The sequence below is a fragment of the Necator americanus genome, chromosome IV (assembly GCF_031761385.1).
Source record: "Necator americanus strain Aroian chromosome IV, whole genome shotgun sequence".
In the NCBI taxonomy this organism is placed as follows: domain Eukaryota; kingdom Metazoa; phylum Nematoda; class Chromadorea; order Rhabditida; family Ancylostomatidae; genus Necator; species Necator americanus.
Genome location: NC_087374.1, coordinates 4,903,701 through 5,017,929, shown reverse-complemented (window position 1 = coordinate 5,017,929; position 114,229 = coordinate 4,903,701). Strand labels below are relative to the sequence as shown.

The following is a 114,229-nucleotide window of genomic DNA, read 5'->3' as shown; positions in this document are numbered from 1 at the left end:
TATTTTGAGGTTTTGAACTTGAATTGATTGAACAAGAGCGAAACTGGGGCCGAGATCGAAAGCGGAAAGCGCATCAGCTGAGGTCACAGAAACACGAGATGAACTTTGTACATTTTTCCATGTACGACTTTCGATAAACCTCGGCATGTTGATGTTTCAATAATCGATTTCTTCAAATGAGTCGGACACGAGGTTGTTACAATCCTTTATTCCTGGCTAACGTTTCGGCAATATCGCCTTCTTCAGAGTCTGAAAGGGTGACGTGATAAATCCGATCAAACGCCAAACAAAGAAAGTCCTACGTTTACTGTTGGGCCTCATAGCTACCAGTAGAAGAGAACATCGTACCTTAGGATCAGCTGACTGCTAGATACCTGTTGTGAGGTGAGTAGCGCAATCAAATATTAGCCTTAAATAGGGCACGAGTTCCCGCGTAATGCAGAGGCATTCCTCCTTGCGATTCATCTTTGGACTCTTGGAGTGGATCTAAGAAGCCTCCAGAGCCTTGCGCGTCGCAATACTAGGTTCGTGCGCCAAAATCGTGATCTTAACTTCAAAATCTTCTCTGTTATGACGCCGCACCCTATGACCACCTAATGCAGTGGAGTCACATGATTTCCTTTAGCTGTCCAAGTGTTCGCTGATTCGAATACATGGTGGTCTAGCTGTTTCTCCTATGTATTCGTCACCACACTGCACACAGGAAATCATATAAACAACATGAACTAATGCAATCACCCTCGTTGTTATTCGGACATATTTTGCACTCCGGTGTAGTGTAAATACGATCATGTTAGCGATTGGGAATGAGCATTTGCCTAAGGCTTCTAGGGAGGGAGCTCCATGGCAACAATTTTTGTACCTTGTTGTTACTAGAGTTAGAATTTCCTAACTGCTTAACATAGTCCCGAATTGGCTTCCTCAGATATTTCCCTCCCCACCTCAGTTGTTTTAACAGCTTCCTCAAACAACTTCGCAGCACGACGTTCTAACGCGAATGTGACATAGAGTCCTTCGTCGTTACTTCGCTCTATCCGAACGTTTCAAACGATGTCGCGCCGCACGCACCAGGTTTCATTGAACTTGTACGGACTGAGCATTAAGCAGATCATGATGCTGATAAACGAGAGCCTGACTTGTACTATTTTTCGATAGTCGGGACAATACTACCAACAACTTAGAGGCTTGGCTGTGAGACAATGGCTGATACCCATTCTCGCCATTGCTTTCAAGTTTCAAAATCGAAAAGGCCACACTGGACAGCAAATCGCTGCTGTATTCTCGTTACCTTAAATTGCAGACATTTGTCGGGACCGATGTGCCGAATACGATCTTTCTATATGCAAACACATTAACATATGCGTGCATGATAAAGAAATGTTTTCAAAGAAAATGAAATGTAAGATGTAATGTTTGTAAGTACAAGACGAACTTTATTGAGCAGAAGCAGGAACTACTACTGAATCTGTCTACTTCATGAGGAGGACATAAGATGGCTTTCGGTTCATGTCTTAACCAACATTTAGTCTGCCATTTCGGAACGGCACATTTAGCCTACCTTGTAAGTCTTAGGAATCAGCTTCAAAGGCTAGACACAAATCCTAACTGCTGTTGGTCGCCATAGCAAACGTCTGTTTGGGACGTTGTTCAAATCTAAAAGCATCAACCCCACGAATCTGAGGGGTACGGACTTCAAGTGGAGTATTCCGTCCAGTTATTGCTAATTGGCGTAAAAAACGGCCCGGAAGATGCCGCGTGAGCACACAGCTGGCGCGCTCCAATCGAACCCGTTCTGGAAAATAGGGGGCCGGAACGCTCGAAGCCGTATCTTCCGGTGTGTTTTTTACGGCAATTAGGAAGAAATGGACGGAATCACCCTCCTCTCCATAATCTACTATCTCGTATAAGAATACTCCATCTGAAATCGGTACCACCTCAGATTCGTAGGGTGATGCCTTTAAGTAGTTTGAGTAGCTGTGAAGATTGTCTTTAGTAATTGAAAAAAGGAAAAAGTAAGATAAAAACACTTTCTAAGAAGTGACGCCGAGAAACAAAGGACGTTCCTAGAAGCATTTGCATCAAGCAAAAAAGGAAAAAGAAGAAGAACCAATACGGGAAGATCTCTTCGAGTGCAGCATCGTTTCCTGACTTGCAGCTGTTACTGAATTGTCCCATTTCAGGGTCGATGCAATAGTACAAAAAATGAAAGAATGGACGAATTTTCCCAAGAGGAACAGCTTCTCTATGAGATTTATTACATGTTGACTGGAAATGTGCGAAAAAATTGGTGGAAGATGTAAGAAATTACCCAGTTATGGTCCATTCACCGTCTCTTCGGAAGAAAAAAAAATTAAAATCGAAGATCAGCTGTTCTAAATGCATATGAACTTTGTTATTACTTACAAACATCAGGATAAAATAGTAAGTGATGACAAAAGAGAAGCAGCTGATTGATTTGATTCTTTGAAAAAAAAAATAAAACACAAAAAGTTTGGGTTAGATCATGTTATGAAAAAAATAGAAAAAAATAGAAAAAAATAAGGAATTGGAAATGAAAATTTAATTCAGAATTGAGTTCAATTTTAAATTTGTTCCAACTTCAGCAGCACAGACTGCAAAGTTCCGTGTCACATATCTTCCAAACTTTATTACATATTGAATCATGGATTCCAGGATTCTTGAATCATGAATTTGAATATGGTGAGGAAGGAATAAGAAGTTAAACGAATTTTTACTTTGCTCCAGTCCAATCAATAGCCACACACACATCACAGAATCCGGAACGTCTCGTTGTAAAGTCAACACAGTAGCTTTGTGTTGTAGCAAGAAAGTAATCGTGCACGTAGCCCGAATATTTGATGTTATTCGCTGAAATTTCTCTTCCCAAGATTTTTCGTCGTTTTTTGCTCACGAATTCTGTCTAAGATATTTACATGTCATCTTTTTCTTATACAGTGCGAGAAAAAGAAAGTCAAAATGATGAAGAAATTCGGCAAGGTTTGCTTGAATGCTGAGTTTTGTGGACAAATTCCGTCAAGTTTTGATCGATTATCTGTTGACTCAGTTTGTTTATAAAAGGATCAAGGGCACTGACAAAGACTTCGTGGAACTGAGACATGTTTACCAAAAAAAGTAGAGTAAAAGTAAATAAATTCAATATCGAACTTTGCGATAAAAAATAGCAAAAGCTGAGGAACCTAAGGATGAGAAGTAATTGAGTTTTGCAGTCGATAGAAAACAATAAATCATTTATAAAATGATTGGTTTGTCGATGTATAAAGCTCCAATGCGCTAGTGGATGAATGTATACATAGGGGTCTTTTTTACCTCCTTCTTCGCTACAGGACCTAATTAAAGTTAGTTGCAAATAACTGTAGCTAAGGAGTAGTGTATTGGAGATTTATACATCGACCAACCAATCATTTTATAAACGATTTATTCGGTAGAATCCAGCAGTTGGCGTGGCTCATCTCTAACGGTTGCATTTCTTATAGAAGTTGTGCCAGATTAGCTCAACCTGGCTCAGAGGTCGTATACGGAGTCGAGAATAGATACGGAGTCAAAAATAGGCCAGGCATGCACAGGATTACTAGGTTTGAACACATAGTCGGGTCAAAACGACATGAAGCTCGGTGCCGTTACGTAAGCGGCTGCGCTTGAAGCGGCGCGGAGGAGCGTAGCGCTTGGGATCGATTGGGGACCCTCGCTAGCATCATTCATCACTGCAATCCGAGTGAAGTTAGTGATGATCCTACCTCGATCCTAACCGCTAGATCCATTGCGCCGCTTACGCAACTGCACTGAGATTCAGGTCGTTTTGAATCTACTATACTATAATCATAGTATAGTAGGTAGCTACCAAACGGTACGGCTACGACAAAACCGTCAATAAGAGAAATGATAGAGGCTAAAATCGAAGGGATGGATCGTTTCGCCTCATCTTAATCCTGCCCAACCATACGAAGAAAGAGGAAGATTAAACAAGAACAATAAAAATAAACAGGAGAAAAGTTTGGAGGTTTGATTATCAAGGCGTGCGACTGACGCGAGTGTAGTGTCCTCTCTTCACTTAGGACTTAACGACTTAAGCTGACATAATACGTTCTGTGGCGTGTTTATGCGTTTGTGTTACGTTTGTGTCCCCTCTCAGTCGTCTCTGAAATGTTGTATTCTAGATTTTTCCCTCCAGAGGTCCACTATCTGTTGGAAAAAAAAGCCGAGCAAGACGAGGTAGACAACGGAAGTATTGCCCATGTTCTACTGTCTTTGAATCTCGACATGGAACTTTCCAGGCTCTGGCGAAGGCGATAACGCCGAAACGTTAGCCGTTGTTTAATAAAGGCGATCAATACCAATCTTGGCTACAGCTCAAGGAAATCAATTAAAGACAACGGAAGTTTTATGAGCGCATTCCCAAGTTTTGGCTTTTTTTAGCATATTCAGTTCTTCAATTTCTAATTACTTGATGATAAATCCATGTTGGAAAGCAGACAAAAATTTTGTCGTATCAACTCTTTTAGCTGCTCCACAATCGGCTGATAAGACTTCTTTTAGGACCTCAAATATTACATGGAAAATGACTGGTGTGAAGACGATCAATTACAATGGAATCTTAAATAAAGGTATTCGAGATATACGAAGTTAAAAAAGAAGAGTCTTTCAAACAAGCAATTCTATCATCAGATACGAAGCGCTGGAAAGCGCTGCCCAACCGCCTAGTATTTGAGCTTTCGTGAAGTGCTCGGATTCGCGATCACGGTTCAGCAAATAAATATTGTTGCTGTAGATCGTACACTGAAAAATTTGCGTTAGGAGTGAAGACAAATAGCATGTATGATGTTGCATGTTGTCCACTTCAAGGGCCCTAAATTACATTTGTTTTTTTTTTTGCGATTGAACCTGCAATAAAAAAAAAACAGATCTTGCAAAACCGTGGATGCCGTGGACACTATTTAGGAGTGATTAGACGTGTAGACATGGACGTGCTGACGTACATTCGTAATGTTCCTATAGATTTCACTTCCAGATGTTCCATTAAAATGTTCTACTATTTTCTTTGCTGGGGAGAATCCAGGAAGCAGCACGTCCATAGAGTGAACTCACGTATCAAACTTATGGTAGCACAAGGGCTCAGAAGGGGGCTTCAGTGCCGAATACTTGACTTGAGTTTCGATGGGTTTCAGCAGCGAGGTGGTCAGATTTGAACTCGTAAAGGAGTACGTGTCGAGTATGGGTGGAATGTTCGGCCATTATAGGATAGAACTTCCAGAACATCTCAAAAAATCTGCGCTACTGCAAAATTTTCGGCAGATATTATACTTTCCAAACACCCTAATACATAAAATAAATGTTTTCATCTTTGTCTTATCTGCTTTATCTGGAATATTTACTATCACAGTCCAACAATGAACAAACGGTGAGTTGAGGCGACCAATTTCATTGCGAACGAACGATCTTTGTACAAACAAACAAACAAACAATTCATAATAATCATATAAAAAACGATTTAAAAAATTCATTATGAAAAACTGAAGCAGAGGTGATAGAATCAACAAAATCTTGGCCTACCAACAACTATAAGCCGATCGGCTGCGCTGCACTTTTTGGAAAGAGTTCAAAAATATTGTTGTGCATTAATCATACGAAATAAAAAAAAAAATTACAGTAGGCAGACGGTGGGTGACGGTCCTTTCTAATGAACAGCCGCCAAAATGAAGCGCATAAAAGATCTACGCACCCCGTCATTTATTTAATGATTTCAGCTGAAGTCACAGAATTACGGCAGAAAATTCTAGAAGCAAAGAGTACACTTCGAGATAATAACTGAAATTTTCTTGACTAATCGGGAATCACAATTGTAATCCCTATACCACGCATTTTTTTCCAAGAAAAAAAAATCGAGAACATACAAAAAAACACTACGAGCCAGGAACAACGTTTTAAACGCACAGATGAAAATCCGAATTTGAAGCAAGTGATAATCAGTTATTAAGGAGAAATACTCAAAATAGAAATATTTCTTATTTTACATTAAATGCATGTAACGTCAAGGGTCCCGTTGCTTTCAAGGAATTCCTTCCAATTCACGGCCAAGTTGTCCACTTTGACAAGCGATAACAGGATGAAACATTCTCCGCTGGCCGGTTCCAGTACCTTAATATGGAGGGATAATAATAATTTGAAGGATGTTAAAGTTTTGGCAAAGCAATACAACCTTAAAGATTCCTACTCTTGTGATGTTTACAGTTTCCTAACTGGTGTTTTTAGTGTACAACATGGCGACAGAAATCTCCAAGAAAACAACACTAATCTCAGGAAGTGCTACAGACATTCCAAGAAACAACCTTAACTAGGGCAAAATGTAGTGGAGGAGGCACTCAGCACCGTTCTAATTGAAAGGCATCACTCCACGAATCTGAGGTGGTACGGATTTCAGGTGGAGCATTCTTAAAAGGGATAGTAGATTATGGAGAGGAGGGTGATTCCGTCCATTGCTTCCTAATTGCCGTAAGAAAAGGGCCAGGAGATACGGCTTCAGACGTTCTGACGCACTATTTTCTACAGGGAGTTCGACTGGAGCGCGCCAGCCTTGTGCGGCGCCGCATCTTCCGGGCCGTTTTTTACGGCAATTAGGAAGAAATGGACGGAATCGCCCTCCTCTCCATAATCTACTATCCCTTATAAGAATATCCCACCTGAAATCTGCACCACCTCAGATTCGTGAGGTGATGCCTTGAACTACACTCGAACTGTACTTTTTTGGCGTGCAAGAAATTGTTTCTGGAGCGGAAAAGTCTTTCTTAACTGTCAAACGTGGATTGCACAGTAGCTATCTCTCAGGCCATTTTCGGTTTCGTTAAAAGTGTTACATGATATGACTTACATGTTAACTCCCAGTAAGGCTGTGAACTCTGCGGGCAGCCAAAGCCTGTTTAGAAAGTTTGGAGAAGTTAAACAATTAGTGATTCTAGCTCTATTAATCTTCTTTCGCTTAGTAGTTCTAGCCTTAATATCGTAGACCCTTTATGACTAATGCTTAGGTCTTAGGGCCCCGACTGACTCAACTATTCTTTTCCGGCGATGATCTGTCGACTGATGAACTATCTCTTCTTAAATGTTTCTCTAATGGGAAAGTCATTTGTCACTTAAAAACGATTTCGTCCTGCATGAACGTTTTTGCGCTCAAAAGTGCAGTGCAATTAGAGCAGTGTTATGTGTCCCCTTCCCTCCCTTCAACAACAGTTCACTTCTTTAGAAAGACTGCAAAAACTCGGTGGAACCAGAACGACCGAAACATGTGTATAGTCAAAATGACATGAAGCTCGGTGCAGTTGCGTACGAAGGGGAGCGGTGGAGCCAGCGGTTGTGATCCGGGTGGGACCACCGTGAACTGCAGCGATGAGTGGTGCTAGCAAGGGTCCCCTCTCGATCCCAACCGCTACACTCTACCGCCCCGCTTTGAGCGCAGCCGTCTAGCTGCACCGAGCTTCAAGTCGTTTAGACTCAACTACAACTGAGTTTAGTCAAACGTTGCGCAAACAGAAGGACAACAAAATGGAAAAGGGCGGTAAAATTTATGTAAGAGAACTTCCCCTAAAACAAATAAAAAATAAACTAGCGATCGTTGTAAATTTTTGAATGTGCGGCGCATACAAGCTCCAAACTATACGACAAACATGAAGCTCCTATAGTTGTAATAAAATTCTCCTATAATTGAAACGAAAACTAAAAATGTCAAGATATCGGTGATAAAACCCATGTCCACTTCCTCGCATTAACAACAGTGCAGAAGTAGTGCAAATGAACTCCTACCTCAAATTCAGCGCTGTCCGGATTCACTCCCGTTGGAAATTGTTTGATTTCACAAACAAATGTGTCGACACGGTTGCTGTTGCCCTGAAGCATTGAACATAAAGACAACAAAAGAAGGATAACCTACGTCCAATCAATATCTTAATGAAAGCTTTTTTTCCACCCAACAAGAGCTTAGCAGAGGAAAACAATTTATTTTATTTTCCGAAAAATCGTGCCCCATTTCCAGAATCTCACTGCTGTATGTTCCGATTACATGTGAGAGACACAGTTGCTATCGTCTACTTTATTCAGACCACGAACCGTGCTTTTCCATGCATTCGGCAAATTTGGTCTGGCACTCTTCCTCCAGAGGTAATCCAAGGCAACTATTTACGAACCACGCTAAACACTGTAACCGTTGAAGGTACCGAAGCATCCCAAATAAATATCTCAGTAATTATATGAGCTTTTGAAGGCTTTTTGAACTTCCTCCTGCACGCTTCTCGAAGCAAATCTTCTAGATCTGCGGGCGTCTCGAAAAAAAAGAGGAAATGCTGCGGTGAAATAAGTACCTACAAAAAAGTGGCAACTTTTGTTGTCTGTCTTCATAGGTGGAGGAGAACAAATAAACGCATTCAAAACAGGGACGAATGTCGCATAGAGGCTACTCAGATTGTTCTCACTGAGTTCTTCCCCATGACGATAACAAAAATGTGAGCCAGGATACCTGTAGTGGTTTGCTACCTGCCTTAGCTTCTTCAGAAAAACTTTGCGCGCAGGAACTCGTTCTTTCTGTCTCATGACAAAGATAAAAAACAAGATCGTGGCCCATAATTTCCTTCAGGGGAGCTTTTGAAGGCTTTTTTTGTAAGATATAGCTTAAAATATTTGATTGTAATTGGTCTTGGTATATTAAATATAAATAAAAAATAAATAAATAATAAGACGAATAATATAAATAAAATTTAAATGTAAATATTGACATTTGATTGATAGATTTTCAAAAGTTTTCTACAGAACAGATCTTATTTTCCTATGATTTGCTTGAGCTGTAGCCAAGATTGGCATTGATATTTGTTAACAGCAAGCGTTTCGTCGTTTTCGCCTTCTTATCCCGTTGGGGCACGTTTTAGTGTAAAATCCCGACAATTTTAACAAAAAATTCAGTACAAACCTTTTTTCGTTTTTTATCCGTTTGCACTTCCAGAATGAAGGAGATTGAGTGTGCTTTAAGGTCAAATTTAGTGAATTTTCCATTCGATAGAAGGCGAGAAGGAGAGTGAGGCTGAAATTAAAAAAAAAAATCGTAGCAGCATATTCAACACTTCTCTTCGTTTCTCCTTGTGACTTTAAATATTTCGTGAGATCATTGCTATTCCCCTACCTCTAAGTCATACTCGAAATCCTACTGGAAACTTCAGAGCTTTGAAAATAAATGTAATAATAAAGCTCCGATGTTGAAATAATATTACAAGCTAAGGAAGGAAATATTGGTAGAACGAAACTGGAGAAAATATTCTCTCAGATTTTTCCAGTTTCATATCTTTACGGGAAAATGTTAACTTCCGCAAAATGATCAATGTACTCATCTATTGGATAAAGATATATTGAAGAGTAGCGGCACCGTAGGGTTAAAACGACATGAAGCTCGGTACAGTTACGTAAACGGCTGCGCTCGAACCGGCGCAATGGGACCAGGTGGGACCCTCTTGAACTGTAGCAATTAGTTATGTTAACCAAAGGTTCCCGTTTGCTCGCTTCCATGTAATATTTATCGTCCTTGAGGAAGCAGTACCGCTACCCTCCACCGCAGCACTATGAACGCAGCCTTTTACGTAACTTCACCGAGCTACAGGTTTCGGGTTTTAGCTTCAGGTACAGGTACTGCCTTGAGCTCACAAGAGTGTTCAAATCCAGATAGAAATTTACAATTAGATAGAAACTAGATAGAAATAAAAATTTACAAATTAGATAGAAATAAAAATTTACAAATTAGATAGAAATAAAAATCTACAAATTCAGTAAGATTGTCATGCAGTGTTCAGATGTCCAGAGCTTAAGTACTATGATTGTGTCCTTACAGTGTAAGGACACATATAGCTCTCCTATATTTTCAAAAGAAATCGAGGTGTTTAGGCATGAGAAGTAGCCAGGAGTTCACGGATTTTTTTTTCTGAACTGTATACTGAGCGTCGAAGCTAGCTAGAAATTCCACAAAATTGCTATAAGACAAATTTGGCATTCAATTCCTTTACAATCTGTTTGCGATCGTCTATAATCGACGATGAAGTCATGCGGCGAACCTATCTGCCGGCTATTCAAGCCATTGTGATGTACAAGACAATGACGGGGGCAGCAACGTTTACGATGATGATGATACGATGATGACCGCTTAAAAGGTTGCTTGGCTTCTTTTTTTCTACGGTATGTCATAAACAAAGAATGCTACGCATATGCGAATGGAATATGTCGCCGAATGATGCTCAAGGATATTTTCGGATCTAAACTGGAGAAAACCACTTGGTCGAAATCAGAAGTTCCGGGTGGAGATGGTGGAAGAAGACTTTAAAGCATTTTGAATCCTAGATATCACGCTATCTAGAATAAGGAATAGCGACGGAAGATCGAACAGAATGGGTTCAGTTATGTTAAAGGATGACACTTTTCTGGGAAGTCAGCTACGAATGTGGACTTAATTCGAGTCAGTCACACCGACGTCTGTGTGGAACATCGGCGAATTACATTTTGAAATGAGAATTTTCTGCAATTGTATTCATGTGTCTCCAATTTTTTTTAAAAATAAATCCTTTGGAACAAGCCAACATGTTTACCATATATAGAAAGCCTAAAAATTTCTGGCATATCAATCCGCCTGGGATGCGCCGGAACGTTTGACTGCAAATAGGAATCGTTGAGGTTTATGAACGCATGTCTAGGATATGCAATGTCTTGCGGAGGTCAACCGATGTATGAAGTCAGTGCTTTTATTCCCAGACATGCCTGGGAACACTTCTATCGACCACGGTAAGATGAAAGGCTTGGTTGACTCGACGGCGGTTTCGAATCGTCGATCAATCGTGCTGTGACGGCGGAACCTCTTACCGACTGCGCCACACCCGCCACACACACATCCATGCGGTGCCGTTTTTCATTATTTGTGATCGGGTGTTGGTCCTGCAAGGCCCGAACGCTACGCAGTATTGTCAAAGTGTAAAATCCGCAAAGCCCGTGTAATTGTAATTGTAGTGCTACTTACGCTGTTAACCGCTTGCGTTTGATCGCAGCGTACAGAGTGCGCAAAAATTCGAAACTAGGGGGATGGGTTATGGGACCGTTAGAAATACAACGGTAATTGAGATTTTTTCAGCAAATGCTAACAATTTCCAATTAAAAACAAACAGGATCATGTCCTCTGAGGTGCAGATGAAACGCATATTTTCCTGAAGTTTCTTCAGGCGCCTTTCTTGGTCTCTTAAACAATGAATGTTTCAGGCATTACTACGGTAAAGAACGGTACCACGTTATGAAACAATATATAGTTGGGTTAAAACGACGGGAAGCACGGTGCGGTTACGGAAGAAGGGGCTACACTCGAAGCGGTGGGATAGAACTTTGAGGTTAGGATCGTGATGGGACCCCTCCTAGCACCACCCATCGCTGCATTTTGGTCCCACCTCGATTCCAATCGTTGTCCCAACGTGCTGCTTCCGTAACTGCACTGTAACTTCCTTTCGTTCTGACATCTACAAGTGTACTGGAAATCCCTCAGTTCACACAACGAGTCAATCAATAGTGACTAATGCGTGCGCAAAGACTACGCTGACTACGATATGAACTTTACAAAAGATGGAAATACAGTACTTTTGGTGCCTTCATTCCAGGGTTAGACATACTATGTACGGAATTAGATTCTTTGGGTCCCATCTAACTCTTAGTTTCGTGAGGTCACCATGAATTTAACGATAGTTGCGATTGGAAAAAAATCTATGAACGCAGTTTTATTCTCCCCAAGATGACGGTGTGTGTGTGCGAATAATGACTGTGAATAATGAATTTCTAAATAAAAACCGAGGAATGATGGATGAGGCACATATCACCGATGCTATCCATTCCAATTATAGTCGACTAATAAAAGAAACGTCGTTGATGAACAACCCTGTTCAAGCGGAAATCCTTAGTTTCAAAATTGGTGTGAATGTTTGCGGATGGTGCTATGTGTTACTGAAAGAACTTTGACAAACGAAATTCTCTGTCGCTTTCGCTTCGGGCGGGTGGCGCAAACAGCTGAGTCATACATATGTACGTACATACAACCTCGTTGCACTCACTCCCTTCTTAAAGGCAGTGCAGTGTATCACGAAATTGACGTGTTGCGAAAACCCCTTGGAAACCCCCACGGTTGCGCGTTCTAACGTACCTCGTAGGAAAACTAAACCGGTTCCTACGCCATTTTTTTTAGGACGACTAGGGGGAATTGGCCAGGGTCACGTTCGTTTCCATAATTTGCAACCCGAACTCTACGTTTTCTTTAGGTTTTCCGTTTCCGTTTCCGTTACCACGTCAATTTCATTATACGCTGTCTTTAAAGTTAGTGACGGAATGCAATTAGTGTACCGATGCTTTCCAAAAACCTTTCATTTCCATCGCTGACAGAAAGCACTGGTAAAAAACTGTCAATGTAGCCGTTGAAATGGCGACTGAAGCGTATAAAACGCGGATTTCTCAAGGATTTTTTTCGGAAGAATGCTAAACGACTATTCTAGTTTAAATCACATCGAAAATATGGATATTTCTTGTCCATTCAATTCCTGTCTCCTTTGGCTCACATACTATTGTTCGTAAATATATACTGTGGATATATAAAAGAGTAAAAAAAACAGCAGTTTGCCTTCTGAGGCGAATCTCAGCTTGGTAGGAGTTAGCAGAATTTAGTGAATAAGAATAATTACCAAAAAAATTGACGGGAATCAATTGCAACTGGATTTAAGTGAAAATACAGAAGAACGACAATTTATTCTTATATACAACGCCCGTAACTGCTGCGCTCCTTCTCAGCAAACCGTGAGCTCCACAATTCCGCTTCCGAGAAAGCATTACCGACGTTTCCCTCAAAATTAACAAAAAAAGGTTGAAAGCCTAGTAATCCCAAATTTCTCAGTCAAAATCTAAATATCACAATCTTTTTTCCAGAAACTTTCGTTGAGAATAAGAAGAGATTCGTTACAGTAACCACGTAACATTACAACCCTCCGAAACCACTCGCACCTTCGTTACTCAGATTTAGGGGGAAGATATGATGAGATCTCGACCATGACATTGATATGGATAGAAAGATAAAATAGAAATTTTCGCAGATTTTTTTCCCTCCGAATAAATAATAATTTTATTTTATTGAAAGCGAGATGTTCCTATCATATAATCAAAACGACGTGCACGTAAAACTATGCTACTTACCTTTTTAAAAACAGTCACGATTGAGTTCAGCAGGCTTTTTCGTTTTTTGAGACCATGCGCTTTGAACATAAGTTGTACCTGAACTAAGTTGAAATTCTTCAAGCGCAAAACTTCTTGAAATTGAGCAAAATCGATGGCAAGTGACCACGTGCCAAAGTTTTCTCTCTTTCCTTTGTTTTGAGAATTTACGCTTTAAAGGCAACATACCACGAATCTGAGGTGGTGCGGATATCAGGTGGAGTATCCGTGTACGGGGTCGTAGATTATGGAGACGGGGATGGTTCCGCTCATCTCTCCCTGAATCATTGCAAACAGCCGCCTCCAGAATGCTGTTTTGTACAACGCCATCTATTGCAACGCTCCACCCCTTGCGCCGCCTCCGCCCTGCGATTCGTCGAAAATCAATTCGAACTGCTCCGATAGGCAGTAAGGGACGCTATGCGTGCAAAGGTGGCGCGCTGCAAAAGAAAGCTTCGCACAAAACAGCGTTCAAGGGCAGGCTGCTTGCAGTGATTCAGGGAGAGATGAGCGGAACCACCCCGGTCTCCATAATCCGATACGATCCTGCATACGGATACCCTACCTGAAATCCGTACCACCTCAGATTCGTGGTATGCTGCCTTTAATTTATGCTTTGAAAATTGGTATCGAACGGCGACAAACCTTCGTCCCTGTGTCCCTTATCACAGATGTCGCGACACTACGTTGACCAAGCGACTCCTCGGAGGTAGACGACTCAGATTTTTGAGACATGTTCGTTGTGTTCGTTCGTCAACACAGAACACTTTGAGGCCGCAATCAGATGCGCCAAGAACGGTGTTGTGCACAGTACACGCTGGTTGGTTAAGTAGACGTAACAAAAGAGTCAGGACCCGTCTGATGGAAACTGTCCTTTAGCTCTTTTTCTGCCTGAAAATAAGTAGTAGTGTTCGGAAAGCTTCAAATAAAGATGAAACAGTAGAAGGATAGGATTGACTCAAAAATAATTCAGAAATGAGGGATAAAAATGAGGGAAAAAAACTTGGATTTCTAGCATGATGAAAAAAGAGCAAGACGTTAATAAGAATATTAAAATGGGACAATCATAGGTGTCTTAAAACGTTTATAAACAAATCTTAAGTGATTTTTACGGACTACATCCCAAGGATTAAGAAGATTAAGAATTAGAACTATAATCTCCTAAGCACACTAATTCAATTTGTATCAAAGATTTTGAGAGATGAATAATCTATGAAAGCAAGATTTAGTTTTGGAAAATTTTTACCAGTCACTTTTCCGTGCATTTTTACAATTGGATTGTAGCTCTCCTGTTCCGAATAAAGTATGTATAATAGATCAATCGCAAAGAAATCGATGAATGAGAACGATACAAAAAGATCAATAAATGAGAACGATCAACGTCTAACGTGAACAAGAGCTGTTGAATAATTCCATACATTCCCGTGAAAAAAAAACGTAACGTGAAGAACTTCGAGTGGATTATTTAGCTGATTTCGGAAGTTTTTGTGGGAAAATAAAGTGCGGTGGAAGGGAAAATGTAATGGTAGGGAACGGTAAGGTAGAAGGAGAGATTAATTTACGTCAGAGAACATAATTGTTACCGTAATCCACACACACACACACACACACACACACAGACATCACAAGCACTTTTAACGTAATCCGCACACCATCCACGACTGAACGCAGCGCGCCGCTCGAAATCGTTTATGCATGATGGACGGAATTAGCGCCTATGACAAATCGATAATTCCTCACATATATGATGAGTTCACATTCCTCATTACTCCAAAATTTCAACGAAAAACAAGTTAAATGAAATCATATGAGTGATAAGAAAGAGGAGAGGGAAAGAGGAAGTACATCCTCATATAGGGTCGACGGGACATTCACCCCACAGACCTCCTTTTATCGAATGAGCTACGATGACGACATATGAGTCATCTCTGACGCACGTAGTTTAATAACATCAGCAAGAGGAGGAGGAGGAGGAGGTGAAAGTAAGTCAACGCAAAATTTTTCCCGAATGGAATTCCTGAAAAATTCCTCTTAAAAAATTTTTAAGACCTATGTAAATGATTTTGAACAACATCTCACGGAAAATGTAGTTGAGGGAGGCACTCAACCACGCTTCTACTTTTTTTTCTTCCTTTTTTTCTATTTTTTTCTTTTTGTTATAATCATTTTCTTTTTTTTCTCTTAGTAACTTTAACTTACATGTCATAGATCCTCTAAGACTAATGCTTAGGTCTTAGAGCCCCCGACTAAGTCAGTTATTTACTTCCAGAAAAAATAAGGCCGCGGTAGAGTGCCTCCTCCCGTAACCATATTTTCTCCCAAAATCTCTTTGTACCATTTCTTTTTTTAAAATATGATATCAATCGGAAAATTCGCTACAAGTATCCTTAACGGTAGAGAAAATTACTCGATTGAATACTAGGACAAGAAACAAAAGAGATGGATTTGCAAGATTTTGTTCTGTTCAAAAATTGTTACAAGTATTCATACTATGAGAAAACGTCCTGGTTGAGACAATATACTAAATTTTTAGGAAGGAATTTTTAAAGGAAACAATCCCAGAAAATATCTACACTCCATCATTTTTGCCTATGAACACATAAAATAAAAGAGATCATTGCAGAAACTAGTCCTTTCTGACCTTGAAAAAACTGAGGAATTACTGTAAAAACAGATCACAGATTATAATAAAAACAAATAGAAAAATAAATATAAAATATAAATAATAAATAGAAACTGTGCCCCTGCAAAGACGGAAATTATAAAAAAAAAACTACTTGTTAACTGAGCATATATGTTATGTATGTAAATGACTAACAGCAGTCAAGCGGGCGATACTGGTAATGCTTCAACCTTTTGTAAACAACGTGAGTGGGCGGCCAAATGCGTTCGACATACTTCTACGTAGGTTTCGTTGCGAAATAGCCAAACATTTGACTGACTCCTCGGGAACTGACAATTCTAACTTCATAGGTTTTCTAAAACCTCATCGATAGCACTAACCTACCCTACCCTATAAAAGTAAAGTTCAAATGAAATATTTTTGTTTTCTGTCATTGTACCTACGAGGTTTCTAGAATACTACGCTTTTGAAGACCGTGAAAAATCCGAAAAGTCAGGCTAATAAAGGTTCCGTTCCATTTAAAACCTCGTAGCCACACCAATAGAAAACATAAACATCCTGAGGATCCAAGACACAAGAACGCTTAAATTTCAAATGAAATAAATATGCAATCAATTAATAATATGAGCGAATAAATGAATAATTGGAAAACAATCTCGCTTTTTTTTTGAGGACTACATCTTTGATATGATGAAATAGTCGCAAAAACCCATGTATCCGAGATTTACGGTAGAAAATTCTGGAGGAGAAGTGATCTTTAGAAGTGAGTTAGAAAAAAAAGAGAGAGAAGGTGGGTCGGAACGTAGATCAAACATCAACCTCATATTAGATATATCAATCATTGTTGGAACATTGCCTGAACTCCAGAATACAAAGAAAAGCAAGAAAGCAAGAAAGGAGCTTGGGAATCGAGAAAATCCAAAGGGGAAAATGTTGGTGGAGGAGGACTCAGTCGCGCTCTTATTTCTGGAGGCTCAATCTTACTTTTTTCTCTTAGTAACTTTAGGTTACATGTAAATGGTACTCTAAGACTAATGCTTAGGTCTTTTTGGTTCCGACTGATTTAGTTATTTACTTCCAGAAATAAGGGCACCACTGAGTGCCCCCACCAACATTTTACCTCATCCAAGTTGTTTGATGTGTGGATCTCTCCTCAAATAATTCGTAACACATTGTGAAGACAAAAAAAAAATCCATTTTAGGATCAATCCACTTGTGCCGAAAATTAGTGCCAGTTGAGAAGAACACGAGATAAAAGAGGAGGAAAAAAGAGAAAAAAGGGAAGAAAAAGAGGAGAATAGAAGAAAAAGGAAAGAAAACGTATGTTGAACAAGAAATACAGAATATAGTGCAGAGAAAAGGGCCACAACGCTGTCATCTTTCGATGGAAATTCATTTATTGCGCAGCGGCAAGGCGATCGATGAAGTGTGAGAAGAAAATGAATGAGAGTAGGGTGGTTGAGAGGGCAACGGTCGATACTTAGCCAACAACTATCCACGTTCTCGGAGCAACCACATAGTCCAGAGTATTATGTCCAACTTAAGAGCATTAGGCCTCCAGTCCTAATCACTTCCGCGCTGATAACGGGGGAGGCATTTTTGCTACCGCAAAAAAAATTGCTGAGCTTAGCTGACTGCACGAGTTGACCTAGTTTCCATTTTAAATAGTGGAAAACTCGAGAAAACACTAAACGTTGTGAGGAAAATGAAATCCACTATCCTGTTCAACACGAGACAACACTCACATGAGTATCGATTCGGTTTGAGGAGATTCGGTGGATAGGAAGGAAGGAAGGACACACGACTATAAGTGGGTGCACGCCTCATTCATTCACATTCGCGCTGTAAAATGTGACAGCGCATGGGGGGAAGAATTCTTGAAAATACAATAGGACACTGTATAATTGCTCAAGAGACGCTATACCACGTTATTCATCCGAACGTAACGCAAGGATCTCTTCTGTGACTACTTTCATAATAGATTTTATTATTTTCTACTTTTTTTTTACTACCTTACTACTTTGAGATGGTCAATTCGATTCCTGAGATTCTACGACTAGCAATGTATTTGTTTATTTATTTGACTATTTACCCTATTTAAATCACTACTTTATATTTATATGTGTATATATTTATTTGTAAATTATTGCCAACCATTCACATTTAATAAGTCTTCTGATAGTAGGCCGTTCAGCTAATTTTTACTAAAAACAGATAGAAAAAGCCGAAATAAAAAGACGTCCTCCCCAAGTTTGGATGCGTTGTTAACTCACAAGTCTTGGAACACTTGGATACTTAATCTACAGCAAAAAGGACTGATTACAGCTGAATTACGGACAGAGGAGCTACTAGCAGTTCAATATATGTACATAGAAAAGGTGCTTGAGTTAATAGAGTGAGTTTTCAGGAAAAATAAGGTCAAATTTTTGACGATGAACTCGAAGTACAAGATAATTTTGATACAAGATAACATCGTTTTTTTTTTCTTGTTTAGTTTTATTTACGTTCTATTTCGTTCAGTTATTCAGTGACGTTATTGTATTTTTCTACATAGTTTAAAAATACACGGAATACGTAGGCACTAGTTAACATAAGCTCGAAATACATGAGATCATGAAAGAGTGGAACTGGAAATGGCACAGGGTGAAGGGATTCCTCAATAAAGCAAGGATGTGAGGAACAATGAAGAAACATTCAAAAATCGATCAGATTTATATCAGAAACGATGTAACAGGAAGAAGATGCTTTGAACTCTATAAATTATGATGGAATGTTCGTTATGATGAATTGTTTTTGGTTTGCATTATGTTTTTGATTCAAAAGCTAAATGAAATGAGTATGTAAGTTAAGGTCTGGACAAAACTGGGCACTTTCTAGTGCCCAGTTTTGTCCTTTCTTCTGCTCTCACCTAATTTGAACCTATTTATTTTAGGTTAGGCGGATTTCAGTCTATTGGCACTTTACATGCAAAGTCCTAAAAACTTTGAGTACAAGAATTCAGGTGAACAAATAAAGCCAGAGTGGGTAAGCTCAAGGTTTCTGAACTTCATTCCTCGCATAAAAAAGAAGAAAAACAAAAGAATATCCTCGAAATCGTATCTGGCAACAACGAAAGGACTTTAGAGTTGGTCCATCAAGAAATTTCAAACAGAGGAGGAAAAAAAGAACATATCAATACCAAATATGACTTTTAAATCGAAAAAGGCATCACATATGTACACGGATATTCTTCCCAGCATACAAACGGATTTCTTTATAGGGATGTTGAACTGTTTGAATGCTGCCCTAGATATGTGTACTCACATCATAGTATTATATTTCCAAAATAATAATTATTATTGACTTTCCTGGATATTTTTCAATATTAGAATTCCAAAATGATCGAAATGACTTGTGGGAATCAAGAAACCACGTTGAATGAATCAAATTAATTTATTCAGTTACTTAGATTCATTCAATCTTGCCTTCACTTTGCTGGCAGTAAGGCGCCACGGGGGCACCGGTGTGGGTAGACGCCTTGTGGGTTATAAAATAAGGTGATTTCACTACATCAATTTAGATCAAGCCTCCAGATTTCGCAAAAATATGATGAAGCTTTCAACAGAATATAGTATAACCAAAAAAAGATAGATATGATACTATTACTCTGTTTCTACTGAGGTAAAATCCCATCGAATAGAATCACAACGCCGTAAAATAGAATAAATAAAAAATAAAATAGGGAAATATCAGTAATAGAACCAATGACATATGGAAAAAGAGTTGTTTGTGGACCATAACTCTTAAAGTAGAATATTTTAAACTTGAAAACCCCTAGTTGGAGAGCGAATGACTTTTCATCTCCTCAAAATGAAGGGATCGAGAGCACATCAGTGATAAAAAGCCGATTAATCGCTAGCAAAAATTAAAAAGACAAATAGAGCAACAAAACTACAATAGGAATAAAGTGTGAGTATCTGGACAAAGTAAAGGAGAAGCCTTTGCCTACAATTCTGTACTAATTTCCTTTCAAACTACAAATTTCACTGAAATTTCGATCATTCAAAGTGAAAATGTGTATTCGTAAAAAAAAAAACCTCCGTCTGCTACAACATTACAGCTTCGCTGAGCTTTTTTTTTCCAGAATTTGAAAGGAGAGACATAAGTACATGTGGTGCAGCGAACGCAGAAATGTCCACAATGACACTTCGAGTCGGACAAACAATCGATTTAGTTATCCGACAGTTCAACAGAGCCGCAGTTTCTTCAGCAGTTTGATGGGATTTTGACTTCTTCTAAAGAATACCCATGTCCGTCAGATCTCAGGATCTTTCTCAGAAAGCTCAGAGCTAAGAAATAAAAAAAAATTGTTCATAGCTCACGCAAATACGCGATAAAAAGGAACTTAATTGAACGCATTCAAAACTTGTGGTGCTAATCGTGGTGCTAATTGAATTGACGGCTGTTTATAGGGCTACGTAAATGATTGTACAGGTGAACAAACGTAGAAACAACCCCTACGCACTTAGGAATCGCAAACGCTAGCGCTAAAACTGGATGCTTTTTAGCAACGTTATAGCCATGCCAAGAGAGTACCTAACCTCGATATAGAGAGGAAACGAGACAGATTCGGATAGGTACGCACCACAGCGGTCAAACCAATCACTTAACTGCGCGGCCACAATAAACGAGTGACAATCGCCAAGGTCAATGCCATCACTGAGTTAACTGATTACGATCAAAATCGCATCCATTCTAAATCGGCGATTAGGTTAGCGACATTTGATGGCCAAAAACGGTGTGAATCAGAACGTAACCTCATCATCAACGAGTTGCAGCAGTTTGCGGGGAGAAATAAAAGTGGTGAAAAGAAAAGAAAAAAATCCCTCTCCTTCCAAGTTCAAGTAAATAAGGTGCATCCACAAACAACTCACTAGTTTTTAAAATGATTTCCTTGATCTGTAGCCAAGATTGGTATTGATTGTCTTTATTAAAAAACGGCTAACATTTCGGCGTTATCGCCTTCGTCAGAGAAAATTCAAAGTCATTAGTGATTTATCCTCTCAAGCGCCTCATCACCCTACAGAAAGCATCCAAACGGTAGGCAAACTCAAACTTGGCTACAGCTCAATGAAATCATTTTAAAAACTACGTTTCAACATGCCGAGATTCAAAGACAGTCGAACATGGGCAATTACTCACTAGTTCCTCTACGCGGTGAATAAAAGTGCATAACAACTTCTACTCAAAGAAAGATTGAGTTCAACATAAGTCTGTGACGCACCGTCCGTTCCAGTATTGACTTTAGAATGAGAGTGCATGCACCGCGCAAGCAAAGAGTGAAACATGATACAAGAGCGGCGTGACTGCGGTGCAGTTGAATCACGATGCCCTCCGAAATACCTTCATTTCCTAATACCAATAGGTTCCCACCTAGATCAGTACTAGTGAATAATGTCATATTCAACACCTAATCAACTAAATATTCAATATGAACGAAGAATAAAAAGATTACTCTGCCTTACTAAACAGTACGTGTAGTACGGGCCAAAACGACATGAAGCACGTACGCAATTGCGTACGCGACTTCTCTCGAGGGCTTCGGTGGAGCGTAGCGGCTAGGAGCGTGGCGAAACCCTTTCTGGCACCACCCATCGCTGCAATTTGCGACGGTTCCACCTCGGGTCCAACTGATCCCTCCACCGCGCCGTTTCAAGCACGTACGCAAATGCACCGCAACCACACTCGTGACTCGTGTCATTTTGACCCAACTATAGTTACGGTCCATTTGCGTACGCGCTAGAAACGGCGCTGTGGAGGCAGGAGTTGGAACCGAGATGAGACCATCGCAAACTGCAGCGATGGGTGGTGTCAACAAGGATCCCAGTGCGGTCCTAGCCGCTACGCTCCACCGAAGCGCATCGAGAGAAGCCCCGTACGCAATTGCACCATGCTTCATGTCGTTTTGACCCTACTATAGTTGGGTCAAAACGACATGAAGCACGGACCGCTACGTAAGTGACCGCGCTCGGAAGCGGTGCGGTCGAGACAGCGGTTGGAATCGAGGTGGGACCATGGTAAACTGTAGAGGTGAGTGGCGGCAGTGAGGGTCCTCACGCGATCCCAACCGCTACGCTCCACCGCTCCGTTTCGAGCGCAGCCGCTTGCGCAAATGTCCGTGCTTCATGTCGTATTGACCCGACTATATACATGTACAGTCGACGCAATATCCATAATTTACAAAAGCATTCTGTAAATGAACGAACACATAGGTGAACATGAATAAATTTCGCTGCTGCATGTTCCCTCGGGAAAAAGTGCAATCCAGTTTTTGGCAATAAGAAAACTTCCAGATTTCAAACAGTTCTTTTCAATTGTTTTCTCGTCGATTTCCTTCACATAGCAGTCCACAGTACCCTTTCAAAAATAAGTACATCATATGTTTTTTTTTAAGAAAGCCTTTCGGGTGCAGCCACATAGTTCTTCTAGAGTTCCGACATTCATGTGACGCTGATCCGAATTCCTCGAAGCTTTGATTATACTCGTAATGATGTTTAGAGCAGCTAATGGTCGTTTAGGCTCAATGGTTGCTTTTTTTAAATGAAAGAGGGAGATTCCTCAGCAAGAATATGATCAGCAAGTCACCTAAATTTATTAATTTGAACATTTGATTTCCACTTATCATTGTGACTTTTCATATAGAAAATTAATTGATTGGGTTATTGGGGGAGTTGTTGGGAAAGACTCCGTGTTCTCGTTCTACGAGGGTATGGGCTTTGGCAGTATCCTGGCATCTTTATGGAATGTTTGAGAAATTCGCGCCCTACCACGCCGTCAGTTACATGCCTCACGCGCTCCCAAAGCGTATATTCAGATTTCTGATTGCGTCGTGTGAAAGTCAGAGCTACCATGTGCAGGCAACAATCAGATTTGTACACGCGGTCCCGTACATATATGAATATATCAGTATAAATGAGGTTCCAAAAAGATGTAAGACGCGAGTTCCATGGCATCAAATCTGTGCACATGCACTAGAAACGACGAAATTGGATGGGACCTATCCCACCACGAAATGGTCGCCAGCGTCAGAAAGCATTGAGGGGGAATTCCATTTCCAACCACAACATCCTGCTGGAGAGGCCAACTATAATCTGTCATGATCGATACCGATACTTGGATCACCGTCGGATCTTGTTCTGATACTGGATGTACTGAATCCTGACGAATATATTGGGTATGTGTAGTAGAGTCAAAACGACGTGAAGCACGGTGCAGTTGCGTAAGCGGTTGCATTCAAAGCAGTGCAGTGGAGTGTAGCGGTTAGGATCGAGTGAGGATCTCTGCTGCCACCGTGTTCGCGAACTGCAGCAATGTACGGTGACAGCAGAGGTCTTCTCTCGATCCTAACCGCTACGCTCCACTGCACCGAGTGCTTTATGTCGTTTTAACCTGACTATATTTGGTGCGATGGTGCAGGAAATTGGAGTGTTATTGGTGCACCAGCACCGCGCATTAAAGGCATCACCCCACGAATTTGAGGTGGCACGGATTTCAGGTGGACTATCCGTATACGGGATCGTAGATTATGGGGAGGAGGGTGATTCCGTTCATTTCTTCCTAATTTCCGTAGAAAACTGCCCGGAAGATACGGTTCCGAGCGTTCCAGCGCACTGTTTTCCACAAGGAGTTCGATTGGAGCACGCCAGCCCTGTGCGACGCCACATCTTCCTGGCTGTTTTTTTACGGCAATTAGGAAGAAATAGACGGAATCACACCCCTCTCCATATTCTACTATGCCGTATACGAATACTCCACCTGAAATCCGTACCACCACAGATTCGTGGTATGCTGCCTTTAAGGAATTGGTGGTGCAGTAGGTTCAAAACGATGTGATGTCTGGTGCGTTCGAGTAAGCGGAACACTCGAAGTGACAGGGTTGATACCCAGGTACCACACAGTATTGCTGCTGTCCGATTATACAGGAGAGTAAGGGTTTGTTCTTGATTGCAACCGAGAGCAGTCGCTTACGCAACCGAACCACTCTCCATGTTGTTTTGGCCCAACTCTATGCATTTTAGTTCCAAATTTGAAAATCCACGTGGAAATAAGGAAGTATTTGCAAAATCTTTTATGCTACTTGATGGGGCATTTTTGGCTCCGAGAGGCTCTTTCTGGTTCTCTTCTCCTTTTTTTCAATCCTCTCAATACTTTAAGTTCTTTAAAATTCCTCTGGTATTTTAATTTAATATTAAGTTCTAATACCAATACAACCAAAACCGGAAACATTTACCGAAAACATGCTAGAGAATACTTATTGGGAGGTAGGCAGCATGTTTGTGCGATGCAGATTGTGGATTAGCATTCAGGCTATTGCACCGTTTACTTCCTCCGCCTCTCCATACACATCGAGGAAATATCTCTTGGTGACTTTGTATTGTTTTGCCGTGCGAGAGCACAGATCATTCATAATTTCGCACCCAGTCCTTTGACCAGACAAAATATAAGGCTGACAAATAAGTCGTGGGCGGTAAGTGAGAAAAAAAATGTACATGGAAATAAATGGCGTTTCCACAATGTTATATCTCATTCGAAAGAGAATTATGCACTCTATGAGACAATCCTATCATGACTTCCAATTTTATTTGCTCCTGTTGTTCTTTCAGAACATCAAAATCAAGAGTCAAATTGACGAAACGGGGCATTTTCGATGACTTATCTTTTTTTTATCTAATCAAGATGATAAGATGCGATAGTGTAGGAGCCTTGCAATAGGATAAATCTTCATTTTTTACACCTGTGCTAAAAATTTTGACTTATATATTTTGTTAATGTAAGAGAATGTAATAGAATATATGTATACGCATGAGGTTAGAATTATTTAAATGTGGGAAGTAATACTATAGTTTTTTTTTCTGGAATGACCATCGGAGTGGCTGAAAAAAAGAAGTAGCGACACAAGGAAACGTTGCAGGCGCGCTTGATGAACGAATAGTTAAGGATAGTGAATCTATCTATAAGAATGAAAGAAGAATTAAATGAACTATTATCTAATATTCTGAAAAATTCAAAATGACTTCTCGAAGACAGTTGGATTGAAGAAATTTTGAACATCTACAATTATATGCGACAAAAAGAGTTAACTGCCAATTAATGGTCGCCGTTGCCAGTCATTCCCCCTAGGGATAAGTTGTCGCGGGAGCTGTGGATACCTAACGATACGCAGCCAGAAAAAGACCTTTACCCATTGACTTGGCCCCGTACAGCTGGAATAGGTCATGCTACTTTTGCAGCAGTAGTAAGTGCTAATAGAATAGTAAAATAGTAAAATAACAGTCATAATCTAAAAATATCTAGTGAAAGATGCCGGACCTATTTCGGGGACGCATCTTTCGTAGCGGCAAAGACTTCAAATTTTTGGATTTGGACTCATACATTCATTAATTAGTTTTGTTTTCATATTTTGTTTGTTTTACATTGTTTTAATTGTTTGGTTTTTGTTTAAATTCTGTTTTGTTAGGATTGGCCTTCCTCCTCTACTGAGGAGCCTCAAGGAAAGCTAATCCAAAAATGGATCGTCTACGTAGACGTGAAACGATCCATATTTCAATCTCATCCTCTGTCTTATTTATTTTGACTTTTTTGAGATTTCGGAGAGCTATAGCAATCCGCGAGGAACTAAAATACAATACCGCTACTAACTTGTGTCCCAAAATCCGTCGCCGACGGATTAATCCGTCGCAAACCGTCGGAATTCTTGGAAGTGGTCAAAATTAAATTTTGAAAGTACCATTCGAAAGTAAATGAGCTGCTGATTTCAAATATACTTCGAGAATTTACTTTTGACAAATGTGTGGCCTGAAAACGGGCAAACTTTCCTCAAGCCCCGTTAATTACTTTCACACCTCCGCAATCCTTCCATTGGCATATCCCGCGGATACATCTCCATGGAAGAAGGGGGTGTTCATAGGATTTCCGCCTATTTCTCGAAATTGGACAAAATGTTCATTACATCCGTAATCAGGAGGTTATTTAGAGCATTTTGGTACCCCACATCATATGTTGGTCCGAAATTTCCATTCTCTTCAGAAATTCACGAAAGTGCTCCATCGAAGATTAATAAAACGTCACACTTTCAAAGCTGTAAAAAATCTTCTCGGAAATTTTTCAGTAAACAACTTGTACTTGACAATAGTTCATATTGTAAGCTTCTAGCTTTGAAAATGTCTAGTTTTTCCAGTGTCAAACTTACAACATTACTCTATTTCGTTATTTGGTCCAATTTTTGAACAGCTGTCAACAGCTTAGAATGAACGCTTAAGTCTCGCGATTCGGTGCTTGCCTAGAACTTTCCTTCCTTTACGAGAATTGAATTAGGCACTAACATTGGATGAGAGCTAGACATGGTTTTCGAGTGACCAAATTGAGGAAATTTTCGTCTGTTTTCACAAAACAGAAATTTTTGCAGCCTCTATGAATTTTTTCAGTACCTCAAATAGCCAGTTCTTCTCACAAAAAGACGCTCTTTCGAATGATGTTAAATTCACTTTTATTTACAAACTTCAAAATTTCAACACTGACTCCGCCCTCTTATAGGGCAGGCGATATTCTATAGCTGGAATGGTTATCGCGGCCCAGGCACGGTCTGCCAGGCATCTCACACCTTCGATAGGTGACTCCTCTGGCGATTCGGCGTCACAGAGAGACAATAATGTTTGAACATAAATGAACGGTGACGAGAATTCTACACAGTTTTTAGTCATCGGAACCATACAGCTACTTCAATTTCACAAGCTTTCAGAAAGAAATAGAAACAAACGAAACAAACCTCCTGAAAAAGACAGACATGTAACAAATTAACACGTATTAAGGAAGAAAAAATCGAAATTTTTTAAATTTTTGAATTTTTCGTGTATTGCAGTTCAATTCGAATAATATTCACTTCTTCCTTTTCTTCCCTCTCCTTTTCTTTTTGTTTCTTGGTTTAGTTTCATCAGTCATTTTCCTTCCTAGCCGTTTCAAATTATCACTGCTGTTTTTACAAATAAGAACTCTTTAGAATTCTCGTCACCGTTCATTTATGCTCAAACATTATTGTCTCTCTGTGACGCCGAATCGCCAGAGGAGTCACCTATCGAAGGTGTGAGATGCCTGGCAGACCGTGCCTGGGCCGCGATAACCATTCCAGCTATAGAATATCGCCTGCTCTATAAGAGGGCGGAGTCAGTGTTGAAATTTTGAAGCTTGTAAATAAAAGTGAATTGAACATCATTCGAAAGAGCGTCTCTTTGTGAAAACAGACGAAATTTTCTCCAATTTGGTCACTCGAAAGCCATGACCAACTGTCATCCAATGTTAGCGCCTAATTAACTTCTCGTAAAGGAAGGAGGGTTCTAGGCAAGTACCGAATCGCGAGACTTAAGCGTTCATTCTAAGCTGTTGACAGCTGTTCAAAAATTGGACCAAACAACGAAATAGAGTAATGTTGTAAGTTTGACACTGGAAAAACTAGACATTTTCAAAGCTAGAAGCTTACAATATGAACTATTGTCAAGTACAAGTTGTTTACTGAAAAATTTCCGAGAAGATTTTTTACAGCTTTGAAAGTGTGACGTTTTATTAATCTTCGATGGAGCACTTTCGTGAATTTCTGAAGAGAATGGAAATTTCGGACCAACATATGATGTGGGGTACCAAAATGCTCTAAATAACCTCCTGATTACGGATGTAATGAACATTTTGTCCAATTTCGAGAAATAGGCGGAAATCCTATGAACACCCCCTTCTTCCATGGAGATGTATCCGCGGGATATGCCAATGGAAGGATTGCGGAGGTGTGAAAGTAATTAACGGGGCTTGAGGAAAGTTTGCCCGTTTTCAGGCCACACATTTGTCAAAAGTAAATTCTCGAAGTATATTTGAAATCAGCAGCTCATTTACTTTCGAATGGTACTTTCAAAATTTAATTTTGACCACTTCCAAGAATTCCGACGGTTTGCGACGGATTAATCCGTCGGCGACGGATTTTGGGACACAAGTTAGTAGCGGTATTGTAGTGTTTATACAGGAACAAACTCAGAAAGTAACGGTTGACCAGATTACGATAACATTAACAGACAGTGAATAAAGATTCAGTAGCAAAACGGACGTATTTTAAGCATGTATATGAGGGAAAAAAAATAAAATCTCATGTGCGGAGAGAAGGAAAAGGCCGGTAAGGATGTGCGCATGAAAAACATGAATGGAAGGAAAGAGACTGGGGACGGTAACAAATTGAATATATGGAGAAAAGAGATTAGTAAATGAGTACATATGAATTTAATTTGATCCTTTGATTCTGGCAATTCGTTTAAGGTTGAACTACACGCCCTAGAACGAGCGACATTTGACTGGAACCGTAGAATTAATTACTGCGAAGCGAATAAACGTAAATGCTAATTGAAAGGTTTTTTATAGTGTTTGGTGAAAACGGATGTAAAATTTTCAGGAAAAAGAATTCTCGAGAAAAAAAATGGCTTCTACCGGGCTCCTTCTGCGAGTATGATAGTGGTAAATAAAATGAAGTGGATAAAGTGCCAGCAGATACATATTCTGATGCGATATTGAGTGGATTTGACATAAGAATACGTTGTCTAGTGCTAACTTATAATTTTCTAGAAGAAAGATGAAATGCGAAAGGCAAACGATGATACTAATATGCCAGAGAGGAAAAGTGAACGCCAGTAAGGACGAATATGAATTGTATTATAATTTGTAATTGTAAGATTTTCCCAATAAAATTAGAAATAAAGTTTTACTGTTGAAATAGGCAAACCCAGGAAGTATAAACAATGAGAAGCCACTTGCCCCAAGGATTTCGACCGGTTTCTCCAAGGTTTGCGCCAATACCCTTGTGCAAAAAAGAAGAATACCAGGGAAGAGAACACTTGTTTTCTGAACTACACGATATCTGAATGTTGAGCTTCTCTCAAGTTTCAGATATTTCCAGTTTGTTGTAATAAAAGTTTTGTATAAAGCAGAAATTTATAAGAGTACCAATCCGAACGTTCGGGTAACGCCGGAGATCACAATTCTTATGGTGCTCGCTTCGCCCGCCTCCACTGGCCACTTGAAATTAAAAGAAGTGTCACTTTCTGGAAAATAAAATCTGTAAAAGTCGACCGAAAATAACTTTAGTTCATAACCTTCATGTATAGCCAATGCCATATATACACACATCCACTTCCATACACATGCACACACACTTTTCTTTGCAGAAGGCCTGAACACGGCGAATTCGGCGTCGATCATTTACATGATGTACGCTATGCTGGGTTTTCAGAAGTCTATGTGTCGATTGTTGGTCGATGTTGATGTTGATCCCTTCGTTATTGTTTGCTAGGCATAGTCACATCCCAAGCGATCGTTAGCACACTTACGTTACATACCAAGGACGCTTTTTCAACTCCATGCATTGGTTCGCTGTGGCGCTGGTTTTTTTTTTGTCGTAAACTCAAAAGAAAGAAACAACTGTCTGAATGGAATGACCATAACTGTACATACATTCTCTTTATAGCTTACTACACTGCAAGTACTCAATAGTTCAATGAGCTTCATTTCAAAAAGAACCAGTATTATTGACCACGAAGTAACAATGCTAACAAAGCGGAAACCACACGGACATTGACCGAATTACCAAGACATTGGTACATTTGCTTATCAGATATATTTGGAGGAACTACAAAGTCTTTTGGAAAACACATCAAATTTGCCACTTCTCTTGGAGATAGCCGTCGCACTGCACCAATTAAGCTGTCAGGATCATTCATTGCAGCATCGGAGAGGCGATTTTCTTTCACCAAATCAGGCCTAAAGGAAAATTCGCCCACGTATCAATTAAAAAAACTCCTAAAGGAGTAACTATACCTGAGGCAAAAATACGACCCACATCCAGAAATATAGCTTCCATATGATTTTGTGAAGCAAGCTGATCTCGAAGAGTGCGGTAGAATAATGTCAAGCGCACGGCCATACCGTTGAAGAACACCTATATCTAGGAAAAGGGAAATAGTCCGTAGCGATTCGTCTACAAAATTGCTCATTTCTTCTAGCTCCTCTGAATCTCTTCGTTCCAAATGAGTGGAAATTTCCTCAGTACAGCCGGTGGATGGAAAGAGTGTGGATGCGAGGAGATAGTACCGAGGACGCGAATTAGGTACACCAAACTGAAGTGGTGAAAGGATGTACTCCTGAAGAGATCAACTTCAAAAGGAGCGAAACAATATAAAATACGATGGAAAGTACCCCTCCTACCTTGGTTCCGTAGCGTAGCTCGTGTAGCGTAGTGATAACTGCATCATGTACGGAAGTGGTTTCAAACCCAACAACATTTTCCAGGAAAATATAAGACGGTGGTTTTTTCATCTGTTTGAGTTTTTCCAGAAGTATCACTAGCGAGTCACAGCGATGGTCGCTTATACCTTTTTGGAGTCCCTTCCTACAAAAAAAGAATCAAATACTATGTAATTAACAGTCTTATTAATCGCATCTAAGAAAGTTGATGGTCAATTTCTACCAACTTGTAATTAAAAGCGGTAAGCCTGAAGCCCGTTGCTTAGAAGTGACGCGCTCGTAGAGGGGCTACACTAGAGCAAGAGTAGACGAAGGCCGCTGACTCTTATTTTTTCACCGACGAGAACAAACGGGCCAGACGGGTTGTCGGAAGAGCCGAAAAAATAACAATATTTTTTTAAACAGATTTAAGAGATTACAGAAGAGTGGTCAGAGTTGCCACATGGTTATTTCGAGATGGGTTCTGTTGCTAGCGGTGTTTTTAAGACAAATTTTTGACTCCTTTAAACCTATGCAGAAAATTTTAAGTGTTCATGAATTCGGCAGCGACTTCGACTGTACTCCACCTCTAGTAACTCCCTTCACTGTTACAGAAATGTACTATATTCACAAATACCATTTTAAATAATCCTCCTCTGAAAGTCTGATCATGGAGGAATTTGAAAAGCCGGAGGCTTCCCTGAACTTCGCTTCTTGACAGACAACAAAGCAAGATTTTGGAAGAAATTGCGGATAAACCTTCATTTTTTGCTGCTCATCCTCTCGTCCCTGAAGGACGTACCTTGCAGAAGTAACGGGCGTTTATCACTTCAAGGAATCGTCATAAACAGGATGGAGCCAACTCAGTACAGAGCTGTCGCCCAATGCTACTGTAATTACTCACTCTCAGAGTTCTCCCGTCCACGTTGTGCCTTATAGCTATTTTTTGTCCGGGTTTACAAATGATTATGTAGTAGTTCGAATGTTCTCTTGTCTTGAAACCTCGGCATATTCTGTCTGTGTTTTATGATAGTGTGCCTGCGAGGTTTTTAGATGGAACCTTTATTTGCATGACGTTTCGGCTATTAGGTTTCACGCTTTCGCAAATAAAGGTTCCATCTAAAAACCTCGCAGGCACATTATCACAAAGCACAGACTGATTATGTGGTATTCAATGTTAACCATCTACAGTTATCACTTTTCTGTTTCTTGTCAGACCCAAGCGCAACAATGAACGTTGAAATCAGAAGCTCATTTACTTTCGAATGGTATTTTCAAAATTTAATTTTGCCCACTTCCAAGAATTCCGACGGTTTAGGTTTTGGTTTTGGGACACAAGTTAGCAGCGGTGTTGTAGAGAATGGTCACAACGACTTGAAGCTTGGTTGCGATCGAAGTGGGTCCATTTCTAACTCCACTCCAACTGCACAGCAGAGAGCTCTATCTCAGTCGCAACTGCTTCCACAGTCGCAATTCGTGCACGAATACGTGGGGAACTGGCCAGACTTCAGGATGTTTCAATCAGACTAAGTGTAATATAATAGAACTATTGATAAATACGGGTAATGCAAGAGAAATGTATGACTACCTAGTGAATGGTTGGCAAGGTGGACTCATCATCCATAGATCAGCGTGCAGCTTATCTAATTTTTCCACTGTTAGCGCCTGAAAAGTTGTCTTATGAGAAAAGGTGATAATCATCCTGTGACTCAAATAAATGAGTTTCCAACTCTTTTAGAAGTCCACCTGTATGTTATTCTGAAGTAACGACGTTTTCGGGAAGTTGTAGGCGTAGATGCTGTTAGCAGTCGTATTAATATCACACGCAGCAAGTACGCATGACTTAGGAGATGCATCTAAAAAATAAAGATTGAAGTACTTGGTCAAATTATAAAAGGATGAAGAATAAAGTGACTAGCGTATCAATCCACTTGGGATACGCCAACGCGTTTTACTGGAATTCGTAACCGTTGAGGTTTTGGAACGCGAGTTAGCGTACACAATGACTTGCGGGACCAGCCAATCATCAAGTCAGTGTTTTTATCCTCCCAGACAAGCCTGGGTACCAATTTATCAACCTTGGAGGGACGAAAAGCTTGGGTTGCACTAGTGCGGTTTCTAACCATCGACCGTCTGGCTACAACGCACCTCTAACCGACTGCACCACACACTCCCTTGGTCAAATTATGAAGAACATAAAACTCACTTGTTGTTCTTGTTAGACTTCAGTCTTTTTATTCGAGTCATAGCGCATGATAAAGATTTTATCTTATCAAAGCCCTTTTCCATTAGTTTTGTAGTTTTTTTTTGCTCCTCAGTGGCCTCTACGGTTTTGGTTTGCAGTGGTAAGTACCGTTTCTTCGTGTAACTGTGCACGATCAACACTGGGGAGAAAGCGAGTTGGGTGGACATCCAAAAATTGGTAGTTATGGTTATCGAATCAGATTTCCTGGGGTACTAAGCCACAAAGCAGAGCTGGTAATTACGTTAATTAGCATGATTATTTCAATTACCCTTGATCATTTTCAATTAAAAAATTTGGGGGCGTGCTCATCATAAGGAAACCCCCCCCCCCCCCCCAAACCCAAACCCCCCCCTCTTGCTTCTCCCACGGATTCCCCCACCACGTCAGATTCGTGGTATGCTGCCTTCAAGTAGCGGTTATATCCCCATTTTTGTGTCTCACCTCATTTCCCTTTCTTCGACTAACAGAAAATGAAAGTAAGAGCGAGCTGCTAAGTAACGCGACGCAACTATTGATGCTACTAAATGTTAGATTACTCGTAACATCGCGTGCACACTACACACAAAAACCCCAGTGAACGGTCCGAACAGAAATCGCAGATCAAAACGAAACTTATTTTCATAGCAGTCAAACAATTTTTCGCCTACATTCAGATAACAGCTGATGTTACTAGCTGAATACTTATAAAAAGTAACGAAACGAAAATAAAATAGGTATTGCTTACCTCTGAGTGCATAATGCATCCCTCCAATACCAGAATAAAACTCAATCGAGTTGACAGTCATGACTATTCTGAAATTGACACTTAGACGTTTAGTCGTGCAACTCTACCTAATAGGCCAAGGCTTTAAAAAGCTTCTGACGAGAAGCATGCACAATGAATTATTGAGGAATTTAGCCATAAATACGACGAGCGATTTGAATTTGTTCGACTGCTGGATTAAGATTATCCACACTGGCAGCGAAGAACAAGGCGGTCAAAACGACTTCATTTATGGTGCGATAATCAATGTACAACAGGGTCAAAAGGAATTGACCTGAGGTGCAGTTGCGTAAGCGGTACGAATCCGAAGCGGCGCGGCTCTCAACCACTCGCAGGTGACTGCTACATTACCACTGCATCGCAGAAGTTTCCGAGCTGCAAACCAAAGGCGGACCTGAGCAAAGAGGTTAACACCACCACTTTAATTTTAGTGCTGTTATCTATCGACTGGATAATAATCTAAAACACTCGCACATTTCCATCATACTCCGTTTATTCAGTTAATTATGTCGGATGCAGCCCCAATAATTTGTGCCGTGGACATATAATCCTATTTCATCAATAGGGTACTCCGAATGTGATGTATTTCCCTCTCCATCTACTCTTGAAACACTTCGTCATCAGATGTTCATAAAATGTCTGTGTATTTGAATTACCACACGAAATTCTGAACTATCCCACGGCTATTCGCTTGCATTCACTAACCAATAAAAATTTGAAGTGGATGCACCTTCTGTAAATTTCCGTTACAAGATTAAAATTGCTTAAATCATTAACAGCACGTTCTCTCTATTGTTTAAGAAAAATATAAGCATTAATGGAATATTTCGCAACCTTCTTGCTGAAAAAAGCCGGACCACACTTAAAGGATATTCAAACTTGATTTTAAATCTATATCCTCTATGCCATTATAATTTGGAAACATTATTCGAACTATTAGAAGGAACTCTTTCCTCTTCTTCTGAGCAATTTACATGGAATGATGTGCTAACATGAAATGACGTGAACTTCATCTTTACATTGAAAGGTAAAGGACTCAAGTCAGATCAGGCAAACTGTTAGCTACTATTTAAAGGCAGCGTACCACGAAACTAACGATGCGGGGGTCTCTTTGGGCGAATATAGAATTCGGGGCATAGGTGACAAGATCAAAAGATCTAGCACTCTCGATCTCATTAAATTATATTACTCCACTTCCAAACTGCTTGATTATAATAAGCGACTGTTAGTGCTACTGACTTCTTCAGAATTAATCGCTATATGGTCCTAATTAGTGTGAGATGCATACAATTTTAATTCGCAACCAGGAAGAAAATGCGATGAGCGTCATTGAACACTCAATCGAAAGAATGATGCTAGGAGTATCGCTCTTCACGTGAGGGACGGGATTCAAAATTCTATTCTACATCAACGATCGAAAATTAAAGCTGCCACGACATTTGTCAAGAAAAGCAAAATAAGGTGGACCGGACATGTGGTGCGCTTCAACGACAATCGTTGGACTAGAGCCGTGAGCGACTGGGTTCCACGCGATATTAAGCGCACTACGGGCAGACCGCCGACCCAATGGTCAGATTTCTTCACAAACTCCTTGAAAGAACAATCCGATGCTCTTCGTGTCCAACAAGAAAAGAGGAACTATTGGGCGACTCTGGCACACGATTGGGACAAATGGAAAAATTACTGGCACAAGCTCAACAAGTTCGAAAAGCTAAAAAAAAAGTTAAGGTGATGTTCCTAATAAATATGGCATTAACTAAAACTCGAATTACAAAAACAGAACTCTTCCAAAAGTCTTCCAACATCGCAGTAAATTTGTTAAGAAGAATTCTAAGCATCTAACTGTTCCAAATAGCACACTATTTACAGACCTATTCTGGTCATCTCCTGAACTCATCTTCTCGCCAAAAACCCGTAAAATTGTTGACTTCTACTCACCAATCTACCAGTGATATCTTGAAACAAAGAATGGTAGAGGGGAACTGCGCAGAAAACATCGTTCAAATCCTGGTCATAGCAAATCGGAATGTGGACTATCCACACGGCGGACAGGAACTCCATATCCATAGCTGTTCCACTTGATCAGACGCGCAATACACACCATCAGTTGGTTTACACACAATGCGCGCGGTTTTTCGCCAATCATTAGGTCCTGAGTTGAAATTTCAGCCGTTGTCTTGATCAATATGCCTTCATAACGAACACTTAGTAGAAATTACATATGTTTCGAAGCATTGTTCTTGTGGTTCTTTCGTCACACTTAATTGCTAATGTTGGTGTTCTTCTTTCTTTACTTAATCGAGTCGTTTAGTTCGATTAACTAAGTTTCGAGTTCATTTTTGTTCTTGCGCTGTAAGATGTGTTCGTAGTGATCACTGGATTTGGATTAGTTCTGAGTTTTGCAGAAATTCTGGTGATTATTCTTTATTCGATGTGGATCTAAACTGTTGGTTTGGATATGACAGCCTCTTCGGACAATGTCAAATTCTTACAACTTCGAAGTGGTGATCGTGTAAATGTAAATTCATTCTGTAACGTCATTCATTCGGATGATTTGAAACTTCCGGTTGACCAGAGATCATCTGCTATATTCGATTCCTATAAGGAGGTAACCTTTTTCTTTTTGATTTGTGAATTGTTTTATGTGTTTTTGAGGTTTTTTTTTGTACGGAAATACATCTTGAGATTTGCTCTATTTCGACGTTGCTCACTTCGGTGTCTACGCTGATACCGTGGGCACGTCCGCGCTGCTAAACCTCTGACACTTCCACAAGTATACCAGACATTTACGATGTTTCTTCTTGTGTACAATACCTTCAAAATCATATCCTTGTATGCTCTTTACAAATGTTGGAACAGAAAAGTTGTTTTCCTAGCTAAAACCTAGCCAAAACATAAGTCTCCGGGATGTATTTTTACGTTTACCACCTGAAATAAGCAGAATTTTGGTCCGCTGGTTGGTTTGGTCGACTGTTGCGAATCCTAAAAGAGAAAGTAAAGTGAAGAGAAGAGAAAATAAGTTTTAGAAAACTGAAAGAGTTTGGATGATTTAGTTGTGTTAAACACTTTCTATGGGCCACACAATTTTTTTTACTGAATGAAACCACATTATTGAAAGGAATTAAGCAAACCATCGTTCTTTTGTAATCAAAATCTGATAGGTTGCTGCGAGGACACTCATGTCTCTATCATGCAACACTTATTTTATGTACCTACACATTAAACTCATTCTTTTGGAAGATTAGATTAGATTCTCTACTTCTCTCTTCTCTTTCATTTTTCCCCTTTATCTTATTTAAGTGGGCGCATATAACTCATTTAATGTTGGAATGCTTCCATAATGTAAATATAACCATGTAACCAAGACTACATGTATTATATGTTCCTTATACCTGGTACGTTGTGTGAATACTGTTCTTACCATGAACTTTAATTCCTTTACCTACTAGTTATCCTAGAAATTTACAGAATTATTTGCTTAGTTTTTATCACTGTGCATACTAATAATCACCATTTAATCAGTAAGTTCCTCTGAGTTGTCAACGAATGTAGGAGGAAGCTAAATATATAAGTAAGTTATTTTTCTAAAGTTGTCTGTCTTCCTAAAATTTTGTCTGAAGGACATCGTTAACATACAACATCGCTTCTGGCCTTGGTTTGTTTATAGAAAAGTACTTTTTTCTTACTTTTGACAGTTGGGACCATTAATTCAATGGTCATTCAGAGATGAAGTTGTTGTTACTTATTGTACTAGTTAAACGTCCTTTTTTTTATTAATAATTCAAAATCGAAATTTCATCACTTGTGATGAGCAATGAGAGAAAGCTCATCTCTTCTTAGCGGATCCCTGAGCAGTATGCTGACCTGCGTAAAAAGCACTTATTTACAATAATAATTGTTGACAGGACAGGTATTCAAACATTTTCTTTTTCTATTCGTGACCAGCGATCACTTATGCTTCCCTATTCATTATTATTTTGCTTCGCTGTCATCATGTTATTTTGAATGTCATTCCAATCATAGTTTACATGTTCATATGTGGGTTTCTGTGAAACAGGGAGATTTTGATTTTTGATTCATAGCTTGTTTTTGTGTAGAAGCGGATCCAAAGTGCAGTTTTGTATGGATACAAATAATAGATAATAATAGGTAAAAATAGAGGTTGCAAAGTCCTTTCTGTTCCTATGGTTTGCAGAAAGCAGGTTTTTTTTTCAAAGCAGGAATCGTCATCGCACAAATAGGATAACCGTGTGTTAGCCACTTAGATTAAGAGTTGCATCCATGAAGTAAATCTCAGGCAACTTAAAGGAATTTATCTGCCAATTATGTTGGTATTATGATTTTCAAGTGACCATCATATCGTCCTTCGTTTTGAACCTCATTCTTCTTCTTAGGATTAAAAAACCATTCCAATCAGTAGCAATATGCGTCGTTCACTGATGTCTCCATGAGGACTGTTTCGGATCAAGGAGACCTTAACTGCTTGATTGAGCTTTAGTTTTTCGGGAAATTCACATGGCTGCCACCCAATCTGTGTGGGGCACATCACTATGATGATGATACTTTTGAAATCAGCATTTTATGAAGTTTTAGATATTCGAATTTCTCATGGACAATAAGTTCGGTGCATTCTTCTTCTGATTGCAAATTGTTCAAGTTTCCGAAGCGTAGGTCAAAGCAGGAAGAACGGGGGTGTTGACTAAGTGAACACAGAGCCGGATGTTCTTGGTCTTCTTCACTACATCCTTCCGATGGGCGTGAATGAAGCATCAGAAAAACCATCCATTCCTTACGAGATGCACACGCGGCGTAATGTCGCCACGATAAAGATAAACTTAATCGAATTTTCACTGAAAACATTATTTGTGCTATCTTCTGACAAAATTATTCTTTATCTCCCGCAAAGCCTCATAGTTGTCCGTATTTTTTTGTGCTATGTGTTTGGTGTGAAATATAAGCTTCTGCTATAACTATGTACTATTTAGCACTTCAAAACCTCCGAAATATGCGTTCCAACCGTTGACTTCAAAGTTGTCGATTCTTTGATCGCTACCACTCAAACTCGGAGTCGTCCAGCAGAATTTGTCAAGTTTGTGGAGAAAACCAAATCAGACTATGATGAGATGGTGGAATACGATTGCGATGAGGAGGTACGCCGCGAATGGTTTTTTTTTCTAATTAAGAAATACTTTAATGTTTTTGCGATACACTTGGACAGGTCTGACGAAGGTACGAGTGAATTTAATGTTGCGAACGTTTGACGTCTTTTGTTTTCTGATGGAACTTATTCACAGCAATTCTTTTCATGCATTTTTTGGCGTTCCTCAATTTTCACTAAGGATAAGTTTTTCGCGCACATCTTCTTGCTGCTAAAAGAATAATCCAATCTTATAAGCTTTGAAATTTTGATGGAATCATAGCGAACAAGCACTGTACCTTCCTTAAGTCGCAAAGATGTTGGAAATCCAAAAAAAAAAAAAAAAACTCAAAAGTCATGAAAATAACAAAGTATGAGTTCCGTATTTAATTTTGTTATAAACTTCCGTTGGGATTTCACGCAAAACCTCTTCACTTCTCTCACTCAAACTTTCAAGAGTTTTTTTTAATGTGTCGAAAGACCAAATTGCTGAATATTTAGCGATCTGGTCCACTTCAAGTGGAGTGAGACCTTTTTCTTTTGCCAGAGTAGGCCTGCCCAATGTCTGTATCCTTTTCTTTGGGGGAAGCAAATCATCGTCTAATAGTTGATAATCAGTTCTCCAATGAGATTTTGTACTTCAAAAGTTTTTTTGTACTAATATTATATCTTCCCTCGTCCTGTGATTGGACAGTACCTGAAGGGATGATCTCCGTACTGGCTATTATCTTGTTTTGTTAAGCTTCGAGTTCATGTTTCGTTCACCACATTTTATTAGAGCAAAACATGCTTGGATTTTAGGATTATCTCTGGATAAAGAGTGTCAACAAAGCTAGGAAGAAAACCAAAGATAAATTGATAACTCCGGAGCTAATGGAAAAAGTGATGGACAAGCTGGAAAAAGAGAGTTGTTTTGAGGTGGTAAGTTCGTTTATATCTTGGACTTGGTCCCTTTTTTCATCCTTATTACGCTGCACAAAATAGAAGCAAATTTGAATTCATTTAACGTTTTCTCTGTCAATTATGAGCTCAGTCTCAAATTTAGAAGCATTTAGCATAGTAGGGTCTGAACGAGTTGAAGTTCAATACAGTTGCGTAAGCAGCTGCGCTCAAAACGGTGCGGTTGAGGTAGCTGTTGTGCTAGGAGCTAGTTGTTGTGATCTGCAGTCAGAGTGTAGTTAGCGAGGGTGTTACCTCGATCGCAACTGCAAGCTTCAGCCAGTTGATCAGTCTTGTACCTGCTGAGGTAGACGGGAAGTTCGGTATATGCATACATATGCTATCCTAATATTATATATATATATATATATATATATATAATGTCAGAGGAAGGCATTGAAGTGAGACGGGGATACGACGACCGTTGAGTATTTCATTACCGTCGCATATTGTGTCCTCTGAGTATGCTTGTCCTCTTCAATTGCATCGTTTCGCGTTTAAGTTGCCAAACGTGAACGTTAAGATGGCCAGAGGGTAGGATTGGGTGAGGTCGGCAGCAACAACGAACAACATCTGAAGGACTGCGCATAACAGCGACTTAATTTCATAAGATTTAGTACAAAGTATAAACGTGATTTTATGTCATCATTTTGAGGTCAAAGGATCGCCTTCTATGATGCCGGGATCCTCTATGGATGGCGATGATGTTTGCTGTGTTTGCGGTGATGGAGATGTTAATAATGTCAATCAGATAATATATTGCGACATGTGTAACATAGCAGTTCACCAAGTGAGTTCTAATTTTGTAATTTTCTGGTGATTTTCCTCATATTGTTTTCTCTGCGTCTTTAGCTCTTGTTTTAGCGAACCTATATTCTATTCTAGAGATGTTTTCAAATGCTATGTTCAGGATTGTTACGGAGTGCCTTACATTCCTGAGGGACAATGGTTGTGCCGTCGTTGTAAGCTTTCACCATCAACGCAAGTTGAGTGTTGCCTGTGCCCGAACACTAGCGGGGCCTTCAAGCAAACGAGCGATGGACGTTGGGCTCATGTGATTTGCGCAATTTGGCTTAACGAGGTTCTTTTATACGTTCATTTTTATTTTCTTTTTAATTGTACTTCTGACAATAATTATGTATACGGTTGAAAGTGAACTGTATTTGTTTTTGAAGAACGAACACCTTCGTTGTCGACTTGTTAGAAGTCGTTTGCAAATATGGTATGGAAGTGTCCAAGCAGGCATTCTAAATATATATATATATAATATTTTAGAAGATGAGGCTAATTTGTATGTGCTGTTTGTGTACCGTAGTATATGGAGGTTGAAATGCACAATTAAATAGCGTTACAACGCACAGCAGTTCACGGTAGCGAGCTGCCAGATCCGTTGCCCTAGCCTCTCCAAAACATTAGCTTCAGCTATATTTTTGATATCCATCACTCCAATTACTCCGTTAAAGATAGTAGCGCTGTATAGCTGCACCTTGGTAGATTACTATTAAATACATCACACAGAATGTATGAAAATACAAGGGAAAAGTAGTGTTGTGAGCAAAAATTGCCTCTGTAGTGCATTACCGTGCGGGTAAACAATATTTGTTTTGTTTTTGAAACATATTCGTGTACAATTGTTCTACCTTTTTCAGGCAATTGATCTAACCAACTTTTCAGGTACACTTTGGAAATACTGTTTTCTTGGAGCCGATAGAAGGTGTTGATGCTTCCTTAGAACGGCGATGCAAATTGAAGTGCTTAGTGTGTAGGTAAGGGAGCTGTAATTTTTAGAACTTAAACGTTTAGCTAATATTACTCAGACTATCACTCTGACAATTCTTACAACGAAAAACACTGTTTTCAGAAAAAAGATGGGTGCCTGCCTTCAGTGCTCAACACGTAGCTGTCTAAAAGCTTTCCATGTTACATGCGCTCAACAATCAGGGATGGCAATGCAGATTCAAACGAACCCTGATCCTGGAAGTTCTGATCTAGTTGACGTGCAGGTTGGTGAATGTTATTATTCTATCAGTAGAAGGCTGCGATGAGAATTCTGAGGACAACACCTGTAGAAATGATATTTTTTGGTTCCACGGTTCCAATCCTAACAAACATAGGGGAGAACGACGGCAGAATTCAAGTCAAAACTTCTGTTACTCAAGTGCTGGGTCTTCAAAAACTTATTCCGTTCTGCCATACACTTGGTATGATGTATGGACAGTCGTACACTAACTGGTTTTCTGCTATCAATCACATTACGATAGTATGATCTAACCATTATATGTATCAGCTGCAAATCTCTCCAAGTTAGTGGCACGGTCAAAACACGCGATGTGAGAATCAAGTTTAACAATCTTGAGTTACGTGCTTATAGCATTAATGGATTGTGTTGATAAGCTCCTAGGGCTCTTACTATTTTTCTTCTTGTTTCTGAGAACCGTTTCTTTTTTGTTTAAATATGCATAATACAGCAAAAGATTGAACCACGGCATGAGCCAAAACCAATTAACAATGACGATTTGTCCTACTTGTCATTGTTAGAGTGGGCAGATCATATGAGAGAAGGAAAGCAGTGACGTGGCCTAAAATTTCTCTCATTCAGTTTCTGTTTAAAGAACTGTGTATGTCGGATTCTGGAACAGCGTGGGAGGGCTCAGTATTTGTGTACAAATCATATGGACTGAATTAACTCCTTAAGTGACGCGCGCTTGCACAAAAAGTGCACTATATGTATACGTCATAAGCGCTAAAGGGGATGTAGAGGACTTTTGGACAAGATATCTATTTTATCCTTTAGTATGATTTCTAAGAACGAAACTATTTTCAATATAACTCAATAAAGTTTTTTGTGCTGGGGTTCCACTTTTACGTGACTAACAACGATGTGATTTGCATCAGTTCTAGCACCTAGCAACGGACTTCTAATCTCCAGTGGATATTTGCTATGCAACTATCATGATGTATACTAACGGGCTCAGTACTAGTGCGCGTGTTGTTGTTGTGTGTGTTGTGCGTGCTTGTTTGTATGACAAAATTCCAAAAAATGAGGGTGACAGTTCCTGCGGCGTCGGATTGGGGCGCCGACACCACAAAGCTATAAATTGGGGTGCAACGGCGTGGAACTGGTTTGCCGCGGTGCAGTAGTATCACTCAAAAAGTTCGTATGAATGTCGCAAAAGGTAAATGAGGCGTTGCAATCGTCTTATATCCATGGAAACTGCGCTGCACCTCTATGACTACTCCTACGCATATCTATTTCCTTGCACTTTTGCCTCAAGTTAATAGCATGCCTTCTTCGAAAAGTGAGAACACCGATCCAAACGGCTGTTGAAATAGTAGCCGACAATTTACATGATCTGAGGTGGAGCGTTATCTTTACCAGTACGATGATGTTGTTCACGTCTTTTTACATTACAACATCATTCTGTGATAACTGTTGGGGAAAATCGAGAGGAAAACCCATACTTCGAGTAATATTTTTAAGTTATTTCTATATTATATTGGTATCGAAGGAGTGTTTGAAACTCACTCGATACCAATATAATGTAGAGGTTTAGAAAGAAAACTCTGGGATCTTTGGCCTTTACTTACAATAAAAGTAAGAAAAAAGCGTTGTTAGAAAAACACAAATTAATTTCACCGAAAATGCCCCTAATATTAATTTTCATTGATCAGCGAATGCGAGCGAAGCGAACGCCAAGGGAAGTCTGAAGACTGATGCCCAGAAGGCAGAAAGATGGAGTGGGATCCATTACATCACATTCTGGCACCGACGCATCTATCTGACGTTGATCCGTCCGAATTCAGTGCTTTCCAGCGTGCGGGCACAAAGTGACGTTGTAGGACTCGTCCTAAAAATTTCTTTCTGCCTTTTTGCGCTGGGGCACCATTTCAACATCATGAAACTTGCTTCCCTACCGTAACCTCACCATTTCGTGGCAAAGAAAATGTTCAGGATCTCACCTTAAACACAACGAAAAAAAATAGAAACGAAAGTTTGTCGTATCTTTAGGCTACGTATTTTTTCTTCACAACAACCTGAAAATTAGAGGAATTGGAACCTTTGTAATTCTTACGAAAAAAAGAACACGAACATGCATGGAACGATGTAGTAAACATAATCCACATACGAAAATAATCACCTACGAAACAAAAGAACACTTTGTGCAAAAAATTGAACACACTTAAAAAGATACAAGGCAAGGATCTAATCTAATGCGAGAGTTAGACGTATAACAAACTTTTCACATACTCACACGGACTAAGCGTTTATTATATAGCGTGATTTTTCAGCGTTTTGTTTACTGCCATCTCCATGCCGATGATGATGACTGTGATCCAGCTACTCGAAAGAAGCGTATGGACGAAGCTATTCGACGCGCTCGTCGAAGCATGGCTGCCAAGACATGCAGGACCCCTACAGTGAAGTACGCATAAACTTAATAGAGCCAGTGAAGCATTGTTTGGATTTTCTTAATAGTGTTGTATTCAGTATGCCAACTTTATCACTGGAAGCGGTCGAGAAAATCAAGAAAGAAATAGGTTTCGCTGTTGATGATATCGTTCAATACTGGTATCTCAAGAGGAAAAGTCGCTGTGGCGTTCCTCTCATAAGGCGGTTGCAGGTGCATTCCACCTCTCTTGCATAAATTCACACATTTAAATGAAGTTCAATGCACAGATGTCTTCCTGTTGATAAAAGACCTATTTCAGCTTAACCAAAAGGTGTCTCGAACTTCAAATTTCGTTGCTTCTGAACTCGCTCAAGAAGATCAGACTGCTTACGAACAATTCGCCTTGAAAAGGATGAGCTTAGAAACTACTAGGTTGTTATGTGAGCAGGTGAAGAAGAGAGAGTTACACAAGAGAAGTCATGTAAGTGCTAATCGTATCACCATTAGACGGCACAAACTGCTTTTTGGCTGTGATTATTTTTCTCTGTTATTATTCTTTTTTCTTTCAGCGAAAAGCCTCTTTCATGCTCATGTCTGCTCTTTTCAAGCCTCCCCCTCAAGTGCTTGAGGATTTAATTGATCGCCTCTTTGAAAAAGATAGAGAAAAGGTGATTTCTCAGCTCTATCACTCTAGCTTCTTCTTATATATTTGCCTTATTTTTCAGGTATTCGCAAGCCCTGTTACCTTAGACGGCTACAAGGATTTTATCAAGCATCCCATGGATCTTTCGACTATGAGGAAAAAGGTGGAGAAGGGAAAATACGGTAAGTTTTGTTGCATTGTAAACTACACATTGTGCTGAACCTCTCGTTTGATTTTCTAATGCAACCAAATAGTAAAATGACAGAGAAATGCGGTATTAGAAACCAGACAGTTGTAGAAATATTTTGTGAAGGAGTGATTTGTTCAGAACATTCAGAACATTTTACTTATATTGGAGTTTTCTAGTAGTTCAGATTCATATTCGTACAGTAGTGGTATCAGAAATATATATCGTTTAGGTGTTACATTAATGCTAGCCCTAGAGACTAGAGATTGCACCCCTCTCACCCACGTCTTTGTCTGTCATCCACATAACCTTTTTTAAATTCAAATTAAATTAATTAACTGAAATTTTTTATGACTGTATTATATATTCATATTCATATTCTATATTCATATATTGGCTGAAATTTACATTCTAGGTCTGATAGTGCTCTGCTTTCAGATTCAATAGCTGCGTTGCGAACCGATGTTCTTCTCATGACGGACAATTGCGAGAAATTCAACGTAGAAAATTCGTACTTCCTGCAGTATGGTCGCAAGTTCCGCAAGATTGCTCTGCAACTTCTAGACAAAGAGGAAGACAGGGAACGTACTCTAGAGAAGGTGAGCAAAAAGGAAAAAGTTTAAAAAAAACCTCTATTCTTTTTCTCTCCGTACTGTGGTTCTTCCATATGAATGCCGGAAGTTTTTTGCATCTACACTGACCCGTTATTATTCACTTAACCTTTCTCTCAGCACAAAACTGACAGTATTGATCGTTGCAAATGCTTTGAAGTGTCCATGAAGTTCTGATATATGGTGCGATGAAGTTGTAAATGACTAATTATACAGGAACCATCGTGCACCTTTCTTACAATTCGAATTTTGTGAAGAAAATTCTTATCGACTCTGCGAAAAGGGGATTTTGCTTAATTTTGCACAATTTTAGCCAGATTTTATTTCAATTTCTAACATTTGATAAGTTTGATGAGGGGTTTTAATTTCTACCAAAGTTTAAGTACATTCACTGTTTTTACAGATGGTGTCCTGTGGTAGAGAAGCAGCTATTTTAAGTGAAGCATCACGTGTTGGGTTGTATGACGTGCTCGAGGTTGAGGCTTCAAAAGATGAAAGCGAACAAGAATCCGATCTGGAGAAAAACCAAAGGTTTATCATAAATCATCTCTTATAGCTGCTAACACTGCATTCTTCTGCGCTGTTGTTCAGAACATCCCGATCTCGCGACATGAGAGAATCTACAACAGGTTCAACGGTGGAATCAAAACATGCAGGAGGTTTGGGGTTGGGTTCATTCCTCGCTCCTAGGACGCTTAGTGGAGGATTATTCTCTATCAGTGGTATGAATTTTTCTTCTATAGGCAGAATCTTACAATTTTCGTATATGACTAATTCTTAGTTTTCATTTCTCGCATTCATTCTTCATTTCTTTCCGAAAATGCTTGTGAAAATGAAAGAGCTTGTGACTGAGCATTTGAAAGGTTTTTATTAAAAAAGGAACTCACCACTGTTTGCTGCCATGTACCGTGCAATATCTATTACAAAAGATTACAGCGTTTATCGACCTAACATGAAATTTACTTTTGTTTAATGTTTAGGCAGTGCTGCAAAGGCAAAACGGAAAACAAGTCCTCCAGACAGAACTCCCGGCCACAAGAGGCGGAAAAAGGAGGCACTTACAAGTGAGTTTTTATGCCATGAGACTCGAGGTTGATCGTCCTCATTTCATTTGGGTTTTCAAAGAAGAAAGTGATGACATAGGCCGCATAAGTGCGCATTGTTGACCATTAATAGTGCTTTAAAATCATGTTGGCGGTAACGCTAACGCTAACGCGGGAAAGTATGATGTGAAGATGATCTGCTTTGGATACCCGTATACGCTTAATATTTAACGCACACCTTATTGCATTTTCCTTTTTTGCCGCCTCTTGAAAACCGTAGCGTTCTGCTTCGTTGCAGATACTACTTTTCGACAGCCATCGATCACTACGTTTCTCACACCATCACCTTTGACTGGGAGGAAGTCGATAACTCGCCAGAATGGAACCGCTCCTCTCATGGATTTCCGAAATAATTCTGTTAAAAGGTTTGTTATGTGAATTTTACTTACCAGGTCGCTCAGAACTTTACTTTCTTTCTATCGAGCCTGTTTTCCCTTGAGATTGCGAGCAAGAGGATTTTATGCTTGAATTTGGGACTTTGAAACCTACGGTGATTTCTTGTACACGATCTTTCGATAACTTTATAAAATTGAAGTCAGTATCACAAGAATCTCCAATATTATACTATCATCTCCAATATTCTTTTTTTTTGTATCGAGTAATGTGTTGTGCGCCCGTACCGTCATAACAGTCATTTTCCGTCTTTCTTTCTTTGTCAGCCTTGATCCTGTAATCCTATCTTTGCTGGCGCTGTGGCAACACGCACTCCTCCGGAGTCAAGAGTTATTACTTCATGTGGAGAGATCAGAGGGAGCTCACGAATGGTTCACCGACTGAACAAGACTGGAAATTTTTTGTTGGAAGCGACTCTAGACTGTTCTTCTTACACGTCCCAATCAGTTGGTTGTGAGCTTTGGTCGGTACACACGTTCAGCATAGTCTCCTTACCCGCATATGTGAACATGCCTGTGCCTTCACGTATATTAGAGGCCAGCTATTCACAGGGCGGAAACGAGGAATCTGTCTTTTGAATGGACTTGTGTCCCGGGGCGAACTTAAGCTCCCTTGTGATTCACAGGTTTGTGGATAGAGTAAAGGTAAAAGGATGGAAATACCGAGAATTTATTGATGTGATGAATTTCGTGTGAACAGTCTCATTATTTATAAAGTTAATATCAAGACATGTATGAGAACATCGTTTATTATAGAGAGTAGTCTCCTTTCCTGAAGGCAGTGTGTTCAGTTGGAATAGGGTAAAGGAAGGATTGAACATTTCGAACGGAGAAAGGGCGCGCTTTACGGTAAGCAGGGTCTCGGACAAGGAAAACCACATCCGAATTAATGTGGTACACTAATTTGGTGGAAATCCAGCTACTTGCGCTCACCCACTTACTTATGATTCTTGTGAGGGTCAGACTTGTATTTTCAGCGCAGAAAATTGAAATAGCTGTGCGCCACGGCGATGAGAAAGATTCTGCGCTGAAGTATCAGCTAACCCAGTGCCTAATTCAACAAATACTAGGAAATTTCTGACCTATTTAATTTATTTGAACAGACGTAAGCTAATGCCGCTTTGTACTTCATATATTTTAGCTTCCTTCGCAAGCAGCATTGTCTCGATATTGTTATCACCATTGACACTTTGATGCGGTCTTTAATATTTGTGTTATATATAAGGCCATCTGTGAGTTGTGTTGTCCACAGTTGCAGTATTTCTGCTTAGGCTCCTTATTCATGTCATGGGTAGTTTTTTTTTCAAGCCTTTTTCAATTAAAAATGCAAAATGAGTAGAATTGCTTTCGCAATTACATACCAAACCGTACGACGACTCGACCGTTGGTCGTATTATTGTCAATGGGCTAAGTAGAAGAGAAGAGAGAAGTTGTGGATAACATTTTTAGCTCTTGCACAATGATGTTGCTTTCTCTTCCTACCTCTGTCTTATGTATATCCGAAAATACTCTTCATGGACTTAGTTCTGTACACGTTTTTCTAGATGGTAGCTTTTCAGTCCACTACCAGCTGATGTAGCATCTTCCGAATCATCGGCTGAGGAAGAAGATGGGAGCACAAATCACCGAAGAATTCGACATGGTGAACATGCGAAAATGGAAATACAGGTATTTCAACTCCTTTAAGGATTTTGCTATCTCTGTTTTCCTAGTGTCTGTGATGGTATTGTTTCGACTAGTAATAAACAGAGGCATGCAGTCAGACAAATACAAAGAAACTTGATTAGATGATAGCTAACGGCGACTTCCTTGAGTTTGCAAACTTATAGATATAATATAATAACTAGTTTGCAAGGGAGTCCTCAGTTCACAAGAAATTTTAGGAGTATTTTTTTTTCAGGATTTGAGCGATTTCGATGGTTACCATCACAATGATTTAGTTGTCGTCGATGGAATTGCTGGACGGTTTGTCTATTCTTCGAATTAAGCATTTTGTGGCTCTGATATCATTTCTTTTAGTGTGATTGATCCTGTGGATGCGCGGGTCGATGGAGGTCTACCAAGTGAGCTTGTTAGTGAGTGTAGAATGTCTGCTCACAGAAGAGAGTCTCAAGTCTGTGTCTACCTCTTTGAGAACGAGAATAAATGGTACGTTTTGTTTTGTTCACATATTTCTTCCACTACTTTTTCTTTCTTTACCATGTTTTTTTTTGCTTCTTTTTTCATTTAACGTTTTTAAGGGGATGGTACCCTCCACGTGATGTACGTTATCTCAATACGAATGGAGATAATATGTCGTCGATATCGTCTTTCAAATTAGCAATGAAGTGGTAATCTTTTGAAAGTGTATTTATGTCATTTTAGCGAACGTAGACTATTGTATGCTTATCATTGAGATGAACAAAAATGTTTTGGGATTATCTTTTTCGTTTTCAATAAATCAACTGGTCTCAACTCACACTTGAACACCCGATTTGATAAGCAGAAAAAGCTTCACAGAGTGACAGAAGGACTGTGTTGACGCTGAAAACGAACTCTTTTTTTTCGTTTATTTTTTCTTTTTGGACGCCACCTATGGGACCGTTTCAACGGAATTTTGTTCGTTCTCCACTATGTAGATGTGGATATTCAGTTTTTTTTTCCTGTCCACTAAATCAACATATAAATCTGATATTTTAGGCAAAAGAAAATGCTGGAAATGTACAGTGGCAAACAGGCGATGTCATCACGATGACCATTGATCTATTTTTTTTTTTTTTTTTGACTGTTCTCGCCAAATCTCAAACCTATCATTCTGATACTGGTTGTATGTTTATTGAGATAGCCAATGCATTTGCATGTATTGCATAAACATCATCATTTTCTTTTTCTTTTCTTTTGACTTACAGTGTCTTATCTTGATGTCCACATAAGCGTTGAGCACCTGACTGTTTTTAATAGTGAGCTAAGGGTTCTGCGTTCAACTTTGAGCATTATTGTGTTAGAGGTTGAATCATGTCCACATACCGTTCTCATGCTGTGACATGGCATTGTCAGCGAAGGTCTCATAATAATCGGATTCACTATTGTTTCGTCCCGATGGTATATTTTTTTTCTGTTCTCTAGCCTGTATAAATGCATGTTTAGTGATGAAATGACTTCGATGCCTGCGGAAATTACTAGATCTGATGTAAAACATTTGCATATCCTTGTTTGTACAGATCAGTTGTTGATTTGCTTCATTCACTAAAATTTTTCTGAATCGATGTTCAGTGTCAACAGTTTTCATGATTTGATACTTTCGGAGGGCTCAATAGCATTGACCGACGTGCAGGCAGCATGCCAGGAATTTGACATGGTGTGGGAATCTGCGGGAAAAGCCTGAAATCTGGTCGTAGACTGGAGGATAGGAAATGGTTCCGCCCATTTTTCACTAATCGTAAGAAAACGGCGTGGGAACCGCTTTAATTCCGATGAAGTACGGCAGAACGCGCCTCTATGTACCCTTTCCAGTCCCCTCAGGAGTCTGTGCACTGGTTTTACTTGAGTGTCCTGGTGAGGAGACCGAGTTCCAGGTCATTTTGACCCGACTATATCACGAGAACAAAGTATCAAGATATCATCGAATAACAAACAAAAATTTAAAGATATGTCATTTAGCCCAAGCTTTAGTCTCTTCCAGTGCACTCCCAGTTGTCCCTGTCCTAGTTCTTTGAATCGTCATCATGTTGGATGACTTTTTAAGATCTGTGTCAACGTCAAAGATAGGTGAGTGACCTTGAAGGTCAGCATTGCTTCAGTTTCCTTCAATGTGATTCTATCTGCTTAGCCACATAGCTTATTTTCACTATTTCCTATGCAGAAAAGTTGATCAGCGTTCGACACGGTGATTTAGTTTGCTGTCAGTTTTTCTTTGTTGTAAATATTTTGCGTGAGACACTTTAAAAACAAGAACTAGAACTATTTCCAACCAAGTTTGCAGAGATTTTCACGCAATGAGTCCTAGAAGAGAAGATGTTCAAGGGATTCGTGGATGGGCCGTGATTCTTGTGGTATTGTTTCAGTTTTATCCTAACTACTTTCCTAATGGATATATCGGAGTGGATATGTAAGTACATGCAATTATGATTTGTAAACATGATGAAAAAATGATAACTTAGCGTATGGCGAGGAAAAAACCCGGTTGGTAATTGTCCTAATTTGTTTGTTTGCTAGTTCAATACTAGCTTTCTTGCGTTTATTTATATCTCCTGTCTGGGCAAAATCCAGAACTACAAAATCAATTTTGCGCAGAGAAAGGATGTGATTAATCATAACCCTCTTTTCTTCTAATAATCATCTTTTTCTTTTTCATTTTCCACGATTTTTTTCTCAGTAATCTCTTTATCTGGCTGATATGATATGATTCTACTTTGATCGTCCCACCCTTCCGCGCCTGACAAAAACAGTGTTACTGTAACAACACACACTGTCAACGTGAAACACTTCTGCAGATGCTCAGAGTAGAGACGGAATAGCGGTGGTTCCGCTCATCTCTCCCCAACCGTCGTAAAAAAAAAAACGGCACGGAAGGCACCGTTTTTTACGACGATTTCAGCTGCAATGTGACACCCTTGTGGATCCGGCGCATCTATATACGAGCGATCGAAGATTAATAAATTCTTCACACCAGCCTATCCGAGTAAAACCAAAGAATAGGAGACTGAGGAGACTTTCCAACATACCTCGTAGGAACTAAGGTGGTTTCGACGTCACCTTCTTTGCGACAATTAAGAAGATAAGAGCGAAACCACCCCGGATCCCGCAGTTTACAACCCAATCTCTAGCTCGTCCCTCGGATTCCCTCACCAAGTCGGACTCATGGTATGCTGCCTTTAAAGACTAACGTTTCAAGGTTATCGCCGGCTTTTTCAGTGTATGGAAAAATCAAAGCCTTCAAAGCCTTGGCTCATCACTCTACAAAAAGATAAATCATTTGCAAACTCAGAGAACAACACAACGACTAGCGCTTACTTCATGTGCTAAGTCTGGTAAAGTGACAAACCACTTTATAGCAGAACCATGAGTTACAAAGGCTGAAAAAGGTTGAAAACAAAGAAACAAATAAAGTAATCTGCAAGAAAAAAACTGTCGAAAATCGAAGAAAAATTGAAGCTGAACACATATCACAAAGAGCGTTTGGACGTCTTCAGAAAATCAATCCTTTAAAAGATGAAATAACTGGTGGAATGAGGTGATGTCTGCTAAGCTTTAAATTTAAACTCTGTGTTCATGCCAATAAGAAAAAGGTGCATGAATATGGATGTATGAATATATGCCATTCTCCAGAGTAGTGCAGCGCAAACAAATCCATCGATTGCCGAAATTTCTCAATGGAGCTGACCAACGCACGGCGAGAACCATAGTTAAGAAGCTATTAGGCTCTGCTACAACTGGGACACCACTAAAATTCATCATATAACTTGTTTAATGGTGCAGAAAACTGGAATATACATATAGTCGGGTCAAAACGACATGAAACACGGACATTTGCGCAAGCGGCTACGCTCAAAGCGGAGCGGTGGAGCGTAGCGGTTGGGATCGTGTAAGGATCCACGCTACCGCCACACACCTCTGCAGTTCACCATGGTCCCACCTCGATTCCAACCGCTGTCTCAACCGCACCGCTTCCGAGCGTGGCCGCTTGCGCAACGGTCCGTGCTTCATGTCGTTTTGACCCAACTATAGGACTTGTGCTGAGCGCAGTAAAAGTAGGTGTAGTAAGAAAAGTGGCTTCTGCTACTGGTTTCGTGCAACCCGCGTGATTTCTGTATGTGTACTGTTGAGTGAGCTTAGAGTCATTACAAACACGTTCTTTTCTCCATTCTTTTTTCTCAATCCTTTTTTTTTTGTTTCCAACATGTTAGAGTATGGCCGTGGCTCCATTCAACGGCGCTTAAATCTCCTGAGAGAAAGCGTGGGAAAAGGCGCTTGTTCTTACGAGATACGTTAAAATGCGTCACTCCACGCACCGCATCCAGCGGTCGGAAGTAAGTGAAGTCTCCTCAGTAGACTATTCAAATGAGTCCAATGAATATTCCGCTGAAGGAACTACAGCGTCCTATCGTACTTCGTAGGAACCAATGTTTTTTCCCCACGCTATTTCACGGGGCGATTAGGGGTAACTGAACGGGGCCACGGTCATATTCGTAATCTGCACTCCAAACTCTATATTTCCCCCTATAAACCCCAGTGTCGCCAGTTTCATGATACGTTAATTCCAAGGGAGAACCTAGAATTCAAGTTGTAGATTACTTAAACAAGCGTGGCCCCGCTTAATCCCCCATAGTTGTCCTGTAAAACGGTGTGGGAACCGCTTTAATCGCTACGAGGTAGGTTAGAACGCGCACCTTTGTGCACATTCGGCTCCCTTCAGCAGGCTTTTCTAGTTCTGGCTTTCTTTGAAAATGCTGGTGAGGAGGCCTTTCGATCGCTCGCTCGTGGATGTGGTGCGTTGCACCTAATTTCGTAGGAAAAAACGATTTCATGATTTTATTTGGTTTTTTTTTTAACGAACATTAATGGAGGATGAGCGGAGTCACGCTCGTTCCCGCAATCTACAACCGGGACTCTGCGTTTTCCCTGGAGCTTCCATACGACGTCGGTTTCGTGATGCTCTGTTTTTAAATGCAAAACACATGCATGATATCTGAGTTAGCAACGCAGAAAGTTTGTGCTTCCTGCCGCGTAACCCAGCCATAATCCACGATCATAAAAAAATCTGAAAGTATCATAGTAGAGAATCAGGACAACGGATATGAAAACAAACTACAGCACCATTAACTGCAATAATTAGTTGTAATCACCGCGCTGCTTGTCGCCCAGACGAAAGTGAATTATTCTAGGTATTTTGTCGTCTCTGGCTTCATAATCGCCTCTTTACTGAAGAAAAATGACGTGACAAAGTTCTGCGATGTCGTGCAATTTTTCAGAGCAAGGTGGGTCCAAAGTAGAATTCATTTGAGCAGACACCATTTAGAGAAGCTCCTTAATTACCTATCATATATCTATTTTATATATGAAGATATATCTATCTCCATAACCTAGAAAGGTGACCAAGTGAGTTGAAAAAGAAAGGAAAAAAGCCCCTCTCTCTCAGAATGCGGCCCAAATGAGTTGAAAAACAACGGAAAGAGGGCGCTCCATCTTAGAATGCTCTGAAAGTTGAGAATCTTGGCATATCAGCTCAAACCTTTCGAGTCATTTTAATCCTCTATTCATTCTGATATCTCTATAGCTATAACGGGTCAAAACGATGGACGGATGGACGGTGCAGCTGCGTAAGCGGCTGCGCTTGAAACGGTGCGGTGGAAATAGCGGTTGGAATCAAGGTGGGACCGTCGCGAACGGCTGCAATGAACGGTGGTTGCAGTGTTCTTCACTCGATCGTAACCGCTACGCTCCACCGCACCGCTTCGAGCGCAACCGCTTACGCAACTGCACCGTGCTTCATGTCTTTTTGACTCTAGGTAACTTCCTTATTAGATTGATCTTATCTTGTTAATCATTAGAATGCTAAAGCGAACCTAGAGATCTGGCCAACAGGATTAAGAGCGGACCTTTAACAACTATGTACCAAATGTATAGACTCAGAGGGGCGACTATTCGTTTCTGGAGCACTAGGACCGTCTCATATGTACTTCCCGCATAAATGTGTGTTTACGGATAAATTTTCTATTCCTGGTGTCGGTCTGATTCATCTCAATTAACACTTTGATGATCAAGCAGATTTCTCACATATCCGCCGTTTGGGACCACGCGCATTTTTTTTTGGGTTATTATTTTTTATTTTTTTTCACCAGTTATCCGACGCATTGTCCAACAACGCCCCGAAAAACAGATTGCAGAGCACATTAAACATTTAATAACTCTTTGTAAACGATTTTTTTTGTGACGCTGCCAGATATCATCGGACATTGTCCCAGGGGAAAAAAACAACGCATGACATATCAGCAGTGAGTTGTTTATATTGTTATTTTGAGGGGGTTTGAATCGCTTGAGGTTTTTGTTTACTGCTAGTGTATGCACGTTGAAAAATGCATACAAATGCAACGATCACGTTTCTTTCAGCACTTATACATGGTACTCAACTATGATTTTTATGCGAGACTACTCTCACTTCTGATTTGGTGCTGTCATTTAATTGCACACTGCACGCAATTTGTTAAAAAAGTGATAATAGTCCTAATAATAGTAATAATGTTCGAAAAAAAGCGATAATAATCCTAATAATAATTCTGGTGATAATAATTACTTTTCAGATTGCACAGGATTTTACCTTTGTACTTTGTGGCCATTATTCTTATATCAATCGCAGTTTCACTCGGATTTCCGGAATCCTACAGAGCGATTAACTATGAAAGTGCACGTAAAGCATACTTTCTAGCTTACAACTTCAATTTTCAAGGAGTTGACAGAGATGAGATAGTAAGCAGTTCATTACACTTCTTTCAAAATCCGTAGAAACTCTTGGATTTCTTTTATTCACCTTTTTAGCAGTAGGAAGCAACAATCGTCTTTATACTGCTATAAGATTCCGATACGGTAACTTTAATTGCTAGAAAAATTACAGTATGCTGAGAGCGGAGCCCGAGTTGTGCATGCGATCATTTATTCCAAATCAGTACTAGTGAATTATTGTGATCCATCAAACAAAGATATATTCTAGCAAGTAGAAGCTTCTCCTGCCTCAGACGTCTTACATACGTTTAGCTTTTCCCTAATACCTTTCCCCTAAATTATAGTAGGGTCGAAACGACATGAAGCACGTACGCAATTGCGTACGCGGCTTCTCCCGAGCCGCTTCGGAGGAGCGTGGTGAAATCCTCCTTGCTGGCACCATCCATCGCTGCAATTTGTGACGGTCCCAGCTCGATCCCAACTGCTGCCTCCATCGCGCCGTTTCGAGCGTGTACGCAAATGCACAGGAACTACACTCGTGATTTATGTCGTTTTGACCCGACTATACACTGAAGCTTATTATTAATCCTAGAAGTAATATAGGTCATTGGGTTAGGTCTTCCTCCAAAATTCACGGGCCAGGAACAGATTTGAAGTAGTAATATAAAGGATATACCGCTAACGTCATTGTTAACATGTACGTTTTGTAGAATCTACTGGGTGAGGATCTTTTTTCTCACACATGGTCTATCTGCGTGGAGGTACAAGTCTATGCTCTGATATCAATTATATTCTTCCTTCAAAGAAAATTATTTGACAACGAAATTTTAACATTTTCATGTAAGTTTTGAGTAAATCCTAGTATTACTGATAACGGTCAAAAAATCAGTGACACACGATCAGATATCAAACAACAGCATCGTGTTGCTGTTGAGGGCAGCGTTCGTGGAGATTTTCCTATGTTGGATTCTCTGCGCTAGCAGGTTTCGGGACATCATTTCCTATGGTCGACGTCGAAATGCTGATGAAAAAAGCGAAGCGTACACTCTCTGCAAGTCCAGAAAACAGAGACCTCAGTTTTTCCGGAGATGCAACTCTATATATCCATAGAAGTGATGAAATAAGAGCGCTGAAGTGAATTAAGTCAAATCCGTTAATGTATACATGTAATCAGAAGCTTTCACATCCGATACAAGTAGACGTGCACTATTGGTCGTAACTAAGTCAAAGTGAGGACAAAACGACTGAAGCTCGGTGCAGTTGCGTCAGCGGCCTCGTTTGCGAGTAATTCATGCACGTGCTTCGCTACGGTGGATGCATGTGGTACGGTGACGAAAATGTGGATAAATGCGATCACCAAGGGTTTGGCGTGAGCGTTCGATTGACCGTTTATTGTATCTTCGGATTAAGTGCTAACTCCACAAATTACAAGCAAAAGTGTATTCGTCTTGCTTGAAAATGCGTGAAAATCGTGCCCTTACCATCGTTGAGTCTGTGATCGCGATGGCCACAGGTGTCTATATCGACCACTCACTCTCCGATGTCATTCCAGAAAAGCGGAACTAGGACCGAACTGGAAGTGATGCTAGGATCAGCAGCCCATCTAGGATTTGGTGTTTGTTGTTTTGGTGCTTGATGATACTATTGGCGGGTGTGGTGGTGGTGCATGTCACGTTAAGCAGCTAACCTTTTTGTCCTATAGAGGTGGACATCAAGTTTTGTTCACAACTAACATAACTGTTCCAGGCGTTCTGTTGTTGTCTCTTGTTTTCCATTTATGTATGTCGGAACCGTTGGCTTCCTTCTCGTCTTTGTCAAGAATGTGGCAGTTTTCATTAGGAATGCTAGTGTTTTTCAAATATTCCAGTGTAAGTTTAAAACTTTACTTCTTCGTTTGCGGATAGAAGTCTTTGACCAATAGATTAACGATTTACTGTTGGCACTGCTTGAAATTGTATTAAGCGGTCGACAGCTCACGAACCGCACATTGTATTCCAGAAGACAGAGAAACCACCTGACACTGCCCTAAAACACGTATTTCCGACGGTTTCCGGAACATCACGTAGGTATTCATAGACAAATCACAGGGAACTACGACTGTAATTGAAAGTTTGTGAGTTTAAAAAGATAAGACGTTTATGGGAAAAATGTATTATCTTTTACCATTTCTTGTACTGCTGCACCAAAGTTCCCTCTAAACTGCAGTTGTTTTGTACAGGGCGCTCCATAATTACATCGAAAAGGAATTCAAATCGCCTAGAGCGGAGACGTAACATTTTGAGAAACTGACGATTTAGCAATATTTATTTGTCTATTGTTTATTGTGAACCAAAAACAGCATTGAATTTTGAAAATACCTTCGTTGGCACCAATACAGGCCTTGGGGCGCTTCGGGAAGGCATCGACTGTGGCACGCAAGTATAGGGCGTCGAGTTCGTCCCATGCCTTCTGGAGGGCTTTTTTCAAAAAATCCACAGAACAGTGAGGTTCCGAGTAGTGAGTGCTTTTGCTTTCAAAACCGACCAGACGCTGCACTCCATCGGATTCAAATCCGAAGAGTTGGCTGGACACTCGTCAAAGCTGATGAATTCGGGAAAGCTGGCTTTGTACCAGTTCTGTACCATTCTTGCCGTGGGAGAGGAGGCTCCGTCCTGCTGGCAGGTCCGGGAGCTTTTTGTACGCCTTCAACCCCAGTTTGCGGAAGATTCTTTTCATCTAAGTCTGCTTGATGCCCTTTTCTCGTGACATCCGGCGGAATGGCCGCACCGAGTCCCTTCGAATTCTTTCGCGTACCTTTCTAAGATGCTCGTAGTGGTCACAGATGCATGTCTTCCTCGTCCACATCGATCATCTTCAGTCCTTAGGTCCTTGTAGCGTCTGCGATCTATAGATAACACTTTGATGTACTCCGAGGTCCTGGTGAATCTCGCGTGCCGAAAACCCTTGGCGATGAAGCTCAATAATTGAGGAGCGGTGGCAGAAGCACGTAACCATGTTGAAAATGACATATTTAAATGCTCGATTGAAATAAGCATGATCAAATTAACACAATGAAAACAAGCAAAGCACGGAAAAAGCAGAGTCTCTGAACAGGAGGTCAAATTGTCCGCGCATATGCGTTCGCTACAATTTTGGCCCACCCCGTAGTTTGAGGCGATGAGTCGATGGCACCTGCATGTAGCTTGAAGATTAACTAGTGAATCTGAAAAGAAACGAAGATTTGAACCGATTTTAGATAGAACTGCGGATACAAGCTGAGAATCGGGATTGCAAAAGAAGCAAAGCTAAAAAATTAACGACATGATCAAAAAATTCGTAAATTAATTCAAAATTTCACACTGAGACCCTTTGACTTCATAATTCTTCATAATTGTTAACATGTATTCATCTTTGCTTTCACAAAATGCTCATGTTCTAAACAGACAACGGATTATTTCAGGAAGCAAAAACGTTTCCGGCGAAAACCTGTTTTTCAGATGGAAGCAGTCTTACGAGTCGAAGCATGAAAGAACAGCCTGGTATCCTTCAAAACGCTTGCGTCTTTTCTCCTGTTCTTGTGGCTTTACTACCGATTCGTTTTGACGTCACGGAAATGCGGTTATGCATCACAGTGACAACAGCTTTAATACTTTATGCTAATTATGAGAGGGTCAGTTTACTCTCACATTTTCGTTCTGTTTCTTCCTTAAAAACATCAACCCACGAATCTGAATCTGAGGTGGTACGGATTTCAGGTGGAGTATTCGTATACGGGATAGTAGATTATGGAGAGGGGGTGATTCCGTCCATTTCTTGTTAATCGACGTACAAAACGTCCCGAAAGATGCGGCGCGCAAAAACCGGCGAAGCGCTCTAGTACGAAATCGTTGTAGGTAAATAGCGCACCCCGGGAATCTGAGGTCGGCCGTATCTTCCGGACCGTTTTTTACGGCAATTAGGAAGATAATGGACGGAATCATTCCTCTCCACAATCTTCTATCCCGTAAATGGCGTAAAAAACTCCCCCGGAAATCGCGTCCACCTCAGATTCGTGATGCCTTCAATTCTTTGCGGGATCCACTTCAACAAGGTGAAACAAAGCATCATCAAATGATTTTAGAAGTGGCAGGTTATTAGAGACCTCGTGACGTCTACAGAATCTGTTCTTTTGTGTAAGTATGAGCGCTGTCCAAAAGCCGGGGAGAAGAGGCTCTAATACGTGTTGTAGGTTAATTTTCAGACATGGAAGAAAGAGGTTAATGCGGAGCGAAGGTGCTACTACTACTTTTTTAGTTCTTGATTGAACTAAAAGACGAATTTCTCCTTGAAGAAAGCTATAACTTTCGGAGAGATTGTACCACATTTCAGGGTCAAAAAATAAGTAGTATAGAAAGCCAACAGAGTCCTGGAAATGTATGTTCCAGAGCGGAAAAATGTTCCAACTATCGATGTGACTAAAGTAACTGCAAAATAATATGAACTGTAGAGGAAAATAAAGGAATGAAACCAAATCATCTCTAGGCAGTCGTAATCACTAATGATATGATACGTCATGTTGGTGATATCTCATACGTACTCTACCTAGCCCATCTTCCACTGCATTCCATCGTTGAATTTTATTCAGAGTATATAAGTTGTCGTAAGTTGGTTTTTTCCCCATTTGAAATCTCCTTGGTACTCGTTTATTCAGTTGTTTCAGCGTTTCCGTTTGGGATTCTGGTTTCTTTTGTGTTAGCTACAATTTCTCAGAGATACGTTGAGAATGTGTATCGATCTCTTCCTCAAAATACTAAATCGCTTCTTTCATTCGTACTTTTTGTCATGGTAGTGGTATGGCATTTTTGAAAATACATGCGTTTATTTCGTAATTATTGTTCCTCCATTAATCATTGAAACCTCCATCTACAATTCATGGGTGTTCTCCATGCTAAATGTAAGTATATAAATAGTTATAGACTAGGGGTTCGCATGTAATGGATTTTTGCTAAAATCTAACAAATATTGCTTGAGAACGAGGCTTTAGTTGTTTTCAACTGTTGTTCTCTCTGTGAAACATTCCAAATAAATGATAAAATTGTGTACAAACATTCGAAATTCGAATTCGAATTTCATTTTGTTCGAACAGAGAAATTGTGTTTCATTTCTTTGAAACACAGAAAATCCTTTATTAGAGGAAATAAAGTTAGATGAAGGTGAAGAAATTAGAAATTGAGAATGTAATCAAAGCTGCGATATTCAATGTTTGTAACAAAAATATGTACTGCAGCAGAAGTTTGTGTGTCCGGTCGTTATGGTGATAGCTGGAGAATTATATGATATAATGCTATATAATAACGGGCTTATTCTGTCACGTGTGTATGTATGTGTTTGTGAAACCAATTTCCAGAATGCAGGAGGTCCCAACGGTGTTAGATGGGTGTGCTGCGTTGCAAAGCGATAAAACGGGTAGCGGAGAGTCCCAGGTGAAATTGTTACGCCGGCGCTGTTATACCGGTAATATGATGTAGAAGGGGTCCAATGGCTTGTAATAGGTGTGTCGCGGTGCGGTATGACCCACACCACCCCGTCACGGGCGGCAGTAACTCCAGTCCGGTGCGTGTAGCCGGGTTCCCTTCGCGTACACAAGCATCGTAATTAGGACTTCGTGAAGAAATCTGACCATCGGGTGGCGGTCTTCTGTATTGCGCTTAATATCGCGGAACCAGTGCTCACGGCTCGGTCAACGGTTGTCGTTAAAGCGCATACGTGTCCGGCCACCTTATTTTATTTCCTTGGCAAACGCGGCGACGTCTGATCTTCGATCGCTGACGTAGAGAGAACTTCGAATCCGTCTCTCACTTGCTTGAACGGATACTCCTAGCATCACTCTCTCAATTGCGCGTTCAATGACGCTCACCGCGTTTTTTCCTGCTTGCGAAGTGCCCAGGTTTTGAGGCATAGGTCAAAGCAGAAGTACGGTGGTTTAAGAGGTGAGCACGGAGCCGGGTGTTCTTGTCTCTTCACTACGTCCTCGATGCTCTTGTACGCTCCCCAGCCGCTCTTCTCCTCCTGCCCAGCTCGGGGCCAGGTCGTTCATCATGTTATTCCGACCCAGATAGACGTAGCTGGTGCATTCGGATATGTTCGTTCCGTTGAGCGTGAATGGGGCATCTTTTATTTTTTTTTTTTTTTTATTTTTTTATATTTTATTTTTTTTTTTTGTTTTTTTTTTTTTTTTTTTTTTTATTTTTTTTTTATTTTTTTTTTATTTTTTTTTTTTTTTTTTTTTTTTTGTTTTTGTTTTTTTTTTTTTTTATTTATGTGCTTTGTTTTTTTTTTTTATATTTTTTTGTTTTTCGGTATTATCCCACCATAACTTCACATGGATTTGGCAAAGAGTGAATGAAACGTTTTCAGAGTTGTGAAATTTGCAAGTGTCGCGCTTCGTCACTTTGTACTCCTCCACGTTTCAATTTCCCTGCACGTTAGTCTCAGGTTGGTAACATCTTTTTTTTTTCATGAAGTGGAAACATGCAAACGGCTCTTTGAATAGTAGCCAACAGTTCGCGTGATCTGACGTAGAACCTTGTCTTTATCAGTACGATGAAGACGTATCATGTTTGCAGATTCTGCGTTAACTGTTGGGGGAACAAGAGAAGAACCCATACCTGGAATAATGTTTTCAAACTGTGACGGTATCAAAGGAATATAGGTGTTTAAAGGCATCAACCCACGAATCTGAAGTACGGATTCCAGGTGGAGTATTCATATACGGGATAGTAGACTATGTAGAGGGGTGATTCCGTCCATTTCTTCCTGATTCCCGTAAGAAACGTCTCGGAAGATACTGCTTCGAGCGTTCCCGCGCGCTACTTTCTACAACGAGTTCGATTGGAGCGCGCTAGCTTTGTGCACGCGCCGCATTTCCAGGCCGGTTTTTTTTACTGCAATTAGAAAAAAATGGACGGAATCACCCCCTCTCCATAATCTACTATCCTGTATACGAATACTCCACCTGAAATCCGTACCACCTCGGGTTCGTGGGGTGATGCCTTTAAAGGATGCGTGACACGAATCTGACGTAGTGTTGTAACCTCGCGGAAGAGTTCGCGGCGTATAATAGATTACGAATAAGAGCGTGGCTTTGCTCAGTTTCCCTAAATCGTTCTAAAAAAGCGGTATGGAGAGCGGAGTTTGTTCCTACGATGTAGGTTGGAACCATCACCTCTCTGTACGCGCCGCATCCACTTGCGATCGCTCGAAAAAAAAGAGATCTCATCTCCTAAGCAGCTTATTCATGTAAAACCAACATGTGGTGCTGAAGGAACCGGAACATGCGCAAGAGTGGCGCGTTCTAGGTTCTAGTTAAACTCATAGAGACAAGTACTGTTCCCACGCCGTTTTTCGCGGCGATTGAAGGAAGCTGAGCGGGGCCGCACTCATGTTCGCATTCTACAACCTAAACCCTCTATTTTCCATGAGCTTTCCACAATACTCACAGCAACACGTTGCTGAATCTTTTTCCCAAACTAATCAGTTTTCTGAACTGGTAAGAAATACGTAGAAGTAAAAGCGGTTTCAACTCTGCATGTTAATGACGAACGAAACTGTGTTATAGTCGGGTCAAAACGACATAAATCACGGTACAGTTGCGTAAGCGCTGCGCTCCAAGCGACGCGGTGGGCGAAATGGTTGGAATTGCGGTGGGACCATTGCGAACTGCAGCGATGGGAGGTGTTAGTATACGTTCTTTCTCGATCCTAACCGCTATACATCATCGCAGCGCTTCGAGCGCAGCCGCCTACATGACTGCACCGTACTTACGCCTACGTGACTGTAGCGTACGTTGACCCTACTATACCCCTGTGTAACAGTAACAACGCGGATACAATCTTGGCTAGCCATTCCCAACGATTTTCGTTGGTAGTAATAAGCTGCTGCTCCACATCATTAGATAGATCTGCGTACCTCGACTAACGATTTCGAAGGAAATTCCCCTGTCAGGGATGCATAACCTCTTCTAGGTTTACGATATTTGTCACTGATAAATAAAAGTGTGACACACTATGGATAATAAATATGTCCTTAACAAGAAAAAAAGGACTGATAATGAACAGCGGATGCGAGCACGTCGCATCACAGCAAACAGATTCGTCCCGGTTATCTGCCGTGTTCTCGCCTCTTCTTTTGATTCGCACTCTCCATCACACGAAGTGTAGAACTTTCTGGATTTTGGAATACTCGCCTCGAATAACGTGATCTAAGCCCAGCCGCACGTTTCTTTTCTGTTTAACACATATTTTCTCTTCCTTTTGCAAAGTTCTCCAGTTGAGCGCGCATTGGGGTCATCTGGTTGAACGTATTCGGCCCTGACCACACGTTTGTTGTTCTATAGCACCAGAATACTCAAAAAGTGGCTATCTTTTAATTTTGAACGAATTTTAGCGCTAAACTCAAAAGGTATAGTGGCGTGTGCTCCGTCACTGTGCCTTTCTTCTTAAGGATGAGTAAAGAAGAAGACAGCCAGAATTTATAACAATACTTCTCCCACCGATAGGCTGAAAATGGCGCTCACAGTTTGAAATTAATGGGTTTTTCTGTCTTACTGGTTCCGTAGCAAATTTTATTCTTTTTTGAAACTTTTTTTTTATTTTTAAACAATCGAAATTAAGCCGGAATCCAGAAAAACCCGCTACTACTCTAGCACTTCGTGTCTAAAGGTTTGTTCGTGCTCTCGCCCAATTTGCTCAGTGATGCCTCTTCAGCTGTGATCTACTGCCGTAGGGAGAAGCTGTGTGTGAACTGACGGCGTGGACTAACGTAGGGTTATTGGAAAATAATAAAGTATTCGAGCGAGTAACCACCACTTTCTTATCTTTTACGCGACGAACAGTGATGTTTCTTCAGCGCTTTTTTTCGATTCATTTAACTCCCTGAAATGACATTATCTGCATTTTTGTTTTTAGCTGTTTGCACTAAGACGTTTTATTTACGTGAATGCCTTCGTTTCCAGGTGCTAAATAGATTCTTTTCGTATTTGAAAGAAAGCAGATCTGTTTTCGGAGTTTTAAAAATTAATTGAAAATATTATATTGTGGAAAATAGGCAAAATAGGTGAATACGAAAGTAAAATCAATTATTAGCTGATTGCATTGGTTTGGACTTATCATGAAGTATCCTATTGCGGATCCAACTTTGGTCTTTATTGTTGTACTAACTGAAGTTTGAAACAAATAGAAAAGTTAGTGAGCCTTTGCGCTTGAAGTCCCCCACCCGTTCCCCCGGGGTCCCTGACGGATTCCTTCGTTCGAGGTTAAGTTGATGTAAACGGATTGGATGCGGTCGGTTCCAAACCCTGATATCCGTTTGTCTACATACTGTAGCGTTCTGGGTTTGGGAAAAGGATCTTGCGTGAGGATTTCTCACCTTCTGTAGCAGGAGAATGACCAGCTAAACCAGCACTCCTCATGCTTTGAAGGGCCAGTTTTGTTGTGTAAAATTCAGGCAAAATTCTAGTGAACTCTGTTCCATCTTGTTTTTTTTTGTTTTATGGGACATCTGCAGGTGTTTTCAATAAATAAAATTATTGGTAGTTGCGCATTCAGATGCAATGCAGTGACGTTCATAGCAGTTATAAGTCACACACAGTGGACACAGACAGAAATTTCTTTTTGAAAAATCCATCACTCTTCCTGGGAGTGCTGCCTTTAAAGAATCCGTGACGCGATGATCAATCGAGATTAAAAGTGTATTCAAGGGGAAGGGTATCGGCTGCAGCTATTTCATTTTTCATAATAAGTCTCCAGTCATATTCCTGTTTATGAAAGCAGAGAAGCTGTGTGACAAGCAATTCCTAAAAGCCGTTTTTTTTTTAAATTCTCACTCATTTTCTAATTGAATCTTGTTCTGACTATTGCCTCCAAGATCATTACACATTTTTAGGTATGAGACTAGACCTGGGCTTCTTCGTGGCTGTGTCGTGTGCAATTTCAACGCTCACTTATGCTACTAAAAGAGGTAGTTGATTCCATAATTCCCGCAAATAACTTTAAGATTGCAATAATAATGCAATAGCTGAGGTGTTCAGAATGACCCGTAGTCTTTTATCTGCCCTGGTTCCTCCACGACTCACAACATCGTAAGTACCTCCCATGCTTTGCACATTACTTGCACCTGTCCTAGCCATGTGAAAAAAAAAAGACGGCGTCACGGGTTTCAGATCGAAGGAAACCACCGGCGACTATATATAGGAAATTTGTTTGCGACTATGCACAGAACAAATAATTAACGGCAGACATTTTATCCTTTATCCTTAATGAGGGCTAAACCCGTACTGTTGTTAGATATGTTCCATTGGTAACTAGTGTCAGAAGAGATTATGTCTTTTAGGGATCGTGCTAGCGGAAGAAGCACCAAAGTGTCAAAATGGTGGAGTCGTCAGCTTGATGAACACAACATGTTTTTGTCCACGAGGCTTTATTGGAAACCTTTGCGAGAAGATTGTAAGTACCATTCTTTGCCTTCATTTTAAGGCTGCGTATCACAAAATTGACGTGGTACGGAAACCGCGGGAAATTCGTAAAGCTCATAGGGTTGTAGATCACGCAAGACAAACCGTGACTCCGCTCGATTTCATCTACTCATCGTAGAAAACGGCGTGCGTGAAAAACAGCGAGTTTCCCTACGAAATCGATCGCAACGCGTCACCTCTATGTACGCGCCGTGTTCACGAGCGTGCAGTCGAAGATCAGTGATGTCTTCTCATCAGCGTATTCAAGTTGATTCAATGATTAAGCTGCTGGGAGAATCGCAGCGTGTACATAGATGCGCGTTCTAACGTACTACGTAGGAAATAAAGCGGTTCCCACGCCGTTTTTTAGGGCGACTAGGGAGAATTGAGCGGAGCCACGCTGTTTTTCGTAATCTACAACTCCACCTCTACGGTTTCCTTGGGATTTCCGTACTAGGTCAATTTCGTGATGCGCTGCTTTTACATAAAAATCCTCATATTTCACAGTGAACGATTTCGTCGAATGAACAAATAAACCAAATTATTCGGTCTTGCTTGCGTTTCGGTAGTACACGTACGTGGTGTTTAAAATCCTAGACAAAGAAGCCCTCAACTGGAATCCACGAGAACTTTCATAGATCCTAAAAATATCTCAAGGTAATTCAATTTCAGGTATGCTATAACGGAGGCACTCCAATTGCAAATCAGTGCAAATGTTTATCTGGGTGGACAGGAGATTTTTGCGAGACGCGTACGTTTTTTGAGGCTAGCTGCTTTGAGTCTGATAAGCTTAAATTTGAACGAAGTACACTTCCAGCAAAATGCCAAGGTGGAGGAGGGGTTTCGCCGGAGTTTTTGCTTATCGCAGTCGATATGATATTTGTGGTTGAGACTACATATCAAGCACATACTCAGGTATTTCTAAATAAATGAATAACTAAATATAGTCTAAATATACCAGCAAATCAAGCGTAATTTCCAAGTCAAAAAAATTAAAAATAAATAAAAATAAATAAATAAGTAAATAAATAAAAATTAATAATAAATCTAAAATCAAAAGGAAGTCAGAGAAGACAAAGAAGTAATATTTCCAGCTGTCTTCTCTTAGTATGCAATTCGCGGATACGATTAGAGATATCCAGTCGCAGAATCATTTATGGATCAACAAATTCCACTTGGTTACTTACAACTCTACGGGTATGTTCGTATTCTTGCTGTATCGAGACACGAGATTACTTATTCCCAAAAGGTCACCATGAATATTAAGGATCTGAGATAGTAGCTGTTTCCCCGAGCACCGATCCTCATCGAGTTATCAAAGCGTTACATGAGTTGGCTAGCAAGAACCTAACTGACAGGGGGTGTCGTGTTAAGGTAAGTGAGATAGATAATACATAAAATAAATGAGTACTTCTAGGAAATAATTCAGAAGTTCTATTCATCGTGTTTTCACGTTCTATTGATTTTTTATGAGTTGTATACGGGGTTGGTAATTGATTCTATTGGGTTTCTATTGGGTAACGTTTCGACTAATCGCCTTCTTCAGAGCCTCAGAATAGTGAAGCCGGATAAAGCGTGGTTGGTGGAGGAGAGAAGAGGCACTCAAACGCGTTCTTATTCGTAGAAGCTTTGTCATCCTTTTTTCCATTGGTTTTCCATTGGTTTTAATCTACATGTCTTAGATCCTCTAAGACTAGTGCTTAGATTCTAGGGCGTCGACTTATTCACATCCAGAAATAAGAGTGGGTTGACTGGGCCCCCAACTATACCTAATCGAGAAGCCTAGTAGTGATCGCTGACTGGTCGATCAAGAGAGTGAAATTTTTCGATTTGCCGAAACGTTAACGTCGATAAAATCAATTAACAACCTTTTGTTCAGCTCATGAAAGTCACTACAGTATCCTACTGAGCAGCGGTTCATTGGGTGTCAAAAACTTCAATGTCATTTGTTTTTATATTTTTCACGAAGCGTAGAAAGTAGAATGATTTTGGACGGTGCGCTGCACTACTCCCACTTACATAGTATACATTTTTTCTGCATTATTTTTGAGAAACGAAATTTTTTGAATATTTTGTCAGACTTCTCTCTGTTCGCTACGCTCCCAAAAAAAAAAACTAAACTCAAATATTTGATTCAATAGGTTACGTGCAAACTTATGTATGCAACTTCTATATTACTATTATTATTATTTCTTATTTTTCAGTATTACTCTCTATTGTTATTTGTTCCTTTTTTCTTTCTTTCTCTAAAAAATCTAAATCTAAATCTAAATCAAAGTCAATCTATCTGATACAGTCCAATACTATTAATAATCTAATATCTACACAACAACATAAATGATATATACCTTGTTTCAGCTATGGCAGGCATTAGAATCCGTTATGCAATCGAATATAACAAAGGGTTCGATTATAGAGATCTTCCAAGTAAGTTCATATTTAGAGTTTTGCTCTCTACTATGATGTGTAGTCTTACGGCCTTAATCTCTCTGTTTGGGTCTGTCTTTGGATGTATAGTTGGGTCAAAGGGACACGAAGCACGTACAGTTGCGTAAGCGGCTGCGGTGGAGCGTAGCGGTTGGGACCGTGTAAGGATTCTCGCTACCGCACCGTTGCAGTTCGCCACGGTCCCACCTCGGTTCCAGTCGCTACCTCCACCACACCGCTTCAAGCGCAGCCGCTTGCGCAACTGTCCGTGTTTCATGTCGTTTTGACCCGACTATATGTCCATCTGCCTGCCTGTCTATACCTCTGTCCGTCTGTCTGTCTTTCTCTCCGTCTGTCTGTCTGTCTGTCCGTGTCACGATAACATTAATGTTGTGAAGAGGATTTAATTCTGACTTGAAGTTTTGCCCGGAGACGGGTCCTACGCTCCGTCAGATTAGGACAATGGCGCTTGAAAATAGAAACATGGTGTGAAAAAGGTGTCTAATTGGTGCAATTGCACCAGAAATCTATGGGATGCGCTGGGACGAGTCCCACAACGTCGAATTGGTGCGCGGATGTCAGAAAGCGGTGAGATGCGCGAATAGAAATTGGAAAATAGTTCCAAACGAGTTTCTCAAGAGACGATTGAAACGTTAAGATGTGTTTCATGGCTTTAGCGACTGGATTTGTTGGTTTCACTTTTATATTCGCCTTCTCCCTATGTTTATTCCTCTGTACCGTCATCATCCTTGCCAAAACCTTCTTTGAGAAGTGCAACATACGGAAACAGACTGCTTAATAAGTATAGTAAAGCCAAAACGACATCAAGCAGTATGTAGTTGCGTAAACGGTTGCGTTTGAAGCGGCGCAATGAAGAAAGCGAATGGGACCGAGGTGGGACCACCGCGAATTGAAGCGAAGAATACTGCCTGAGAGGGTCCTTCCTCGGTCCTAACCGCTACTCTCCACCGTCCCATTCCGACGCCAGCCTCTTACGTAACTGCACTGCTTCATGTTGTTTTGAACCTATTATAGCTACCAGTTTGCATGATTTGACCTAGGATCGTTTTCTTCATCTACATAATGATGAGGTTCGTGTCATTTTGAGTTAGCACATCATTTTATGCTAGCTGTTGGAGAAAAGACTAGATGAACTTCGTTTAATACTTCGGTTGTCTTCAAATAATAGCGGTATTGAAGGTGTAAAGAACAATAAAAGAATAACAAGAGGAGGAATAATAAAAAAAAATTGGTAATTTTTCAAAATATTCTCCTAACACTTCCATCGAAAACATTATGAAGTTTTTCAACTGCCCTTTTGTTTAAAAGAAAAGAAAAAAGTGTTACCGTTACTACAAAAAATCTAATTTTTGTAGTGAAAATTCACAGAAAGTGCTTCTATTTCAACATTTTTTTGATCACCACAAGCAAGCAAAGCGAGCACTACAAGAAATCTGAGAGTCCGGGGTTGGACGGACTCATTTATAATGCGAGGATACAGGAAATAGTCAAATAATTTTTGTATTTGTTAAAATGTGCTCATGGAAGGCGGAGACTATAGTACTCCCCGTCGAAATCCGTAAGATACTTTTACTTCTTCATGTGAATTTCCTGAAGCTGGTGCGGGAAAATTTGAAATTCGTCTTTAAGATCGACTTAATAATTATTTCGCTTTAACACAGACATCACCGGAAGAGCAGGCTGATGCGGAGGATGTTAAAAACGTCCGCAACACGTTGAGATCCCTTCGTACCGCGGTGAACGGTTTTCTCTCTTACACTCCAAATTTTCAACCGAATGGATTTGCCTGCAATGCATCTAAGGTACGTATCCTCATACTTTTTTTATCTTTCTTAAAATTGCAGAACGGAATTTAGTTTTAAGCACTGGATTATCTATAATAGAAGTGAAAATCCTCGCCAGTGCTTAATTCTCCAAATCATTCTCAAAGTGCCACATTGAGCGAGTTAACTGTTTTGTGTTCGGCCCAATGTAGATCGCTCCTTCGTTTATATCCTTCTTTTTAAAACCTTTTCGAAAAAAGGAATATTTTTTCGAAAATTGAAGAAAAAAAAGAAAAATGGAGTCAAATGAATTGAATTCAAAGAACTTCATTACAATGAACGGCACATCACATAATTTAGAGCGAAAAAAATTATATTTATAGAAAAAAGGAAAGAAAAAAAGAAATACGACAAGAGAGTCGACGAAATCCGCTAAACGCTTCGGGAGTTTTTCATTTCTCCGAGAAATTTCTGGCAATTTTAGCCCATCAAAAATTGTACAAATGACACATAGTTCTGTCACCGACTACTCGGAAAATTTTGAAATAGATTTTTGACTACATACTAAGACTATTTAACCACACAGAACTAGTACTTCCATGTCGGATTACGGTAGTTAGCCAGTTTCTAGAATGAGATATTCTTTTCCGAGATATTTTCAAAGATGTGGACTGAGTGCCTCGAAGAGCAGAGCAAGAACGTTTTTACCTTTTTCAGGGTGATTACAACGCTATGTTCACATTGAGCGGAAGATCTACAGGGAGGATTTATCAAGTCCAACCGGAAAATACTAAGAATGTAAGCTTTTTCAGATTCCTGCCTAGTAATTCTATTTATTTCTCAATGGAATGTCTCGTACACTATGAAATTAGTCCAGGATTAATAGAAATCCTTTAAGCCTTTGTGCGACTTCTTCGATCCTAGAGATTGTTTCTATTATCTGACTAATTTGTGTGGAAAACTTCAAAAATATTTCTAAAAATGTTGTAAACACACGTTCTATTTTGATTCATCAGAAATAGCATCTGATCCTGAGCGCTAATATGTAACACTGATTAATGAGGATTGCGATTAACTGTAGGAAAAATGTTGTGATCAAAATAGTAGGCTACCATGGCTGAAGAGTTCTGAGAGAGTTTTTCCTCTACTCGTACTTTGATATTGTTTTTCCTGACTTGAATATTTCCTTATTTTCTTACGAGAAAAAATAGTTAAGAGAGACGTATTACAAAACGTCTGCGAAAGGTTTCAGACGATTTTATTTCAGTAGAAAATCATCTGATCAAGATCACTGACATGGATGTTCAGAGAAACAATCCATTTTCAGTCATTTGTAACTTTACCTTACGTATCCGCGTTATAATAGGAAGTGGGGAAAAAATTAATTATTAATTTTACAATTAACCGCACAATTCTTTTTAATTTTGTAGAAAAATGTTACTAATCGCACAGTTTTAAGTTGGTTTTGTCTACATATATGGGTGTAGAAATTTTTATTTATAGTGCTTCTCTTTATTCGAGTAAAGAATCTTTTTGAAGTCATTATAATTAGTCATACGATACCAAGTTTGAAGTGAAGATTTGGAGATTTCAGGAGTTACGATTTAAAATTTGAGGCTAGTGGGGTAGCACACGTGGTATTATTTTATTATTTTTTAGTGTTATTTTGTGGTGTGATAGGTGGTGCTACTTTTTTTAAATTATCAGTTCATACCTCTCCGGGTTCATGACATACGTATGGAGCTGGTCCTTTTTTAACGGGAATCATCCATGGATAATATTTTTTGCGGCAACCAACACCTAGTCCCTAACCGACTTATGTAGACAGAGGAAGGTAAGGAAAATAAATAGTTGGGGTTGTCAAAAATAAATAAAAGGTCCCATCCATTTGGGATGCGTCAACGCGTTTTACGCCTATCCATAGCAGTTGAGGGGTTTTTTTTAGAACGCATGACGGCCTATAGAATGAATTGTGGGAACCACCCGGTGATCAAGCCAGTATTTTTGCCTTCCCAAACAACTCTGCTACCAATTCATCTATTCCGAAGGGATGAATGGTTTGGTTGGCTCTGGGGCGTTCTCGAACCATGAACCTTGTGGCTGCAGCAGACCTCTTACCCATTGCTCCACCTCCACCCGTAAATAAATAAAAAATTAATATGCAAATAAAATAAATGATGGATAGTAAATAATGAAAACTCTAATGTTAGAAATCGTAATTTTACAAATTGTACTAGGAATTATACAGCTTTTTTAGGTGTTGCAAACAATTCCACTGCAGCATTTAAATGCTGACGTACATCAGCGACAAAATTTTCATTGCAAGCAACCAGTGGATGTGAGTTTAACGCTGTTATTGTTCATTTAAGGATTCACTAAATTCCCCATCATGTTTTTTAAAGCAAGTCAATTTTTAAAAATCATTTTTAGGTGTTCTTCCCTGTGGATTCATTCACTCAGTCTATTCAACTGAATATCTGGGGATATCGAAAATCCATAAGCATATATGATCCGAAAGGTGAGATACGGTTGTTTAAACCTTCATATATCAATACTTCATCGTTTCGCTTGAAGAGGTTACCGTAGGTGTTACTGCGTATCGGGACCTCATACCTGTGGTCAAAACGACGCACGGTGCAGTTGCGTAAGCGGCTGCGTTCGAAGCGGCGCGGTGGAGCGAAGCGGTTGGAATCGACGTACGACCGTCGCGAGCTGCAGCGATGAGCGGTACTAGCATAGGTCCACCTTCGATCCTAACCGCTATGGTCCACCGCTCCGCTTCAAGCGCAGCCGCTTACGCAACTGCACCGCGCTTCATGTCGTTTAGATCCTGCTATACTTTGAGGTTTTTTGTTCCAAATGTTTAGAAACCATGTAGGAAATTTTATTTAGTTTTATTTTGAATTATTATTTAGTTATGATTCAATTTATTTTAAATTTTAAATAGAAAACTTATAGGTTTTTTGGAACGAACTCTCCTTTTTCATCTCTTTTTTTTCTGTCTTTTTCATTTCGGTGTAAAATTATGTATTCGTCTTCCGAAATCACAAACCACTTTCTAAAAAAAATTGACATCTTTTAATAACGGCGCACAATCAAATTGAATCTGACTTCGTATCTCAGTTTCAAAAGCTCGTGATTGCGAATCCTGAAATCATTATTTCCGTACACCTACATGAAATTCAGGCAAGCCAGTTGAAGGATTCAACCTTCTAGAAGATTCTTTTTCTGGTTGGGACGTCTTGGAAATTCGTAAAGGTAAGGCATCTTGTATTTCGTCTTTTTTGCGCATGGATTAGACCGAGTAATTTTAATTTATAATTATTTGACAGAATGTGATAAGGGATGGCAGAAAGTTGGCCAGCATTGCCTACAATTTGTTGTTCAACCAAAATTCTTCCATGATGCTGAGGACTACTGCCATGAGGCTGGAGCGAACATTGCCGATGACATGAGTGAAATAAAGCATCAATTTCTGGCAGGTGTGTTCGTTGCGGTTTTTTCGCTTGATTTTATGAGAAAAAAACCTAATAGACTCATTTTTGGGTTTCAATTTCTTCAATTTCTCAGGAAAGCAAAAATTCCAATAATTTCAAATAATATTTGGATTTTGGATATTTATCCGTTCATTCACATATGGTTGTGGTGCACAAAAAAAAGAAAATAAGCACTTTGTCTGAGTCGGAACATTTAAAAAAAATCGGCATCCAGTATATTGTGAACGGTGAACTTGTCGTAGTGTTTTTCACGGCGGATGACACTTCGAATTTTTCCCGAAAAAAAGACTAAAATATGAAGTAGCCTCCATGTTTTGTTTTAAAAATTTATATTATATATATTTAATTTAAAATTATTATTTATATGTATTTTATTTATATATTTAATTTTAAATTTAAATGCACGCATTTTTGAAGACTTTTCGGAATCTAATCGATTCAGATGTTGCTCATGGATTCGATTTTTGGATTGGTTTATACAACAACGGAAGTATGTACATATGGGATCGGATCGAACGTATCTCTCCTCTTCCGGTAATACCAGCATCAATCTTTTTTCAACGAACGAGTAAACATGGTTCAAAATTAAAATCTGCGTATTTAGCTCACCCAATCGCATCAATACTGGGCGAATAGTGGATCTGTACCACCACCGTATAATCCACAACAACCATGTGTATACTGGAATGATTCTGTCCCTGAAGGCACTGAAAATACATGGTAGTACGCCTGATCTGAGGGATGGGAAAATACATGGGAATTTAGTGAACTATTGCCATAAGGCTATTACTTTATCTTATTTATTAGTAATTATTAGTTAGCACACTTTTTTTCAGGACTCTCGGGGACTGCAACGTTCCTCGTACCTTCATCTGTCAGAAATTTCAGTTCGATAACGAAAACCATAATGGTGTCAGCCAGGAAGGTGAATGGGTTCCCACATTTTTTTCCACATATTTCAAATTGTTATTACTGCAGTAATTATTTTATTTACTACTTATTACTTTATCTTATTTATTAGTGATTATTCTATTTGAATTTTTCTTTTGAATTTGAATTTCTATTATTTTATTTACTATTTATAATTTTATTTTGGTGAGAAATTCATTTCCAGCACAACTTTCTCCTGGAAAATGGCGTATTTCTCTTCAAGTAAAACCTGGATCCCCAGAAGAAGGAATGTGCTCTGTTTTTGTACGAGTTCAAAGCGGATTACAGATTATTAGTGGTTTCACCACTGACGTGATCGGAGACGTACCGTCCGTGGATCCAGCTCAAGTCAGCCGTAAGTTCTCTTGTCCTACTTTTGTCATACTATTAAGTTTAGCCATAAATAACTTCCGCCGGGGTACATGGTACCTATTGTTATTGTTTACGAATACAATAGGTTACCTAAACAAGGAGTTTTTGTTATCGCTACGCAGGCAGAACTTCGGTTAGCCTTAAGTCAGCACTTTAGTGTTGTGCACTTTACGTTTAATTTTTTTTGAAGTTCTCCGTTTTTCTTCTCGTGCTCCAGCAACACACAGAACTTTCTGTTCATGTTTGCTCCTATCGAATTGAAGTATCCGTAGCATTCATTTCTATTTCGGATGCTTTGTCTCCCCAAGTACGGATTCGTAAAATTTCAGCTTTTTGATGGACGTTTTGTGATTTATTTTGTCCTCTTTATTTCACTTTCAAGGAGAAAATCGACTGATCACCGCTGTTCATTCAAAGTTCAACGACCATCGTAGACCAGTGCTCACTCATTCACTCATCTTCGATGCCGAAAACAGTAAGTTCTTGTGCTACTAGTATCCAGTAAGATTACATTCCGGATGTTTGTTAATTAAAACTTGGTTAGAAGCTGGTTTTCAAGGCAACATGAACAATTCTCATGTATCATGAAAAAAAAAATTCTACGGTGAATGAAAGACTTATGAGAAGTCTCAAGTTACGACAAGATCAACTTAGTAGGAAAAACTTTGTAAGTAGGAGAGTGAAGGATGCCCATCGCCTGGTCGACTAAGTTAAAGGCATCACACCACGAATCTGGTGTGGTACGCATTTCCGGTGGAGTATTCGTATACGGGATCATATATTATTTGAGAGAACGGTGATTCCGTCCATTTCTTTCTAATTGCCGTAAAAAACGGCCCGGAAGATGCGGCGCCGCACATGGCTGGCGCGCTCCAGTCGAACTCCTTGTAGAAAATACTGCGCCAGAACGAATGAAGCCGTATCATCCGGGCCGTTTCTTACGGCAATTAGAAAGAAATGGACGGAATCAACCCCCTCTCCATAATCTACTATCCCGTATACGAATACTCCACCTGAAATCCGTACCACCTCAGATTCGTGGTGTGATGCCTTTAAAGGCAGACGGGATCACTTGACTAACTGTGTATCTCTCAAGCCACGACAAGAACTTATAAGCAAATCTTTTTTTTCGTTTCTTTGAGGCCCCAATCAAATGCCCAATTTTTGATAAAACGACAGAAATTAGTAAGAAATTAGAAGGAACATATTGATATCCATCTACGAGTAAGTTCCAGAAGTATGCAATAAGGGTCTTTTGGAAAAAAAACAGAACCGTATATGGGAAGTATGGAATTATTAAAATAAAAAGTGTGGAAATTAAAAAGAGTCAGTTCTTAAAATATAGGAAAAACTAATACAATTGATATTCAAGAATATAAATATAATATATAAATATATGCTTCACTAATTTGAACCTTCGCAGCAGCCGAAAATCTACAAAATTTATTGTGATCTGTTTCTTCGATCTGAATTATTTTTAATCGTTTTTCTTCTTTACACTACGTTTAGGATAGCATTGGATTGATTCGGTGTACAGATAATAGAGCATCAATAAATAGAATAAATAGAAATACTTTTTTCCTCCAAAGTAACCTATTCTTTTCAGGAACCCTCTATGATGCAGCGAGGTATGAAAAACGAATTGGTTGCGCGTTTCCATGGATCTCCCAAACATTTTACTACCCAAGCAATAGAAATGATGTCAATGAAGTGTTATTTTCGGTAATTTACAGACTTTGAAGAAACATTTCCTCCATTTATCCAACTTTTCTTCAGTCTACGGGAGATTTTTTCCGTCATTTCCTTCCTTTTGTGTCCGCAGGTGCGATACTAGCTGCTGTCACACCCTATTACACTGTCTTCATGCGGAGAGCACTGCTGGAAATTTGAAATTTGTCTGTCTACCACATATTCAAGTCTCAATATGGAAATTCAATAGAGCTGTACTCCATTATAAACTCGCCAGTATGACCGTCCCAGTGGGACTGGCATAATGAAGTGGACCTGAAGGTGCAATGAGGTGGACTTGAAGACACGAGCTGTTCCTCAAAGGAGCCTGTCCTACAGTTGTCTTTGAACCACGACAAACTTCTACTGGAGTTCATCTTCATCTAGGATTTACTTGAAACAAGAAAGACTCTGATCCGAATGCTTCACACATCAAGCAGTTGCCAAAGAATCTTCCCTAACGATATTTGGAGATAGAGAGCAGAAGAGAATTCCAGAAGCGCAGCAAAGAAGGATATCCTTGAGAAGTGCTGCAGGGAACTTCTCGAATATTATGCTCTGCTGAGAGCCTTATTGAACGAAAACGGGATTCTCATTTTTTTTAGTGATGAGATGAAAATAATTAGGAAGAGGTTTTCTCCGTAAACTCGTGCGTCATTTACACTGAGTAAAGTACTACTACGGATTCCTCCAAGTTGCTTGCTGCCAATGAAGCGTTTGAGGGAAATCTTCTAAAGTTTAACCGATCCACACAACATCTAGACGGTCTTCGCAGTTCCTCTTAAGAAGATTTCCCGTAATCGCGTTCCAACAAATTTCCAAAGCTAAGAAGAGATGGAAATTCAGATTGTGAGAAAAATCGACAATGGTTGGATTAAAACAACGTTATATTGGATTTTAAGAGATACAAAAGGCACTTGAGAAAGGCTATCAGCGGTGACGGGTTGGTGTGTTCGCGGCATCAGCTGAGAGCTCAGGTGGAAATAACTTAGGAGCCTGGACAACGTCTCTCATGAAATTCATAGCGTCTTGGATGACCTTCGACTGCAAAGGCGAGGAAAAATGGAAACAATACTGTAACTCAGTAAAAAGAGGTCATCCAACCATCTATGTAAGAGAGTAAAACCATCTATGTAAGAGAGCATTTTTTCGCCCATGAAAGCATAGAATTCAAAAAAATAATTTTAGCTTCCATTTGAAGTGACTTTAGCATTTAATACGCAGCGCTTTAAACTGTTTTAGTTTCCTGTCTGTTATTTCTCCATCTTAATATCTGATATATGTACGTTCTTTTTCAGCATGTCGGAGAAGACGGATTTGGAAATACGTTTCAACGACTAACATTCACAAGAATGGAAAATACTGGTAACTACTTAAAAACGAATAAGTCCTTATATAGTTGTTATCCAAGATTTGTGAAAATATTTTTTGTCAAATTTTATAGCTTGCGAAAATGGAATTCTCTTTAATGGCACATGTTTCTGCGCTGAGTATTGGACAGGTGAGTCGTCTACAAACAGTCTTTAGTAGGTGCTTAAAGGCATCACCCCACGAATCTGAGGTGATGTAGATTTCAGGTGGAGTATTCTTATATTGGATAGTAGATTATGGAAACGAGAATGATTCCGTCCATTTCTTTCTAATTGCCGTAAAAAACGGTCCGGAAGATTCGCGCCGCACAAGGCTGGCGCGCTCCAATCGAACTCATTGTAGAAAATAGTGCGCCAGAACGCTCGAAGCTGTATCCTCCGAGCCGTTTTTTCACGGCAATTAGGAAGAAATGGACGGAATTACCCCCTCTCCATAATCTACAACCCCGTATACGAATACTCCACCTGAAATCCGTACCATCTCGGATTCGTGGAGTGATGCCTTTAATGAGGCGCAACCAGATTAGCGTCACAAGCTCCTTTGACTTGTGGCTAACGTTTTATCATCGAAACTGAATAGGGTTAAGCATTCGGAGATTAATTTCTGTAAGTATACATCTACAAAAAATTCTAAACGAGCTTGTCGAGAACAAATGAAGATAACAATCAAATTTACACAGCTTCGTGTGAACAGCATTGCTTTGTTAGCACAATCCTATAATCCGTAGACCGAAATGACAATGTGATCCTTACTATTTACGAGTAAGTCTTGAAAAATCAACAAAAAGTGCAGTGAATCCGTTGATAAGACAGCAACGCATTGACCATTGCCTATTTCTGTTTGAAGGGAGCAGACCACGAATCTGACATGGTGAGAGAATCCGTGGGAAAACCTGGAGATGGAGTTGTGGTATGCCGGATCCGGTGTGGCTCCGCTCATCTCTCCCTAATCGTCGTTAAAAAAAACGGCGTGGGAACCGCTTTGGCTCCTACGAGGTGCGTTAGAACGCTCCGCTGTGCACCCGTTCCGGTCCTCTCAGCAGCCTTTTCATTAGTTTTACTTGAATAGGCTTGTAAGAAGACATCACCGATCTTCGACCGCTCGCGCATGGATGCGGCGCTTGCGCAAAAATGGCGTGTTGTAACTGAAATTGTCGTAGGAAAACTGTGTTTCAGGCCGTTTTTTTTACTACGATTAGGAAGAAATGAGCGGCACGGATTCCTCGTCGAGATTTGGGCCTTTAGATATGGGTATGGAAAGTGTTACAGCTATATCTGCCTACTGACGAAGGCAGACGTTTCTGAATACGCAACCAGAACTTCAAATAATTCAAATTTGTCTCATTTAAATGAATTTTATAGAAACTTAAATCCTTCGAAAAATTTAAATTAATTATTTAATTCCTTTTTTACTCACATATAAGGAAGGTCTGTCTGCATACCGTTATTATATTGCCACTTGTGCTTAAAACTGATCAGCTATTTATTGTTCATCCTCAGCACTCACAGACCAGTAGGAAAATATCATAAAAAACCTTATGGTAAGCAACAATTGCTCCGCCCAGCGGTTATTCTTGCAACGTATAAAATCAAGCTTACGGTCCTTTACTCGAATAACAGGATGCAGATGAATTCCAGGAGGAAGCTGTTCTGATCCAATTTGTGTCAATGGAGGTACTCGTGTAAGTCAAGAAGCACGTTGCGAATGCCGGAAAGGATATACTGGAATTCACTGCCAAGATGGTAATCGGTGGAACATTAACTTTTTCTGTTAGTTTTTCTCAAACTATTGAAAAAGATGGATTCTGCGGAAGAGGTGCTGCTTGCTGTTTGTTGTTTACTCATTTTGCTGCATGACTAGGACCTACCTATCCTTATACAAGAAGCAGCGCTTGGACACAGGGAAAGAAGTTGAGGATGCTGCGTTTAAAAAAACCCACTCAGTAGAAAATCAGATGTGGCCATCTACATGGATTTGTTGAAGTTGACCGGTGTTACGGAGATTCCAGTTGAAGTTTCTTCTGCTTAGGGCTCAACTTTTTCGAGAAGAAACAGAGCTGCATTGAAATTATCTATTCATGAAAATACATAGGCCCAGTATTGACTGAGCCATATTTGTTTGTTTCTTATTTACATAATTTAATGTATTTTTCATACAAAGAATACAATAGATAAAGTGTCCTGCATTAATCAATGCGTTCAGGATGCGCCAACGCGTTCACCTCAATTCAGATTCGTTTGAGGTTTACGAACGTAACGTCCAGCCTATACAATGACTCGCGGGGGTCAGCCTATAGGCCGTGTTTTTATATTTCCAGACAGGTCTGGTACCAATCTATCGACCACTGAGAGATGAAAGGTTTGCGTGGTGTTAGGGTGGTTTTGAACCTTTCATCGATCATGCGTTTCAAGAGGAACGTCTTACCTACTGCGTAACTCTAACATTTTTTTATAGACTTATAAAGGAGTGGCATATGTAGTTGGTTAGTTACCATATGTACTTGAATGTTCGAATTTCTTGAGCATTTGTAGCGCTAAGACTTTAACAAGTGTTATTTCATTCAAAAGGCAAGTAGGAAACTGTTTTCGAGGAAAAAGTTCACTAAGGAGTAGGGAACTACTAGCAGCCATCGAGGAAACAATTCTAAACGCTCGAAAATGCGCAGTCATACGTTGCACGGTAGCACAGTTCATGGAAATCGTGATTTACCTGTTGAGCTTGACGGATTGACTTTGTTTTTCCGGGCTCGTAACTAGATTTTGTTCATTCTCGCCAGACTCAACGGATCAAAATGTGTGCTTTGCTTTTGTCCAAAATGATATGAAATAGCAGATCCGTAGATATACTGTTTGCGCGATGATCCACAGATCAATGACTAGGAAACTGTCTGTGATCAATATCATTCGCTAAAGGGATTGGTTATGGGAAAATTCGACCACTTTTATGTCCATCTTGAGCGGTGCATCGAGCGATTATTCCAGATGCATTGTAGAATCCACTACCTAATCTATGATATTGGATAGCTCTTCCAGCAATTTTTAGAGAAGCGTTGCCGATAAGTTCGTCCAGAGATCTGATCTATTTTCAATCCTTTCCATGTCAACCTGAGATTATTCTGATACTACGCTGTGCTGTAATTATTTTTCTTTTTTTTTCGTTATTTTATGTACCGTAATCTCTAAATCGTATTATAGGGTGATTTGCTATGTTAATTCTACATGTTTCTTCTTCAATTCCGATGAAACTGTTATGGGCAGAACGTTGCGAACGGCGCTTCTTACCAGATCTGAACTTAGCAACCTCTTTGAACAATAGGATCTTCGGCTTCAGCTTCATCTTCTCATAGTCATGTTCTCTTATCGTTCTCACTGCGATACATACTGTGAAAAATACTATTTCTAGCACTTCAGTTTCGTTCAGTTTTTTTTTTCACTTCAGTTTCAGTCAAGTTTTAATATTGGGGCATGGCGCAATTCTCCACGCACTCCTTAACTTATCTGATTTAAAGGTATCACCCCACGAATCTGAGGTGGTACGGATTTCAAGTGGAGTATTCGTATACGGGATTGTAGATTATGGAGAGAAGGGTGATTCCGTCCATTTGTTCCATTGCCGCAAAAAAAGGCCCGGACGATACGGCGTCGAGCGATCCGGCGCGCTATTTTCTACAATGAGCTCGATTGGAGCGCGCCAGTGTTGCGCACGCGCCGCATCTTCCGGATCGTTTTTTACGGCAATTAAGAAGAAATGGACGGAATCACCTCCCTCTCCATAATCTACTATCCTGTATACGAATACTCCACATGAAATCCGTACCACCTCAGACTAATGGTGTGATGGCTTTAATATTGGGGCATGACGCAATTCTCCACGCACTCCATGAATTACTTGATTTAATGGTTACGCCGATATTATCGTCTAATGCGATTGCCCGTTTCCTCGCCAAGCTGTCTATATTCTTGACTCCTAGCTCTGACAACTCTTCTTGATCAGGAAGAGTGTACATATTAGAATCGATCCTTTCCTTGTTATTCCATATCAAGCGAAACGTGATCTCTCGCCTGAACTGCCTATCAATATCGAGTGTCCTCAAGTCCACTTTTGCCTCCACCTCCGTCCAGAACCTTCGTTTTCGGCCAGGTTTCCCTTCCCAGCTTCAGCAACGTAGAATCCTCAGAACTCGTTGAACAGGACGAGTCTGCTGGTCACTCCAGAATTTGTCCAGGGAACGGTTTTCTGCGGCCAATTTCGATGTCGGTGCAAGATGTTGATACCTTCCTAGTGTCATCCGCCGCTACACCACCACCTCCATTCGCATGAAAATCTTCATTGTGGCAGATCCTAGGCCTAAAAGTAGCCAAACAGCCACCCATGCAGTTCTCCCTCCAGATATGGCCGCTAGTATTGATGTAGAAATTGATTATCACCAGTAATATTCTGAATTTTGCAGAGGAATGTGTGCAGCAACAGCCTTTTCATTTCTCCAATGACGGAAAGACTCTCTCGTTTGTCGTTGAGGTGACCAGGCAAACTTCGGAGATTGTCAAAAATGTAGGTGTTTTCCATCTTCAAAGTCACTGTTAACTTAGTTCAAGAATTTTCGAGCAGATCGACCCTCGAACTCGATTTAAATTACCAATTTTGCGATAACTGATCATATATGCCGTGTATGCATACGAGAGCGCAACTGACAGTTCTTTTTGAGTAGACAGTATCGAGCTTTCATCTGGTTCCTATAACCATCGTTTTTAAACATGAAATTACATCTACTGAGAATTTTGATTGTTCAACATTGCTTGAATTTTGCTAGAGCGACTACTTAGCGGTGAAAGATTGAGCCATCTAATACTGCTGTTGTTGTTGATGTTCATGTTTATCTAGTTTTTTTTTAACAATCTAAATCCTGAGAAATGAAGAACAACACCGAAAAAGTAGCCGTTTAGAACACAGCTTACGGTCGTTGCTCTCTGCTTCCTAATGTTGTGACATGTATACGTTCAACCCCGTAAGAGTTAGTCGCACCTTTAATATAATCCATCAACTATACGAATGACGGAAGACTCAGTGATTTGTTTATTACTACTAGTAAAAAAAAAAGAAAAACTGAAGCACTGGACAATCTAAATTTTTTTTTCAGCTCATCAACACCTTATCTGCGATTGTGCACAGTGCGACTCAGAAACATCCGAAATGGTTTGCAAACTACAATCTGGTCACATTTGACTGTGAGTTTTTTCCCAATTTATTTTTCGTACTCCCAATCCAAAGAAAACGTTTAAGAACAAACCTTTGCTTGCTTCTTGTACTTCTAGGATGAGTAACTGAAAAAATTCGCTCACCGACTAAGGGGACTGGCTCCGGGATATCGCTGCAGCGGTGCGCAAATAAACCTGGAACAAAACTGGAAATGAACGAATAGTTACCTCAAACTTGAGTAAAGAGCAACGTTAGCATCAATTCAGCATCAACATCATAGAATCGATCGCTGACAAAGAACAGATCATCGGCGGCCTATCTATGTTCGTGATCTGTGTATTCGTTTCCTCTCAAAGCCCATGTACGGTTCAATTCCATAGATTACGAAAAAAAAAGAATATCTCAAACATCGCCTCTGGCAATGCCCCGCCTTTTTTCGCATTTTCTTGTTCCTTATCATTTATCTTGGGGAGTACTTGGAAGACGAAAGAGAGACGACTTTTATTCCAGAAATGATTATACACAATCTTGCCACCTTTTATAGGGTTAAGAAATGGTGAAGAATGGAAGGAATGTCAAGATATAACGAAAATTACATTAGGCAGTCAAAATATTAGAGGAAGATGATTAAAAAGAAAATTTCTTGAATTTTGTATTGATTAATGTCGTTCCAAGGCATCATTACCCGTCTCAGTCCTGTAGAACATGTTGGTACGTTCTTCCGTATAAATGTTGTTTGGCAAGCTCAATCGCACCTTCCACCTCGATTCATTCCTAGCCTAGCCATGATGAACAGTAGGGGGCTATGGAGGACGAGCACCATGGCCAGTTCCACGAAAAAAATAGTTTAATTACCCAGATTTGAGATACATCCGATTTTTTTTTCGTGCGAATATGCGTCGGACGGGCGAACCATCTTGCTTTATGTTATAGCGTGGGCCTTGTGACAAACAACAATTAAAAAGAGAATACTGTAGGCTTGCATGTTATTCTATTCAGAAGAAGTTCCAGCATCTGGGCCAAAATCTTCCAGCGCACACAATTCGATTGAGGATTTAGTAGCAGCACTGAGTGCTGCTAAAATAAGTGATGCTGGAAGTTGCTCCCTTCCGGTTTATAGGTAGATTCGATTCGTTTCCACTTCCTACGTTTGGAGATAAATACCTATCCTTAATTTAGAGCTTTGAACGAAGCGTTATCCATGCAACGCGTCGAATATCCAGACAGCGAAGTGTTCGTCGTGACTATGGCTGGCGCTAACGATGATGCACATCGCAACGCCGTCTCACACATTCTCAGCGATTTACAATCCCATGTCAGTTCGTTCCTGTTTTTTTTTTTTTGTTGCAAACTTCTCTCCCAAAGGATCGCAATTGACTGCCGTTGGAAAACGGCGGGAATGAAGTCAAGGATTAGGAATCCTAGACCTTAACACGCTATTTTAATGTTCTTTTTGCTGAGTTGATTTGGATTTTTTTTACCTGAGTTGATCGGCATGGAGATTATGTCATTCTTAAGAACTCTCGAGGAGAAAAAACACTTTTTCAATTTTCATGACGCCCTATCTACTCTTTCCAGGTTAACCTTATTTACATCACATCAAAATCTTGTGGAAAATCACCACCAAATGCTGTAATTTCCCCAATGGCCCGTCTAGCATATCTCTCTGGTGGGAATATCGTGTTCATCGATGGTTCAAGTCTCTCCAAGGCATGCATTTATCCTTAATTTATCCTCATGAGAAGTTTCTGGAATGAGCGTTTCAGTACCTTAATGCTTACCTGCCTACTCTCTATGGGAAATCGTTACTAGCAAATCCTACATTCCATTCGGATTTTGTTTGCCCTGTCAGTAAAGACTGGTATGTGCAAATTGGCGAGAATGTAACTTCGATATTCGTCGCGGCCACCTCGATGTTCGGATCGGTCGGTGTTATCACTCCATTGGAAAGTGGGTTACTTCCTTCTAGTTCCTTCTGAATGACCATAACCCAATACATACTTATGTTCCTTTTTTTCGCTTAGTAATTATAATACTATGTCTACGAATCTCCCTCAGCAGAGAGATCACAGCCGGTTATGCTGCCCGCAGAGTACAGAGCCGCGCTAGCGCGCGGTTTGGCGGCTCTGCGTTTTTGGTGGTTATTGGGCGCACTGTTCTGAATAGTCAGTAACCACCAAAACCGCAGAGTCGCCAAACCACGCACCCGCGCGGCTCTGAACGCTGCGGGCAGCCTTAGCTGTAAGGAAGGATGCGTACCGCATCCCTGGTTGCGCGTGGAACCAAAACCGTGGACCAATATCTACCTTGCACTTGCTCTGAGGTGTAGGTGGGTTGAGGAGGCTGACTCATTGTTCCCGCTCTGCCAGGATTCAACTACAATACCCTTGTAACCTCGCAAGTCGGACCCAAAAGCCTGCAAAGGTCTGAGAGGTGCAAAGGAGATGGTTTGAAGGTGCCTCCAACAAATAAACTCCGCCTGTCAACCTGACAGTGAGTTTTGAAATTAAGTGAAGGTCACGGTGATAGAAAGAGAGTTTTCTGACTCCAGAGGAACGCCTGTTACGGCAAGCCCAGTACATAGAGAGTACGGGAGTCTTCTAGGATGTCGAAACGGAAAAGGACTAAGATGACGATCGTACATACAGTGCCTGTACGCTTACAACGGAGACGGTCATTGAAAAGCCGATGATGCAAGATAGGAAGGTAAACTTACGTCATGGAAGAAAGGATGTCATCGTACTGACCTAAACGAAGTGAAACTATCCACTGGACGCAGTTTACGACACAGGCGAGGAACTATATATAGGGACATGGAACAGAAAAAGTGGAAGCTTCTTATATGGACCTAGAGACGCTCTAAGAAGAGGCCCTATCTTTTACATGGAACAGTGGAGGAAGTATTGGAGTCAGTGCCCTCGTCGGCAAGAGTATGGTAATGACCATCAACATTTTCGAACAACAACACCGAATAGGACGTTTGCGGATGAGAAAGAGAGGATATGATTCAACGTGAGCTTTGAATATCTTCGTGGCGTTTACGCTCCAGCATCAAACTGCGGAGAAGAAAAGGTGGAAGCTTCTTATATGGACCTAGAGAAGCTCTAAGAAGAGACCCTATCTTTTACAAAGTCACTGTTGGTGATTTATTGGACGAAGTTAACTCCAAAAGATCACCTCAGGGACTTCACGTTGGGACCCATGGCCTTCAGTGGAACGAACAAGGGGAGAAGCTTTTATCATGGCGCTTTTTCTTCAATTTTTCTTCTAAAAACCCTTGAATATTCTGCATAATAAGAAAAAGAAGCGAAAAATTAGTTTCTTTTATTTACAGAGCACGTTCAACCTACTACCTTGTTCAGAGATGGTCGAACAAAATTTTATCGCATTGACACCAATCAATCACTCGGCACTTACACACTCACAGTAAGTTCTTTCGCTCTCAATATTTTGGTAATACAAGATCTTTTTTTCATAAAAGTCTCTGCTTGTTGCTAAATTTGAAAAAAAAAGAAAACTTTAGTTACAATATGGGTTAAATTGAAATTCTGCACTTTTCCTAATCTATTATAATTGTCTATAAATAGAAACATAGTATGGTATGATATGGCATGGTATGGTTTGAATAACTGCTAGTTGTAAGGTGTAGGAAACAAGGATATGGAAAACTTTCTGGACTAAATCGGTCTTGGATCTTAGAGCTGAAATGGAAGTCGTTTCCAAGGATCACTCGTTTTTTCCCCTCGTTCACTGGTATTTCTCCATAGAAGCTGCAAAAGAAAAAAAAATCCGATAGCAACATGGAGTGAGAGATGAAGATAATAAATTAGAAAATATTATTTGAGTTTTCAACCATTGGCATATTGCCTACTTGAGCATCAACGCTCTGCCAGTTTTAAAGGGGTGCTTTGTATCAGTAACTTTTTGTGTTCACCTACTGGATCGAACCATCGATAGTGGAGTCGCAGCCGAAATTCTTACCGCCTGCTCTGCACAACAACACTAGTGTCAACTAAGACGAGTTTAGCCAGTCAGTGACAGATTCGACTGTAACTGCACATTCAGTGGAAACCGTTCTAGTGTCAATCAAGCTTTTCATCTCTCAGCTACCTGTGAATGGGTACTGTATTCGTCTGAGAGCATAAATACAGTAACATGACACATGGGCTGGTTATTTGTTTATTTATTCTTTATGTGGTCATTATGTGTTAACGAAGTATACAAAAAACAAATGACACAGATAAACACCAGAAAAAGGAGTACTAAAAAGTACATGTATGTTTCTGAATACAACGAAGGAACCTCTAATTACCCGTTTGCTCAAGTAAATAAATAAACGAATAAATAAACAATGATTAGCTACTCGTTATTGGCGTAATAACAAAGAGCTTATCTTTGTTACGTAACTCCTTCTCATCGTATTTCTTGTTTCTTATTTGTTTTCCTTATTCATGCTGTTCTTTTGAGATACATTTAGCTTATTCACTCATTATTCCAGTTAGCCTCACCTGGTGCATGTTACGTGCATATTTATACTGCTGATGTAGCAAAAATCTACACTCGTTTCGCTCTGGCCGATAGCTCAAATGGTGGACCACATCAGGATGAAGGAATTCCGAGTCCAAGTGCAGGAGGTGACTGAGCCACCGACACCAGTAATTAATTTAATTTTCTAGCTATTTAAAAATCAAATATGTACTCGAAAACAGCAGGTTCAATTTTCTACATAACACGAAGATGGACTAGAATTAATACTTATGCTCACGCTTATCATGCTTTGATATTTCGGTTAGAAAAACCACTTATGCATCGCAATTCTCGGAAAAATTCAGTTTTTTTTTTGCTAAATAAAACCAACTTTTGTTACAAGAGCTAATTTTGCGTTGTTTGGTTAACCAAAGCTGTTTTGATCCCCTATTCTGGCATACATACTATGTAGGTCCATGCATCATGAGTATTAAGGAAAAAAGGCATCTACACCTTATTTTTATTCTTATGGATGTAGGTCACATTTTTTTCGCGTCTGATGTTCTTTTCTTCCCATTTAATTTTTTTTGTAATTAATTTTTCCTTTATTTTTCGCAACAGAATGTAACTGTTTTTTTAAAACTTATATCCTTAATTCGTTCGCATAAATAGTTCACAATTTCAAGTTAAGAGTTTTTAAGGTGCTAACATAGCGATGTTCCATTTACACGAGTCTCAAAACTTTAAAGGATCTCTTCATTACGTTGAAGTGCTGAACGCAGAAACGAGTGAGGTAAACGTTTCAATTTCTCGCTACCTTACCAATGAAATTTGTTATTTTTTTATATTCTTGTCATTTTTTAAAAATATTTATTTTAGATTTTTGTTTTTTTTATATTTATTTTAGATCCTTGTTATTCTTTTATATTTATTCTATATTATATTTGTATTATGGCATTGCTATTTGTAATTTATTGTTTGCTTTTAATTTTTATTTATTTATTATTTTTATCATTTTTTAATTTTTTTTCCTATTTGTATTTTTATATTATGTTTTATACGACATTTCTGGAATAAGGGGATATTTGAGGTGTTTCTTCGATCGACGCTTCATCCTCGTGTGCGTTGCTCGTTCGAGTATTATTCTGATCCTTTCACTTGCATGGCGGAAACGCTGGAGCTGAAGTTATACGGTGTGGATGCGCTAAGACAACCATTCAAGCGACAACAACACTTTTTCTGCCATAATAAAACTGTACAAGGTGAACATCTTCGTTATATCGAACCCTTTCAACCTTTATCTTTTTATTTCTAATTTATTTATCATCTATTTGGTTTGGAAGAGTAAGTCGTGAGCTTTTTTTTATTTGAAATGAAAAAAATGTAAGTGGAAATTCGAAAATATTCAGAACATTTTAGATAATATTCGAAGGACATTTTCTCCATTCTCAACAAAACTGAACTACTTTCCAAGAGTTTTTTTTTCTGACTCTCTTTTTCTTTTTTCTGTTTTCTCTACCTATTTTACTTTCTATTTTTCTTTTATATAGAATTTCTTCTAATCTTTTTGTTTTCTTATCTAGTTAATTTTCTTCTTTTTAGACCATTAAATTGGAGTGTAGGAGAACAAAAGTATTCTCGAGACTATTAACTTCGAGATGCATTTTTCACCTTAAGACGAACAACCCTTTAAAATTTACAACAACAACAACACTAATTCATCTCTCTGGAATCTCTTTTTATTAAATAAGCGGTAGATTCATATCACGTTATTCATATTACTTCATAATTTTATTTTTTTACATTATTTATTATTCATATTACTTTTTAAACTACGACAATAGTTAAGTGAAGGATAAAGTGATAGGATTCGCGAGAAACAATTACTAGATTCCAGATTTCATTTCACTTCGTTCCAGACCTTTCCACCACTACAATTTCCAAAAGATCTACGACCAAGACTTCGAAAACTGCTCCATTTATCATCTCATCTACGTCAAAACCACCAATCCCTGTTACTACGACGAAATCCAGTGATTTAACAACTCCGGCTCATTCGACTATTCGATTCGATGTGGTATTCCTCGTCGACGTCTCTAAAGACGCTAAACACCTGCTAGACGATGTAAGTTCTGTTAGCAGAGGTGGTTAAAGGCATCACTCCACGAATCTGAGGTGGTACGGATTACAGGTGGAGTATTCGTATACGTGATAGTAGATGATGAAGCGGGGGTGATTTCGTCCATTTCTTCCTAATTGCCGCAAAAAAAGGCCCGGAAGATACGGCTTCGGGCGTTCTGGTGCACTATTTTCTACAAAAAGTTCGACTGGAGCGCACCAGCCTTGTGCGGCGCCGCATCTTCCGGGTCGTTTTTTACGGCAATTAGGAAAAAATGGACGGACTCACCGCCCTCCCCCCTCTCTCTCTCCATAATCTACGATCCCGTATACGAAAACTCCACCTGAAATCCCTCGTACCACCTCAGATTCGTGGAGTGATGTCTTTAAGCTTTTAAAATCGCTGAATTCGAGCACGTTTAGTTTATTGGATCTGCTATCTTGCTGATGTCGGGATTCACCGTCTCGCGTGACAGCGCTCGTGTTGGAATTCTAGCGGTTGGAGCCGATGATTGCATGCTTGTGGCACAACTCGACGCGATTAGATCGCAAAACACACTTGCCGAATATCTGAAAACTCTTCCTCAATACGAAAGTTTTGACGATGAGGGTCAGGATATTGCTGGGTAAGTCTCTTCGAAGATACATCTCTTCGAGCGAGCTCCTTGTAAATAATACTTTCCTGCGAAAACCGTAGACCCACAGAACAAGAGCGATCAATATTTCGCCTTAAAATATTATCTATTGGGTCTTTCCATGTCTTTTTTTACCACTTTTGAGATAAAAGTTAAAAAAAAAGTTTATTTAATTCCTACACATCAAGGATCAGCAGTGTAATTAGCTTCATTATCAGCAACATGTAGCAACTTCACAGGTAATTTCTCGATGTCCTCTTCCCAAAAGAAGAGAGGGTGCGACGAAGTCGTTGAGTACGTTTTTGAGGTCACCGAGTTCTTTTAAAGTCTTTTTTTTTGCGTAGATAGTGCTACAGGGCATGGAAGAGGTGATAGTCGGATGGGACACGCTCGGTAATGAGTATAGGGAGGGTGAAGCTGCGGTCGTCCAGCCCAGACCCTCCAGAAATTGTCGCGTCACCTTTGCAGTGTGTGAAGTGTCGCGTTTTCATGAATCAGGGCGACCTAGAGGAGTTTTGAGCGTTTTTCGCGCTCTGTCTCCGCCAGCTTCTGGCTTTGACTTTCATGGAAAAATTGGCGTTGATGGTCTGATCATCCGCCAACCGTTCCAGAAATTTCTAGAAACAAGCTGGAATAAAAATTTAAGTTCAACTGTGGGAAAAAAGATGTGCAAAGACTCAGAAGTGTGAATATATCTATTGAGAATCAGAAGTAGACGTCGAGAAATTTCGAGAACTCCACAAAAGTTGTTCTCTTTTTTTCTGTTAGAACTGAAGACTTGTTAAAAAATATTATAAGATTTTTCTCCGTGCGCCACCCTAATTACCCTTCACATATTTAGAGGCTTAAGAATTACGACAATGAACGAATTCATGAACGCTGGCTACAGGAGAGGGATCAACAATCATCTCATCATCTACCTTACCACTAATACTAAGTGAGTTTACGAATAAAATCAAAACTATATAGTATTTGTGTTCTTAAGTTGAGTCGGACGCCAGATTGTTATAATCCATTATTTTTCGTCAACGTTTCGGTGGAAAAAAAAATCAAAAACTCGTAAATGCCTCTCCGAGAACGAGAACGGTTTTGAAACCGATTCCAAGACCTACTCACTGTTCTGCATTCCCTGTATTTTTAGAAGAATTTCGAAATTTCAAATCCTAACCTTTACTTGTAGCAACAAATAGGAGTGGGAGTAATAAACAAATAAATAATAAAAATAAATAAAAAATAATAACAAAAATAGAATCTCTCCATCATATCACGGCTGATTTTAAATGAGCCACAAATAAGCGAGCAGCAGAAATGAAAGAAAACGATGGGACTATGTCGATGTTATATTAAATTTTATAATATGTATAATAATAAATAATATGTAAATATACAATCAAGTGAATGTACAATAATAGATATAATGATTTTGAGAAATTTTTTCCATTTATTTTGTAATAATTCAATAATAGATATATAATAATTTTGAGAAAATTTATTCTGGGCACGCCTTTGAGCGTAATAAATAAACAAATAAATGAATAAATAAATAAATTAGTACTCCAACGAGAGAATACTACAGTAATTATGATGGTTATTCGGTTATGTTTATTTATTTATTTCACAGGACTACTCTAGGATTCTCTCAAAAAGTAAAGCAGTTTTGCTTGTTTTTGCCATTATCTCCTCATATAAAAAATTTCAAATTTCACGTATCGTTTTCCATTTGCATATCATTTCACTTTTTTTGAAAGGTTCAATGAGGAACCAGAACCCGTTGCACAGCAAATACTAAAAGGTGGGACCTACGGAATCATTACAGTGGGTTATGGACCCCAAGCAGCTGATAGAAACGCTTTACAGGTACGGTATCGTGTTGACATCCCTTAAGATTCATTTATGACTCTATTATTGATTAGTGGTTTATTTGTGATCATTAATGATTATTGGTAAATTATTGATTCTGTTTACCTTATCTCTATGACTTATTAACTATTTAAAGAGAAATTTTAGAGTATTTCTGGCGGTGAAAGATGTACTTTCACGGCTGATACTGGTGCTCTTAACAACGTTGTTCCGTCCATTCAGACTTTAATTAAGGAAGCAGGGTAAGTGCAAGAAAAGACGGAACATAACCCTATAAAATAGTTTTATTTTTAGTTCCAGTGGTGGAAAATATTGTGGGAATTAAAAGCAAGGAAAGGACCGCCATAAAATCCTGTGTCTTGTGGATTTTTTTTAAAATGTGAAATGAAACAAATGAAGTTTTCTCTTTAGTTATTCGCGTTGTTATTAACTTCACAAGAACCTAATGAAAACCTACCAAAAACCCTATAAAAACTCTTCAAAATTTTCATACAAATAAATAGCCCTTTTTGAAAATTTGCTCAAAACCCATATCTAAAATTCCGCATTCTTTAGAATAGAAAACATAAAAATTAAAGGGATAATGGGAAAACTAAAAGCACTTTCCAGATACCTTACAGTTCACAAAAACAAAATAATTTCATTTTTAAGACTTTAGGTGACCCAGTACTAGTTTATTATTTGAGTCCCAGTTAACTAATTATCAGGGAATGCTTGACCAAATATAATCAAATTCTGTTTTCTTCTAGTTCTTTTGTGCGGTTGGTTCAGTGCTCGTAATATACTCGAAATCTCCATCTATTATATTTTAAGTATTGATTTTCTCTAGAATGTGCTGTACACGATGTTATTAATTGATTTTATTTGCTAACATTTCGGGAAATCGTCTTCTTCAGATCACTGGATTCGAGAGGCCTAGTAGTGACCGCTGAGGTATCGAGAACACTAGAGCGAAAAATGAATTTTTTTGATGTTCTCATTTGAAAAAAATTATGGAAATAAAAATAAAAATTTATAAATCTCATGAAAAAATCAATACGACATTTTACAATACCGGATCTCTTATTGGAAGCCGAACATTTCGATTGCTATCCATTTTTTTTTGAATTTTGCACCCAAATTCAGAACACAAAGCATCAACAGAGACTGCTACGGGTAGAGAGATTCTTACGGAGAATTTACTTTGAAATCTGTGCCCGTATATTATCTTGGAAAAATCCCGCAAAAGCACCACATGTCGCATAATAATATGATTAGATTAGTTTAGACGCTTGTTAGGAGAGCTAACATTTTATTTCTGATATTTATATTTTATTTTATTTGTATTTGTTTTTTTATATTTGTTATAAATATGTTTATGTTATATACTTGTGTTTTTATATTTGTTTTTGTATTTTTTTATTTGTATTTTATTCTTGTCGCGGTTTAGTCGCGGAATTTGTCGATCTTAAAATTTCGGAAACAAATCCCAGGAACAATTACAGGACTAATTTTCAAAATTTTTTGAGATTTCAAGAGAAATTAAGAGATCCCAGAGATTTCTGAGACATCTGTGTTGCTTGACAACGAAAATTGTTCTGCACCGGCTGATAGATGTACTCACAAACTGATTTATTTACTCTTTACTGATAGTTTTTTTTCTGATAGATTGTATTTAGATTTTTTAAGCATTTTATTTTCACTCGTATCGTAAAATCATACGTTACACTGTTACGAAAATTCGACTAGAATTTTCTTATATAAAAATTGATGCATTACGCGAACAGAATGATAAAGTTGATAAGATTTGCAATTTCGAGCAGTATGAACGATCCAATATGCAGTGATATGAAGAGTTTGCCCTCTATTCGCTTCCTAAATGAATGTGTTGTTTATTTTTTCGAGATCTGAATAGAAAATTACTGTATACTTACTTCTTTTTGCTAGTACTGTCCATGATTTCACCGTCACCAACAAGGTACTGTTTGAGATACGGAATGAGTAGCGTTGCGATCAGTGCAACCACTACGATGCACAGATTTACCATAACGTAAATTGCTGTAATTATGTTTTTTTAAAAAATATTTTGAGGATGTAGACCAGCTTCCTTATCAAGTCGCCATCGCAGTTCACCGCCATTTGGTGGAAGAAAGCGATGAGAGATGATGAGATCCAAATTTTGGAAGGCATGGATTGTGCGCAGGGCAAGTTGACTGGATTATATGATGTATTGAAGCAGAAATACCAAAATCAGGGATAAAGTCGGTCAGCCGATAGGCGTAGACACGAAAGGGACCACCTACCAATCCATTACCACCCAAAAAAATCAATAAATGGGAAATAGTGTATAATAACGGAATCTGATGAAAAAATTGTGCAATCTTCCGTTTCAAAACGGCAATCAACGTTTCATAAACAAACTGTTTACGGAAAGGAATGAAGCACGCAGATGTTAAAGAAACGAATTTTGCTGGAAGAAGAAAATTTCCTTTTTTTCCCGGGCTCTAGTTTTATAGTCTGCGCACGATGAAGAAATAAGGTGAAAAAATATATTTGGTGTGTCGGTTTGTACGTTGGGCGAAAAATCGGATGTAACCGTAAAATCGGGATCAAAATGGAGCTGAGTGAATGAAAATTAGTTAGTTAAATAATTAAAATAGTTATTTAGTTAAAAAGGAGTTAAAAATTGGTTGGTTAATTATTTATTAGATTCGTTTCAATTAGTTGCTATTTCTGAAATCTCTAGCTCTGTTCTTTCTCTTTCTTCTTTTCTTTCTTTTCTCTTTATTCTTCTTGTTTCTTTAGAATCGTAGAAGGGTTGAAGTTACCAGAAGCATTAAAATCTCAAACGCAAAAAATTTTACATGGCTACTACCTAAAATGTACACATGAGTTCACTCAGGATAAAAACAGGATTTTTTTTTACAACTGTCAACTTCTAATTGCTTCATTCCGTTGGTAACTATCAATTCACCGACCTATCCTGGGCAGATCCTTTGTCTTTGGCAAAGCAGTGGCAAGTATACCCAGTATAAATGTCAATGACATAAGGTTAGTCAGCGCTATTCCAAGCTGAAAGGATATTATTCATATTAATACTCAATAGATTGAAAGAAATTTTCTGAATTACCTTCCCCATGCTGTCCGCTGTTTTAAGAAAAATACCAAAAATTGATAGGACATTAATAACGAACGATGGCATAATAACCATAGTGATAAAGAATGAAGCGTTCCTCTTCATTGCTATCACAAAAGTATTCTGAAAATCACTCTTTTTACAAACAAAAAAAAACGCCATAAATTTTTATTTTTAATTTTTTTTTTATTTATAAATATTTTTCACTTCTACCACATTTAATCATCGACTAGACCTGTCAATTCACTACTTCACAAAAAAAAAGAAAAAAAAAGAAGAGAAGAGAAAAACGAGTGTTAGAAAGATGTCTGGGGCAATTAGGGGTGGTTAGTTAAGCTTAATAATTTCATATCCCTACGATTTTAGCTGTTTTTTTTCAGAAAAGTGAAAGGTGGAAATAATTGTCGGAATAATGTTTTATTCAATTAAATTTTTTAACTTTATTTAATTGTTTTATTTAAAACAACTGCATTGCCTATATATGATTTTACTCTTTTATTTTATTAATATTTCTCTTAATATTTTATTTTTATTTTAGTCTTTTTGAAAAATTTTTACTATTCGAGTCTCCAGTGGACAGGAATATTTCGAACGAAGGCGAATCCTATTTTTTTTCTAAACAACTCATTGTTCACCAACCATCTCGAAGGGAAATTCGTCCCCATTGTCGACAAAAACTGTCTTCACTGACAGATTTTTTATTTGCCATTCTCCATTCCCCTAAAAAGTGTACTGTACTATGGAATAGACAAGTCGTTGAATAGAAAAATTTTACCATGTTTTCGATGGCGGAAAAATTTCCATCTAACGAACTACTGAATACGGTCTTGATACCGTATTCCCATGCGGAAAACGATTGAGTCATCATTTTGATGCTGCAGTCTTGATGATCAAAGGGAAAATCCCGAACCTAGAGCAGTGCTGCCGTTAGCGGTAATGGATGAACACACATGGAGAGAACTATGTACCCAACCTCGACCGTACAGATGGTTGATGTAAGGGTTGGCACGAAGTAGTTAGCATGACCTGATGAGTTCACCTACAATTAATTAATTTATTTACTTATTTATTTATTCAATTTAAATTACCTTTTTTGTACCTAATTAGAGCATAAAAATCAATTAAAAGCAGACGAAGTAGAACGTTCTACTTTCTGTCTCTTAAATTCCCGAATTTGTAAAATATTAGACACAGTTTGAAACGTACCCAAACGAATTTTTTGTAGTCTTCACGGTAATCTTGAGAAGAATGCCTAAATTTCAACCTTCTCCTTGTTTTAATGGCTCACCAACATTTTTTTCGAAGACTTACGCCTCCACTATAGTAATCTCGGGGATCCAAACATCATTCATGGCCAAATATATTCGTTCAATTCCGCAAAACTCGGACGCATTCCACTGTAAGCGTTCGTCTCTCCAATCCTAGATGTCACTTTGGATTTTCTTTGACATACATATTAAGGGCACTTGAAAAAAACGCTTTCTTCGCGAATTGCTTTCGGTAACTATCAAACAGGATTTTTTTTTAAATGTAGCTTAGTTGTTGAAGTTTTGTAACAACTACAATTGGGAGCGTGTGTAGCGCAGTCGGTAAGCGGTTCCGGTGTCTACACGATCGATCGGAGGTTCGAGTCTGCCCTAGTTCTTACCAAGCCTTTTATCCCTTTGTGGTTAATAAATTAGTGTCAGAGTTGCCTGGGAGGATAAAAACACTGATTGAACTGAAACACATCGGCTAGCCCCCGCAAGTCATTGTATAAGCCAGTTACACGTTCGTGAATCTCAAACGATTCTGGATTGAAGCGGACGTGGTGGCGCATCCCAAGCGGATTGATACTTATTTTTTAACGCCGGACACTTATTTTTTAACTTTATGGGAAATTGCGGATCAAGGTCTCAACTAGGAAGTTGCTCCGATCTGTTCCGTTTCTTCTTTTGTGCTCCATCGTATATAACTTATTTGAGCTCTGTTACTCCTTATCGTCATTGTTCTGGATCAAAGAAACGACTTTTTTTCGAGTAACGAAAGGAATGCAGGTGCTTATCTTGCCAATTTCGAGGGTGTTCGGTCCTAAACAGATTTTTTTGCTAACACAACTTTTTTGTCGCCAATTGATATGAATAAATAAGTAAACTAGAATATTTTTTCGCCACCGGACACTTCATCCTTTATCCTTAAGTTAATTGTCAATCCAATCATTTAAGCCCACTGTTGGCATAATCAGACTGAAATATAGTCAAGTCGAAACGGCGTGAAGCTCAGTGCACTCGCCTAAGAGGCTGCGCTGGAAGCAGTACATTGAAGCTAGCGGCTGGGATCGAGCTGAGACCATTGTGAACTATTGTGTCAACAAAGGTCCCAACTCGATTCTTACCACCCGACTGTGTGGTATTCTCCACCTAACAAGCTTTCAAGAGAGCTAATAAAGTGTGTGTAAAAGTGTCTGGCGTTAATCAATCCGCTTGGGATGCGCCCCAACGTTCACTTCAATTCAGAATCGTTTGAGGTTTACGAACGTGTAACTGGTCTCCACAATGACTTCTGGGGCCAAGCCGATGCGTCAAGTCAGTGTTTTTATCCTCCCAGACAAGTCTGGCCCCAATTTATCGACCCCGGAGGGATGAAAGGCCTGGTGAGCACTAGGGCGGATTCGAACCTCCGATCGATCGTGTAGGAACCAGAACCTCTAACCGCTACACTACACTCGCCCTAGAGCGAATCCTTTAGAGCGAATAATAGACAGCTTACATTTTCAGCGTTAGAACGGTATCATCTAATCAATATGCTCAATGTTAAAATATTTAATTTTGAAAAATAAATTATAATAAACTCACTATGGCATATTCAAAAAGAAAGTCAACTTTTTGTTCCGGTTCAACCTGAAATTGTGATCCTGTTATTGATTTATTTGATTTCCCGCTTTGCGCATTTTCAGAATGAAAACTTGCCATTCGAATCAATTTCATAAAAACCAATGTGACCAAAGATTCGTATCGGGGAATAGCAGCATTCAGCTCCACTGAAGCGTTTAAGGCTGAAAAATGTTAAAAACATTGGAAAGACAACTAAGAAGCAATCGATCTCGTTTTAGTTCACTTCCGGACTATTTGCACATTTCTCGATCCGAAAAATAAAACTAAATATTAATATGATAATTATAAATGAAATAATAATAAAATAAAAAATATCAGATTCGAATAATATATTAATAAATTATAAAACCCCAGCCTATTAGAATTAAAGTAATAAATATTAATATAATAATAATAAATAAAATGATAATATTAATATAATAATAATAAGTATAATAATATCGGATTCTAACCTCCGATCGATCGTGCAGGAAGCGGAACCTCTGGCCGCTACGCTACACTCGTCCCTAGATATAATAAGTAAAATAATAATATATTAGCGTGTTAGCGGTGAATAAAGTTAGTAAATAATAGTAAAATAAATAGTAATAGTAAATTAATGAGCAATAAAAAATAGCAATGAATAAATAGCAATAATAGACTACAGTATAATAATTCACGAAGGGAAGGCACATATGAGTTTTTGTCAGCAAAGGTGCCTTGTATTATACTTCTATTTATTAAGAACATCAAATTTTGTGGATTGCACCTGCCTTGTTCTGCTACTGCAGGAAGTCCAGGATCATAATCCTTGAGTAGAGCCTTGTACAATCTAGCCTGCTCCTGTAGATAGTCCTTACGGTCTAAAAAGTCGTATGAGCGACTCTTAAAACTGGTTAAAGGCATCACCCCACGAATTTGAGGTGGTACGGATTTCAGGTGGAGTATCCGTGCACTGGATCGTAGATTATGGAAAGGTGGGTGATTCCGTCTATTTCTTCTTAATTGCCGTAAAAAAACGGTCCGGAAGATACAGCTTCGAGCGTTCCGGCGCGCTATTTTCTACAGTTCGATTGGAGCGCGCCAGCAGTGTGCACGCGCCGCATTTTCCAGGCCGTTTTTTACGGAAATTAGGAAGAAATGGACGGAATCACCCACCTCTCCAACTCTAATCTACGATCCCGTATACGAATACTCCACCTGAAATCCGTACCACCTCAGATTCGTGGGCTTTTAATTTAGCGTAGTAGTAACGTAAGTAGCGACGTCCGTCTTACCGACGATAGGGCAGCTCGTAAGGGCATAATTTGGGATCAGAGCCAACCAAAATACAGTAACGCGGAGCATAAGCGAGTTGAGTGTGCACGTTGAGTTAGAATAAAGATCACAAGTCAACCTGACGTAACCAGGTGCGTTATTTGCGTTGGGCGTATGTTCGATTAAAGCAGGATCGTGTTGCATGTTGACTTCACGGTTACGTATATGATTTAGCGCCCACCAGAAGTTTCTGGAAAAGTTACCACTGTCACAGATGTGATTGCCAAAAAAAAAAGAAAAAGAGGCGAGAAAGGACTGTCTTGTCCTTTACAGGCATACATATGGACGCAAGGTAGATGTAGCGCAGTCGGTAAGAAGTTTCGCTGTATCTGCGAGACCAATGGATGGTTCGAATCCGCTCTACTGCCAACCAAGACCATCATCCCTCGGGTTTATTAACGCCAGCGACTTTAACCTCTATACGGACCCAACGTAAAATTATAAATTTGCCGCGAATTTGCAAATATAAAAAGTACAAATGAAAAATAAAATAAAACAATATAATAAAGTATAAATTGCGGGATCCACTACTATGAACATTATATATCACATATTCATGATCAGCATCGCCGATTATCCCCGAGAATCAAGTTCCGTTCAGGATATTCCAAACGTTACGAAAGTAGAAATAAGATAATAACCAAAAGCAATATTAGACGTCTTCCTGGATTTGTGCCGCTTCTCATTACCGGCCTCTAGACCGCTGTTGAACAAGTTGCTCTGTTCCCTCTCTCAAACGATGTTGTTTCGGTGGTTTAAAGGCATCACCCCACGAATCCGAAGTGATATGGATTCCCGATGGTCAAAGACTATACGGGGTCGTAGATTGCAGAAACGGGTAGGATCTCGCTTATTTCTTCCTAATTGCAGTGAAAAATGGCCCGGAAGATGCGGCATCGAGTGTTCCGGGACGCTACTTCCTACAACGAGTTCAATTGGAGCGCGCCAGTCTTGTACATGCGCTACATCTTCTAGGGCGTTTTTTTATGGCAGTTAAGAAAAAAATGGACAGAATCGCCCTCTTCCCCACAAGCTGCGACCCCGTATGAGCTCAACCCCCTTAAAATCCGTACCAACACACATTGGTGGGATGATGCCTTGAATCCCACACTTTATGTGGAAGTTCCTCTGCAGCATAGCGAGAATATAAATGTTGAAATAATAATATAATAATAATAAAAATATGTACCGGAGACATAGAGTTCCAGGAATATTTCGTGCTATGCTAGCGTTTGGAGAACAATATATTCATTCGCATGTTTTTCCTACAAAAAAAGGAGTGATGCCTACAACTGAATTGTCGTTGTTTCACACACGCAGAGATAATTTGTATTATTTTTTGTTCAGATCAAAATGATATTTTGAGGCAATACAAAACCTACAACAACGTCGCATGTTTCCAGTTGGGACATTTGACTTTGGACATATCAAAATTGGCTTTTAAAGCGGTGATGTAAACGAATAACGAAATAACACCGTTCGATCTGATCATTTTTGCATAAATCAGCAGAAAAGGGATTGTAATGAACTGAAGTCACACGAGCGTTTCTAATTTTCGTCGGCTCAAAAGTTTGAAATTCTTCGAAAAATTTTTTAAAACAAGAGCTTCTTACGTACTTTTTATTCAAAAAAGTTTGTCATTTTGTGGGAGAGATTGTGCTGTATGTGAGTCAAATCATGTTCTGTGAAAAACTAAGCAAATGCTTGAAATCTTCTTAAAAATAATAGAGAAATAATTTGAAAAAAGTATAAGTAAGCGATATTGCTAAGAGATGGTTTAAAGGCATCACTCCACGAATCTGAGGTGGTACGGATTTCAGGTGGAGTTTTCGTATACGGGATCGTAGATTATGGAGAGATGAATGATTCCGTTTATTTTTTCCTAAATGCCGTAAAAAACGGCACGGAAGATACGGCTTCGAGCGTTTCGGTGCGCTATTTTTTACAACGAGTTCGATTGGAGCGCGCCAGCCTTGTGCACGCGCCGCATCTTCCGGCCCGTTTTTTTTACGGCAATTAGGAAGAAATGGACGGAATCACCCTTCTCTCCATAATCTACGATTCCGTATACGAATACTCCACCTGGAATCCGTACCACCTCAAATTCGTGGGGTGATACCTTAGTGAAAGTTTGAAGGCATACTCTTTGTAGAGGTAATATATCATGTATGTTGACCTGAATTTTCACTTTTCTGACTTTTTTGAAGGGGAAAATTTACACATTTATTTTTACACGAACTTTATAACTTTAACTTTACCCCAGTATTACAAATTCACAGACTGATACATCACACAACTAGAATAATAAAATTGACAAGGTTTGCTATTTCAAGCAGCACGAATGATCCTATGTGCGCTAATCGGAACAGCTTCCCATCTTTCCGCTTCCTGAATGAACAGAATTGATTTTCTGCAGAAAACAAAGCAGAATTCAACTTTACCAGTGGAATTACCTCTTTTCGCCAGTGCTATCAGCCACTTCTGGATCTCCATCGATGTAGTGTTTGAAATGTGTGAGGAGGAGCGTTGTGACGAGAGCCAGGACCATGATGCATAAATTTAACATCACGAAAATTGCTGTAATTTTAAGGATAAAGGATAAAGTGTCTGGTGTTAATCAATCCGCTTGGGATCATTTCACCCGATCATCACACCCGATCATTTCAATTGAGAATAGTCTGAGGTTTGGGAACGTGTAACTGGCCTCCACAATGAGTTGCGGTGGCTAGTCGATGTGTCAAGTCAGTGTTTTTGTCCTTCCAGACAAGTCTGGTACCAATTTATCGATCCCGAAGGGATGAAAGGCTTGGTGAGCACTAGGGCGGATTCGAACCTCCGATCGATCGTGCAGGAAGCGGAACCACTAACCGCTACACTACACGCTCCCCATTGTTATACATAGAGGAAGAAAAACTCACAAAAAAAGTACAAAAAACCTCTGAAATCCCGAAAACCGCCGATCGATCATGCAGGAAGCAAAATTTCTAACCGTAGAAAAACCTCGTAAAAATTTTATCCTTCAAAATGCATAGGCTTGAACGCACTGCACATGTTAATGTTTTATGTTACTATACTTTTAGGACGGTTTCCTAAAAGGTAACAATGTTTGCTTGGATCCCGTCATTAAACGGAACTTGTCACGAAACGATGACGATTTTGGAGTCTCTGTGGGCAAATATAGAGTTTTTGATGTAGATTACAAGTATGAGCGTAGCCATGCTCACAATTTCCTCTAATCATCATGAAAAACGGCGTGGAAAACGGCCTCGGTTCGCCCGTGCTGCGTTAAAACGCGCCAAAATCGTGCACGCGTTGCATCCATGGTCAAGCGGTTGAAAATCAATGAGGTCTTCTCATCAGTCTGTTCAAGTGAAACTAATGAACAGGCTGGTTGAAGGAATCGGAGCGTGTACAAAGGAGGCGCATCTCAACCGTACCTCGTAGGAACTAAGGCGGTTCTCATGTCGTTTTTCAGCACGATTAGAGGGACTTGAGTGAGACCACATTCATGCTCATACTCTAAACTCCAAACTCTATATTTCCCTTTAGAGATCCCGACATGGTCAGTTCTGTATTATTTAATTTCGAATTAATTTTAATAATTTAGTTGTCTTCAAAATTTTTGGTAGAAATTCGTGGGAATTCGTTCGTAGAAATTTTCAATATTGGATTCTCTCTATTGGCAGATAGAGTTTATGAAGTAATTTATAAAATATCACAACGAGGCTCCCGTACAAACTCAGAGCTGAACGGATCAGGAGTCCATACTGATCAGTTCACCGTAAACCTTGCTTCCTATAACTTTACAAGTGATACTGATCTGAAAATATCAGGTTTCTTCCCAATCCAGAGATCTTTAATCAATGGGCAAAAGGCTACCTATTCCTGCTAAGCATTCAATATCTGGAAGAACTATTGTGGGATTCCTCACTCAATCAAGAAGAACACATGATTCGCCATGTTTTAAATGACTGAACAAATCACGTAAAGTAGAACTAATCGATTTTACGGGTGTAAAAAGTTGTCACGTCGGGTACATTGATCACTCGTTCATGAGCTATCTTATTTTTTCTTAATTTCCAATAGGTACTTTGCGTTTTCTCTGTGATGTTTCAGAACCGCGCATCCCTTTTTCTATTGCTGAAAAATCCAAAAGTTCACCAAACTACTTGGTGTCTTTATTGGATGAAGTATAATCTCACCAGAGTGAAATTATTAGTTATGACTGTCATGTTCTTGTCATCATATTTCAAACAAACTTATTTCAAGATATTTATTTCCCTAATTTTTTGATTGATATTGATTGATTTGATATATTTTTCAAAAAAGTTTTGTAACTTTGTATTGTATTTTGTATTTCTGGGATCTCTTGCTCTGTTCTTTTAGAATCGTAGAAGTGTTGAAGTTAGCAGAATCATTAAAATCTCAAACGCAAAAATTTCCCATGGCCTTTACTACCTTTAATGTACACATGGGTTCACTCAGGATAAAATCAGGATTTTTTTTTTTATAACTGTTAACTTCTAATTGCTTCGTTCCGTTGGTAACTATCAATTCACCGACCTATCCTGGGCAGATCCTTCGTCTTTGGCAAAGCAGTGGCAAGTATACCCAATATAAATGTCAATGACATAAGGTTAGTCAACGCTATTCCAAGCTGAAAGGATAATATTTATATTAATACTCAATAGATTGAAAAAAAACTAGCAATTTTTCCTGAATTTACCTTCCCCATGCTGTCCGCCGTTCTGAGAAAAACACCAAAAATTGAAAGGACATTGATAATGAACGATGGCATAATAATCATGGTAATGTAGAATGAAGCGTTCCTTTTCATTGTAATCACAAAAATATTCTGGAAATATTCCTAGTTATTTTTACAGAGAAATGACATGTTGTGAGTCTTTAAAAAAATATAAAATTTTAGTCAAAACTCTTCTCGCTCACTTTTCCGCCACTTTTATAAATTAAAAGTCGGAATGATTTAATTGGGTACTTAATCAAATTGGTTTGTCTTGAACAAACAAATAAAATTGAGCATGTGCCTTGGGTGCGGGTGAGGTGAACTGCCCGAATGATGTTTATTAGATCTGGAGAGTGTCTGGAGGTACCATACCCTCATTGATATATGTACTTTTCACTATCCTGGTGCTTCGTAATGTTTAAAGGCACCACGCCACAAATCTGGGGTGGTGCTGCAGGTTTCAGGTGGGTTATACCTATACGGGGTCGTAGATTATGGAGAGGAGGGTGATTCCGTCCATTTCTTCCTAATTGCCGTAAAAAAAACGGCCCAGTAGATGCGGCACGTGCACAAGGCTGGCGCGCTCCAATCGAACTCGTCGTAGAAAATAGCGCCCCGGAACGCTCGAAGCCGTATCGTCTGGGCTGTTTTTTAAATTAGTTTTTTAATTAGAAAGAAATGGACGGAATCACCCTTCTTTCCATAATCTACGACTCCGTATAGGCATAGCCCACCTGAAATCCGCACCACCCCAAATTCGTGGGGTAATGCCTTTAATTTCACTTTTTCCAATGAAGAGAGAGTCACTGGCGTAGCAATCCGCTTGGGATGCACCGACGCGTTTTACGTTTTACTGGAATTCGTAATCGTTCAGGTTTCGGAACTCGTGTTAGCCTATACAATGACTTGTGGGGGCCAGCCGATGATAAAATCGGTATTTTTATCCTCCCAGACAGGTCTGCGACCAATTTATCGATCTTGGAGGGATGAAAGGCTTGGTTGCCGCTAGGACGGTTTCGAACCATCGACCTTGCGGCTACAATGGACCTTTGACCGACTGCGTCACACCCGGCCCTAGAAATCATTCTATAGGTCATTGTATAGGTATATGTATATTATATTATTTTATTGATATATTATTTTATTATTTATTTATATTTATTTATATATTATTTTATTTATTATTATTATTATATATTATTTTCTAATGAAAGCGAACCGAAATTCTAATCACTTTACCATCTCAAATAAAAAAATCAATTTAATCAATTTAATTTAGGCTCAATTTAATAATCTCAAATAGTTGGAGAAGTAATTTTTCACATATCTGGAGCGTCTGCCTAATAGGGTGTAAATTTTTTTTTTAGTTTTCTACCCTCCAGTCGGTAGCAGTGTTTTAAATGAACGAGTGGATCCTCTCAATTAATCAATTCATTGATTAACCAACCATCTCGGTAGCGTATTCGTCCCCATTATCCGCAAATTTCGATTTCACTGACACATTTTTTATTTGCCATTCTCCATTCCCCTGTAAAGTTCCCTTTGGTACTATGGAATAGGTGTATTGAATAAGAAAACCTTACCATATCTTCGATGGCGGAAGAATTTTCGAATAACGTATTTTTGAGCACGGCTCGGATACGGTACTCCCATGCAGAAAATGATTGAGCCATCGTTTTAATGTAGCATTCCTGATGGTCAAAAGGAAAATCTCGAACCTGGAACAGTGTTGCCGTTAGCGGTAGCGGATGAACATACATGAAGGGAGCTATGTACCCAACCTTGATCGTACAGATGGTTGATGTGAGGGTTGGTACGAAATAATTAGCATAACCTGACGAGTTGAGCTATAATTTATACATAATTATAGACCGTAGAAAACAAACAAATGTAGACGGTTTATTTACATGTTTTTGTTTGTATTTATTTATTTATTTATTTATTTATACACTTGCAATGACACAAAAAATCATCAAAATTAAAATCATCTGTTTACCATTTCTTAAATTTCTGAATTTGCGAGATAATATAGAGTATAAAACTTCTATTTCTTATTTTTTTTCAAATTTTGCGAATTATTATGGAGTTCAGAACGTACCCAAACGAATTTTTTATAATCTTCTCGATAGTCTTGAGAAGAATGCCTGAATTTCAATTTTTTTCGTTGCAATTTCTTGTAATGTGTTTTTTTTTCAAACACTCACGCGTCAATTATGGTAACCTCAGGGATCCAAACATCTGTAGTAGCCAAGTATATCCGTTCAATCCCGCAGTACTCGGACGCATTCCACCGTAATCGTTCGTCTTTCCAATCCTAAACACCAGGAACACTTTATTTGAGGAAAATGATCTTACGAATGAATATTCCTCCTCTATTATTCTATATTATTATTACTCTATTATTATTTATTCCTAAACCTCGGCACATTTTATTTGAGGTAGAATGGGCCTCCGAATGAATATTCCTGCTCTACTTCACAGGTTTTTTCCCCTATCCTTAGGAAATTCCTTAAGTAAGTTTGTTGGGAAACTCCCCGTCCTGCCCTAGTTCATTGCAGAATTTATATATTGAAAAAAAATTAAAATGATAATATGGAAAATAATAAGATAAAATAAAATAGTAATAAAAATTTAATTTAATTCTTCTTATTATTACAACTTATTAAAATTATTTGATCTATTAATTTTGCGGCTTGAAAGAAAACTGCGCAGTTTTGGCGGTGTGTTAGGTAGATAAACGGTACATAACGGAAAGAAGTGCGTAGAAGAATTAGGCTGTAGAATAGAAATAAGGAACAAGAGCAGGGATAAGAAGAATAACCTTCAGACCCCAGAGTATGTCTGTAACATTGTTGTAACGAAACTCCCTTTGGAAAAAATCAACGACGAGAAATTTTGATTATGTTACTAGACAGGAACTATGAGTAGCTTTCCACTCAGAAATAAAAAAAAAAAAAAACAAAAGAAAAAAAAAAAAAAGATCATTTTCTGTATTCCTGGAAGAATTGCCGAGTATTTCGGTGTAAGTTTCCAGTAGAAAACAAATGAGCTTGAAGGCAGAGACCGCCAGCACTTCATTGAACAAGGATTTCCTGTATTTGAACAAGGAAATAATAATAAATAACAAATCCATGAGGTACAAAAAAACATTCCAGAAAAAACAGGAAATCATGAAAAATAACCGTTAAAAAGTTTAAAAAGCCCACTGGTGAGTATGGTCGGGTCAAAACGACATGAAACACGGTGCAGCTGCGTGGGCGGTTGCAAAAGCGGAAGCGGTCGAAGCGGTGCGGTGGAGCGCAACGGTTAGAATCGGGGTGGGACCATCAGGACGGGCAGCTATGAAAGGTGGTAGCAGGGGTTCTCACTCAATCCTAACCGCTGCGCTCCACCGTACCGCTTCGAGCGCAGTCGCTTACGCAACCGCACCGTGCTTCATTTCGTTTTGACCCTACTATAATATTATCCACGTGACCGGAAAAAAAGGATGGACCACCGCCTAGCAGCACTGTTGTCGGAAAGTTCGGGAGATTTTATAGGGAAGGGAAATCTTTTTTTCTTACTCGAAGGCGAGAAGTAAAAAAAAAACGTTTCTCATTGCGTAAAACAGTGATCTCCCATCAATATGTTCAGTTTGTAATCAATTTTAAAAAAATAATTAATAAAAAGAAGTTAAAATGAGTACTTACTATCGCATATTCAAAAATGAAATCAACTTTTTGTTCGGGTTCAACCTGAAAGAGTATTTTTAGTGGTGTTAGTGGTGTTTCGGTTTTCATTTCATATGTGCACAAAAAATATGAAAAAAAAGAAAACTTACCACTTGAATCATTTTCATAAAGACTAATGTGATCCAAGCTTCATAACGAGGAAGACCAGGATTCAGCTCCACTGATGAGTTCAGTGCTGAAATAAAACGGATAAAAGTTTCCGGCGTATCACTCCACTTGGAATACGCGAACGCGTTTTAGTGAAATTCGTTCACGTAGAGATATTGGAATGCGTATTGCTCCATAAAATTATTTGCGGGGGGTCAGCCGATGTATTATTCCAAGTTGGTTGTCATTTTATCGACCCCGGAGGGAAGAAAGGTTTGGTTTTACTTGGGGGGGTTTTAAACCTCGCCAGAGTACCGGTACAGCAGATCTTTTTACAGCACATTGCTGAAATAAAAGACAGCAGGACCAATTGGTCCCTTGTTGACAAATATCCACATGCGCTCTGATCGTCCGAAAAAAGTGGCGCCGACATCAGCGTTTTGAATAGGAAGTCGTAGGAAAAGGTGCTCTATTCAATGAGAACACGAAACTTCTATGTAGATAGGATTTCGACCTACTTTGCATTGATACTGCAGAAAGTCTAGGATCATAATCCTTGAGTAGAGCTTTGTACAGTCTAGCCTGCTCGTGTAGATAGTCATCACGATCTAAAAAGTCATTTCTGGAACTCACAACGCTGTTTAATTTAGCGTAGTAGTAAAGTAAGTAGCGACGTCCTGCTTACCGACGAAAGGGCAGCTCGTAAGTGCATAATTTGGGATCAGAGCCAACCAAAATACAGTAACGCGGAGCATAAGCGAGTTGAGTGCAGTGTTGAATTAGAATAAAGATCACAAGTCAACCTGACGTAACCAAGTGCATTATTTGCGTTATGCGTATGTTCGATTAAAGTAGGATCGAGTTCCATGTTGACTTGACGAATAACGTATATGGTTTAACGCCCACCAAAAGTTCTGGAAAAGTCATTAGAGTCAGAACTGTGCCCAGGAAGTTGTCTTGTCCACTATAAGCACAAATATAGGCTACAAAATATTTAACTAATAATAACTTTGTTCTTAACTTTGAATGGACGAGTTATATACACATATAAACAGCCAGATAGTGTTCTAATGAGAAAAAAAAAACATAACAGGAACTTTACCCGCTAAAAAATGTTTATTTAATTATTTAACTGAGTGTTTTTATGAAAAAAAACATAAGAAGAACTTTGCCCGCCAAAAAATGTTTATTTTATTGTTTAACTGTTTATTTTATTATTTATTAACTACTTTGTGTTTTTAGCGCCGCAAAAAAGCTGGAAGTGACTGAGACTCGTTTTTCATAACGTGAAATTCTGAAAAAGTGCTTAAATTTATTTAAATTAAAAATTATAATTAAATTTGATTTCAATTTTAAATACTGTGTTTCATGAGTTTTATGGAGTTCCTGCAAACCACACAACATCTCAGCGGTAGCACAGATTGTTCTGGAAGTGGACCGTCAGCATTAAAAAGGAAACGAAGAAAAAAAAGGAAGAAATCCCAAAAAGTTTAGCGAACGAAGCAATTCCTCCATCCACCAATACCAAGGAATGAAATACGCTGAATCCGATGCTCTCATTTCATCATTCGTGTTGGTGCAATGAATTATTTTGTGGAGTAAACGGTTCAGTTTGGGTGCAATGGATCCTTCTGATTTTTGGACTTTACAGAGCCTGTTCCGTATCTCCGTAGTGACGCATGTTTGCCAACTACGTGTCGAACGCTGTCTTTGCGCAATCTCAGCAATGACGGGAAAATGAACGAGTGCAAAAAGTTCCCGATTGGTCCAGACCAAAATTTTCCCTTTAATAGTTGAAATGGGGCGGATGCGGTGGAAAACCTTCTGAAATTCTTTATTTCATAGGGTTCAGGATATTTATGGCGGGTGTGGCGAAGTGGATAAGAGGCGCCGCTGTGACTACACGATCGATTAACGGTTCGAAGCTGCCCTGGTGCCAACCAAGCCTTCCGCACTTCCGAGGTCGAAAAATGGTCATCAGACTTATCTGGGAGAATGAAAACACTGACTTGACACATCGGCTACCCTCCCGCAAGTCATTGCTGGGCTTACGCGTTCGTAAACCAGAAACAACAACAAACAAACAAAAAAGCGTGTGTAGCGCCGTCACTAAAAGTGTTTGTCTGTGACTGCACCGCCACGAAAGACAACCAAGGCTTTCATCCTTTCGAGGTCGATAAATTGGTGCCTGACTTCTGACTGAATGTTAGAAGATAAAACAATGACCTTACACATCAGTCCCCACAAATCACTGTAGGGTTTCATATGCGTTCATAGAACTTGAAACCTTTGTGAATTGTAGTCGGATGAGTACCACTGCAACGATTTTTTTTTTAAATTAAAGTAGTAGTTACCACTGATAAATGAGGTCTTCACTTCTTGTCGGTGTCCTTCAAACGGGTTCCTCGGACTGACAGTACGGACTATCCGAGGACCGCCGCTTCCTAATCTTACCTTGGTTCGATTACTGTTTTTGGCGGTAGCACTGGATGTGGAGTTACTTCAAATACTTAATTACCTTACTCCTTCTCATTATGAGTACATTTATGTTTCTAGTGGTTTTTATCCTAATTTTATATTTTATCCGTTTAGATTAATTGATGATCTACTGATTATACATAATATCAAAGAAGAAAATGTTATTAATACTAGTCACTGGCGTATCAATCCACTTGGGATGCACCAACGTGTTTTACTGCAATGACACCGGAGGGATGAAAGGCTCCGATCGCAGTAGGGCAGTTTCGAACCATCGATCGTATGGCTACAACGGATCTCTAACCGATTAATCCTCACCCGTTACGTTTTTATTTTACATTTATAATTACAACTATGTTTTGTACGCTAAACAATGCAACACGGCAGACTCATTTATTTTTCCTCTTTCTAGATTTAGTCATGGTAATTCCTCCTTCTCTAGTACTTTCAAGACTGCTGTTACATACTGAAACCAAACAATATAATAAAGCTTTTAATTATATAATGATATGATAAGGGTATTTTTATTCACGTTGTTTTCAGGTGCTTAATTAGTAATAAACATATCATTTATAAACCATGTATCCATTCCATGTAAGTATGTATGTTTATATACCATGTATATAAGATGTTAATTTCTAGTCTACCTGTGTGATCACCTATCACATCCACACGTATTGATCCGTCTTCGCTCCTTAGTTCGAATAGTTGGGTGGACGTTGCTTCCTTATTTTTAATCACTACTCCTTACTCGGAGGTGAAATATTCTTCTTTCTAACTTATTCCTTCTTAAGCTTCTATTCTCGACTCTGTCTGGGGCTAGAGAACAAAGATTCAAAGGCATCACCTCACAAATCTGAGGTGGTACAGATTACAGGCGGAGTATTCGTATACGGGATGGGAGACCATGGAGAGGGTGTGATTCCGTCTATTTCTTCCTAATTGCCGTAAAAAAAATGGCCCGGAAGATACGGCTTCAGGCGTTCTGGCGCACTATTTTCTACAAGGAGTTCGTTGGGTGATGCCTTTAAACTACAACTTCTACTCCTTTACTCTTGCCTAATCTATTCTATATAATAAAACAACTTCTATAGGAGCTCTATAAACTTTATAAGGTTGAAGTTGTGAGTAACCAACGGCTTACTTTTTGGCAAGAGGATGCTTTATTGTCTCATGTCAAAGGTGTGTTGTGCTACTTATACTAATAGGGATCGAATGAGTAGAGATGGCTGCGTTATTGTCTGCTCTCACTCGTTTTTAAAGTATCCTTACATGTCTTTATGTTCATTTACGCTTCTTTTCCTTCCTCTCTGCTTTATTATACTCATTGTATTTTTGAACTTCAATAATTTTTTTCTTTAATAGAGCCGGACACGAGGTTGTTATAATCCTTTTATCGTGGATAACGTTTCGGCAATATCGCCTTCTTTAGGGCCTGCACGGGTGAAATCGTAGGGTAACTTAGAACTCTTTTCTTTACAGTCCTCACTTTTTGTTTCTCAAAATGACCTTTCTCACTTAGCTCCTCAAATTTATTAGTTTAGTTTAATATTTTTTAAACGATCTTAAGCACTCCCACCTATATTTCCAGCTTTTATTAACTTGAAACCTTTTAATTTTCCGCTGGAATTTCATCTGAGATCTTCTAACTCTTTACCCAATCTTTCTTAGTTTGCTGTGATCGATTGGTGTTATCGACATCTATCGCTGGTATGTCAAATTTAGATCAAACCATGCGCATTGCACAAGAAAACAATTTACATTTTTGTCACAGGATACCTCGGGCCCTAGGAAGAGAATGGCAGAGCGCTCTCAAGGAATAGAACTGAACTAAAATGAAATGTCAGCAACAGACCTGATCAGTTCTATTGCTGAACGAAACAAAGGAACTGTTATAAGCAAGATGCTGGCAGTAATTTCTGAAAAAGGTTAAACTTATTTTGAATAACAGTTTAAAGCTGGTAAGCACTTGCTGAGCATAGTAACTGGAGGATTTCTTGAGTCACAGAACTCTTCGTCGTTTTTGAAAAGGCTGAAGGACATTGAGGACAGAGTGAACGACATCATACTCGCATTGGACCTAAGCAGTCGGCCGGTCAACTTTTACTGAACTGGTAAACCAAGTCCATCAATTTTTTATTGTTTTTTTATTGCTCACTAATTTACTATTACCATTTATTTTACTGTTATTTACTAACTTTATTCAACACTAATAGTAATAATAATATATTATTATTTTATTTATTATATTTAGGGCGGGTGTAGTGTAGCGGTTAGAGGTTCCGCTTCCTACACGATCGATCGGAGGTTCGAATCCGCCCCAGTCCTTTATCCCTTCGGGATCGATAAATTGGTACCAGAGTTGTCTGGGGGATAAAAACATTGACTTGACACATCGTCTAGCCACCGCAAATCATTGTATAGGCCAGTTACACATTGGTAAACCTCAAACGACTCTGAATTGAAGTGGACGTGGTGGCGCTGGTCCCAAGCGGATTGATTAACGCCAGACACGTTATCCTTTATCCTTATCGAGCAATATCTAATGCATGCCTACCAGGTACTGCTGGTTTTCCTAATGTTTATATTCGCAGAAGAATGACATCCGATAAAAGAAACTGAGAGTAGGAACTGAAACAGGAGGTGCGGCTGATCATAGGCAATAACTGTACGAACTGCACACTTCTCGTTAAAGGATAAAGGATAAAGTTTCTGGCGTTAATCAATCCGCTTGGGAGTACCGTAGTAGTACAAGTCTGGTACCAATTTGTCTACTGCGGAGGGATGAAAGGCTCGGTGAGCACTAGCGCGGATTCGAACCTCCGATCGATCGTGTAGGAAGCGGAACCTTTAACTGCTACACTACACCCACCCCAACCACTTCTTGTTGATATCTACAATTGTGAATTAAATTGCGCAAATGCGCTGACGCTGATCCTAAAAGGTAAAAATCCTCTAACAGCTTTTTATAACTATCATAACGATTGCCAGTCATTTATCAAAATATTTGCTTTGTCGATTTGTTGACTTTTTCATTTCTAATCCTCGCATGCCGTCCTCAATTCACTTTTCTAATTCCACCAGTTCCAGCAATTCTACCTCTGCCTTCAATTTCTGGTTTATAAATCTACTTGAGGACTTTCATTTGAAGTTTTTCATCTGGAGTCTTTGGTTTCCAGTCTACTTATGATCCGGAACTCCAGGATTAAACAACTGAATTATCGAGGTACTTGCCGAATGAGATCTTCGCCCCATAGTCATTCAAATATGGGTGGTCCACTAGCGTGACACAAATTTACATCGTTTTTTCTATCTACATAGTTGTTGTCGTCATCTTCGGGATTTGATCTACATAGCTCTACATAGCTTCGATTTGATCTACATAGCTCAGACTTATTAATAATATTAGTGAGCTATACAGTGCGAGTAAAGGTAAAAAAATTAAATTAATTTCTTTTCTTCGTGTCTAAGTTATGTCTTTAAATCTGCTCTCCTGAATTTAAAAAAAAAACATGCTCAGGGAACGCTAACAAAAACACAACTTTTATTGAACTACGCCAACATTGCGATCGGGAGCAAGAAAAAAAAAAAGAAAGAAAACGAAAGAGTGGCAAACCAGTTTTATTAGTGGAAAAATAAGAAATTTCCAGAAGCAAGTAACCGAAAAATCCCAGTTTCTCCTAACAAAACGCTGGATTCACTAGCGATTGTTAATCCCTGTAGCGAGTAAACGATGGCTGTAGTTTCTTGGGTAATGAAGCGTTGAGGGTGTTCATTATAGGTTCAATCCGACTGAGATGTTGTGTAAATAAAGTCCCTTTATTTTATTCTACTTTTTCCTTTTTTTAATTTAGAGACAACACTCAATTATCTTCATTTCAATGGTTTTCAAAAGCGCTGATTCGGTAGAAAAAAAAATCAAAGTAGATAATAAGGAAAGGCAGCAATTAGGATTTAACGGAAACGGGTCGGGAGATAGTGGCTTTCTGAAGAAAAAACGAAAAAACAACAACTTCCTTACATCCTATATGCCGCTGTGAGTTAAAAA

At 39.3% G+C, this 114,229-nt stretch overlaps 8 protein-coding genes across 14 annotated transcripts; 3 read left to right on the top strand and 5 right to left on the bottom strand.

Annotated features, from left to right (window-relative positions):
- Positions 1–6,030: 6,030 nt before the first annotated feature.
- On the bottom strand, positions 6,031–14,001 carry RB195_000409 (uncharacterized protein; the record flags this gene model as incomplete). The annotated part of the gene is made up of 5 exons (XM_064196740.1): positions 6,031–6,153; positions 7,813–7,896; positions 8,969–9,079; positions 13,249–13,326; positions 13,912–14,001. The coding sequence occupies 5 exons, from the start codon at positions 13,999–14,001 to the stop codon at positions 6,031–6,033; spliced, it is 486 nt and encodes a 161-aa protein (XP_064052621.1).
- A 15,477-nt stretch (positions 14,002–29,478) lies between these two features.
- On the bottom strand, positions 29,479–33,205 carry RB195_000408 (uncharacterized protein; the record flags this gene model as incomplete). 2 transcript variants are annotated; one of them, XM_013448138.2, is made up of 6 exons in its annotated part: positions 29,479–29,713; positions 29,771–30,093; positions 30,158–30,341; positions 31,764–31,840; positions 31,922–32,031; positions 33,145–33,205. In XM_013448138.2, the coding sequence occupies 6 exons, from the start codon at positions 33,203–33,205 to the stop codon at positions 29,479–29,481; spliced, it is 990 nt and encodes a 329-aa protein (XP_013303592.2). The 2 variants fall into 2 exon arrangements, with proteins under 2 accessions (XP_013303592.2, XP_064052620.1); XM_064196739.1 differs by having other exon boundaries at positions 33,145–33,163.
- RB195_000407 (uncharacterized protein) lies at positions 33,186–35,250 on the bottom strand (the record flags this gene model as incomplete). Its single annotated transcript, XM_064196738.1, has 3 exons — positions 33,186–33,212; positions 33,458–33,577; positions 35,122–35,250. The coding sequence occupies 3 exons, from the start codon at positions 35,248–35,250 to the stop codon at positions 33,186–33,188; spliced, it is 276 nt and encodes a 91-aa protein (XP_064052619.1).
- Positions 35,251–35,641: 391 nt separating this feature from the next.
- Positions 35,642–49,320, top strand: RB195_000406 (uncharacterized protein; the record flags this gene model as incomplete). The annotated part of the gene is made up of 22 exons (XM_064196737.1): positions 35,642–35,791; positions 38,169–38,333; positions 39,122–39,241; positions 39,915–40,049; positions 40,170–40,340; positions 40,934–41,025; positions 41,121–41,262; positions 43,550–43,683; positions 43,749–43,881; positions 43,970–44,131; positions 44,220–44,318; positions 44,376–44,475; positions 44,919–45,079; positions 45,495–45,622; positions 45,683–45,813; positions 46,072–46,155; positions 46,433–46,559; positions 48,146–48,254; positions 48,487–48,551; positions 48,606–48,734; positions 48,827–48,916; positions 49,266–49,320. 22 exons carry the CDS (start codon positions 35,642–35,644, stop codon positions 49,318–49,320), a joined length of 2,682 nt encoding a protein of 893 aa, XP_064052618.1.
- A 260-nt stretch (positions 49,321–49,580) lies between these two features.
- Positions 49,581–59,828, top strand: RB195_000405 (uncharacterized protein; the record flags this gene model as incomplete). 4 transcript variants are annotated; one of them, XM_064196736.1, is made up of 14 exons in its annotated part: positions 49,581–49,627; positions 49,964–50,004; positions 50,079–50,140; positions 50,311–50,333; positions 50,548–50,673; positions 53,450–53,542; positions 54,866–55,031; positions 55,715–55,844; positions 56,751–56,872; positions 57,003–57,066; positions 58,481–58,653; positions 59,374–59,442; positions 59,505–59,622; positions 59,683–59,828. In XM_064196736.1, 14 exons carry the CDS (start codon positions 49,581–49,583, stop codon positions 59,826–59,828), a joined length of 1,380 nt encoding a protein of 459 aa, XP_064052616.1. The 4 variants fall into 4 exon arrangements, with proteins under 4 accessions (XP_064052616.1, XP_064052615.1, XP_064052614.1 ...); XM_064196734.1 differs by lacking the exon at positions 59,374–59,442; XM_064196735.1 differs by lacking the exons at positions 56,751–56,872; positions 57,003–57,066; positions 59,374–59,442.
- A 542-nt stretch (positions 59,829–60,370) lies between these two features.
- On the top strand, positions 60,371–92,182 carry RB195_000404 (uncharacterized protein; the record flags this gene model as incomplete). Its single annotated transcript, XM_064196732.1, has 9 exons — positions 60,371–60,428; positions 65,352–65,464; positions 70,401–70,481; positions 73,785–73,900; positions 74,017–74,105; positions 79,219–79,323; positions 86,112–86,203; positions 92,005–92,099; positions 92,152–92,182. 9 exons carry the CDS (start codon positions 60,371–60,373, stop codon positions 92,180–92,182), a joined length of 780 nt encoding a protein of 259 aa, XP_064052613.1.
- Positions 92,183–92,717: 535 nt separating this feature from the next.
- RB195_000403 (uncharacterized protein) lies at positions 92,718–99,285 on the bottom strand (the record flags this gene model as incomplete). Of its 2 annotated transcripts, XM_064196730.1 has the most annotated exons (11): positions 93,612–93,711; positions 93,771–93,894; positions 94,815–94,908; positions 94,967–95,095; positions 95,612–95,692; positions 95,748–95,882; positions 95,946–96,011; positions 96,179–96,224; positions 96,284–96,393; positions 97,807–98,006; positions 99,102–99,285. In XM_064196730.1, 11 exons carry the CDS (start codon positions 99,283–99,285, stop codon positions 93,612–93,614), a joined length of 1,269 nt encoding a protein of 422 aa, XP_064052611.1. The 2 variants fall into 2 exon arrangements, with proteins under 2 accessions (XP_064052612.1, XP_064052611.1); XM_064196731.1 differs by lacking the exons at positions 93,612–93,711; positions 93,771–93,894; positions 94,815–94,908; ... (5 more) ...; positions 97,807–98,006; positions 99,102–99,285 and adding an exon at positions 92,718–92,802 and having other exon boundaries at positions 96,284–96,324.
- Positions 99,286–101,429: 2,144 nt separating this feature from the next.
- RB195_000402 (uncharacterized protein) lies at positions 101,430–108,458 on the bottom strand (the record flags this gene model as incomplete). Of its 2 annotated transcripts, XM_064196728.1 has the most annotated exons (13): positions 101,430–101,529; positions 101,595–101,718; positions 103,705–103,798; positions 103,868–103,996; positions 105,333–105,413; positions 105,469–105,603; positions 105,667–105,732; positions 105,984–106,029; positions 106,090–106,199; positions 107,575–107,619; positions 107,706–107,791; positions 108,222–108,311; positions 108,389–108,458. In XM_064196728.1, the coding sequence occupies 13 exons, from the start codon at positions 108,456–108,458 to the stop codon at positions 101,430–101,432; spliced, it is 1,176 nt and encodes a 391-aa protein (XP_064052609.1). The 2 variants fall into 2 exon arrangements, with proteins under 2 accessions (XP_064052609.1, XP_064052610.1); XM_064196729.1 differs by lacking the exons at positions 103,868–103,996; positions 105,667–105,732; positions 105,984–106,029; positions 106,090–106,199; positions 107,575–107,619.
- Between the last annotated feature and the right edge of the window lie 5,771 nt (positions 108,459–114,229).